The sequence below is a fragment of the Camelina sativa genome, chromosome 8, assembly GCF_030686135.1.
Source record: "Camelina sativa cultivar CO46 ecotype springtype chromosome 8, ASM3068613v1".
Taxonomy (NCBI): Eukaryota; Viridiplantae; Streptophyta; class Magnoliopsida; order Brassicales; family Brassicaceae; genus Camelina; species Camelina sativa.
In genome coordinates this window covers 21,387,549-21,507,426 of record NC_141887.1, presented here as the reverse complement: position 1 = coordinate 21,507,426, position 119,878 = coordinate 21,387,549, and the positions used below count along the sequence as shown (strand labels likewise).

The window sequence follows — 119,878 nt, the reverse complement described above, 5'->3', positions numbered from 1 at the left end:
CTCATTTGTAAACTCAAACTGACATATAATTTCGTTTTAATTGCAAAATCTAAACCCTAATTCTCATGTATAATATCAAACCGATATATAACCTCGTTTAATTATAAAATCCAAACCAAGGGATTTATTTGTTTCATTAATTTGTTTGCTTTTTAATTTAATTTTGATTTAGTTTTTAAATAAAATATTAGATAGAACATTCTCATTGGTTGAGAGGGGAGGAGATGAATACAAAGGTTTAGATTTTTCCAAAAACAAAGGGATTATTATGGATTTTGCCACTTTTCACTCCAATTATTTTGAATCTGCTATTTTCTTCAAATATTTTAGATTTACCACTTTTAATCACTTTAAAATCTATACATTTGTGAAATTTTTTTGCTAAAAAACATACTTCATAACAAATACTAAACCCTACATAATGTGTAAAATTGTGTTTAAAAATCTTGAAAAATGGTAAATCCATAAGATTTTAGCCAAAATGGCAAAATCCATAAATGCCACTAAAAAAGTGGCTTTTTCATAATTAACTCCAAAAAAAAATGCCAAATTTATCAAAATAAAATTATTTTTTTGTTAAAAACAAAAAAAAAATTAATGTCTATTTTTTTAAATTTTCGTTTTCTTTTTACTTGACCTTGACCAATTTAGTACTTATTGCCTATGACCATCAAACAAATCAATTGTAGGAGCTGTTTGTGAAATAATCTATAGACGTAATACTGTCTGTATCTTAACCATGTGTACTGGTCTTAGTACAAACGAAATAGCAGATTTGATAGAGTTAGACATGTCAATTAGGATCAAAGCATGTGGACTGGCACGATTCGGTCATAAAAAACATTGGGTTTGGACTTACATATATATGTTCAGAAAAAATCGGGCATTTCGGATTTAACCCATTCGGGCTATAGGATTTTTTGGGTTTAGCCCGACTGGGCTCGGAACAACCCGAAAAACCTTTTAACAATTATATTTGTACTTTTTGTTAATATTTTTGTTTGATTATAATATTTGATTAATGATTTATTGTAAATAAAGTCCACATGTACATGATTCAGTGAAGACAGTTTAAAACTCTAATCCTAGTTTTCATATTTACTTAATAACCTTATTTAATACTTTTAAAATTTTTATCTATGATATTTTATATGAATTATATATTGTTTTACTTGGTTAAAGTATTAAAATATTATTTAGTTTTAAACTTTTTCTTTTAAATTAAGTTGATTGTAGTAAATATAGATGAGTTATTAATTTTTTGATTGATTTGTTTTACAGTGTATCTTTAAACACTGGTTTTTTAAACTTATAAGTTTAAATTTGATTTCTACGATAAGTCCAAAAAAGACTGAAAACCCCTGTAACCCTGTTAGGATCAAGTTCGGGCTTTGAAATATAGGCTCGGAAATATTTTGAATCGGACTCAAATACATGTGGGTTTTACGGGTTTTAGGCCGGGGCGGATCAGACCAGCCCGATGGACACCCTTAGACAGAGGCTAGACGCGTGGTGGTTCCTAATGTATATTCGTTAATTAGGCTTATATTTTTTGTGATTTTTTTTTTTTTTCTTTTTCATTCAATAACAACAGCCCATTTACTTGTTCATTATTAACACATTTGTCTGATTTGGCATGCTCGTACTAGGATTGTGGGTTGTGATTTTATTTTCTTGGCATGCTTATTCTTGTTCAAGCTTACGATATCCACCTGGTCTTGCCAACGCCATATCATATGGCCCATATGCATGCTATTTTTGTTACATTTTCCTTTTGAAAAAAAATCATTAGAGTAAAATGGAAATAATTTATTGGATCAAAACTATAGACCTTAAAACACAAGAAACAAAATTGAGCCAAAACAATAATAATGAATTCGTCGAGCACAAAGGCAGAGAGTGGCCGATCGAACGAACCAATTTTTTTCATAAGTTTAAATGGAACTATATATATATATAATCACTATTCGGAACTTGTACTATAATCACTATATATATATATAATCACTATTCAAAATAATAATTAAAAAGGTAATTTTTTAACTTGTACTATTACTTTTAAATTTCAATGAAATTTTTTTTTTTACACTTTCATTTTCTTAAACATATGTTTATATTAAAGTAAAATAAATACTGAAAGGAAAAGAACTATTTTCATAGATTCCTCCAAAACATTTAATAGATTCCCATCTTCTCTCTTTCCATTGTGTCTACGGAGCTTTAAAACACAGAGTATGCTTTAACAAAAAAAAAACATTTAATAGATTCCTCCAAACTATTTTCATAGATTCCTCCTATATCATTTAAACACTTGTATATTTCCCTTTTTTGTTGGTCAAAAATGAAACACACATGTACGTATAAATTTTCGTGTAGGGACTAAAATAAAAAAATTAGCACTTACTAATTATTTCGAAAATGTATAAAATTATTTCGAAAAATTTACTGCAAGTGATTGTAATATTTTATAACCACAAAAAAAAAATTGTGAATAAATAACCGTCTCTTCCTTTGCGACTCAAAGGGCGATCGAAGACAAACTAAGAATCCACAGTTTTTGGCCGGCGTTAGTCTCTCCGGCGTCGGTCACCTTCATCTCTAGTTTTTACTTTTCTTTATTTCTGCAAATTTCTGGTTTTCATAGTGTAAATAACGGCAAACCACAGATTTCAGATCTATGCTCTTAACCATATTGTGACGGTGGTGATATATGTTTCTCTTCCAGTGATTCAAGATTTGGGCTTTCACTCGCTTCTGCTGTATTCTCCAATTTCGATAGCCTATCATCTTAAATTGCCGTATTAGTCAGATTCATCCGATCGATGTCCGTTGTCTCATGTAATACCGATTCATTTGAATCGGGATGGTTGTCCCTATATAGGGTTTGTTTCCGGTGGTATTCTTCACCAGCGTTATCTCCGGTTCTCAACCGATGATTCTTCTCTGCACCATTTGTGTGGAGATATCATTTGGATTTTCGATCCGGGAATCAACAAATTAACCATCTCGCTTGGAGGTGGTCTACGCAGGCTTTGTATTGGCCTTCGACTTTCAACGACATGGTCTGATGATGATGTTCTCTCTATTCATCGGTCAAAAAGTTTAGGTGTTATGAACGGAGAAACCATGTTTACAAACCGGCAAAGACGCATACAACGTTTCAAAAGACATGATCCAGGAGCTTTTCAAGCAACATATCAGTATATTGGTTTAATCAAAGTGATGCGAAAAGCATTTAGGAGTTTCATCTACAAGATGTTAGTCTTTTACGAGTATAGGAAAAAAGGACTTAACATATTTTATTTGTTGCCTGTAAGGCTTCCGTTAAGAAAGTAGGGTTACTTCTACTTTTTCGTCAAAATTGTGTTCAATTTCCTTTATTTGTTTTGATGGTTGTATTTGAATTGTTCATGTATCAATCATATATTATGTAACATGTTTATAATAATATAATTGTTTGCCGGTTGAAAAAAAAAACACAAAAAAAAATTAGGAATAAAAGACAATTAAAAGATGACTTTTTATTTAGGGCGGTGTTAAAGAAATTAAGAATATTGTAATTAGAGAAGATACGCACTAAAGATACCAAAAATTGGTTTATCAAACCGTATTGGTTTAATGTAACCATAAATTTAATACCGAATCGAAATCGAACCAACTGATGATTAGTCACTATAATTTCATCCATTCCGGAATTATGATTTGGTACATACCGGTTTAATTCAGTATCACCACCTTACCATAAAAGTTTCATTCTCAAAATATAAATTAAATCCTCTTTTGCACTCTCTCGCTCGCTTCCTCTTTCGATTTGGATCAGAGAAAAAACAAACATTTCTTCGGAAATTTCAATTTTTGTTTCTTCTTCTTCGATCGAGAGAATTTGACTTTTGATTCGGTTTGATCATCGTCGCTATCAATGGCGACCGCTTCATCTTCTCCTCATCCTCCTCCGTCAGACTCGCCGAGCGAAGAGACGCAGACGAATCAAGAAGCGATGATACAACACGATTTGCCAAAGGAAGCTACTACTACCAACACTACGGAGGAGGAGGAGGAGGTTTTGTATAAAACGAAATCGATTCAGTTCCTTGGACGAACCACTCCTATCATTCTCCAAAACGAAAATGGACCTTGTCCTTTGTTAGCAATTTGTATGTCTTCCTTCCTTCCTCTTCCATTTTCGTTTTCACCTTAGGGTTGGTTAAAAACTTCTATTAGGGATTTGGAAAAGTGGAATTGATTCGTTTAGATCGTTGATTGTTTAGGTTATGGTTACTGATTTTGTGGAATTTGTGAGACAAATTGAAGAATCGGTGATTAGGTTTGCTGGTTCCGTACAATGTAATGGGGTGTTCTTTCTCTAATCGTTCATTTGATTCTTAGTGTGCGGATCATCAGATTTCTTTGGTAGTTTAAGCTAAGGAGTGTATATTCGTATATGTTAACCTTTTTGAAACTTTGTCTGCTTCATAATGCATTGATTGTTGGATGCAACAGGTAATGTTCTTCTCTTGAGAAACAACTTGAATCTAAATCCCGACTGTTATGAGGTGTCGCAAGAGAGATTGATGTCTCTTGTGGTCGACAGACTGATTGATTCCAACAGTAAAGTCAATGTAAATAAGCTCATGTTCTTTATAATTATCTTTATGGCCTGAATTTATTTGGATGAACTTAAGTTTTTTTTTTTTTTCGAAATGGCAGAACAAAGATGAAGGATATATTGAGAATCAACAACAGAACATTGCGGATGCAATTGATCTTCTTCCACGGCTTACGACTGGAATTGATGTCAATATTAAATTCAGGAGGTTAATACTTACTTTGTCATCTGTTTCTCCTTCTACTATGTAGTAATTGCTATCATAATCATATGATTCTTTTACCTGGTTGCAGGATTGATGATTTTGAGTTTACACCTGAATGTGCAATATTTGATTTGCTAGACATTCCTTTATATCATGGATGGATAGTTGATCCCCAGGTATATCCTTTTGTTTCATTCTTTATCTGAATGATTCCATCTGTTCATTAGTATAGGCCGTTGACATTTTTATTTATTTCTTTCTTGTTCTTTTGTGTGTGGATGTTTGAGATGTGGGGTCATCTTCTCTTTTTTATCTTCTTGAGAGTTGAGAAACAAAACATAGGCTACTTTATTCTTTATATCCAGTGTTTGGCTCGTTATGGAGTGGAACAGTGGTCAAGAGCACTTCTTAAAAAGATGGTGTCTTTATCAATCTTGGGTCTCTAGTAAACAAATTGATTTAATTGCTTCCCCTGTGCATACCTACAGGATGTCGAAGCAGCTAATGCAATAGGCAGCAAGTCATATAATGCTCTAATGGGTGAGCTAGTTGCACTGGAGACGCAGAATGTGGAGGCTCGAGGTGATCAAAATCCTGGAGAAGATTCTGTTGATTTTGCTGCGGCAACTACTGCAGCTTTAGGGGTCCCTTCACCATGTCTTTTGAAAACAAGATCTTTTGATGAATCTCCACCTGCTGCTGCAGAGCTTCACAGAATGAGAAAGGGGGATCTTGAAGAAGAAACAGAGTTGTTGCAAGCCTTGCAATTATCACAGGGGCAGGGGAATGATTCAGCTCCAAACACTCACGAAGACTCAACCAATCAAGACTCTGCGTTCACATTTTCAGATGCAAGTCCAACTAGCACCCATTGTACTAATATCAGCCAGCTAGAACAGTTCAAATCTGATGATGATAAAGTATCAGAAAATGATAGGAATATGATCAAAGTTGGGGAATTTCAGACATCAATTACAACCAAAAGTGAGGATCATAACCATGTTCAATCATCTTCTAAGGAACCTGAATGTGGAGCGGCTTTTGATGTTGAGAATGTGAGTAGCAGCAAAGAGGCCATTGTCCATGCAACTTCTTCTGAGGGACTCTCTGTGGATAAGTCTAATATGGAGTCAACCAAAATGGAACAAAGTTCTGAGAGTTTACTCAAGTCTGATGCAGCTTCTATTGGTCCTGGTAGTTTTTGCTCTTTCATAGATGAAGTAACCTTATAGATGTCTCTTTACATAATTAAACCTATTTCTGCATCTTATATACGAGTACTGGCTAAAATTGCAAAATATTAGATACAAAAATTCTCACGCAATGCCTATTGCATCTCCAGATGTTAGTTGCACATCTCACCATGATGGTGTACCCAATGCTTTTACCTCACCCGTATCTACCGATGAACCTATGTATGAAGGTGAGGAATGTGTAAACACAGTGGCTCCAGTTTGTGCAGACAAAGAACCCGTTTACGAAGGTGAGTCACTTCTTGGTAAAAGGGTTGGGAAGAATGTTGGTGATTGTTCTTCCGTAGGAAGGGCTATGGATGGGCTTTCTGCAAAAGAAGGTAAAACTCTATCTAATCTACTTGAGATATGCTCTCTATGCTCTTATTCACATGTTTCCATATATTCTTGATATAAAATTGTTCTCGAGTTTTTCAGGTGAACTAATCAGGAACTTTATGAAGAATAGTGCCAGTCAATTAACCTTTTGTGGGTGCGTGGTCTTATTCATGGTTGAGAAGTTATATTCTTTCATTGACTACACTGCTCTTATCTTACATCTATCATTGATCATATCTTACAGTCTCTTTCGCTTGCAAGAGGGTCTTAAAGAACGTGAACTCTGTGTTTTTTTCCGCAACAATCATTTCTGCACCATGTTCAAGGTTAGTTTGATTTGTAGACGTTTCCATCTTTTGAATTGTAACAGGTTAATTCCAATTGTATACTTCTTTTTGCTGTCTTTTTTGTCAGTATGAAGGTGAACTTTATCTTTTGGCGACAGATCAAGGTTACCTGAATCAGCCTGATTTGGTTTGGGAAAAATTAAACGAGGTATCAGCAAAGTTAACTTATTCAGTATTTGTCTTAGCAGCTAATTTTGGCCTCAAAGGAGATAATTTTTGCCCACAATCTCTTTAACGCTATGGCTTGTTGTGACCACTATTGACATGCAATCTGGTTACAGGTTAATGGCGACACTGCATTCATGACTGCCACCTTCAAGGACTTCAAAGTTGACAGCAGCACAGGTGGCGCAAGTGGCACATGGGATGAAAGAAACGCAGTCACAAATACTGCTGTATGTTATCCTCATTACATTGTCGTTAATCTATGCAAGATTTGTTTCTTTGAATATCTTTTATCATTTTTTTAATCTCTTGGTTCCCCGTCTCTCACAGGATTACCTTGCCAGCATCAACAATGTGGTGGACACAGACATAGAAGTCAAGTAATTATCTATACCTTTCTTTGACCACTAACCCATTGTCTCTCACTAGGAACACATTTTGTTATAAATGTCCTCTTTAGAACATGTTTTTATGATTGTTTGATTTCCATGGTTACTATGCAGCTCTGATCTACAACTGGCAATAGCTTTGCAACAGCAAGAGTTTGAGGACCAGAGCCCACGCAGTAATCCAACTCCGCAACCAACAGGTGTTGCTGCCTCACGATTGGTCACTGGTCCACAGGTATTTGATTACTACTCATAACACTATATTATCTTGGAAAAAAATTGAATAGTATATTCTAGAAAAGCGGGTATTTTGAGAAAAAGGTAAATTATGATGTGACTTGCACATTGCAATATTATACTACGATGATCAAGAATCTCACTGGAAAGGGGAATAGCTTTGGTTGTTTCGGTGTTTTCATGAATGTTAATGATCAGTTATTGTACTGAACATTGCAGGTACGAAGGAGCAGCCATAGGCCATCATCAGCTGCGTCGTCTAGACATGACGGCAAATCCCCTAAAGATAAAGATAGCAAATGTAGAATCATGTAAATTCTCGTGTCAATTCTGTAAATCCCAAACTCTTTTTTTTCTTTCTCCCTAACTAATTTTAAGCTTTTTAATTTGTCTGGTTTTAACTTTTAACTCGAAAAAAATAAATAAACTGTAATTGCGCTTTGCTTAAACTAATTTTCGTTGCTCATAATTCAGAGCTTTTTCTTTTTATCCTTGTGTGTTGTGACTTGTGAGAACTGAGAATTACCATTTCGCCTGTGATCGCCGTTAGTAATTTTTTTGACGGAGAATATTGTGTGATGTTATTTCATGTTTTTACTTTTTAGTATAAATATAATTCTGCTTAGCCGGCTCGGTTTGACTAACCTCCCAACTTTTTCAAGTTGCTAATCGGAGAATGTGATTGTTAAGAACTTATTAGTACTACTATTTAGCTAATCATATCTGACTAATTACAATAATAAATTAAGAAAATCCTACAGATTATTTCCCAAAATCCATCTATTTCAAATTTGAAAGTTCTTTACAAACTAACAACGTCAACTTTTCTTTATTTTTGTTTTGTCTTTCTGTATAAGACAGTGATGTGCTAGGAGACCACGACTGAGATAATTTGAATCCACTAGAGATGTTGGAGGAAAGACGTCCTATTTACCCTTCAAAACTACTATATCGTACTAATTATCCATGGAACTTTGACCTCCTATTAGAACCCTTCCAATTTATATCCTCCTTCTAATTCTCTCCGAATTAATACTTTTATGTCCATTTCCCCATCTGCCTGGATTTACACGGTTTTGTTACTAAACCCGATAGAAACCCATGTTAAACCGGTATGAAAGCAATTTATAATCCGGTAACATTTAGAACCCGACCCGACTATTTCTTCTTCTATTTTAAAACGATAACCCCAAATTCTTACTAAGAACCCTAAAAATCGAAATTGAAGAAAATCCAAATTTGTCTCTTTTTTCTCAAAATCATGAGTAATATTTCTGGATCTTCGAGTAGTTCGACAAATGTCCACGAAAGAGGAAGAGTTGTTGGTGTACCTAAGAGATGTTGGAGTGGAGAAGCAATTGTGGCCAAAAATTCAAAATCCGACCATAACCCAAATCGACGATACTTTCGTTGTGTGTATGCAGCTGGAAATAAGGTAATACAAAGTAGAACTTATTATTTGGCTTATGAATATTGATAAGGTTCTAAACGATAACCAAATGAATTGTCCATGGTGTAGCTTATGAATGACAATCACGTTTTCAAGTGGATCGATGAGGCTTTGTTGGATGAGGTGGAGACAATGAAAGATCATATCAGAGACAATGAAGGTTGAGAAGAAGATGCAAATGAAGCTTGAGAAGAAGATGGAAATGGAGCTTGAAAAAGTGATATTTGAGAGGATTGAAGATGTAAAAGCTGAATTTAAATCCAGGATGAATAAGATGATAATTGTTTCAGTATTAGGTTGTATGATCATCTTTGGTCTAGTTAAGCTAATATGATGAAATTGTATGTTGTTTTCTATGTTGGTTTTGTATGAGACAAAATGTTTTTAAGAGATGATGTTATCTTGTTTGAAAATACATTCATGTTCAAAAGAGTACATCCGACCATAGTTAATAATAAGGTTCAAAAGAGAGACAGACCATACAAAGACAGAACAACATATGTTCTGAAACAAGTCATAAAACCAAAAAAAAACAGTCCTACTTATGCTAATCCTCCATCCCACATTACTTCTCTTGAGTGAGACAACCTTGAGAAGATTCCACTTGAGTTCCACCCTACAAATTTAATCAAATATTAGAATTAATTTAATAAAACAAAGAACCATTGTTGTATCACAAATGAATCAATTTAGAAAGAAAACTAACATGTGTTGTATTCTTCTTATTCTTCTTCTTCTGGTGGTACCTACAGTTATGATCAGCTGCACCACAAATCCCACAATGCATGATTCTTTTCTTTTGCTTTGGTTGCTTCTTGGTAGGTGACTCATTAACACCTTTCTTCCTCTTCTTGTCGATCTTCTCATCGTCCGGCTTTGGAGGTGGATACACATTTTCACCCCCAGTGGAAGGCCAAAAGCGTGGACCTCTTTGTGGAACAAGCCCGTCTGTGTAGTTCTGTCTCCACTTAGCAGTTCTGAACCATTCACACACATAGTCTTCAGCTACCAGTGTCTTCTTGATTATCAGTCCGTAAGCATGTTCGCATGGGATTCCACATATCTAAAACTTCATGCAGGTACAAGTTCTGGCATTTAAACAAACTCGGTGTTTGTCGTATCCCAGGTAAACTTCATACGCTCCATTTGTGCTGGGAGATACAAAGCATGTAGAAGCTGCCTTATGCTCATTAGCAAGGAAACGGGTCACATAAGGAGTGTATAATCCTGTCACATCCGACCATATAGAGTACATATAAATGAATAAGAATAAAACATATAAATGAATAAGAATAAGAGTGTAGTCTTACTAACCTTCATGTGAATAAGAAATAGCAGACCGTTTAGCAATTCGAACCATGGCAAGCCTTCTAACAGTCTCCAACATAGCCACAAATGGTTTTTCTCTCGCCTTGTTGATTGTATTGTTGAAAGACTCCACTGAGTTGTTTTCAAAATCCTCACAATAGCTGCCAATCTTGTGGAATGCCCTACATCATGTCTTTGATTTAGTCTTCATGACATCTTCATAGACCTTGCTATCATATGCGTGAATCCTCTCCAATCCCTCTTCGTAATCTCTAGTGTTGTAGCTCCAAGCTAGATCCCAAAGCAGTTTCTTCAATTGCTTCTTGTTTGGATGAGTCTTCTTTAGGTTACCATAAATGTGCCTAACACATTTACGATGCTCAATCTTTGGTAATTCTAACTCAACAGCCTTAATCAATCCCTGAAACAAAGTTAAATTCATTAGAAACTGATCCAACTGTATATTCACAAATCACACAAAGCATAAAACATAACAAAAAAAAATACCTTTTGGCGATCAGAAACCATAATGTAACCATCTCCATCACCTAACTCCAAGTCTATCTTCAGCCTATTCACAAACCAGCTCCAATTATCTGTGTTCTCAACCTGAACAACACTCCATGCTATTGGGTAGATAGCATTGTCTGCATCTCTTCCTAAAGCCACCAACAACTGACCCTTAATCTTTTCCTTTAAGAAGCAACCATCAACTCCAATTAGTGGTATGCAGGTTTTTTCCATGTTTTCCTAAGAACATTAAAGCATACATAGAATCGCTTAAACACATCATGACCAGCGTCATTCTTTCACCGTATCAATCTCTACCACATACCCTTGATTTGCTTCCAATATCTCAGCTCCATAGTCTCGAAGACGTTCAAATTGAGTGTCATATTCACTCGCTATCCATGCCAATGCCTTTCTCCTAGCAGCTTGACATTGACCTCTCGTAGCTGATATCTTCCACTTCTCCATTATGGTCTGTTCCATCTTTAAAGGCATGTAATAATCTGGTTCTTCTCTAATCTTATCAAGAAATAACCTAGCTATGATTGGGACCTTAAACATCTCACAATCTCTATTAGGCACACAAACATGGGTGTTCGTGTACTTCGTAATCCTCCACATCGACTCATTATGAAGAGACGCAGCATAAACTTTCCATTGACATTTTCCCTTAGCACCAACACACCTAAACCCGATTCTATCTCTATCGTACTTGTATTGCTTCAGATTACAACCTGTTGCCAGTGCATAGTCAGTCACACACTCCTTAAACGCGATTCCATTGTAGAAACTCTGCCCTTTATACATTATACCATCGCCACGAACGATCGGTGTCCCCCCACGCGCAGCACCACCACGACCATTACCCTCAGACTTGTCGTCACTCTCTGGATACACGTTATGACGAATCGATTCCTCCGTTTCTGTAAAATCTGTCGCAAGCTTATCGATATGAAATTCATCTCGATCCTTGCCTTCCTCGTCGAACTCCACTCCAATAGGTGGATTAACAACGGGGACTAACGCCATCCCAAGAGCCAAGAGCAAGAGATAACAAAACGATTCGAAGAAAGAAGAATCAATTTAGGGATCTAGGGTTCGTCGATGGAAAGGGAAAAAACGATTTGGGGATTTTTGGGTTTTTTTTTATTTTTAGGTTTGTTTAGGTTAAGTGATCTAATCGGGTTGTAATCGGGTTGTCAATTGGTTAAAAATGGTTTAATTTGATTATTTTGGTTAATAAGAATTGTCTGTCGGTTAACTAAAACAGTAAACCGTGTTAATCGAGGTCGATGGGGAAATAGATGAGAAGATTAATTTAATTGGGGAAATAGACATAAAAGTATTAATTCGGGGGGAATTAGAAGGAGGATATAAGCTGGAAGGGGTTCTAGTAGGAGGTCAAAGTTTCAGGGATAATCGGTACGATATGGTAGTTTTGAGGGGTAAATAGGACGTTTTTCCGATGTTGGAAATTACGGTTCATAATTAAAGAAGATTTCAACTACGAAATTCCATTACATAACATATCAAAATTAAGGAAGATTCCATTACATAAAAATGTCACAGTTTTTTTTTTTTTTTTTTAAACTATCCTCCTATTTGATTTAATTTAATGATTGTGTCGAATATTTACTTGTTGTTCATATCCAATCAAATTGAAGTTTACATCAAATGAGGGACCAGAGAATATAGACAGTTTCTAAAGCAGCCCTATAACAAAAGAAGTGGAAGTCTTCTTCTTAGTCGTCACTTAAATACAAATAAATTTATTTTGGCATTTGTGTTTGATTATAAGTGAAATAATTACCAAAATACAAATAGTGGTCATTAAATGGTAGAACGGTTCAACAACGGCAGCCCAAAAAATCTTTAAAAATTGTTCCAGCTCACTTTTTTTTTTCCGATTCTTCCGTTTCAAGTCAACGTTTCCCTTCGTTTCCTCCCACCTTCTTCTTTACCAAAATTAAAAAATCTGAATTCCCCACATTTTTTAGATCCCCCATTTAATTCTTAGATTTGATCCGAGTTTGTATATTCTCAAAGTTTTATCCTTTTTTTTATCTTTTTTTTATTGTTTACACTTGATCTCTCGAATACAGCCCACCAAGTGATCGATCTTTTGTCTCACTGACCTGGTTACTGAAAGTTTCCAACTTTGTGGTTTGTTTTTGATTTTGTTTCGATGGCGTATCATCCGGTTTATACTGAGACGATGTCAATGGGAGGAGGGTCAAGCCACGGGTTTGGCCAGCAATTCGTGCCCTTTGCTACGAGTAGTGGCTCTTTGAGGGTTGAGTTGTTACATGGTAACTTAGACATTTGGGTTAAGGAAGCTAAACATCTTCCTAACATGGATGGGTTCCATAACAAACTTGGTGGGATGTTGTCTGGGTTGGGAAGGAGGAACAGTACTAAAGTGGAAGGTGAGAAGTCTTCAAAGATCACAAGTGATCCTTATGTCACTGTCTCTATCTCTGGTGCTGTCATTGGTAGAACTTTCGTGATTAGCAACAGCGAGAATCCTGTTTGGATGCAGCATTTTGATGTACCCGTGGCTCATAGTGCTGCTGAAGTGCATTTTGTGGTGAAAGATAGTGATATTATTGGTTCACAGATCATGGGAGCTGTTGGTATCCCTACTGAGCAGTTGTGTTCAGGGAATAGAATCGAAGGGCTGTTTCCTATACTTAACAGTAGTGGGAAGCCTTGTAAAGCGGGTGCTGTGTTGGGTTTGTCTATTCAGTACACTCCTATGGAAAGAATGAGACTTTACCAAATGGGTGTTGGTTTTGGTAATGACTGTGTTGGAGTTCCTGGAACATACTTCCCTTTGAGGAAAGGTGGTAGGGTTACTCTGTATCAGGATGCTCATGTTGATGACGGTACTCTTCCGAGTGTACATCTCGATGGTGGGATTCAGTATAGACATGGAAAGTGCTGGGAGGATATGGCTGATGCAATAAGACAGGCAAGGAGGTTGATTTATATCACAGGTTGGTCAGTTTTCCATCCGGTTAGGCTGGTTCGTGAGAACAATGATCCGACCAAAGGTACACTAGGGGATTTGCTTAAAGACAAATCTCAAGAAGGTGTTAGAGTGTTGGTTTTGGTGTGGGATGATCCAACTTCAAGGAGCCTTCTGGGATTCAAAACAGTAAGAATCTACATAACTCTGTTTTCTCTGCTTCAGACACTGACATTCTATTTTTGTTTACCATAATATCAAGTTTACAGATATATCTCAGACTGTGTATCCTATGAATTATATGCTAGCAGATTGGCATTTGAGTAGAGAAAAAGGTTTCCATAAAGCTTATGGAGCTACATATTTCTAGATATCCACACTAGATTTCTCTTGTCTTTTCATTTGGATCTAAAGCTATCCCTTTAATTCTAGGCAGCTTCTTTGTGCGCCAATCTGAATGGTCTAATGTTTTCTTCTTAACTTTTCATATAGAAGGTTGTTTTAGTTGCATTTTCTAATTTCTTCTCTGATTTTGATAGTTAGTACTTAGTTCTAAGACTTTTTCCATTTCTCTTGTTTGAAAGTATGTTTTAGCTTCTCTGTTTGCGTTGCATGTTAAATGTATAAGATGTGAAAGTCTGTTCTTAATTTTTCAGTTTTCACATAGTTGTTTTCTCTGTGATTCTATTTAATCCGCTTACTATTCTGGATCCTGAATTCTGACACTTTTAGTTTGCTTCAATTAGACCAGTTTACATGTCTCCACTAACTGAAGCAACAATCCTTCCATCGTTTTAATGACCACTGGTTTTTTGTTGCATGTAGCAAGGAGTTATGAACACAAGCGATGAGGAGACTCGCCGTTTTTTCAAGCATTCGTCCGTGCAGGTTCTCCTTTGTCCCAGATCTGGGGGGAAAGGTCACAGCTTCATAAAAAAATCTGTAAGATGCTCATTAGTCATTAGTTACTGCATTACTGCTTAACCCCCGTGTGTTGAGCTTCATTTACTGAAAAATTTGAGTGTCATTATGATGATCAGGAAGTCGGAACGATCTACACCCATCATCAAAAAACTGTGATTGTAGATGCTGATGCAGCTCAGAACAGAAGAAAGATCGTAGCATTTGTTGGAGGGCTAGACCTGTGCAACGGACGATTTGATACTCCCAAGCATTCTCTCTTCAGGACATTAAAGACACTCCATAAAGATGACTTCCATAACCCAAATTTTGTGGTAATCATCTAAGACAAATCCTGTTTGGTTGCTATTTTGGAATTTGGTTCAACTATTCTTGATCTGTGTAAATTATTTTTTTTGGTAATAGACTACTGCAGATGATGGACCAAGAGAACCATGGCATGATCTTCACAGCAAGATTGATGGTCCAGCTGCATATGATGTGCTTGCTAATTTTGAGGAACGCTGGCTAAAAGCTTCTAAACCTCGCGGAATTGGGAAGCTAAGATCGTCTTCTGATGATTCTTTGCTTAGGATAGACAGAATTCCCGACATCATGGGACTTTCTGAAGCTTCTTCTGTTAATGATAATGATCCAGAGTCTTGGCATGTTCAGGTAATGCAGCAAGTCTCACTTGTTCAAATTACATCATTATGTGATGCTGATTATCATGATAACTCATGATGCATTATCGTTATATGTGGTGGTGACAAAAAGAATCTCATTACTTTCCATGGCTTAATCATTAGATTTTCCGTTCAATTGATTCAAGTTCAGTCAAAGGGTTTCCGAAGGACCCAAAGGAAGCTACTGGAAGAGTAAGTACAACTCGGAACAGTTTTAGCTTGTCATCTTCAGTCACCATCATGTTGCTATATTCTCTACTAATTATGTATATATGAACAGAATCTTCTATGTGGGAAGAATATTCTCATAGATATGAGCATACACGCAGCTTATGTTAAGGCCATACGGTCAGCTCAGCACTTCATCTACATTGAAAACCAATATTTTCTTGGATCATCATTCAACTGGGATTCGAACAAGGACTTGGGTAAGAAAATTGAAATCTTTTGTAGGCAAGCTCAGTTATCAATGGGTGCAGTAATAATAGCAAGGAGTTTTGGCATTGCAGGTGCTAATAATCTAATCCCGATGGAAATCGCACTTAAGATTGCTAATAAGATTAGAGCAAGGGAGAAGTTTGCTGCTTATATTGTCATTCCAATGTGGCCGGAAGGTGCTCCAACAAGTAACCCTATTCAGAGGATTCTCTACTGGCAGGTAAATAGTTTATCAGTTCTTTGCTACACAAAAAACCGATCTTGACGAAAAGTCTTGCCTTCTTTATACCGGAATTTTTTCATAATCTCTGCAGCACAAAACAATGCAAATGATGTATCAAACCATCCACAAGGCACTTGTTGAAGTTGGTCTTGATGGCCAGTTGGAGCCACAAGACTTTTTGAACTTTTTCTGTCTTGGAACCAGAGAGGTCCCTGATGGAACAGTTAGCGTATATAATAGTCCACGGACTCCACCCCAGCCAAATGCAAATGCAAATTCTTCACAGGTATACAAATACAGTTGTCTACTTTTGAATTTTTGGTTTTTGGCTCAATGGGCTTGTTTACTCACTGAAACAACAAACAAATCTAGGTGCAAGCTTTGAAGAGTCGGAGATTCATGATATATGTTCATTCCAAAGGTATGGTAGTGGATGATGAGTTTGTCTTAATTGGTTCCGCGAATATCAACCAGAGATCCTTGGAAGGAACTAGAGACACTGAAATCGCCATGGGAGGGTATCAGCCTCACCATTCATGGGCTATGAAAGGTTCTCGTCCTCGTGGTCAGGTAAAAAAACTTTCAAAGACTTTTACTTTTCAATCTGAGCTAGCATTCTATGACGTAAAACTAGAAACCCACCAGTCTATGTCCTCAGTCTGAAACCTGGTTTGTCCCAATTTCTTGCAGATTTTTGGATATAGAATGTCCTTATGGGCAGAACATCTAGGGTTTCTAGAGCAAGGTTTCGAGGAACCAGAGAACATGGAATGCGTAAGACGGGTAAGGCAATTGAGTGAGCTCAATTGGAGACAGTATGCAGCAGAGGAGGTAACAGAGATGCAAGGTCATCTTCTCAAGTATCCAGTTCACGTCGATAGAACAGGCAAAGTGAGTTTTCTTCCTGGATGCGAGACATTCCCAGATCTCGGTGGCAAGATCATAGGCTCATTCCTTGCGCTCCAAGAAAACCTCACCATCTAAAATATTTGTTCTTTGTTTTTTCCACTTCAAAAAGTAGCTCTCTGAGTGTGATCTGAATGAAAAGTGTGCCTTTAGGGTCTACGTGCTGTAAATTTATTTTTTCCAATTATTTCAACTGATGATCTATCATAGTGTGTTTTGGACTTTTTCTACTGCTACTTCCAATTTGCGTTATTTCACGGTTTGTTTTTCTGTTGCATAAAATATATTATTATTATATCTAAAAAACAATAAAATATAGATTAAAAAAAATAAATCTTTTTTATTGATTAAGATGTTGAGAACAAGTACAAAAACCAAACCATAAACCCTAATCGTGTACCTTTATCTTTTTCAGAAGTTGCTTATTTATAAGCAGTATTATTTATTCCAAATTCCTTGTAGGAATCTTTTTTTTTCTCTTTCTTTGGAGATCTTTGATAACTTTCCATTTTATTAATAGTTAGTTTACAATTATTTGTCGGTTGTTAGTCTCCATGGTAAGGGATTGGACTTCTTGTACACGTTAATAGGTTTATTTATATGTTGTTTAAGATCCTTTGCAGGTTGTTTAAGATCCATTGGAGGTGGTCTAGAATCTTACATCAAATGAACTAACCCTTTTAACTATCATAAATAATCTTTTAGATCCTTTAAACAACTAACCACATGATTTAACATGTGTCAAATGTTGATAAGTTGATCAATTATTTTTATCCAACAATTCAAATGTTGATAAGTTGGTTTTCTCTCTCTAGCGGCCATTGTACGGAAAGTTCGAAACCAGATCCAAGCTCTACTCCCTTTGCCTTGACTAGTTTCTTTTGGATCTGCATTAGAATTTTGTAGATCTACGGTCTCCTTTCCTTCTTCTCCAAGATGTGTCTGTGGTTTATCAGTCCTCTAGTAGTTGCTATGCCTCTCCGTCAAGTTCATTGTAGCCTATGCTAAGGTTCCTGTCTTACTGAAGACTCTGTTCACTGATCTATGAGCAACCAGGCCATGGATAAGAACAAAAGTTGTCCCTGGTTTCGCTATCTAGCCCTCCCCTCTCGCAACTTGCTAGTTCCCCAAGACGACATCGAATCAGCTGGTTTCACCAGAAACTTCCCTGTCGATGACCATATCTCGGCAACTCATCTTGAATCACAAAGACCTATCTCCCATTATGGGAAGGATTCTACTTTTCCTCTGCTCGTGAATGTTCCTGCTAATAAATCTGGGTATCTTGTAATCGGGTTGAAGACGGAGCAGCGCCTACCCCCCGATCTGACTTTGTCTCTGGATCGAGATTTTTCTCACCTCTACGGGAAGATTTCGTTGGTGTCTCCGAACCTGCCTACTCCGTCGGAACCACCGGATCTATCTGTTCCATCTCCGACTCAGATCCCCATTGTCTTTCATTCCTCACTTAGTCGTCACCCCTCTCCGCTGCGACTGAGATTTATCTTACCTTGGTTCATCCTTTCTCACGCATTCAAATCCCAGTCTGGTCTCGCTTGCACCGTCGGCGTTAGACTTCTCTTGGGAGTTTCCCAAAGACTCTTACCAGCGTGTATCACAGCCGACATCTCCTCTGCATCCTCCATCGAGTAAAAGTTCCGACGAAGCAATTTGCTACCGTCGAGACCTGTCTTTGGATCTGTTACGAGTTTCCTGCCTCCGCCTTTTACCTCGGCTACCAGACTAGATCCATCGAATTCACTAGGTACCTTCGAACCATCTCGGAAAGCTTCTCCGACGTTCGTTCTGGTGATGCCGTTTAGTTGCTGCATCCTATCGCTTACCTCTAAGAAGTTTTGGCGAGGAAGAAGAGCTGAAATTCTAATAGTGATGGGCCGACTTTTCACTACCTTGTTTTTGGGCCAAAGCTTAATTGTCCTTCTATTGGGCCTATGGAATTCAATAAGGTCACTATTTGAAATGGTCCAATTAAATTAACGGTGGTCGAGGAGAATTTCTATTCTTTTATCTCACTTCCCTCTCAATGAGGTGCTTCCGCTACTAAAGTTTAGATTTATTCGAACCAATGTAAGTACGGTGGGGTTTGATACTCACTCGGGAACTAACATATGAGGACTTTAGCATGGAATTGTCAAAGGACGAGAGCTAAAAAAACTTCTCGTCGACTGAGAGAAATGTACCACATATACTCTCCAGGTTTTATGTTTCTGTCTAAGACCAAGAATGATAAGATATTTCTGCAAACTTTGCAAGTTGAGTTAGGATTTCATAATCTCCAAACTGTTGAGCTTGATGGCACTAGTGGAGGTCTATCTCTTTTCTATTCAAAAGACTATCCGATTAAGTTTTTGTTGTTAGATGATCGATTGATCGACATCGAAACTATCATTAATGGAAACCGAGTTTTTATGACCTTTATTTACGGAGATCCTGTGGTCAAAGATTGCGATTATGTTTGGGAGAGATTAACAAGAATTGGCATAGCTAGGTCCGAGGCTTGGTTCATAATCGGCGACTTTAATGAGATCACAGGAAACCATGAAAAAAAAGGAGGAAAAAAAAAGATATGAAGCTTCATTCCTACCCTTTCGTGCAATGATCAATGCTTGTGGGTTTATTGATTTTCCATACCAAGGAAATCAATTCTCATGGATTGGCCAACGAACAAATGGTAAAGTAAGATGTCGATTGGATAGAGCATGGGAAATGAAGAATAGCATAATATTTTTTCCCACACAAATGTGGAGTATTTGAAGATGTGGGGTTCTGATCATCGATCCCTAATAGCGTCTATTCGCTCGACTCCGAAAAAATTTCGCGCAAATTCATGTTTGATAAAAGATGGATTGATAAACCCGGAATAAAGGAAGCAGTTCAAGAAGGATGGAGTGTAGGGGGAACTCGGGTGAAATGCCTCTTATCTTGAAGAATCCGAAATTGTCGAAGAGTCCTGTCCATATGGAAGAAATCAACTATTACAAATTCGGAGAAGCTTATCAAGGAACTCCAAACTAAGATTGACGAAGCATATGAGGACAAGCCTACAACGACGGAAGAAATCCTAGCGTTAAAAAAGAGACTATGCAAGGCTTACAAGGAAGAGGAAATGTTTTGGTACCAAAAAAGTCGTCAAGATTGGTACGCAGAAGGAGATAAGAATACTAAATTCTTCCACGCTTCGGTGAAGCAAAGACGTGCAAGGAATAGAATTACTGGCGTTCTTAATCGAAATGGAATGTGGGTGGATAATGAAGAAGGGCTAGAAGAAGTTGACATTGAATATTTTGATAATTTATTCTCTTCCTCGAATGTGAATGATCCTTCTCTAGTTCTTAGGGACGTCCCTTCCATGGTCACATCAGCCATGAACGACTTTTTAACTAAGGATGTTACAGAAGCGGAAGTTAGAAAACCGCTGTTTTCACTCAAGCCAGGAAAGGCTCCGGGGCCAGATGGGATGACCGCTCTTTTCTTTCAGCGCTTCTGGGATATAACAAAAAATGATCTCATCGATATGGTGAAGAATTTCTTCAAATCTGGTATTTTTGATGGCAAGATAAACAAGACCAATATACGTCTTATACCTAAGGGAGATAGGCCTAGAGAAATGTCAGGATTTCGTCCTATTAGTTTATGCAATGTAAGCTATAAGGTGATCGAAGATCTTGAGTTTTTGATTAAAAAGATTTCTTCCACATTTAATCTCTAAGACACAATCTGCTTTTGTAGCAGGACGATTAATAACCGACAACATCCTCATCGCTCAAGAAAATTTTCATGCCCTTCGCTCTAACTCGGTTAATAGGAAAAAATTTATGGCTCTCAAAACAGACATGAGTAAAGCATACGATAGGGTGGAATGGCGATTCCTCCAATCCTTAATGGAGAAAATGGGTTTCAATGAGCGATGGGTGGGGTGGATCATGCAGTGCATCAATTTCGTGTCCTATCAGGTTCTTATAAATGGGGAACCCAAAGGCCATATTAGGCCGACGCGTGGGATTCGACAAGGGGATCCAATTTCTCCATACTTGTTTATTTTGTGTACGGAAGCTCTCATTTCTCAAATTAGAAAAGCAGAGGCAGACGGAGAAATTTAGGGACTTAGGGTCGCTTTTGCAAGTCCGCGAGTCTCGCACCTCCTCTTTGCTGATGATAGTTTGTTCTTCTGCAAAGCAGATATTCAACAAAGTAAAGTAGTGATTGACATAATCCGCAAATATGGCGAGGCTTCGGGACAAGAGATTAATTTTGCTAAATCTTCTATTATGTTTGGGAATGAGGTAGAATATTCTCTACGTCAAGAAATTAAATCAGTTCTGGGAATTTCCCAAGAAGGAGGTATGGGGACGTACTTGGGTCTCCCTGAAAAGATTCATAGGTCAAAAGCCCAGGCTTTTGCTTTTGTCAGGAATAGATTACATAAACAAGTAAATCCATGGCCTTCAAAATTCCTCTCGAAAGGAGCGAAAGAAATTCTTATTAAGGTGCAAGCACAAGCCCTTCCAACATATATAATGTCGTGTTTTCTATTGCCAAAAGCAATATGTTCCAAATTAACTATGCCGTTAGCTAATTTCTGGTGGAGCAATAAGGCGGATAATAGGGGTATACATTGGATACCTTGGGACCAATTATGCTCGCCACTTTCAGATGGAGGCTTAGGATTCAAAGCATTAGAAGACTTTAATCTCGCATTATTGGCGAAGCAATTGTGGAGACTATTAAGATTTCCTAATTCTCTCCTTAGTCATGTCCTAAAAGGAAGGTATTTTAAGTACAGTAGCCCGTTAGAGATAACGGTATCCAACCGACCGTCATATGGATGGAGGAGTATGTTGGCTGCTAAAGAAGTTTTGAAACACGAAATTCGGAAAACTATAGGCTCGGGGTTTGGCACATACCTTTGAACAGATCCGTGGATACCTGATTCCCCTGCGCGCCCTCCAAAAGGACTTTCAGATGTCTGAGATCCTTTGATCTGTGTGAACACCTTGATTGACTTCGAGACAAAACAATGGAAGTTGGATCGTCTCCGGGAACTCTTTCCTCCGGAAGAAATTACCCTCATTTTAGGGCTTCAACTGAGTCGTACTGCATCAAATGATGGATATTGTTGGACTATGACTAAGTCTGGGAACTATTCAGTCAAGTCTGGATATGAGGCCGCGAGAATCATTTCTCGTCCTGCTTGTGAACTCCCTCTTTAGGGGCCTAGTGTTACGGTACTAAAAGCACAAGCTTGAAAATAAGAACTACACGGAAGTTGAAGCATTTTGTGTGGCAATGTATTGTTGGGTGCTTGGCAACAAGCCAAAAACTACACTATCGCCATATTGGTAGAGACAAAGGATGTTCAAGATGTGGAGCAGACGAAGAAACTATCAATCATGTGATCTTCGAATGTCCCCCAGCTAGACAAGTCTGGGCTTTGTCGAATATCCCTTCTTCACCTATGTTGTTCCCGTCATCGTCGATATACAATAATTTTGATTATTTATATTGGCGGGACAAGGACGTGGGAGCGAACGAGGAGAGCTTAAGAGTATTTCCATGGATTATATAGTATATTTGGAAGGCGTGAAATAAAAAAATCTTCGAGAATATTTCAGAACCACCGCAAGAGACTCTTGATATCGCTATTCAAGAGGAAGAAGCGTGGAGGCGAGCAAATAGGAGAGAAGATCCCTTAGCAGGGATAGAGCCCATAGTGGAGATCATACCAGTTCCATCTGATGTTCCTGTTTGTTTTATTGATGGGTCTTGGCATCCGTCAGATTCACAAAGTGGACACGGTTGGATTGTGTCTTGTGGAGGGAGTTTGAGGCATTTAGGATTGAAGGGCTCGCGCAGAAGTCTTTCCCCCCCTTCATGCCGAGTTGGAGACCCTTTTATGGGCAATGAAGTGCTTATTGGCGATTCCGTTGACAAGTATCCTCATTATGACAGATTGTTCGGACCTTCTTGCTATGACTTCAAACCCAGAGGCATGGCCTGCATTTGCGGCAGAGCTAAAGGATTTTGTGTATTACAGGGACTTATTCTCTTCATTGATTATTAGATATATCTCTCGTAATGGTAATACTTCCGCTGATCATTATGTGAAATGTGTAAGAGGTCGTGGGTTTTGTTTTTTCCATGTAAGTTCGATGGTTCCTCACTGGCTCTCTCTAGAAGAGAGTTCTTAACCGTGAACTAATATATGGAGTTTAGACGGAAAAAAAAACACGATTATTTAAAATTAAATTATAGTATACCTATAATCATTTAAATAATTGAACAGAAAGATAATAAAAACTATAAAGTGAAAAACAATCTTTACTCGAGAATCATGATATGACTATATGAAGTTTAATAAGACATTGTTTTCACTTTTGAGATGAATAAGTTGTCACAAATTTTTAAAGATTGGCATGATTTTTGTAGGTTACTAAATGATTTTATTAGTTTTAAAATAGTCTTTTTCCAAAGAGAAAAAACTTTCGCCAATTGAAATTTAAAACTAATTATTTAGTTCTTTAGTTATAACCATTTTAATTTTTTAAGAATTTATTTGTCCTTTTTCACCGATTGAAAAGTTTTCATTTTCTTTTACGAGGTACATATATATAAACGATCATATGACAATGATCTTTAACCAAAGTGTTGTAGTGACAATTAAATTAAGTAATAATAGTCTAATAGACCTAAATTATAAACAAGTTTTCCATACAATGAGCACAAATCAAATTTGTAAGATTTTGAACTTAGTGTAAATTAAAAAAAAAAGAGATTTTTAATACTAGATATAGAACTCTCATTTAAAATATATCAATACTACAAATATATATTTGAATACTACTACTCTGATAGTCTGATACAATAATTGAAGAAAGTGATGTAGCATCGAACCCTTGCCTTACCTACCCCGCTCACGTGTATAAACCCACGAATTTGTGTAACCATCGTTCGTATCATCACACGTTATGTCCCACAAAATCGGTGACGTAAGCTGAATCCGCTTGTCATCTGAGATGGTCAGAAATTGGAAAAATAGTACATTCTTTAATAATGTTTGACCATTTCTGGTAATCAAATCGGACGGTAGAAGGATGATGATAGATCTCAATCGAACGGTGGCGGAGAATCCAAGGTCTTAGGGCAGATGATTGTTATATATATATATAGCTTTATGAAAACGACAATGTTTTCACATGTTTCGAAGTCTCAAACTCATTAAGACAATCCCACCACCATGTTCTGTCTGATCTATTAGTATAGTAACCAGCTAATCACAAAAAGATTAGAATTAGTAATTTAACTTATTGTTTCATTTTTAATCTTTTGTTGAGTTTTTTTTTTTTTCTTTTTTTACGCAAACGTGATGTTTCCATGTTAGTATGTTACGTTGTTGTTGATGACTTAATTGATACTATACGCTAATTTCTCGTGGGAGAAGGTAATTAAATCCAGTCAACTTATGAATAACTAGATAACAAATAGGATCATTTACTTTTATTAGAATGTAAATAAAAACAAAATTAGTTAACGAGGTTGATAGATAGTGTGAATTAATAACGTATATGACTCATGACTTTTTCGTGCGATTAAGTTGGTTCGGGTTAATCTAACCAATTAATGCTATCGGACAATTAGTGAATTTTTTTAAAAATATCACAAAATCAAAAGAACCACAAATTTAATACTAGTAAAAATATTACTATTCAAAGTATCACAAATTATAGGAAGCATGGAGTTTCTATAGGGAGTTCATTTCCTATTTAGAATCTAAATCAAAAAAATTGTTAGAAATTTACGATTCTTTTTTTAAAACTTATATATATTTTTTTCAAGAAAATTGATATCGCAAATAAATAAAAACATAATTTATACGGAAATGTAACGTTGATTTTATTATTAATTATATTATTATTCAAAGTATCATAAATAATAGGAAGCACAAAGTTTTGATTAGGAGTTCATTTCCTATTTACTAGAATCTAAATCGAATTCTAATTTTTTTAAAAAAATTTCAGAATCTCGTTTTCATCGTGCTTCCTAAATATTCACTTTTTAAATAACGTTGGTTATAATCCAATCCTAATTTCTAATAGATTGAATTGAAACCTAACTCCAAGTATAAGGCAAGTGATATCGTAAAGCTACTCTCTATCATAAACCAAGTGAATCCATTCAATCCAAGACTTGAAACAAAAACCAAAAATAGAGTGTGGCAAAATTGGTAGATAAAAGAAGAAGACAAAGGGCAAATAAATGAAAGAAAGAAGAAGCACGAGGGAGCTAACTCACGAAGTCTGCGTTGCCTAAATAGATTCCGGAAACACACACAAACACAATATATCCATTTTCCAGATAATAATAATTATTTTTTAAAACTATTTATTTGTTCTTTATTTGGTTTGTTAGTGGATTATCATCTACTTTTATTTCACATGTAGCTGTCCCAGAAAAAAAAAAAATATGTATCTTAATTTTGAACAAAAAAAGTGCCTTTAGTTACAAAATTTACAATTATTATTAATCAATTATATATAATATATCTGGCATTTTCAGTTGGTTTCAATTAAAATCTCCCAACACTGAAACAAAACAACCAAAAATTGAATATGAGAACTCCAAAAATAAATTGAAGTACAACTGTACAAGTAATTTTTTTTCTTTGTTGACCAAATTTATATATAAAACAAAAAAAAGAACAAATAGTAATATAATAATTAAAAAATCATTATAAAAAATTCGATAAATAATAGTTTTTGTTTTAAGAAAATCATTATTAAAAAAATCAGCTAATATTTCTCGTAGAATTGTTTATTAAAGTTTTTTTTTTTTTTTTTTTTCATTTTCTGTTTTCAACCGATTCATCAATATATTCTCTTCTTCCTCCTCTTCTACACAGAGAAGCTTCACAAATCTAACTCTGTCTCTCTCTCAAAGATCGAACCTTTTCGATTTCGTTTACCATCGAAACAATGGCGAAGAACGTTGGGATTTTGGCTATGGATATCTATTTCCCTCCCACCTGTGTTCAACAGGTAATACAACCCAAAAACAACAAAACCCAAGTTTTTTTTTTTTCTCTTTTCGATTTCATCTTTTTATTGCATTGATGATACTCTGTTTCTGATACAGTTTAATTTCATTAAAATCTTCAAACTTTATGTTAATTTTTTCGACAAATATTCAAACTTTGTGTGGTTTTTCAGAATGCTTAATCTCTCTGTCTCTGTTTTGGTTTGTAATGGCGGCGGAGTTTGCTATACGATGAAGACAGATAATGCTCAATTTTTTTTCAAAAAAAATTTGAATTTATCAGACTCGAGATCTTTACAGCTAGGTTTGAGATTTGGTGATATTACTAGCTTGATATGGAGTGATTTAAAGAGTTTTATCCTGAGGTTTCTCATTAAGTCTCTATTGTAAATAAAGTTTGAACCTTTATTTACAATTTTCGTGGTTCTTATTGAGATTGATCTAGAACATTCTGTTAAGAATCTCTTGTTTGCATTCTGATCTTTCAAAAACTGGTGTTAATAATTGCTGATCAATGTGTTATAGGAAGCGTTGGAAGCACATGATGGAGCAAGCAAAGGGAAATACACTATTGGACTTGGCCAAGATTGCTTAGCTTTTTGCACTGAGCTTGAAGATGTCATCTCTATGAGGTATTTGTTTTTTTTTGTTTGTCTGCGTGTATGTAAATAAAAACTCCTGAAAAGACTGAAACTGATCAGTTTCTTGGTTGTGTTTCTTTTAGTTTTAATGCGGTGACATCACTTTTTGACAAGTATAAGATTGACCCGAAGCAGATCGGGCGTCTTGAAGTAGGAAGTGAGACTGTCATTGACAAAAGCAAGTCTATCAAAACCTTCTTGATGCAGCTCTTTGAGGTATTTTATACTTTCTTTGACCTGAGTACCGGTTGAGTTTCTATGTGTATATAGAGAGTAAATGTTTGTCTTTTTTCTTTGGTGGGGAATGAACAGAAATGTGGAAACAGTGATGTTGAAGGTGTTGACTCGACCAATGCTTGCTATGGTGGAACTGCAGCTTTGTTAAATTGTGTCAATTGGGTTGAGAGTAACTCATGGGATGGACGTTATGGCCTCGTCATTTGTACTGACAGCGCGGTATAAACATCGACATAAGACATATCTTTTTATTATTCCTAAGAGAGTCTTTTGCATTAATCTTGACCTGTTTATATCTAAATGCTTTTCAGGTGTATGCAGAAGGACCTGCAAGGCCCACTGGAGGAGCAGCTGCGATTGCTATGTTGATAGGACCTGATGCTCCTATTGTTTTCGAAAGCAAATTGAGAGGAAGCCACATGGCTCATGTCTATGACTTTTACAAGCCTAATCTTGCTAGCGAGTACCCGGTAATCTTTTAATACATAATCTCAATTTCTTTTGGTACAGAGAATCAAATTTCTTATTGCTTTATGGTTTCTTGTGATCTTGTAGGTTGTTGATGGTAAGCTTTCACAGACTTGCTACCTTATGGCTCTTGATTCTTGCTATAAACATTTATGCAACAAGTAAGTGTTTTGTTTTTCATTGTTACAAAAACTCAGTTTCTGTTTTTTTGCTTGTGTTGTTTGTGACTCATTTCAATCCTTTTGGTTTTTATTAGGTTTGAGAAAACTGAGGAAAAAGAGTTCTCCATCAATGATGCTGATTACTTTGTTTTCCATTCTCCATACAATAAAGTAATTTTCTTACTCCTCCAAAATTAGTTTTGTTCTACTTGAATTGTCTCTTACTAGTCTCTACTCCTCTCTGCTATTACAGCTTGTACAGAAAAGCTTTGCTCGTCTCTTGTACAATGACTTCTTGAGAAACGCAAGGTTCTTTACTTATCCAATTGTGTCTTTGGATTAAAAAGTTCTTTACTTATTTGATAGTGAGTAACATCTTTGTTCCTCTATTGCAGCTCCATTGACGAAGCTGCCAAGGAAAAGTTCACCCCTTATTCATCTTTGTCCCTTGACGAGAGTTACCAAAGCCGTGATCTTGAAAAGGTTTTCACTTTTTTCCCCCTTTTCCATTGCTTTTGATACCGAGTTAAAAAAAGCTAAGGAATCTTTGTCTATTTTGTAGGTGTCACAACAACTTGCAAAATCGTTTTATGATGCTAAAGTGCAACCAACGACATTAATACCAAAGGAAGTTGGTAATATGTACACCGCTTCACTTTACGCTGCATTTGCCTCCCTCATCCACAATAAACACAACGATTTGGTAAGAAAAAGAAAACAAAACTTTGCTTACTTCTTGATTATATTGAAATCCTACTTTTGGTTTGAAGTTTTGTTACATATGTTGTTTGGGTTGTTTTATATAGGTGGGAAAGCGGGTGGTTATGTTCTCATATGGAAGTGGTTCAACCGCAACAATGTTCTCATTACGCCTCTGCGAGAATCTGTCCCCTTTCAGCATTTCAAACATCGCATCTGTAATGGATGTGGATGGTAAACTGAAGGCTAGACATGAGGTAACACAAGAAGTTAATAACAGATTTTCAAAGAAATTGAAGTTTTAATTAACATCTTGAATCTTGATCATTAATCTCTGACTCGAGGTTTGTTTTATTATTGCAGTATGCACCAGAGAAATTTGTGGAGACAATGAAGCTAATGGAACATAGGTATGGAGCAAAGGACTTTGTGACAAGCAAGGAGGGTATTATAGAACTTTTGGCTCCGGGAACTTATTATCTGAAAGAGGTTGATTCCTTGTACCGGAGATTCTATGGCAAGAAAGGTGACGATGGATCCATAGCCAATGGACACTGATTCTTGAAAAGGAACAAAATCGTAAAAGTCTACTTGAAAAAATGTTATGTTACTATGCACCATTTTAATCGTTTTATAAGTTTCTTGTTACTTTGATTTTAGGGACTTGTATGCTCTGTTATTTTTCTTTTAATTTACAATATTTGATTTACTTCTCTCATGCAATTGAGAATTTGGAACCTGTTGTTAAGCTATTTCGTCTGCAAATGAAAATTTGGGTAATGATCATATAAATAATTTCTTAATCCATTCTACTATATGGTCCAACCACTTACTCGTGGTCATATTCGATAGCATTTATGGACCTATTAGTAAAGATGGATATCCAACCCAAAACTAATTGGCAATGAGTAGAGGGATCCATGTACTATTTATATTAGTCCCAAATATTGCCAAGTCTCGATGTGGGACAATTCTAAATTTCTAATACACTCCCCTCACGTTCAGGATCGATATCTGAAACGTGAAGTTTGTGGGACTGGACATCCACAAATGTACCCCATAATCGAGATATTGGGCCTTAACCTTGGGCTCTGATACCATGTTAGTAAACATGGATATCCAACCAAAAACCAATTGGCAATGAGTGGAGGGATCCATGTACTATTTATATTAGTCTCAAATATTGTCAAGTCTTGATGTGGGACAATTCTAATAGGACCAAACAATAGCAAGATTTTATGAAATGGTTAAGCTTCGATATCGTTAAACAGCAATTAACAAAGAGGAACTGATCATCACCCATGGATTCCAATGTAATCACAAGTTTTATGATAACAGATGCTTGGCATGAAACACACAAAAGGTCAAGTTTAGTATTTACTGGATCTCTTAACATATTTCTAGTCATAACTTATTTCATTAGTCTAAGAGGTTTTTATAATACTAATTAGTAGTCATGATCTTATCCTAAGCACACAAGAGATTATATAAGTTTTTTTTTTTTGCTTTGAATTACCAAAGATTTAGTTAGCTTTATTTATCCTTGACCGAAAGTAACCGAGTCTAGTCAATAATTTATGTTAGGGCAAAAAATACTAATAACTGCTAAAACGTAATAAGAATTAATCCAAGTCAAACAAAACTTGTTCCGCTGTTTGATCTTCGTGTCAACAACGTGGAGATACAATATAACCTCTATAAATTAATAAACATTATAAATTAATAAATTTTGGTAATTCCAAATCGGAACAGTATAAAAAATAATAAAATTCAATAAGATAATAAAATAATAAAATAATAATTTCTTATATAAAATATGATTTCAATAATATCATAAATTTATAATTATATATATATATGTATTGATATAGTAAAGTATGTTTCTCTTAAACCTCATATTTGTAAAACAATTGTTATGTTGTATTTTCAAACTATAATGATATAAAATATTCTATAACATTTCATAAAACAGCTAAAACTTTTTAAAGTTTTTAATTTTTAAATATGCATCATTTACATTTTGATAGTTTGATAGACTATTAAAATACGATAATTGATATTCTTATTCATAAATTTGAATATTTATGTCATGTGTATAAGTGAATTTGTCTATAATATTTGTAATTCATTATCAATAATATTTTTTAATGATTTCAAATTCAATTCCAATACCATAAAATTTACAACATCCAAAATTTTAATCTTATTTTGCAAAAATTGTCTCAATTCATAATTTTTAAAAATTAAACAATTAAAAATACACCTATAAATTATTAATTATTAATTTATACTATAAAATAATAGATAAATTAATATCACTATAAACTAATGAAATGTCTTGGTCCCAACATTATTAATTTATAGAGGTTTTACCGTATAAAATAATCGTGGGGGCATTTCAAAAATACCTCTTTTGCAATACCATTTTTCAAAAATACATCCTCTTTTAAATTTTACCCAAAAAACCGCTAAGGATTTGCAAATTTTCAAATTTGTGTGTTTTAAATGATGGGACTTTCTCCGCCATATTTCTGATCAGTAAACAAACATCATTGAACACAGAGCAATAATAATCAGAAACAGCAAAAGACTAAAGTGTAAGCTTACAAATATATACATACACAAATTACCTTTATATGTGTGTAAATTATATATATATATATTATAAATACAGTATATATACCCTTTTAAAATCCTTTTAAAAACCTTGTAAACTTTTTAAAAACCTTGTAAGAACATTTTAAAATGTTTTAAAACTTTATAAATATTTGGATCGAGTTTAGAGGTAGTAGTTATTATCTAGAAGTGCCTTGTGAAACATATAAAACTTTACAATTTTTCATATTTAAAAAGGGGTATTTTTGAAAATGGATGGATTAAAGGGGTATTTTTGAAAAGGGGTACCAAAAGGGGTATTTCTCAAAAATTCTCAATAAGCATTAGTACCAGAGGTGTACATATTTCATCAAGAAGGTTTTTTTGATGCAACTCTTTTGACGTATTACATTAATTTGTTTTCCATTAGTTAATATTAACGAAACTTAAACGAACTAATTTGTTTTTTTTTAAAGATATCTAAACCCTTTCTCTTTCAACCAAATCAATGAATAGACAAACTGCACATAATACTTTGCCTAACTATGAAAAAATATGGTCAGCTATCTGATGAATATTTCGGTATTGTGAAATAGATAAAAGCCAATATCCGCTTATAGAGTATAGATAATCAAAAATCAGAAAGTTCTCCATATTAATATTTATGATTTATTTAATAGTTTTTATAGTTCTGTAATATTTGGCATATTTTCTTCTGTTTTGAACCCTCAAAAATTCTAAATTTATGTTATTTCCCTCAATTTTTTGTGTTGTTTTCTACTTTATTATGTTTTGATACCATTACATAAATGATTTTACAGATTTTTTTTTGTTTATTTGACACTTAAATATTAAATTTCTTCTGTAATTTTTTTAATGTATTTTTATTTTATTTTTTAAAAAAATTATAATTATTTCCATTTACATTTTGACCCCGGTAAAAATTATTTTTAGATCTGCCACTGAATGAATGTATGAATGAAAGGATAAGCTTGTTAAAAGGATGGTCCTTTCTAGCTAAGTATAAGTAAATACTTTGGATGCAGGTCTAGCTCTTATACTCAATCATACGCATTGGATTATGAAAGTTTTTTATCCCACCAACCCTAACCAAGCTAGTTTTTTATTTAGTTTTTTTTGTATATTTAGTTGATTTACTTTTGTAGTAATAAAGGTCGAGACCAAGACTGAGATATAGATATTGAAATCTTAAATCATTTTTATTCTTTGTATATGCTTTTGTAGACAACTAGCTTTTAACCCGCAGTACCGCAAGATTTTGTTTTTTGCATATTTTATAATTTACTAAAAACATCATGTTGGATCAAATATATATATATATATATATATTTAATGATTTTTATAATAATATTGAGATATTTGTAATTTTATTTGCTTTATTTATTTAAAAATTATTATATTCAGTTGGAATTTAATTAATCAAATTCTTTTATTTTAGAATTTAATCAATCAAAATTTGTTGTCGTGAAAGTAAACATCTGTTAATATGTATAATACTTTGAAGTTTATATAATATTATTTAAATTTTATCCACCAATTTGAAATTAGTTGATTTCGCCTAGAACCTCTTAGCTATTAAAAAAAATTGAAAAAAAAAAGTATATGAGTGTGAGGCTTAGTGTTGGTTTTAACTCTTTTAATATAAAATTAAGTTTTAATATATTTTGTTTTGTGCTTTTAGACCAACCCGCAAAACTAAATAAATGTACTAATATTAACCCTAACATCACATACTTGTGATTTTTTTCAGTCTAGGTTTAGACCCGTGGATAAGTAAAACTTTCCATAAAGTACTGTTGCTTATTTAGTATTGTGCGTATGACTAAATTTATTTATTTATTTAGTTAGCAACATTGTTGATATTACTCATATATGACTAAATTTGATGTACTCAGTATTTAAATTGTGTAACACGACATCCCCCTTTATAATAAAACGGAAGTACACAACATTGTTTTGTAGACTATATAATTTTAATACGTTGGTTACAAATAGGTTATACATTAACATAGATTAATTGGTTACAAATAGGTTATACCGAAAATCTTAAAGAAAATATTCTAAAGAATCATATCATCTAACTTACCATATTGATTTCCTTTATTAAATTATTCATCAAATAAAATCTTTTGATATCTAACTTAACATATTAATTTGTTTATTATCATTATATCACCTCTCATTTATATATATGAGTCTATTTGTGAAACAAATAAAATATCATATTATTAATTATAATTAAAAAATAGTTTTATTTACTGATATACCATAAGTTGAATTTTTTTAAAAAAATATAAATGGTTCAATCTATAAAATATTCAAGCTTTAGTAATATTATTCTTTAAAAATAATATCTATTGAATTGAAAATTTTACTGATTTAATGGGTCGAAATTTGAATATTTAAATTCAAATTTACAAAATAATGTCTTATAATGACATTCAAATCATGATGTAAAATATACATTGTTGAAATAATTTCACATATATAAACTAATACAACATATTAAAAATTTTATTTTAAAATATGAAATATACAAAATTTTGTATAAAATAAAATTTAACAATTGTTATAGCACGGGTATTTATCTAGAATCATTAACAATATAAAACTTACAAAATATGTGTCTTTTTCAAACGATCATATTTAGCATATGATTTTATTGCATAATGTTTTATCCAAATTTTTTTTTAAAAACAATCACATAAATTATATTTTATACAAAAATTACAATATAATAAAATTAATTTAAAACGGTGCTCTAACACGGGTCTTAATCTAGTATATTTGTATTTGACGTCATTACTCTGTAAATGACACATCTTTTTTAGTCAAAAAAACATACGTCATTTGTGGAGGTTAAAACAAAATACATATAAAATCATACATTGTTTGTTTATTTTCTGTTTTTTATCCATGACATCAATGGCTCAATCCATTTTAAACAACTTATAAAAACAAAACATATATGATGGAAAATCATTTAGTATTTTGCAAAATCTTTGGAAATAAATTTGCCAAACAACTTATGGAAAATCGACATTGAAAAAGATAAGAAATTATAGTTTCATTTTTAAAAAAACTTGTAATTAAAAAGGAAAATAGAAATTGATTTTGTTCAGATATTTTAAGAAAATATGTATACCCGATTATTGCTTAATTATTTTGATTATTATTATTTTTTAATTCTTAATTACAATGCGTGAGATGTAAATATTTCTCAATTTCAAGCCTTTTTTGCCAAAACTGCTACAAAAATGTTAATATAGATAGATACCAATATGTTGTAAGGTTACCCATTTTTAGATTATATATGAATTAAGGATTTTCTATTCAAATTAATTATGTTTCTCGTTTAATACATGGTCTCAGCTTATTTGGAAAACTACTTGCTATAGGATAAAACTGAGGTATTAAAGTAACTTCAGGGGAAGAGGAAGATTACGTGAGTTGCATGGAAAAAACTGTGCAAATCAAAAGCTGAGAGTGGTTTGGGATTCAAAGACCTAGCGGATTTCAATCAGGCATTGCTAACTAAGCAGGCGTGGCGCTTACTAAATAATCCAGAATCTCTGGTGGCAAGGTTCTATAAAAGTAAATACTTCAGGAGAACGTCTATATTGGAATGTGGTGTGGGGTCGATACCTTCATACGCGTGGAGAAGCATAATACTTGGTAGGGATTTACTGAAGTCAGGGTTGATGAAGAGTATTCGTGTGGTTGGATAAGTGGATTTTAGACACTCATCCGCGTGCTCCTTATCGCCTACAAACAATCTTTACGGTTAACTTACGAGTGTCAGATCTTCGGGAACCAGGACGGCCACAGTGGGATAGAGGGAAAGTGCAAACCTTGTTTCCATCCGATGATGCGAAACTGATATTGTCTATGGCTGTGAAAGAGGGTCATCGTGATCGGTATATCTGGCCTTATACTAAAACTGGATCTTATTCAGTCAAGAGTAAGTATTGGCTTTTACAGACTTTGCCATCAAGATATGAACCACGCAACGTTGGCAAGAATAAACAAAACGAGCTTAAGGCTAAGGTATGGAAAGTGAAGACTGTTCCGAAAATTAAAACTTTTTTGTGGAGAATGTTATCTGGTGCCTTAGCGGTCTCTGAGCGTTTAGCATCAAGAGGCTGTAGTGGAGATACGAGTTGCTTGAGATGTGGGGCTCAGTCGGAAACAATTTGTCATACTCTGTTCGCCTGTCCAGTGGCGCGACAAGCCTTTGCCTTGGCAAACATTCCTGTACCAAATCGTGGTTTTTCTGATGAGGAAGTGGAGAAGAATTGGGAACAGTTGCTGTGCATAATACAAGATGATAAGATTCCTATCTTGGTAAGCTCTGTTATTCCATGGTTGTTATGGGGGATTTGGAAACACCGCAACGCTTTACTCTTTTAAGGAAAACAAGGGGATATACGAGAGTTGGTTAGTAAGGCACAAGAGGATTCTTATCAGTGGCAAGCTGTCCAGACTATGTCTGCGAGTGCAGACCGTCTCTGCAGTAACAAACAGGGATCCATCAAGGTAAAATGGTGTACACCCATTACGGGTTTTGTTAAATGTAACATTGGATCCTCTTGGTGTAGTAATTCTAGAGTATCGGGTGGAGCTTGGATTGCGCGAGATGAGCATGGACAAGTCCTCTACCATGCGCGAGCCGCGCTTCCAGCCTCTGAATCTCGATTTATAGCGGTTCTGCAATGCATACTATGGTCTCTTGAAGCTCTAGTCATTCTCCAGGTCCATAAAGTGGAAGTGGATTTGGATAATGCTTTGGTAGTTGAGGCAATTAACAACCCTACATTATGGCCCCGATTTAGTTTATTGTTGTGTAGCATTCATGAGCTTCTTTCAAAATTTTCGTCATGGAGAGCGTACACAGTAGCAATGGCTGCAAACTCAGTTGCTTTGGCGATCGCAAAGAGTGTTACAAGAGGTGGGCGATATCAGTCTTATCTATCACTTGGAGGGCCTTCAAGATCAAGTGAGGCTTGAGACGTGTTAGTTGATTTTTAACTTTCGTTTCTGTTTGATTTCTTATTTGTTCAAACTTTTATCTGGTTTTATCAGACGACAAAAAAAAAAAGTAACTTCAGGGTTGTTTTTTTCCTTTTTTGTCATCTGATAGAAACCAAAAAAAAATCTTGTGAAAAAACTAAGAACAACAATAAACACCAACAACATTATTCCTCAACATTATTTGTTGGTGCGGGATTTAGCACCCCCGACATACCAAACTAAACCAGAAAGACAATTTGGTTATTTAACCGGAAATCCGGTTAAGAACTCAATTAGGTCATTTAAGCCCAATTCGGACGGAGGAAGCCCAACCTCGAAGAAGAAGAACCGACTTCCACTTCGCCAGGCGGCCGAACTCAATTACTTTACTGAATTTGTTTTCCCCCATAAACAAATTCATTGTGGAAACCTAGTTTCTACAATTGGCGCCGTCTGTGGGGACAAGTATCATGGTTATTCGTCAAAGACAAAGCTGAGTACATAAAGACAAAGCTGATCGCTTTTCTACAATCTCGGTCTTCCACATTCGCCTGGTCAACGAAGGACATGATCGGAATAAATCCCGATGTTATCTGCCACAAGCTCAACATCGATCCCACGTTCAAACCAATCAGGCAGAAACGCCGACGCATGGGTCCAGATCGGTCCAAAGCAGTTCAGGATGAAGTCGAGCGGCTGCTCAAAGCTGACCAGATAATGGAGGTCTTGTACCTTGACTGGCTGGCCAATCCAGTCGTGGTTAAAAAGAAGAACGGTAAATGGAGAGTATGCGTGGATTTCACTGATCTCAACAAAGCATGCCCTAAGGATAGCTTTCCTTTGCCACACATAGACCGTCTCGTCGAAGCCACAGCCGGAAACCAACTGCTCTCGTTCATGGATGCCTTCTCAGGTTACAACCAGATCGCCATTAGTTCGACTGACCGCGAAAAAACGGCATTCATTACAGATAGGGGGAATTATTGTTATAAGGTAATGCCGTTCGGACTGAAGAACGCTGGAGCAACCTACCAACGGCTAGTGAACATGATGTTCGCTAGTTTGCTTGAAAAAACCATGGAAGTCTATATCAACGATATGCTGGTCAAATCTTTGATCGCAGAGCAGCACGTCGAGCATCTCGCCGAATGTTTCGACATCTTGGATCATTTCCGGATGAAACTGAATCCAACGAAGTGTACATTCGGAGTTACTTCAGGAGAATTCTTGGGGTATATCGTCACTGAACGGGGGATAGAAGCAAACCCTAAACAGATCGAAGCCATACTAGGACTGCCATCGCCGACCAACAAGCAAGAAGTGCAACGCCTGACCGGCCGCATCGCAGCTCTAAATCGCTTCATCGCTCGATCAACAGATAAATGCCTCCCTTTCTCCCAACTCCTCCGCGAAAATAAGGATTTTCACTGGGACGAGGAATGCGAGATCGCCTTCCGGCAATTGAAGGAGTATTTGACTTTCCACCCAATATTAGTCAAACCAGAAGACGGCGAAACGCTGTACCTCTACGTCTCGGTCTCCAGTTCGGCTGTCAGCGGCTTGTTAGTTCGAGACGACCGCGGGGATCAAAAACCTATCTTCTACACGAGTAAAGCACTCAACGACGCGGAATCACGACCCTATTTCCAGTCATATTCCATCGTCGTGTTTACCGATCAGCCACTCCGAACTGTCCTCCATAGCCCCCTCCAATCCGGACGCATGGCGAAATGGGCAGTCGAGCTAAGCAAGTATGACATCGAATACCGCTCTCGTCCAAGCTTGAAGTCGCAAGTCCTGGCCGACTTCATCACCGAGCTATCTTCTGACCTCGGCGACCCCACTCCTAAGGAAGAGCATTGGACAATGTTCGTCGATGATTCGTCGACGAATGAAGGATCCGGAGTGGGACTCATTCTCCGGTCCCCAACCGGTGAAATTCTCGAGCAAGCATTAAAGCTCAACTTCAAAGCATCAAATAATGAAACGGAGTACGAGGCCGTCCTTGCGGGGCTTCGGTTAGCACGAGGACTCGGAGTGACACATTTGCAAGTCTTCTGTGACTCCCAACTCGTAGTCAGCCAATTCAGCGGAGAGTTCGACGCCAAAAATAAGCGAATGGGAGTGTATCGGCAGTTGGTTCGAACAATGTCCGGGGAATTCACATCTTTTTCTCTGACGAAGGTCCCACAGAACGAAAACGCGTCAGCCGACGCCCTCGCAGCTTTGGCGAACCGCTCCGACCCTGATTTGCGGCGCACCATCCCGATCAAATGCATCGACGCTCCTAGCATCGACCCCGACAGTCAGATAGCTGTAATCAACAATGACTCAGTTCCAATGGAGGTCAACGAGCCAATAGAGGACCTGACGGACGTCACAAAGCCTCCGGACGACTGGCAAATTGAGATATAAATCTATATCTCCGAAGGCGACGTCCCACCAGACCGATGGGCAGCTCGACGCTTAAAGGCCCGAAGTGCCAGATACATCCTCTTGGACGGGGAATTATTTCGCCGAAGTGCGTCAGGAGTGTTCCTTACCTGCGTCACTCGGGACGAGGCTGAACGAATCATGATGGAGGTGCACGAAGGCGAAGGTGGCAACCATTCTGGCGGACGCGCACTCGCCCTCAAAATCAAAAAGGATGGACACTATTGGCCTACCATGATGGCCGACTGCGAAGCCTTCGCGGCATAATGCGAAGCCTGTCAGCGCCATGGACCAATGCGGCATGTCCCGCCCGAACTGCTGAAAACCGTGACAGCTCCATATCCTTTCATGCGCTGGGCCATGGACGCTATAGGTCCTCTGTCGGCATCAAAATCCAAGAAATACGTCCTGCTGCTGACCGATTACTTCACCAAATGGGTCGAAGAAGAGTCCTTCACAAGGATCCAATCCTTAGACGTAACCAATTTCATATGGAAGAACATCATATGTTGTCACGGACTTCCATACGAGATTGTCACCGATAACGACACACAATTCACCTCGATGATCACCAGACGTTTCCTGACGAAGTGGCAAATGCGCCTCAGCACTTCGACAACCCGATACCCGCAAAGAAATGGACAAGCTGAGGCCACTAATCAGTCGATCGTCTAAGGACTTAAAAAACGACTCGGTCGAAGGAAGGGGGCATGGACAGACCACCTCAATGGCGTATTGTGGTCCTATCGCACAACCCCGCGGCAGAGTACGGGACAATCCCCTTTCTCCCTCGCGTACGGTCTCGAAGCACTCGCCCCAACCGAGGCAGGAGTCCCGATACTCCGACGTACCTTGATGGTCGACAATCCCGAACTTAATGACATGATGCTGATTGACCACAACGATCTTGCCGAAGAACTGCGTGATCAAGCTCTAGTCCAAGTGCAACACTACCAAGACGCAGCGGCTCGGTATTATAACAAGACTGTTCGTCAGCGGCGTTTCAACGAAGGCGATCTGGTTCTACGGGAAGTTTTCGAGAACACCAAAGAAGTTAGCGCCGGTAAACTCGGCGCTCGGTGGGAGGGTCCGTACCTCGTATCCAGGGCAGTTCGCCCGGGCGTCTACGAACTCATAACCATGGTCGGAGAACGGATCAAAAACTCGTGGAATGCAGCCCACTTGAAGCGTTATTACTGCTAAGTCGTCGTCACGACCCTAACTAGGAGTTTTCGGGAATCCGAACTCCATTCATCTTTCCTTTGTAATACGAACTACGGTTGGCTTGATCCCCGTTTTGGGGTACGTAGGCAATTCCTTGTCTTTTCAAGATTAAGTGAATGCAGCTAAGATATTAATAAAGTCTTTTCCCGGCCGAATACACTTAGATCGGCAGTACGCCAAATTCCGCGATACTAGTTTCATTGTTTCATAAGACTTCGCTGAAAGTCATTTGGATTAATTTCCATTACACTTCGTCTACAAGCATTATTTCAAATGCAAATAGAGAACTTCCATTGCCTAATTCGGATAATTCGAATGAGCAAATTGATACAACCAAGTCTTGATCAATCCCCATTACATTCTTTGGAGATTTGACCGATTAATAGATAAAAAAAAAAGAGAAAAGAGACGCAAAGAAAAAAAAAAAAAAGACCGCCCGTTTTCGGAGCACGGCACGAGGCCCACCATTACCGTTCTGGATGGTCCTGTAGCCGAAGTGGAGGATGTGGACCAGACAAATCGTCCTCCAATGGTTCCTCCACCTCCATCTTGATCAGTTCGGCTCGCCAAAACCGGCGTGCCTGCCTTAAGGCCTCGAGTCTTTCTGCAGAGACTTTAAAGCCACTAGACACCAAATCTTCCAAGAAGGTGCACGGGCCCTCGACCATATGCCTTTTGCGAAAGATTGGGCCAGCCGATTCGAAAAAATTGGAATATCGCCTAAACCTTTCCAGGGAAGCCCGCTAGGCCCAGATGTCCGTGATAAACGGGTGTGCGGTATCCTCCAGGGGTTGGCAGTCGGCCTCAAGTAGGACAGGCACCTCCATGCGCGCAACCTGTTCCTGGCACGCCACACGCGCGGTAGGCAGCCGAGTCATACGCCACTTCGCCAAGAAGAAAGCTTCGGCGATCATCTCGTTCAGGACCCAAACAGTCCCATCCAAGCGGTAAAACCGACAGATCTCAGCGAGCCTAAGACGTCTCGCCGTAAGATGAGCCCCCAACCTATAGCGGCGAGCTCGGTACCGTCGGAGCTCCTGGCATATAAGACTCCCCTCCGCACCAGTCATATCGACGAAGGGGACAGGTGCACGAACCAAAAACGTCCGAAGCAGCTATTCTTTCCCGGGCCTGTCTTAGCCATCCGGATCGAGTAGTTACCATTCTTCTTTTTTCTTGAAATTGTGTAAGTTGGAATGTTTCTTTTTCCCAACACTCAACTCTATTTTTCCAGCAAGTCAATAGTCCTTTTCCTTTTTGCCTTGAGTATGGCAATTTCGGATTCCAAAGTCCTCAGCTGGCGGTCAATCCTACCTTTTCCATATGAAAGTACTGAAGATCGTGGCTCAGTTCTTGATGTGTGCCTTCGATCTGCATACGCGAAGTCAACGCCGGATTAGTTTGGAGCGGACATTACTGGATGTCTCGCGATAAAAGAAAAACAAAAATAGAATGACAGTTACCTGACGAAAGAAGGTGTCGGCTTCAGCAAGTTTGGCATCATTAGCACGCCTGTTAATAGAAAACGGCATCACGTTTCCTGGAATGAAGTCACCAATCAGGGTAGGATCCATGTGTGTCGGCTTCTGATCCGCTTCCTTTCGGCACTCGTTGCAGTACGCAACCAGGCATGGCGGCAGGGCTGCTATCCTCTCAAATCCGTTCTCGATCCAATCTTTTGGGTTGGATTCGAGCATCTCAAGTTTGAGCAGCAATTCGCGTTGCACTTGTTCTGATGCGGCGAGCCGATCGCGATACTCCGTGTGACGGTATTCCACCTGATGGAGAAATTCTTCCAAGTCACGCATTTCTTCCGGTTTGACGCGGAACATCAGCATCCAAGGAGCTCGGATGTTCGGGTAGTAGGCCATCCCCCTTTTGATAGCTTCGGCGTTCGAGAACGTCGGGACATCATTCCCGACTAGAGGGGATTCCACGCTGCTAATAGAGTTCGACATCGCTTTGATTGAAAGTTTTTTGCAAGTTGTTTAGTTCGGAGACAGCGCCGGTTGATTTATATGAATATTGGGAGGTGAAATCCTTTCCAAATTTCCATATTCCGTGCAAAATGGAAAAGATGCAATTCCTCGAAATTGTCAATTTTCTTTTTCTGGTAATCTTCTCTTGTTCGACTAGATCTTCCAAGGGGCGAATCTTCTCTTGTTCGACTAGATGATCCTTGATCTTATCCAATCGAGTCTGCGCTTTCTTCGCTGTTCGCTCCACCTTCTCCAAACGATCCCGCCGAAGTCTTTTAAATTCAAAGTCGACTTAGATTTTCAACTCGTCACATGCTCCCTGCAGTTCGGATTTCTCTTCTTCGAGAGTAAGCGCTCGGGAATTCAGTTCGCCAATCCTCAGTTCGGATTTAGCGATGATACCATCCTTTTCGGCGATAAGAGCTTCAAGCTCCTTGATCCTCTTGTTTTTAGCTTCGCTGGCGACTCGGATTTGTTCCGCGCATTTCTACACCTTTTCGAGCTCAAATCCAGACTTCTTATCGGTTTTGGCTCGCCTATCGTACAACTGAGTCAGCGTATTCATCCTGGCGGCAGTCTGTGGATTCAAAGAACATATGTCAGTTTTGCCCGCACAAAGTTTGAACAAGTTAAAGAAAATAATAAGGCAAACCATTAAGTGGGATTCGGCGACGTCAAGGAACGCTTGTTTGAACTCCAGTTCGTCCACTGACGGAAGGATTCGACTGGAGATCTTCAAGGTTCGGAAGAGTTCGCCTCAAGCATCGCGATTTGTGACCAGAGGGGTATCACCGAAATACTCGAAGGCAAACCGATTTGTTTTGTCATTCTCTCTTGCCATGTGAAATCCTTTCCAAATTTCCATATTCCGTGCAAAATGGAAAAGATGCAATTCCTCGAAATTGTCAATTTTCTTTTTCTGGTAAAAAGGGAAAATTCCGGCCAAGAAGTTCCAAAAGGGAGAATGGGCCGAACAAGTCGGCAATGTTTTACAAGGGTATTCAAACCCATACTTAATAGAGTTTGCAACAAAAACAAAAAATGAAAGTTAAGCATCCAAGGCACCGGTCAGATCAGCCTGGAAGCTCTCGGCATTGGAGCCATACGGATGGTAGACGGAGTCCGGAGCCATCGTTCCGGGGTGAAGAAGTCCATAACCGAGCTGATCCGGGGACATGACGAGGTCATTTTCATTCAGTTCGAGGACATCAATCGCTTTGATAGTTTCCTCGGCTTTGGCCTTGTTTTTATCAATCTCTGCGATTCGCTCCTCGGGAATGACGGCCCCCTTTTCAATCAGATATTGCACAGTTTCCTGTACTCCGGTATCCTGGTTTAATAGATCTTCCAAGGGGTGAATCTTCTCTTGTTCGACTAGATAAGCCTTGATCTTATCCAATCCAGTCTGCGTTTTCTTCGCTGTTCGCTCCACCTTCTCCAAACGATCCCGCCGAAGTCTTTTAACATCAAAGTCGAGTTGGATTTTCAACTCGTCACATGCTCCCTACAGTTCGGATTTCTCTTCTTCGAGAGTAAGCGCTCGGGAATTCAGTTCGCCAATCCTCAGTTCGGATTTAGCGATGATACCATCCTTTTCGGCGATAAGAGCTTCGAGCTCCTTGATCGTCTTGTCTTTAGCTTCGCTGGCGACTCGGATTTGTTCCGCGTATTCCTTTACCTTTTTGAGCTCAAATCCAGACTTCTTATCGGTTTTGGCTCGCCTATCGTACAACTGAGTCAGCGTATTCATCCTGGCGGCAGTCTGTGGATTCAAAGAACATACGTCAGTTTTGCCCGCACAAAGTTTGAACAAGTTAAAGAAAATAATAAGGCAAACCATTAAGTGGGATTCGGCGACGTCAAGGAACGCTTGTTTGAACTCCAGTTCGTCCACTGATGGAAGGATTCGCCTGAAGCATCGCGATTTGTGACCAGAGGGGTATCACCGAAATACTCGAAGGCAAACCGATCTGTTTTGTCATTCTCTCTTGCCAGGTGGAATCGGTAGGCAGATTCCAGTCCGGCGTCTTAAGCCGAGCGTTTGCGGTTTACTACCAACTGCGGCTCAGCGACTGAGTCATCTCCGATCTGCTTCTTCTTTTTCTGCTTCCTCTTCTTCTTTTTCGATCCAGCTCTAAGCTGAGGGACATCCTGTTCATCGTTTGGAGGATCGGCATTCCCTAAAGCTAGGGGAAGGGTATCGTCTTTCGCAACGTCGACTATGTCGACATTTTCTTCAGGGGCCCGAGTAAGATCGACGACGGTCCGATCCTGAACAGGATCGACGTCAGTCCGGTCCCGAGGAGGATCGATATCGGCTTTGATGGCAGCCTGAGTTTCCCGGCGAATGATCTGGAGACTGTCGGATTCAACAACACGTGACCCGGCTGGCTCTGCAGTTCGTCCCAGCGAACTCGCGAAACTTGGGAATGTTGTCATGGGTTTGCCCATCGCTGTTTCAACACGGATACGAGTAATAAATTCCCACCGACGATTGTTCCGGATAGTAGAGCGTTCCAGATGGGATGATAGTCTGGAGCTAGACGCGTTGCGCAAAATGGACGATCTGGAAGCAAGACACGAAAAAGTTAAAACTGGTCAGAGGTGCCGAAGTCGTACTGGAAATATAAAATCTACCAGGATTTTCATTCCACACTCTCCGATGGAAACCCAATGGATTAACGAGTGAGTACTTATCGACGCGGACGTAGAAGTAGTGGTTCGTCCACTTCTTGAATTTGGAAACTCTTTTACCAACAAGGAAATTGTGCGCCGGCCTCATATTCACTTCCCAGCGATGCAGATTCTTTGATAACTTAAAATTGGATAGTTGCTCAAAGCATTGAACTCCGATGTTGACTCCGACTTCGGATGCTATGGTAAGGGTAGCCATAAAGTTACAAATGGCTCCGGGGACAAACTGGTAGATCGCTATCCTGCGTCTTTGGGCGTAGAGTGATATTAACGCTGGGATTGGGAATAAGAGGCGACATTCAGTAAAATAACCCTCGTACAAGCATATGTACCCTTCCGGGGGGTTCCAGGGGCGCTGGTCAGCTCGAGGAATCAAAATTGTGACGTTGCTGTTAAATACACCACATGCGTTCAGCATATCGTTCACGGTTTTGATCGAACTCAAACTCTTGTCGCCTCCAATTCGTCCTTCATGGTCTAACAAAGGATTGATGCCTTCGATCAAGATTCCTAAAGGTGCGAACCGATCTTCTTCCTGTGATAACATATCTTGAGTCAGTTCGTCACTCCCGTCTTCATGGCGAACTAGTAGAGAAGTCTGTGACGATGAGGCTCCAGCTGAGCAGCGAGTTAGAAATAGTGGGATTTCGGAGCCCGATCTACTAGATTCTCCGATCTGCGCAATGCGTCCGGAGGTGCGACGAATTAATCGTCCGCTTTCGCTTTCCAGCGAAAAAGAAGGATCCGAAGTGCCGACCATAATGTGAGTTCGGGGAGTGCGGAAGAAAAATGGAGATAAATAAATAAAAAGAAGAGAGTTCGGAGCAGATTACCTTTCACTGTTGGCAGAAAATGAGAAATGACGAAGAGAGGGGGCGTACTTATAGAGTCGAATGGGCGGCAATCCTATGAAAAGTAATTATGACCTACGCGACTCTTCGATTTCCGACCTAGCAGATGTGACGCAAACGACACGTGTCGTCCGGACGATTCACAGTGATATGACGCGGAAATCCGGGTAAAATCAAATAATTTTTTATGGTTTAGATCGGATATTCTCTTTTCCATAGTTCAAAATATTTGAATTGAATTTCGAATATTCAGAACTGGGGGGGGACTAATTGTTGGTGCGGGATTTAGCACCCCCGACATACCGAACTAAACCAGAAAGACAATTTGGTTATTTAACCGAAAATCCGGTTAAGAACTCAATTAGGTCATTTAAGCCCAATTCGGAAGGAGGAAGCCCAGCCTCGAAGGAGAAGAACCGACTTCCACTTCGCCCGGCGGCCGACTCAAGAGACAAAGCAACTTTCCTTATTTCAGTTCGTCTCATAAGGAAAGTTAATATATTATGCGATCTATGAATATGTATAAATGGGGAGAGATTTCTCCATTGTAAGCCATCGATTATTGAATACAATTATTCAGTTCTGTTCTTGTTCTTAGCAATCTAAACCCTAATTATTCGAGATCAATTCCCTTTCTTCTAATTTCAAAGCTTAGATCGGTTTTCTAGAGAGATTACTTTACTGAATTTGTTTTCCCCCATAAACAAATTCATTGTGGAAACCTAGTTTCTACATTATTCTATCACATGACAGAAAAAAAAAAAGTAACTTCAGAATCAGGGTTGTTGACGAAAATTTAGGTAATGATTGAAATATTATAATGGTATATTTTTCAATGTGCTGAATGATGTGATAAATCCCTGACAGACGATGATAGGAAGAGAGACTTGAGTTTCCTAGCTAACATTTTTGAATTGATATATGCTCTCTGCTTCATTATGGTTTCTTGTTAATGGGTGAGGTACGAAGGGCTAGTACAAGTTCTAGTATCAGTGACGAACTTTATGCAATTCATATGGATCAATAATATAAATATATGGTCCCTTCTTATCAGACTTTTTAGTTTAGCTTCTCAAAGTGAAATTTAATGCCATGTATTTTTTGTGTTGTGTACGACTTGACACTTATGTAACCCCAACTTAGAGTTGGTGAAGTTTTACAAGTTGTTTTCTATAAACTTGTAGCAATAAACATGTGCAAGTTGTTAAACCAATAACATTTAAGAGACCAAAGTAAAAGCCAAAAGAAAAGAGAAACAATCGAGAACCTAGGACTAGTTAGCTTAATTTCAAAGGGTTTGTTTTGTATGGGGTAAAACTTTGAAAGAAGCACTAATACAAGGAGTTATAAGTAAAACAAGTGGCTACGATAGACCCAACACAGATGATCAAAGAAGGAAGCAGAGTAACATTCAAAAGCATACTCTGTCCCAAGAAACCAGCCAAAGTGATCGTCGCATCAGCTATCACACGTGCGATCGTGCCAGCTTCCGTCGACAATAATCCACCGTTGTAAGTCCCACGTGACAGCCTCGATGACATCACTCTCGATAGTAACGATAAGTTCACACCTGTAAAAGCCAAAAAACATGTTTTCAAATGGGATAGATGGATCTTTTACCTTCAAGAACGCAACAAGTTCATAAATGTTATGATCTTAAAAAACGATTTCGGGTTAAAACGCAGCTAAAGTCATGTTTTAGGGGTACATGTATCAATCTTTTTACCTTCAAGAACTTCAGCAGAAACAAACATGATGAATCCTGAGATAACGTATTGTGGCACAGTGTAAGGGATTACTACATGGAAGCTCAGAAGTATTCCAACACAGACCATAATCTCTGACGCCAACAGAATTTGCCTGTAATAATAAATTCACATTTTCAGGTAACATACAAGGAAAATAATCAAGAAAATAAAATATGCATGGATCTTTACCGATCTTCGAACATGTTGCTGATATAGCTTCCAACAATGAGGTTAACCGGTAGAACCGTTAAACCGAGACAGAACAAGAAGATGGAAACAGAACTCATGGACCAACCGAAGTAGTATGTTGTAACAACACTTGATTCTGATAGTAGTATCTCCATCGCATACTTAAGCATGAAGTATATCAACAATTGAACCTAAAAGCAATAAAAAGTTTTCATCTTTCACCTCTTTTGTAAATTGACTTTTTGTAAGAAAATAAATTTTTAAGTTTTTGTTACCTTTACTGAAGGAGTGAGTAGTTTGTAAGCAGCTACAATGGAGTTAGCAGGTTTACGCGAATCCTCAGAAGATTCTTCGCTTCCATCTCCATCGTCTTCTTCATCATGTTCTGTTTCTTCAGATGCAAGCAACAGCGGCTTTTTAAGACCTTTCTCCATATTTCCATCTTGATCAGCTTCACCACAAAATATTTACTCTAATCAGTTAAGAGTATAGAAAGAAAAAGAAAAAAAGCAGACATGGTTCACTTCAATTCCATACCGGAATTAGACTCTTGTGAAGTATGAATCTCTTCAGGCTCACGTGCGGGTTCCCGAAACGAAATAGCTAACCAGACTAAGTACAATAGCCAAGCAACAGCCATAACCCAACCAGGTAATGTATCCTGGTTAAACGTAAGACTTTTGATCTTGAAATCAGTTTGCAACAAACCAGCAAGAGCAGGACCACAAGCCATTCCTAGAGCACTTGCACTAACAAAACCTGCTGAAGCCTGCATTCGGATTTTCAAAGGCACACAGTCGCTTATATATCTCCTGTTCACAGCTCTCGCGGAACCAAATCTACAAACGTATAAAATATGATAGTCAAGCCTATGTCTCATGAAAACAAAATGTATAACACAAAGTCTAAAACGAGACTTACCCACAGAAAAGTCGGCCAATCAAGAGAAGTGCTAATGAATTGAAGTCATAAGCTAAAGCATATAAGAGGTTCCCAAAGAAAAGAACTATACTACTAAAAATAAGCGGTTTGAAGTAAGATTTATTGGACCAGGCGCTGAAGTAAACCGAAGAGAAGAGCTGAGCAACTGCCATCGCACCAATCACAACACCACAAACTGTTGCTGCTGCTCCAAGGCTCATGGAGTAATCATCTGCTGTAGGAACAATGATATATGTATTGACCATATAAAGAAACGTGTTCCCCAAGTTTAGCATGAGAGACATGAAGTGGTATCTCCCTTCTTCTTGATCCGCTTGCTCGTCTTGGGGAATCAGTAGGTCTTCGTCTTGCATGATTAGAGCATGTTGAGCCATGAAATTAAGGAAGTTTGTTGAATTTGTTAGCCTGTCCACCGCATTCTTAATTGAATCTACCACAGGATCCTGATGAAACTAAACCACTTTTAGATTCCGCAAAGGCAAAACTTAGTGATGTACATATGTCACAAGAAACAAAACCTGAGGAAGAACAACAGGATGGTCATAAATGGATAAGTAGCTTCCTTCATTGTATTGTAGCTCATGAAGGTTGCGCGAAATGGCTCCAACAACAGCTCCAAGACCCTAATAGAATTCGATAAAACCGAACCATTAAGCTTATTATAGCACTGGCTCATTAATCTAAGTGAGGTTCTAAGACTTTACCACATGTTTAAACACTTGCTGAAGTTGAGAGTAAGGATGATCAGCGCGAGTCTTGACATAATAGTTTGTGAATCTATAACCAAATCTTTTATCGAACTTCTTAAGTATCTTGCGGATACCAATAGCATTCATATCGATGAATAACAAAAGCTTGAGAAGATCTTGTCCCACGGATCTATAAGCCTCTCTTAACTTAGATATCTGAGATATGTCAGGCTCATCTTGAAGTGCATCATGCCATTCCCTTAGTTTCTGTAACCTACTTGAAAGCAAACCTTGTTGCTTCAACATGAAAAGAGCGATCTTCTCGATCTGCATGCAAGCGTGAATGGATTGTGTGTTGTAAAGTTTGATGCATTACTTAGTTATATAAAACCGCGAAATTTTGGTGAAGGAAAACAAAGAAAAACCTGATGATCCAACATTCTTGAGAAATCTTTTAGACATTGGCGGCGATCTAGACTTCCTACTTGGATTTGTTGACCATATTGCTTCACTTTCTTCTTCATCAATTTGTAATTGATGTAATATCTAAAGAGTAATCGAAAAAAAAAAACAAGTATACATGATTCACATTGCTATAAATTTGCAAAAATAAATAAAATCTTGAATATTGTAGAAACATACTCTTGCCATTCTTCTATGCTACGTTCCTTGAGCTTTTTTCCAAAGGCGACCATTTTCTACAACAAACACAAGAATCAGAGACAACGAGCAACCAAAATTATCCCCAAAAAAAAAGAAAAAAGAAAGATTAGTTACATTAGACTAAACTTGATATACAAGTCTATGTACTACTACAAGGTTTCTTTGTTTACAAATGTATCAATGAATTTTGTAGACCTTAAATTTCTTTAGTCAAAAAAGTTATTAATTTGATTGACGAGTGAGTCAACCATGTTGCTTTTTTTTTCCTACTAAAAGAGTCAACTTAGAATCTAAATGTATAAAATCTAAAAGTATGGTACCTTTAGACGTTCTCGTTCTTCTCCGTATTTGTGGTCAATTTAGATTCTGAGAAAACAGAGAGAAATTAATGAGAGTTATAGTTTTCCATTGAATTATACAGCTCAAAGATCAAACTTTTAAAGTAAACATCATATATAATACACGTGATAAGTGATTGCATCACTTTACAAACATGTTTTTATAAGAATCCCAACTTGGAATCTTCCATTTTCTTCAAAACAGATTCGAGGGATACAAACCAACAAGCAAAATTAATAACAAAGCAAATAGAAGAAGCCATATATATATAATATAAATACAAACACCTAACCTAATGACCTATTAATATTCCTTCGTGCTCTCCGGCAACCAACCAAATGTGTGAAAATACTGAAATTAAAATGCAAATTGCAACAAAGAGCATTTATGTTTACCAGCTTTATTATATCTAGGGAGTAGGGTGATTTAAACAAGTTGTTAAGAAATCCGATTTCCAGAGATTGTGTAATCTTCAAAAGGATTAGTGCAAAACTCCTCAAAAGTTGAATATGAAAAGCCGAGAGAGAGAGAGAGAGAGAGAACCTCAGATTTTATTTGTTGTTTAATTATGAATGAGGCTGAAATTTCGGGGGGTTCTTTTTTCTTCTTTCTTTCAATCCGATTTGCACCAAGAAAACAAAAAATTGAGATGAAAGAAGAGGAGAAAATAGAATAGTATTAGTGGCTGTGACAAGCTCTTTGGGATATATAGCAGTATATTTTGGAACATATATAGCATGTTCCTTTTCCATTGATGTGTCTTTCTATATCGCCAGGATTTTCACAAGACCCGGTGCAGTTTTTACCCTTTTTGGTTAAATACAGTCCTCTCTTATCCTCAGTAATAAAAATCAAATCTCTGAAAACAAATATGTATCCTTGACCAAAAAAAACAAAAAAGAGCAAGGATACATATGTTCGTTTTGAGTAATAAACTATCCTGATCTAGTAACTTTTGTCATTGATCATATTCTTTGGAACAGGCTTGCAAGTCTCAGAGTCAAAGATGGTCTACGAGTTTGATTTGGTACTAGAAATTCTTAACTTTTGGATCGGCCTTGGGTTTTCTTATAGTATTGATTTTTTTTTTTTGCCTCTATAGCATAAAACTGCATTCATTGTGCAAATATTTTTTTTGGTTAAATAAAATTTACATTATAAGAAAAAAAAATTCTATGGCAGATCGATTTTTCGATCACACGAATGAGGAAAAATGCTGGACATAGTTTTTCTCTTGGAAGTCGTATCTGCTAAATAATAACTGTAATTACTATTAGTAGAGCACCGTCCAAAACTTCCAACTAGTGATGAGCACACACAACCACTAACCCCAATGCCGAAAGAACAGTCTCTAATTATAAAAGAAAACAAGAAACGTGGCAAAGTAACATGCTCATCACTTGATCAGTTTGGTTACGTATAGGCTTTTTATTTATTTAATTACAATATAAGAAAGTATAGATAACCGATTTGATTAATTATATCCTTTATCCTATAAATCACAAATCACTTTAAATCTTGCCACATCAGAATTTATGTTTTTTAAATTAAAACAAAAAACATTTATCACACAACTGAAAAAAACGCTTGGCAGAAAAAAAAAAGAAAAAAAAAAAAAAAAACTGCTGACTTTTCTCCCACTCCCCAGGTTCAAGTTGATTTTACAACCGATTCCACTACTATTTAAATCATAATTCAGTTTCTTTTATCAGTAATCCTTTCTTTTCCATAGTTTTGTTATTTTGATCATCTATCTCTTCTGTAATTCTCTCCTCTCCATTCGTATTTTTTCCTGGTTGCTCATCTAAACTACAGTTACAATTCTCAAGCAGATAAATATTTAAACATTTGTTCATATTCATAGATTTTCTCTTGAAGTTATATTAATTATGATTTTTATATACTCAGTTGGAAGATCCTAATTGTTGATGAGGGGAATTGAGATACCAAAAACAAAATTAGATAACATAGCTCATATACTGGTACTATCTTCACCTTTACGATTTTTTTATTCATGTAAATATTATAACAAAATTCATTGTTATTAATTTAATGTTACTAATTTGATGATTGTTATTTTTCCACATTTATCTAACTATCATTTTTACGATATTTTTACGATGTTTTCGGTTAAGGGGAGTGCCAGTGGGCTAAGTAAAGATCAACAACAAGTGTGTTTATGGTTATTCTTTTATCATATTTCTTTTTTTTTTTTTGCTTTTCTAATGTTAATACAACTCTGTCATGTTTAAATTTCCACGATCAAATTGAATTTCCTACTTTTAAATGCTTAATGTTTATATATTTGCTAAGTTTTCGCATATACAAAGTATTGAGCATGTATTGTGAACATGAAACGAAGGTGTATTATTTTTGGACTGGATAATTTTGCCCAAAACCAAATACGTGCCCAAAACTCTATTAGGTTACACTTTGGACTGTGTAGTTTTGAGACCCATCTCATAATTGGAATAATATTTTCTTACAAATTAATAAGTATTCATATATGTTATTTGATCACAAATAATAATTCCGTGTCTATGCACGGGACAAATACTAGTATGTTATAATCACCGATAATAAGCATTCGTCTAAGTTATAGGACTAGCTAGTTATAGGATCTAACAATATCAACATATTATTAATCTGACGTTTCCGCGATTCGAATATCGGTGGTAACAAAAACACTGACTAGTGAGTGATCCATCATCATGTGATGAAACGATATCAAAAGTAAGCCAAGTCATTACGTTCTTCGTTTGGACAATGCACCCACGTGGGGTTAGAAAGTTAGAACATAGAAGATAGCTTCGTATATGACTTTTAAAACTCGTAAGACTTTTGTTTTCTTTTCTAAGTCTAATCATGTATAAAGTTCCCTTAAAAATTGAAGTTACAGCTATAACCAAGAATAAAATTCATAATATGCTTGACAATAAAATCACAATTATCACAAAAATTAGGATTTCTGCTCCAGGCCTTAATTTTAATCCAAATATGTTGATGGATTCATTACTTGATTTTTTAAAAACAGTATTATATGATATACAACATTAACATTTGACTCAAAATTTCAAATGGTATAGAAAATGAGAAATAGTCAAATATCAGAAAAAGATGTTGACTTAAAAAGAAATCAAAAACCGAAAGTTAGAAGAGAAGAAAATACTGTAATACTACTACTATGTTGTTAGTTGGATGGGGTTAATTAATGAGCAGCTAAATTAATGTGCACAGCCCAAAGACATTGCATGTGTTTTGATTGAGTGCATCAATTTTTTGCAACTTACATACCTAACGCTTCCATCTATCTCCTTGACTCATAACATACTCACCTTAACGTGTTACTTTCTTACACCTCTTTGTGGTATAAGTTTTGACACATGCTTTGATCTATCTTTCTCTCACAATTCGCAAAGAATGATCTCAGTTTTGTGTGTCTCTTGTTGTTTTCATCAGCATACAAGTCATTTTTTTTTTGAATAAAATGTAAAATTTATTCGAATTTTTTTTTTTTTTTACATAAAAATGCAGCATGTGAAGATAAATTTTATGAGCTGAAAAAATTGATTTAAGTTAAAAACAGTAGTGCTTTGGGGATGATCTCCTTCATCTTGATGCTAGCCAGACCATCGTACGACCGCTGGCCTGTGTGGAGAGCAAACGATTCCTAACTTGTCTATCAAGTTGTTTGATGAGCAGATTTGATGGAGTCGAGGGTTCACCATGACGTCTATTATTCCGACTCTTTCCACAAGAGATGGAACACATATCTTAGTAAGAACAGAGTATCAAGTCATTTATTATTATTATTATTACCAACAACAGCATAGTACATTGAAAACCAAATATAACCAACATAGTAGAACCTTTTATTTTGTTTTTATAAAAATACAATAATAAATAAAATCACCAAGTCAGCAAACCAATCATATTATGACACGTATCAATTAAAAATATATAAGAAATACAATACAATAAGAAACTATAATAATATATAGATTATTACATTGCTTCGATAACAAGTTGTACAAAATTGCACACGCAAATCATATTATCCTGTAATGAAAAAAAAAAAAAGAAAAAAAGATTCGGACATTTTGAAGGTAGCAAAAATGGAATTATTCGTTGATTCCCTCCCTTACTTACTTCAATTATTAATATTTGTTTAATTATTTATTAATTAATTTATTTTATATCACTTTTTTGGGTTTTTTTTTTTTTAAAAAAGAGCTTCAGACGAAAATGGCGATCAATTTTATATCACTCTTTCATTATTTCCTCTTCTCTCTCTCTGAAAAAAAAAAAAAAAAAGCAGAGATTTTTCAACAAATTGCACTATAAAAACACGAGCCACGTGATTCATTTCTACGCCTTTCTTCTTGACTCATCATTCATCATCTAATATATAGATCAATTGATTGGATTCATTCTGTGTTTCTCAAATTAGGGTTCTTCTCAAATTTGGGGCTAAATAAAAAAAAAAAAAAAAAAGAGAAGAAGCTAAAGCAGCAGCACCACCACATTGATTTTGACCTTATTCAAATCGGAGATTTCGATTTTTTTTTCTTTGATTAAGCTCGCATACGAGGTTTTCTTAAGACCGAGATTTACCTCCGCTGCTAAAGGTATGATTTTTATCGATTAGTTAATAATAACAAAAACTAGTCTTTTAGGTTTTTTTTCTTTGAAATTGGATGTGTTTGCATGTTACTGCTTTTAAATGTTTCTTTTTGTAAAATTTTAAATTTCAAGATTCATCTATCTAATGATGATTTATGATTTTTTTTTTCTTTTTCTTTTCCCGTTTTTGGGAGTCTGCAACATAAAAGAGTCAGAGATAAGTATGTTGCTTATTTGGGTTACGTTCAAGTGTTTTTTTATTTTTATTTTTATAACCATTTTCTTTTGATCATATGAGTTGGTATATACTTCAGGGTCGTTGACATATACAAGAATGATGAGGAGACTTGTGTTTTTTCTTTTTGGTTATGAAATTTGTATTGCTTTATGTTTGTTTTGGCTTTTTAGTTTGATGGGTGTTGTACAATGGCTAGTTCTAGTATCAGTGATGAGGTATTTGTAATTTGATGCATCAAAAAAATAGTTCATGGATACGGTTACAGCACTTGATCACACTGTGCTGACTCTCTTTTTTCTTGTCTCCTTAGGCACAAGGTTTTGTCTGCTGAACTAGAAACTGGAAGCTCAGAGTTGTATTCATTAACCGTTCCTAGCCGTGTGAAGATTTTAAGCTGTCATCAAGAAATTTAAGGACGGAGCTTCTACGAATTAAGTGCGATGGTCTCTGACAGGCATTCTGCTCGTTTATATAATTCCCTCCCAATGGAGAGGGTCAGAACGATTCTAACACATACTTACCCTTATCCGCATGAGCATTCACGTCATGCTATCATCGCTGTATTTTTTGGTTGCCTATTCTTTATTTCTTCGGATAACATGCACACCCTCATTGAAAAGTTTTCCCTCAAGTGGTGGTCCATGTATGCATGTTTGCTCGGATTTTTCTACTTCTTTTCTTCTCCATTTATCCAGAAGACCATCAGACCAAATTATTCAAACTTCAGTCGGTGGTAAGCAACTGTTAATTCAATCTTCTGAAAAATATCAATTTTCACTCTTTGAAATTTCATAATTCTTTTGGTTTTTTTTTTGGGTGTAGGTACATTGCCTGGATTTTAGTTGCAGCTTTGTATCATCTTCCTAATTTTCAGTCAATGGGTTTGGATTTGAGGATGAATTTGTCCTTGTTTCTAACAATTTACATATCATCCATACTCTTCCTTGTTGTCTTTCACATCATATTTCTTGGCCTTTGGTATGTTGGTCTTGTTTCTCGCGTGGCTGGAAGACGCCCAGAGATCTTAACCATTCTTCAAAACTGCGCTGTAAGCTCACCATTGCCAGCGTTGCACATTAAAGCGCACTTATGTGCTTTAAACATTGTCTTTCCTATGAAAGTGATCGTCTTCATGTCTTTCGGCTTGTGCAGGTTCTTAGCATGGCCTGCTGTATATTTTACAGTCATTGTGGTAATCGAGCTATTTTGAGGCAAAAACCACATGGAAGACAGTATTCTAGCTGGTTTTCGTTCTGGAAAAAGGAACATAGGAACAATACCTGGCTTGCAAAATTCATTCGTATGAATGAGCTGAAAGACCAAGTGTGTTCGTCATGGTTTGCTCCTGTTGGATCTGCAAGTGATTATCCACTATTATCCAAATGGTTCATTTACGGGGAGGTATCTCTTCTTTAAACTGTTCTAATGAATTGTGAATATGTTTTATTTGTTCACCCTTTAATAATCCTATTCATACCTTGTTATTTGCAGATTGCATGCAACGGATCATGTCCTGATTCATCTGACGAAATTTCTCCTATATACTCCTTGTGGGCCACATTTATTGGTCTTTACATTGCCAATTATGTAGTGGAGAGATCAACAGGGTAAGTAGCGTCTATGTTACTAAGACATGTCAAATTAATATGTGCAATTGAGTATCAACAGTACATTCATATGAACAGCGTTGGTCTTACACTCAAAGGGCATGTTTAATCTTAGAGTTTTAATATACTGTTTAGGTGGGCTCTGACACACCCTTTATCAGTCGACAAGTATGAGAAGCTGAAGAATCAGCAATTGAGACCTGATTTCTTAGATATGGTTCCTTGGTATTCAGGGTACGTCAATGCTAAACTAAAATTTTCCCTTTATGCTTACTATTTTTTAATGTGGCAAGTAAAAAAGGAAGGCAGGACACTTTACCAGGTGCTGACCTATCTCATTATATGTTTCAGAACATCGGCTGATTTGTTTAAAACTGTGTTTGACCTCCTCGTGTCAGTCACGGTATTTGTTGGCCGCTTTGACATGCGGATGCTGCAGGTAGACCTTTTATACTTATGATATGATATTCTCAGGTCATTCCTCTCTTCGCAGATAGACATTTGAGATAATTGAATTTAACTTTTGTTGCTTTTTTCCTTTGTGCCAAATCTTTAGGCTGCAATGACCAAATCTGATGATGCAACTGGTAGAAAGGAACTTTTGTATGATCACCTTGCTGATAAGAATGATTTTTGGTTTGATTTCATGGCGGATACTGGTGATGGGGGAAATTCATCATATAGTGTTGCGAAACTTCTTGCTCAGCCTTCTCTTAAAGTTCCAGTGGCTGATGATTTCCTATCTCTTCCACGGGGCAATGTACTGCTAATTGGAGGAGATCTTGCGTAAGTGCTTTACTTATTATTTGTATATATTTACATATTCCCAAGCTTTTGTCAAATCTAACCATGGATGTTTTTCTCCAGATACCCAAATCCGTCATCTTTTACATATGAAAAACGTCTCTTCTGTCCTTTTGAGTATGCGCTGCAGCCACCGCGTTGGTATAAAAATGACTCTATTGCTGTTGACAAGCCTGAATTGCCCGATGGAGTGTCGGATCTTAAGAGTTATGAAGGTCCACAATGTTTTCTAATCCCTGGAAACCATGGTGAGTTTCAGGTCTCAGCTTCGTTTATTTTTCAAATATGTTGTTTCACTTACCTGCATGCATACTCGGTTTCTTCTTTCATCTCTAACTGTAGGGTTATTTGTTTATATTTCGTAGACTGGTTTGACGGACTCAATACTTTCATGAGGTATATATGCCATAAGAGTTGGTTAGGCGGCTGGTTAATGCCTCAGAAGAAAAGCTATTTTGCCCTGCAGCTACCTAAGGGATGGTGGGTGTTTGGTTTGGATCTTGCACTTCATGGTGATATTGATGTCGACCAATTCAAATTCTTTTCCGAATTGGTGAAGGGCAAGGTAGTTTTTGTACCACTTTTCTTTTCCATCCTTTATATAGGATTTGTAGATGTAATGTAAATATTTTTGTCACCTAGTCATAGTTCTACCATTAACTGGCTAACCACCTACTCTATACTGTATTACTCTGGTATAGATTTGTGGTGCCATTTTTTTTCTGAAATGCTCCTAACAAGTGGATTAGGCTATAGTTTAGTAGCTTCATCTTTTCGTATTACTCAACTTTCATTTTGTTGCTTTAATAAAATTAATATTTTCTCGTTCAGGTTGGTGAGAATGATGCCCTGATCATCATCACGCATGAACCAAACTGGCTTCTTGATTGGTACTGGAGCGGCGATACAGGGAAGAACGTGAGACATCTGATATGCGACGTTTTGAAATACAGGTGCAAACTTAGAATGGCAGGGGATTTGCATCACTATATGCGACATTCATGTAATCAGTCAGATGGACCTGCCCATGTCCAACATCTTCTTGTTAATGGCTGTGGAGGAGCTTTTCTGCATCCCACCCATGTGTTCAGCAATTTTTCAAAGTTCTATGGGGCTTCTTATGGAAGTAAGGTTGCCTACCCCTCTTTTGAGGATTCAAGCAAAGTAAGTTTCCTCTCACAAACTTGCCTTGTTTATAACTTTTCATAGCATTCAGATATTAAATGGTGTTTTCGGCCGTTTGCAGATTGCTTTGGGAAATATTTTGAAATTCCGGAAAAAGAACTGGCAGTTTGATTTTATTGGTGGTATTATATACTTTATCTTGGTCTTTTCATTGTTCCCTCAGGTGCGTATTAAGCTTTTCTTATCTAAAGATTGCACAACATGCAGTAATAGATTGGGAAGCTGAGATTGATGTTTTGTATGCTATAGCAGTTCTTTTTGTTTCCTGAGTTTTGCATATACGTAGATTTGCTTTTTCCTTGAGAACCATCATATAGGCTCACTTCTCACAAGAAAACTGCAATCTTATTCCTTCTTGTTTCTCGTTTATTTCAGTGTAAGCTAGCTCACGTCTTACGAGGTGATTCGTTTTCTGGTCACCTTGAGAGTTTCTTAGGCACTGTTTGGAACGCCTTTGCGTATGTGATGGAACAATCTTATGTGTCTTTTACCGGTGTCTTGATGTTGCTGATAACTGCAATCGCATTTGTCCCCTCAAAAATATCTCGGAAGAAACGGGTTGTAATTGGAGTTCTTCATGTTGCTGCACACCTGATGGCAGCTCTGATTCTCATGTTGATGTTGGAACTGGGCATAGAAATCTGTATTCAACATAATCTCCTTGCAAATTCTGGTCAGTTTTCATTCCACATGGTTTTCATACCAAAGTGCATAATTTTATTGTATACTGAACAACCATCTTCACTCACTGGGTGAAATATTCTGTGATCAGCCTTGATTGATTTTGTGACTCCTACATTTTTGTACATTTTTGTTTACACAGGGTATCACACATTATATCAGTGGTATAAATCAGTGGAGAGTGAGCATTTCCCGGACCCTACTGGCCTTCGAGCCCGTATTGAACAATGGACGTTTGGCTTATATCCTGCTTGCATAAAGTATCTTATGTCAGCATTTGATGTTCCTGAGGTAAATAATGTACTGGGTTTTGTCTCTGTTTTGATAAACCAAAAATCCAATTTGAAAAAAAAAAAAACTGAGTGCTTTAACATCAGGTGATGGCGGTTACCCGGACCAACATTTGCAAAGACGGAATGGAATCACTTTCCAGAAGCGGAGCTGTTATCTATTATGCTTCTGTCTTCCTTTACTTTTGGGTCTTCTCAACTCCTGTCGTGTCTATGGTATTTGGAAGCTACTTGTATATCTGCATCAACTGGTTCCACATACACTTTGATGAAGCTTTCTCTTCACTCCGCATTGCGAATTACAAATCTTTCACCCGTTTCCACATCCTAGAAGATGGAGACATCGAAGTTTTCACGCTAGCAGTTGATAAGGTAAGAAAAAACTCTACTTATGACGGTTGCTACCTGACACTGCTGCTACTAATGAACCAAATGCGACTTCCAATCTTTATTGATATCTTAGTTGTTAACTGCATGGTTTAAGGAACTTTAACCAAAGATGTGTATATTGTATGAGTTTAGGTGCCAAAAGACTGGAAACTGGACAAAGATTGGGATTCAGAGCCGAAGCAAAGCTTCAAGATGAGCTATGAGAGACAGTTTCCAAGTAAATGGTGTGCTCCAACAGCCCAACAAGACCCTGTTAATACCGTCAAGATAGTAGATCGTTTCACGATTCATAGATCAGAAAAACAAAATGGAGAATGCTAGATATGGATCAGTTAAGAACTGGTTTAACTGATCCTTTTGATTGTATTGCTCTCTTTGTATAAAATTAGAATGTAATGTAATGTAGCCTCTCTGCTTATTGTTTGAGATGAATGAAGTATGATAGAATATATGCCTATTGATTAATTTATAAATTCCAGTTTTCTTCATACTTGTATTAGTCAAACACACAAAGTTAAATCAGATAACTTCTTATAGAAAGAAATGATTTTTATTGTTTTTGGGTTTTAAAGTTACAAAGTAGATTGGCACAACATACTCTCTAAGTAGCTTTAGCTATCCCTCTCTCTCTCGCTCAACCATACAACAATTTTTGCCCTTAATCAAAGCCTTCTTAAAGAGCCTTCCTAATTTTACAAATCAAGGAAAAAATACAGGGAGAGGACAACTCATATAAGCTTTTAAAAGGTACAGTGAAGATATCAACCTTGTTAAGGGCATTTTATGAAGAAGGGGCGTATTCATGGATGGCCGTTGCTAATTTATCTCTAGCTTCTGCAGTCTTTGTCCGTATCAGAAAGGTTCTCGGCGTTACATTCTCGCTGGAGTCCTCCTGTTTGCAGGTAGACAAAATCAGAGAAACCACAAAACCAACATGAAAACACTAAAAAAGGAAGAAGCTTCAGCAGCTTTTTTACCGAGGAGTGAAATATTGCAACAAGGGCGTTCTTCTGTGGGCTCGTCTTGATTCCAGCATACAGTAGTGCATTCAGAAGCAGTTTACCAACCTGACAAGAAAAAATGGATTTATAATGTTGGAAATCTGTAGACCAATTTGAATGTGAAGTGTTGTCTACTGAATCATACATCATTTCGGACAAGGATTGTGGGTTTTGATTCTTTTGTCCCCTTGTCAACGCCTTCTTTGCATTTTATAGAGAGATTGCCAGTTCCTCTATCTTTCCAACCTTTATCTGCTGGGTCACTTGACTGCACAATATCATAGATACAAAGCTTACAACGTCAGCAAGAACAGAATATCAAGATAACTAAAGTAGAGAAAATAAACTACTTCACAAGCACTATGACACCTAAAGAGGTATAAAATTTAGGAAAGAATATTTTCATATTTAACCTTTATGGTCTCATACGTGATGATGTTATATCCTCGTTATGGTTATTAATATTACATCACTCAATATGTACAAATAACAGCAACTTATTATGAAACAATATACTGAGTGCTGCTACTGAAAAAGGGAGGGATATTGTAGAATAGCGGAAAATAACATCAAAGTTTAAGCCAAAAATATACCTTCACATAAAGTTTGCATTTGACTTCATGAACCACAGTAACACCCTCTTCTTTAGTCTTTTTGACAGATGGGCTGCTCGGTTGAGGTTGTTCATCTTCTGCCAAGTCAAAAGAATCCAACGTTTACAGGTCCATTATGCCTCAAGATTTGTTATAGATAATTTCCTCTAAATAAGTTGTAACTTCAGGATAGAAAACTATATCAAGATTGTGGTTTCAAAGAGATTTGAAGTCGTAAGTCCTAACATAACTTTTTCAAGAAAAAGGAACACAAAATTGGAAGATAACAATATACTGATCAACTTACCACCATCTGCATCATCTGCAGAATCCCGCTTTACTGCTATGGGCACTGGAGCTGCTAATACCAGCAAACAAGGAAAGGAGAGGTTAGGTCTCTGAAACTATTTTCCTAAATATAAAAAGCTGATCAACGACAAGTCCAATATTTTGCCAATGGAACAAGTAGAGATACCTCCAGATGAAAAAGGGTTTTGATTATTCGAAGATGAGAAAGGAGGTTGGCTAGTAGAGACTGCTCCCGCTTGACTGCTGGGAAATAGACTTGGTTGGCTGCTTTTAGCCGAACCAAACTGGCCACTAAAAGACCCAGTCTGGCTATTTGAGACTGTTCCTGCTTGACTGCTGGAAAATAGGCTTGGTTGGCTGCTTTTAGCCGAACCAAACTGGCCACTGCTAAAAAGACCAGTCTGGCTATTAGAGACTGCTCCTGCTTGACTGCTGGAAAACAGGCTTGGTTGGCTGCTTTTGGCCGAACCAAACTGGCCACTGCTAAAAGACCCAGTCTGGCTATTAGAGACTGCTCCTTCTTGACTGCTGGATAATAGGCTTGGTTGGCTGCTTTTGGCGACACCAAACTGGCCACTGCCAAAAGACCCAGTCTGGCTATTAAATGTTGAACCAAATTGACTGCTGGAGAATGCTCCAGGTTGGCTTGAAGACAAATTAGACTGACTACTTGAAAAATTGGAAGATGGATTGTTTGAGAAGAGCCCAGGCTGACTGTTTGAAGCAAATAGGCTATTATTCGAAACTGATTTAACATCGCTATTCTTGGCGTCAGCCACTATTTTCTTCTCTGCTCCACGAGATTCAGGGGATACATTCTCTCCCTGTCCCTTATTTTCTTTCAGCCAGTTGACAACATCCTTAAACTTTTCCTGCAGACATGAAGCAGAAAACTAATGAGCTAGTGTACTGAACAAAATATCTAGCACAAAACAAAGCAAGAGACTGGAAGAGTTAGCTATTCTATTTCATATAATGGACATCGAAACCAAAGACAAACTAGAAAATTAGCGTTCTGGATGAGTCGATCAAAACCATCCTAGGTTTTTTTCATAATGAGAAAAGGAGGCCTCTAAATTCAGGATAAACCAAGTACGTACACTGCTAAGCATTAAGACCAATTAGAGTATTTTAAATTCATGTCATTTAGAGTATTTACCAGAATGTTGGAAGCATGCGAAATGTAGTCATTCATCCCATCTTCCCAAAGTTCATCAGGATGATTCTTCAGCTGTAACTGCACCCAACTGTTTTCAAATTAAAGCATAAGCAATATCTTATTGAAGGTACAAACAAACCAAGTTAACTATATTAAATAACCCAACAAGCAGAGATATAATCTTTTCTAAAACACAACTGTTCACCTTACAAATTGGTTATTAAGAGCTCTCACATTCTTCCTAGCTAACTCAGCTCTCTGCTTATCCAATGATGCTGATGTTAATGAACTCTTCTGCATCGGTGCCACATTCTTCTGGATACCAAATAAGGTTCCTTCAATTGGTTTAGCATTCTTAAACTGCAAAAATTCAAAAAAAAAAAAAAAAAAAATTCCAGCTAAAGTATGAGCTCACTGTTTCAATTCGATATCAAACTGCTCTAAAATTCAAAAACTAACTAAGTAATAGATCTAAAGCAAACACCTTTGAGCTAAATCATGGGCAATGCCCACAAGACAGAACTTGGTTTACATTATAAAGTTACAGACTTTATTCATAATCATCAATCACCCAACAAAGAAATACCCACAAAGTACCAATTTTTCTCTCCAAAACAGAGAACCAACGCAAATAACGATTCTTTAACGAGATTCAATCGGCAAAATCAAAACTTTTCTATTGTAGCATGAACACAAAAGTAAATCGGAAAAGAAAAACTCACGGAAGGATCATTAGATTCGGAGACGGCGGCGCGTTTTACTCCCCTCATGATTCACACACACACAGTCTCGGCTTTTTGCTTAACTCGGCGGTATTACAACCGGCAGGAACCAAAAAGAGGCAGCTACTGAAAGGGGGAAATTTTATTTTAGGGTTTATTGTTCTGTCTTTTTTTTTTCTTCAAAATTTATTTTTTAAAAATACAAACTTTTAAAAGAGGAGAAGAAAAAAAAAAAAGATTCTCTTTCAAGATGCTATTTTCTCCATTGTGGAAAACCACATCATCCCAAAAAAAAATAGAAAAAAATGTATGCTATGGATTTTTCCATTTTTCTTTTTGGTTTTCCAAAAAAAATAATTTCTATTTTGGGTGATTTCATTTTCATACCCAATCGACTTTAAATTTAGAGAGTGAAAATTCATGTGGGGCTTTGTCTGTCTTATGATTGTTGATGTTTGAGTTGCAGTCGCTAAAAGCCTAAAACATTATGATTGACTTGTTAATAACAAATTAAATGGACAAAAGAAAAAATCAGAATACTTAAATCTCATTTTCAGTCCCATGTTGGTAAGGGAAACAAGTAATGCCAGTTACATAGGTATTAATTAGTTCGTATGTCTAACTCCAATTCATCCAAATGATGACAGATGATAGAGATCTGAAAAAATAAAATTGATGAAATTTTTAAAATTTATTTTTATTCATTCTTTGAAGATCTTAAGAGGGGTATTCAACTTATACTTTATAAGATTTAAAAGTATTCTTAAAATCTGTTGTTATTCACTGATGATTTAAAAAAATCTTATAAAATTAATCCTATGTTGCTTGACAAAAAAAAAAAAAAAAGTGACAAAAAAAAAAAAATTAATCCTTTTTTCTTTTTTTTTTTTTGGTCAAAAGAGGTTTCATTGACTTAAAACATTAAGAGAGGGGAATTCATACAATCAAAGGTTAAAAAGCAATAAGGAAAATAGAGATAGTGGTTCCATGAGTTTTCCAAAGGTGCAAAGTTTGAAAAATCTTTTGGTACCATAGCGGATTCGACCATGAAGACGGGCTTCACGAATTCCTTGATCAACATGTGATCGCCATGCGCAAGATATGCGACCAATCTTTTAGAAGAGTGCTCCATCGGGGAGACAAGGGTTAGGTTCTTCGCCACCATGAGAAAGTTCAAAAACAAGAACTCAAGTGTCTTCATACTTGTAGGCTCATAACTCATGACACTAGGTGAAGCTACAATCGGGAGACACAAGTGATAGATGCGAAGCTCTAACATAGCAAGTGGGTTCTCCCTCAAATGAAGCCATCGGCCATGGAGGTTAAGGAATTCCACACAAAGCTTGTAATCGGTTCTACATCTGAAAAATTCAGCACATCCGAGCTTATACCCTTTAGGCGAACAGAGATGGAGGGTTACACACATACCATAAACATTCAAGCTTTGAGGATCGCAAAACATTGACATAAGGATTACTATTGTCAGGGTTTTCAAAAGCTTAGAGCAAAACCATAGTATTGATGGTGAATTACAACTTAGATGGAGTCTTTGGCCATAGAGTTTGTAATCTTGGTCCCACCATGTACTAAGGTTTGGCAAATAATAATTTGGATCAGACCTGGACTTAATAAGAATTGGGTTTGAAACACACCTTATGTTCTTCTTCTCCAAATCGTTTCTTTCATAGATAATACTATGGATGTTGTAGAAGGTTGCTTGTAAGGATTTGGGGTTTAGAAGAAACAGAGATGTAAAGTTGAAGAGGATATGGTAATCACCGCTCCGTGGAGACCGGATCATAATGCCATTCCTCTTCCAACTTTTACTAGTGAACCGATGAGATGCGACTTGAATATATGTTCTGATATGATCATGAGACCATCTAAGAAGATCCTTGAGCCTTGTTCAACACAAACAAAGTTGAAGATCAATTCTTCCAGCAAAACAACTATTTGGGATAAATTCCATTTGCCAAAGGAGGTTAATCTAGCTGTTCACTTGATGAGTTTTAGGTCCAATTGGTTTAGGAGCTTCCAGAATTATGTTTGGCAACCAGGAGGTGTTTCTACTAAGCCCAAGGTAAAGAAATGGTACAACCCATGTTGTTTCTCATCAGCAAGTTGGATCAAAGAGTCAAAGAGAGAGAAGATCAAGGAAACACATAATGGGTCAATTCAAGAGCTTATCGCCAAAGAAAGCATTGGAAATTCAATTGAAGATGATATCTATCAAGTCCAGACCACTTTGAGCCTAATACAAGCCCAATAAAGCCCAAAATAATCACTTTATTTTGTGGTCAAAGAAGAGTGACGAAAATAAGAGATACATGCATCAAGAGTCACTTTGGAAACATGCACCAAGAGTTGGGTCTTCATTCAACTTAATATCTTTAATGTTTTTAGTTTCAAGAATAATTAATACTTGGCTTTGTGACCAAGTTTTCTATCCCTATGTAAACACATGTAATCTCATTTGAGAAATAATTCAATCAAGAAATCTTTTATCCTTTATTTGAGAGTGGTTAACTCCTTCGTTCCTTTTGGAACTTGTTCTTTCTCCTTGGTGGGTTACATCAAAGAGTTCTCCTTGGTAAGTTACATCAAAGAGTTTCGGTATATCAAGTGATTCCGCCGCACTTGACGTTGCCATTCGTTAGCTGAAGATTGAAGAGTCGTTATAAGAGAGTCTAGGGCACAAGGATTTTCGGGATTCGTCTCACGCCTTGTCATCTGTCTCCGCGAAGCTTCTATCTAAAGTTCCACCGCCTTGCTTTGTTTGATTTGTTTTAAGAGAGTTTGGGGCATAAGGATTTTCGAGTTCATCTCACGCCTTATCATCCAGCTTCGCGAGCCATCAGAGTTCTAGGATTATCAGTCTATCTACCTTAGAGCGTCGATTCCTTGGGAGGATCACATCATGTTCTAGGAGTTGGTTCGGGAATCCTCAAATAGCAGTCATGATAAAGGAGCTGGATTCGAACATGAGATGTGTATGTGATTGGGTATTGATAAGCGGTATGGGATACTCGAGCTGTACAAACCATGAGCAAATATTCAGCGACCACGGAGGTATGACTGGGATTGCAAGATCTTTTTTAGCTCGGCGATGGATTACAACAGCGAGGGTTTCAAACAGAGCATGAGCCACCATCGGAAACTTTTTCCGGTTTGCAGTGGTGGCGGGGAACAGATCTGAAATCATGGGGGTGAAAATGGTGGCTGGGAACTCGAGAGAAAGGCCTCGCCGAGAAGAATCACCAGCTGGGAAGGGAGGGGGAAAGGGGCATGAAGCTGACGCTTGACCAAAGTCGAAATTGTTGATGTCAGAAAAACTTCGAAGGGACTAAAAGAGGACCAGAACAAGCTTAGAAGAAAGGGGAAGAGACGGAGATGAAAGACCAGTGGCCCAGCGATGCCGTTTGGAGCCGATGCCGCCGGGAGAAGAGATATAAGGGGTTGTGCCAGAAAGAGCGGCTAGGACGAACTCTGATGAAACAACTAAAAAAAAATTAATCCTATGTTATTCATTACCCAATCGACTTTAAATCTATAAAGTGAAAATTCACCTGGAGCTTTATCAGTCTAATGATTGTTGATGTTTGAGTTGCAGTCGCTAAAACATTATGATTGACTTGTTTAATAACAAATTAAATGGACAACAAAAAATCAGAATACTCAATCTCATAGGTATTAATTAGTTTGTATGTCTAACTCCTATTCATCCAAATAATGACAGATGATAGAGATATGAAATAATAAAATTGCTGAAATCCATTTTTAAAATTTTATTTTTGTTCATTCATTGAAGAACTTATGTATTGTACTTTCAAATGTTGAAAGTTGAAACTCTTTGGGAGTTTAAGTCCTACCTAAACTATAATTTTAAGGAATAACGAAAAAAGAAAATAAAGCATAGAGAGTCTAAACTGAAGATTCATATTATAAGAGTTAGAAAAACAAACACCACATAATGACTGTAGACTCCAACTCTCATTTAGACTTTAGAAATGGAATATATGACCTTTATATATAAGTTTTTATACGAAGCATTCCCCTTATGCAAAACTACATATACAGTAAACCTCTATAAATTAATAATATTAGGACCAAGACATTTTATTAATTTATAGTGATATTAATTTATCTATAAATTAATAATTATTATTTTATAGTATAAATTAATAATTGTTAATTTATAGATATATTTTTAATTGTTCAAATTTTTTAAAATTATGAATTGGAACAACTATAGCAAAATAAGATTAAACTTTCGGATGTTATAAATTTTATGATTTAGGAATTGAACTTGTAATATTTAGAAAACATTATTGACAATAAATTACAAATACTATAGACAAATTGACTTATACACATGACATACATAAATTCAAATCTATGAATAATAATATCAATTCTCCTATTTTAATAATCTATCAAATTATCAAATTGTAAATGATGCATATCTAAAAATTAAAACTTTAAAATTTAATTATTTGTATGACATGTTATAAAATATTTTAGAGATATCATTATAGTTTGAAAACACAACATTACAATTGTTCTATAGAAATGAGCTTTAGGAGAAACATACACTATTATATCAGTATATATATATATATATATATATATATATTTACATGATTATTAATTTATGATATTATTGGGATCATATTTTACATAGAGATTTCAAAAAAATTATTATCTTATTATCTTATCGAATATTGTTAATTTTTATACTGGCCCGACTTGGGACCAGCAAAATTTATTAATTTATAGAATATTAATTTATAGAGTTTTTACTGTAGTTTTATTGAAATAACATATATCTAATACATTATGAATCTAATCTTTAACAAAATCTCAAAATCTTTTACTCCCTCCCAAAAACTAAAAATTCATTACGAAGCGATGTCGAAGATGAATTCATCCACCAAGGAAGTGAAAAACCCACTAGCCAAATCTTCAACCACACTTTGTCTCTCATCTCCACTAATGCAACCCCATTTCATTTCCTTCACGTATATATCTCTCTTCTCTCTCACTTGCCAACTCGTAAACATCTCTTCTTGTCTCCCCATAACCCAATCTTCTACATTCTTCACCATCCATGTCTCCTCTTTTGGCCCAATATCATCTTCTTGAAGATAATCTAACAATAGATTATCTGCTACATGAGAAGCTAGTAGGTCGTTTGTTTCGCCAATTCTCTCTTTCACTAGAGCAAACAAGCGGTTTGCGCGTTTTTCTGATCCATCATCTTCGGTTTCCAATGACTGAAATGAGTACTCTTCTTGTCTCTCTACATAATTCTCTATGCGTTTCTCCAAGTCTAGGGGCTCAAGCCGTACCAAACCATTTAATCTCCTGCTTTTTCTAGCAATTTTCTCATATGTATCTGCAAATATCAACTTATAACGTTATTTAATTACAAATTCACATTTCTCTTGTAGTGTATATAAACCGATTTGCTAGGTATTGATGAGTAATCCAGTAATAAAAGTACCAATTTGGTCGGTGGTTTCACCGTCTTGATCATCATCATCATCTTCTTCATCGTCTTTAAAAGGGCATTCCAAGATTGATACGGGACTAAGTTGTTCTTTTTCATCATTCACACATTCCTACAAATTTGCATTAAATACCAAATCAGTTTCACATGCAATAGGCGTCCAATAAAACAAAATAAAATGAGAAATGATAGTGACATTAATAAGTTGACAAAAGTCAACCCGTCCCAAGACAACATCATTTATTTATGAGTGTCTTTATTTATCTATCTGTCTATGCCCTATCAAATTAATTATGATCGATCGTATCCTCACTTTTGTTTGATTGAGATTTGTGGGGTTTGTTATGTTACAAATTTACAATAATATATATAACCAATCCAAGAATAAAATCATCAAGGACTACATTAGTTAGTAAAAAAATACACGAACATGGGTGTGATACTCATACTGATAGTATACAATAAATTCTAAGTATAATGTTATTAGTACTACTACTACTATAGTACTATGTATAAATGTGTCGAGATATGCGTATCTAAATCAAACTAAAAAGAGATATAAATTCTATTAAAAAATGTGTACGATATAATGGACCTCGTGAGTTAAAAATAATTTTGGTACGTGAAAGAGTACCATGAAACAAAACAAAAAATATTAACTCTCTCGCGGGATCATGTGCCGTATAATACGCATTAGAAGCTACGTAGAAGAATCTTAAAACCATTCTAATCTAAAAATCCTACACCTCACGTGACTCGCATCGTACGCTTTCCCCGACAAGTTTCAATGCTTTCACACTGTGACAGTTGTTGTTGTAATAAAAACTTGAAAACGAGAGTTTAACTAACTAACCTTTCTGTTACACATGTTGTTGCTGTTGACAGATGATGATCCGTCACAGTCATGTGCGTTTAAACACTCTCCGCTCTCATTCCCGTCTTCCACGGCGTCGTTTTCGTTCGACACTTCCTCAGATTCACCACTCGACGACGAAGAGAACGATGAGGAAGAAGATTGTACAACGTCCTCCGATGATGAGTTTGTAAAAAACTCGCTACCGGAACTCGATGAGTCACCGGAGATAAACTCCTCCACGGTCGTAGTGATCGGAGCTTCTGAGATTGAGAATGTTGGTTCCTCCACGACGGTGGTGGAGAGTTGAGAGATCAGATCGAACGGTTGATCTAAACTCTCTTCGAACGCAACTGATCTCCACCATTGGATCACTCCATCTCCGTCTCCAGTTACTTCACGGCGAGAATGACCTAAGGGTTTTCTCCAGAAGCTTTTGCTTAAAAGCCGTTTAGACAAGCTTCTAGACAAAACTCCATGTTTATTATTATTATTGTCTCCCTTAGAAGACGGGAACGGCAAAAGTCTAACCGCGTTAAGAAACGCCGTGGAGGCTTTATGAACAGCGTGACTTATCGCCGTCCCACAAGTTGTACGGCTTGATCTTCTAGTGAGACGCGGTTGTTTACGATGATGATGGTGATGCTGATGGATCAATCCTGAACGTTTGATCTCGGCGTCAAGGAGACGACGAACGGTGGAGGAAGATGAAGAAGGAGGTTGACGACGTGGGAAAGATTTGAAACCGTTGGATGAACAAGAACTGAGATCATCGAGTAAGTAATCTCTTAACATCAATGGCTTCAAGCGTCTTTTGCTTGTTGAAAGTCTTTGATCAGAAGAACTGATCATCGACGACGCCATTGGTGAACACGTGATGGTCTGGAGTTTTGTGTTATGAGAGTTAGAATTTATAGTGAAGTAGAAAGAAGCTTCTATGTAAGGTGTGTGATCACGAAACCGAGGTTTTTAGATATTTCTTTATTATTATTTATTTGAATTTTGAAGTTTCGTTTGTAGGAATTATTTTATTGGGTTTAGATTTGAAATCAGAATCTAATAAATAATTAGAAATAAAGTTAAGATTAATAAGTTGAAGAGAGAGTGACCAGAAGTTGACCTTGTAATAAAACAGGAGACGAGATTCTTGCGGCTGAGATACAGTTTTTGCCTCTTCACGTGTGTGTGTGTGTGTATGAACGTCAATATTAGTATTAGATTTACAACAGATTTTATTTTATTTTAATGTGTATAAGTATTAATTAGTGTAATTTCCAGATCTATATTAGCAGCTTCCAACTATTACATTGAAACTATAAAACAATTAGTCTGATTTTTTCAGAATCGTTTTTAAATGTGTAGTTTTAGGCTTAGCGAGGCATTATGAACTGTATTACTAGTTATTTACTGCCGTCGTCTTTACTAATTCAAGCTTAAATTATGCATAATGTATATTGAAAATATGTATTCATCAGAAACGTATCAAAATATAAGACCTAGGAAGTAGAAACCTCTTTCACTTTGATTTCCATCATTCCGTTTCCATGTATCAACCGAACGTAATTGAGCAGAGAGAACAAAAAAAGTAACAAAATCAACAAACGTAAATTTTTACTTTGAAACTTATTTTTTGAATGTTTTATATTTGGTTCATTATATATATTCACTAATATTCAGATTCGTTTTGATTTAATAGTTGATCATTGCATGAAAGTTATTTACATAATATGTAGTAAAGATATACTTCAGCCCAGCCCAACATCATCTTGGTTAAAAAAATATATTGTTCGATATTCTAAAACTCTAGTATGATCCAAATATATTGCAGGATCAATTGAACAATATTATCCACCTAAATCATTATTTTTTTTATTTATCAAAACATATTGTATTTACTCTTATCTTGTTAAAATCTTCTTACTTGATGGTATTTTCCCTAATAGGATATTGAATAAATCTCGATTGATTACATGATAAGAGTTAGAGTTCAACTAGATTTAGGACATATTTTCCAGCATAAAGTACGTACGTACGTAGTTAATACGGCTCTTGGAGTTTGATTACATTCTTGGCGTTTTCTACTAATGACGAACCACGAAGTGTACATCCCTGATGATTTGCTGTTGAACTGTTTAGCCCGTGTCTCGAGATTGTACTACCCGATCCTCTCGTTAGTTTCCAAGAGATTCCGCTCCATCGTTACATCAATTGAGCTTTACCAGATCCGAACGCTCTTAAGACGCACCGAGAATTGTCTTTATGTGCGCTTACGTTTCGGTTCTGAATCTCTGCCACGTTGGTTCGCTCTGTGCCGAAGACCAACTCGAATCCATACCCCTACTACGCCTAACCCTAACCCTAACTCACGATGGTTCAGCTCCTGCTTTAGCTCACATAGAAACCTAACGAATCACGCTAGGAAGGAAGTCAAAAAGTCAACTGATGAATATATTTTGTTCTCCACACCAACTACTAAAAACAACTCTTCCCGGTGTCTTGTGACTTTTAACCCAATTGGTCCTAGTATCAATATGGTAAGCAGCTACATCAATGGTGCGTTCATGTCTAAGGTCTTCCTCTTTATGGATTCTCGGTCTAACCTCTGGTACGATGCTCCAAACATGACGGTGGCCCGAAAGCGTCCCATCATGAGTGTTCTTGATGGGAAATTATATGTAGTGGAAGGCTGCAAAGATTCCGATTTCTCGAATTTGATCGAGTTTTTCGATCCCAAAACACAAATATGGGAGCATGTGCCATGCCCTAGCACGGAGATACTAGGACGTATAGTATCAAAAACCTTAGTCATCGACGGAAAGCTTTACGTGTTCGGGGATAAAAATGTGGTTTACGTACCCAATGATAATAGATGGTATGTGGTAGCATTGGATATGTTTTCCAGTTTGGTTACCCATTATTCTTCTTGCGTGATAGGTAATGTAAGTTATATTGTACTCTCCGGTTTACTCCTATGGTACCACTCCGTGGAAAGATCGTGGAGATTTGTGACCGGTTTGGAGAATTTACCTAGATTACGAACTCGTCGTGAGTTTGTTAGACTGGTTGATTTTGGTGGAAAGCTCGCGATTGTGTGGGAGAAGAAAGTGAGTGGAATTTATTTGAAGCTCGCGATTTATTTGAAAGTGACTGGTTTATTGGAATTTATTTCTATTCATATTTGATATTGGAATACCTTAATTAACCATTGGTTGGTTCTTCAGTACTTATGTTTTTGTTTCCTTAACTTCTCTGTTTCACTTTTTTTTTTCATAAATCAAAAAAAAAAAAAAATCTCGGTATATCACATAACCAAACCGGGAAACCGGTTTACTCCACAATGATTTAACCGGAGAGGTCTATATAAGAGCTCAGTTCTTTACTTCATTGTTACAAAGAATCTTAACGAACTCAAAAAGATTCTTTCTAATAAGTACTCTGTTTTATTCATGTTCTCACTTCTCTGCTTTATTCATGTTCTCTGTTACAAATTTCCGTGGCTGGGCCGCCGATCTTAAGAACTCTGTTTTATTCATGTTCTCACTTCTCTGCTTCGCTCTGTTTTGCCTTATTATCAAATCAGTCCAAAATATACTTTGGCAGCTCATCATTATCCGTCTAAATCGATTTTTTTTTTCTTTTTGAAAAAAGAAGTTTTAGCCTATCATGTTCGATTTTGTTACATAGAGATGATTTCCTAATAGGACTAGTATAATAACTAATTCTAGATTGATTTACAGAATATATGAGTTATACGAATTCAACTAAGTTTAGGCTCTTTGTTTTACAAAAAAAAAAAAAAAAAAAAAAAAAAAGCTCTTTCGAGTTTTTTTTTGAGAGCTAGGGTTTTGCGCTAATGAGGAATTCACAGGTTGATTTGCCTTATCTTCCTGATGATTTGTGGTTGAACTGTTTAGCCCGTGTCTCGAGATTGTACTACCCGATTCTCTCCTTAGTTTCCAAGAGATTCCGCTCTCTCGTGGCATCGCTTGAGCTTTACGAGATTCGAACGCTCTTAGGAAACACCGAGAATTGTCTTTATGTGAACTTACGTTTCAGTTCTAAACCTCACACACGTTAGTTCACTCTATGCCAAAGATCAACTCGAAGCCCTAACCCTAACCCTAACTTTAACTCACGATGGTTCGCTTCCTGCTTTAGACCACATAGTTTCCTAACGAATCACACTATGGTCTCAGTTCCAACTCACAATCTCACTTCTCCGACTGAGTTGACTCGTAATCGTATCGCCATTGATTCTAATATATATATGATTGGCGTATTAGGAGATGGCGCCTTCTCGTCTAGGATCTTCTTCATGGACTGCCGGTCTCACACTTTTCACAAAACTCCAAGCATACAGACAGCCCAAAAGAATCCCTTAATTAGGGTTCTTGATGGGAAAATATATATAGTGGAAGGATGCAATGATCCTGATTACTCGAACTTTATCGAGTGTTTGGATCCCGAAACCCAAACATGGGAGCATGTGCCAAGCCCTAGCGCGGATATACGTGGTAGGTACGTATCAGCAAGTTTAGTTTTGGACGGGAAGCTTTACCTGTTTGGGGATAAAAATCTGGTTTACAAGCCCAAAGAAAATAAATGGGATGTGGTAGGATTAGAGATACCTTTGCGTTGGAATCCCACTGATTTTGTTGGCGCAGTAGTAGACAACGTAATCTACGCTTTTGGAAGACGTAGAATGAGAGTGGTGTGGTACGACTCAAAGGGAAGACAATGGAGATATTTGAAGGGTTTGGGAAAACTACCAAAATTACCAAAGCAATGTCTTTGTGTTAGATTGGTGGGTTATAGTGGAAAGATTGTGGTTTTGTGGGAGAAGGATGTGCGTGGTACAGATCCTGAAAAGAAGATGATTTGGTGTGCTGAGATTGCGCTTGAAAGGCGTAACGGACGAGAGGTTTTTGGGAAGATTGAGTGGTGTGACGTTGTGCTTACTGTCCCCCAGTCATGTTCTTTATTGCATTTTACGACTGTTACTGTTTGATCAATGAACATTAGTCATTAGTTCATTGGTACCATTTTCTTGCTTCCCAGTTTCGCTGAATGATGTTATATACAATGCATCAAATGTTGTTCTGTTTCTCTCTTATATTAAATCTCTATTTTGGGTTTGTTCCACATTCTTTTCTTCATTTCACTCTGTTTTTGACTCCCAAACAAAGCCATGTCAATAAATTGTTCGTTTTTTTTTTCTCTTGGAGAGTTTTGGTTACTTCAAACTTTTATTATTCTACTCTCCAGTGTACAAAAACCTCTGCTGTACAGTAAAGTTGTAGATGAGATACTTGAGAGAGAGAGCAGACACATTAATGTATGTACCACTGAAACCAGTTTTATAACTTAATAATATTAATATAATCCCCTTCAACAGATACTTTAAAGAAAGATAAAAATAACTTGAAAATTAAAGAGTTCGTTGAGCTTACTCTCCCCAAGTCATCTTCTTTATTGGAATTTATTTCTATTAATATTTGATGATTGAATACATTTGCCATTGGTTGAATGGTATTTTAATTTCTCTGTTTTGTTTTCCATCACTTCTCTGTTTCGGTATATTTGTTTATACATCAAAAAAAAAATCTCGGTTAATCGCTTAACCAAACCGGGAAACCGGTTTACTCCACAATGATTAAACCAGAGAGGTATATATATTACAAAGAACTCAGTTCTTATACTTCATTAGTTCATTGTGTTAAAGAATCATAACGATCGAACTCAAAAAGATTCTCTCTCTTTCTGTTACAACGTCACCGCCGTTTTAATTCTCCGATGGCCACCTCAAGCCATCTCCTTCTCCTCTTTCTCATCACCGCCGTCGTCTCATCCTTTACCTCCGCCGCTTCTCCTCCGTATCTCACGTCGCAAGATCATCAACACGCCGACAGAATCATCGAAGCAATGATCGGAGCCGGAGATTTTCGTGGATGGGCCGCCGATTTCCTCTCCGCCGTCGACGACCAGTTCGGTATCCCTCTCTCCGCCACCATTTTCATCCCAAGCGACTTCGACTCCGCCGACGTCTCGTCCAACGGCGACAATGCTACTCCACGTCGTCTCTCCGTCGCTTATCACATCGTACCTCAACGTCTCTCCTTCACCGATCTCCAAATCTTGAAACCACTCTCTCGTCTCCCGACTCTTCTCCATGGAAACTCGATCGTCGTCACTAACAACTCTGTTTCCGGTTATACTCTCGACGGCGTTCTTGTATCTGAACCGGATCTTTTCATCTCTTCTTCTGTTGCTATTCATGGTGTTGCTTCGACGCTTGATTTCTCACGTTACGGCGGTTTTGGTAACGATGATGATACTGCCTTTGCTGAAAGTCTCCGTCGTCGTGGTGGTGGTCACGGCGATCTTGGTAACGGCGATACTAATCTAACCACCTCTGCTTCGTTGTTCACTGGACATTACTCTGTTGGCTCGTTCTTGCTTCCATTGGCGGCTCTGACTTGGTTCTGACTCTATGTTGCGGTGACGTTTTGGCCGTCAAGATAACAGTAAAAGTAACCACGTTTTTGTTATTTTCAAGGTTTTTTAGACTCTAATTTTTTTTTCCTCTTCAAGATTTTGTGAAATTCTATACATAATGTAAAGTTTTCCACTTTGAGCAATATCAATTTTCTTGATTTTTTTTTCAATTATAAGATTCACATTAGTGAAAGAATCGATCTTTTTTTTTTTTTTTTTTTTTTTTTTTCACTCAAATTTGCTGAGATAAGAAGAACAAATGATTATGAATGTTCCCAAAAAAAAGAAATGAGAAAAAAATTTCATTATTCTATCTAAAAATTAGTCATTGTTGTTGTTGTCTAGGACTAGGAGTTGGTACAGTCTTGTTTCTTGGCTTCTTGAGCTTTTACTTTAAAGATACTCAGAAAAGTTTTCCTTTGGTTAACATAACGGAATAGTTTGGTGGATATCACGAAGTGATCTTTTGATTCGGATGTAGCTTATTGGTTCTTGAGGTTCAGTAATCAACGAGTTGATGGTTTGGGTCAAGAGCTTCACAATGGCCTGTCGACAGGGATCAACTTGTGTAAAACATGAATTAATAGGATGTGTCTATTTTTCAATACATCTTAATTCTTACACCTCCTTAAAAGTAGTGATTCCAATTTATTTGTCAGACCATCAAATCACCAAGTTAAATTCATGAAATGTGATTATGTACACATTTTTTCTATTTTATATTATAAAATTAAGTAGACCATGATATAATCTGTTTGTGCAAATTTTGTTAGTGTGGGACTACATAAGTTTGAATTTACATATATGATTTAAAATAAAAATAAAATAAAATTCTTTTGATAATCATAAATATGTTATGTTATTAAACTAGATTTTAACCCGTGGTACACTGCGGAACAATATTTTTAAAAATAATAATATTTTTTTTGTTTTTTGTATTTAGTTTGTTTTGTTTAATTAAATAATATTTTTTTTGGATTGTCAATTATTAGAACAATAATAGGGGAAATAAATACATAAATATGTAATTTATAAGCTATTGTCGGATTAAGTCACAATTTTACCAATGATTTAACTGTTTTACAAAATTTTAGTTAAATTACCCTGATTTAATATGTCTAATATTCTTATATTAGTGTTATTGACCAAATAGTTAAAGGAAGATTTAATCCGTGTTTTAAAACCGAATTAATAATATTTTATATTTATACTAATGTTAATTCAAACTATCATGTTAATAATATGTCCAGCTATATAACAACAAACCGTCATATTAGTGGTTTCACTACAAGAAAACACGTCTTTTGCGATGGACAAATATATCGCGAATCCCTCGCAAATCGACAAAAGCGAGAAATCTGCGAGGAAATTCCGTTCCTCGCAAATCGCGTCTCGCAAATCGGTCAACGTTGCAATTCCCTCGCAACTTTTGCGAGGAAATGTTGTCCCTCGCAAATCCCACGCATTTTGCGAGGAACTATTTTTCTAGCAACATCCTAGCAATTTTGTATCTAGTAAATCCCTCGCAAATTTGCGATGCTTTTGCAATTAAAATTTCCGTTGCAAATTATAATAACGGTGCAAATTGTAAAAAAAATTAGAATTTTCATTTTGGTAAGCTTCATTAAATTAAACCTGTAATTAAAATTAAACCTGTAATTATAATTAAACCTTATACTTAAGCAAATTAATGCTGTAATTAGAAGTACTAAGTTTACAATAACAAAACATAATAACCGATTTTGTTCTACACAAAAAATAGTTATGAGAGGATAAAGAGTACTAAGTACTAAGTTTACAAAACAAGTTCATCAGTGTTTACTGTCCGGTGGTTCCATCTCCAGTGGTTCCATCTCCGGTGGCAGGTCTGGCCGGTGAATCTTCTCGGCGAAATCTAGCAGCAAACTCTGGATCTTTAGATGCAAGATAATCAAAGTATGCATCATAACTATGCATCTTCTCTGAATTTTCTTGCATCTTTTGTGCATTGGCCTGTAGTTGAGTTGCCTGAGTTGCAAGAGCAGCTTCGGCAGCAGCAAGCTTCGCAGCTAAAACAAGTGGATCTTCAGAAGGAGGAGGCGGTTGAACAATCTGAGCTGAAGATGCTTCTGCTTGCATGTTACCAACACCATATATCCGGTTCTTTTTCTTCGGAGCAACCTGCCAACAAAACATATAGACACCATAAGTGTTTACACAAACACAAACATTAACATAAACAATGAAGCATGTTTTACCTCGGCATAAATTTGGTTCTTCACAATTAGTGATAACCCACCAGAAGCACTACTCTCCATGTTATCCGCTGATATTAGGGAAGACTCAGCTTCAGCTATCTTTGACGACACTTCATTGAACACCTTCTCAGACAGTCCATCAACAAACGACCCATCAGGTTTCCTATGAGTATCTACTAGTACTCGCAGGAAATCAGGTAGTGGCTCACCAGTACTCTCAGACTAAAAACAGAGAAATCAAACAACTATATTACTATATTGTAGATATGATATGATTAATGAACTTGTGTTAAACATAGATACTTACAAGCTTTCGTGCTCGGGCTTTAAAAGAGGTCTGACCAGAACGATGCTTATGTATTCCGGTGCCATCAGGATCACTATAGCGAGCATTACGGCTATTGATATTCTTTGCTTCTGATTTTGGTTCACACCAAAAGTTGACCAAGCCATCCCATACAGTAGGATCAAGCCACCGCGGCATTGCGTCATTACCTTTCTTCCTCCACTTACCCTTCCACCGAGACACTTGATCACTCATCCGGGTCTTCAACTTCTTTTCAAACTCAGCTCTAACTCTTCCATTGATGGACGCATCCCAATTATATGTTTGCTTGTAAAGACATAAAATGAATCAGAAACAGAATCAGAACCAAATTCGAATGATAAACACACAAAATCTGTAATTTAAATACAACAACAATTTGTAACTTACCGCAAAAGTTTCAAACCACCGGTTTACAACGGGACCTGGTGTTTGGGTCCAATTGGCATGAGCTGATTTGAAATCTCTTTCAAAAATGGCTCGGACAGTAGCAGCAACCGAAGAATCCTGGTCAAACCTACAAAACATAAGATAAAAGGAATTAGGATCATTGAAAATACAAAACATAAAGATAAACTATATGTTAGATACATAACATTCTCACCAAATAGTACCCGGAGGTCGCTTAGGATCCAGTTTTGGTAAGCCAGCACGCCCGGGACTTGCAAGTAACTCTTCCAAAGTGAAAAACACTTGAGAGGCACTTGCACCGTTGACACCGCTGAGGAGGAGGATCATTTTGCTGAGGAGGATCATTTTGCTGAGGAGGAAGATCATTTTGCACCGGTGAGGTACCTTGAGAAGAGGCGGTAGAATGTAGCCTTTGAGCAGAGCCAGTAGAGCGTACCCCTCGAGAAGGGACGGGAGGAGATAATCCTTGTGAAGATATGAACCTTGTGTAATGGTTTTGGTTGACAGATCCGTTTTGGTCTCGAGAAGACATCTGAGAAGAGAAGGAGAACATGTAAAAATCATTACCCTAAAATCATTACCCTAAATTAAAAACAAAAATTAAAACCCCTAAAATCGAATCGAAACCCTAATCCCAAAATTAAATCCCCAAAATCGTTACCCTAAACCCAAAATTAAATCCCCAAAATTGAAACCCTAAACCCAAAATTAAATCCCCAAAATCGAAACCCTAATCCCAAAATTTAATCCCCAAAATTCGAAACCCTAAAATCGAATTAAAAACCTAATCGAATCATAACCCTAAACCCCAAAATGAATCCCCAATTTCGAAACCCTAATTTAGAAGGGGAGAGGAGGAGACTTACCAGCAAAGAGAGAAGAGATCGAGTCGGAGATTAACCGGACAAGAGATTCAGAGGACAAGAGAGAAGAGGAAGAGTTAGGGTTCGAGAAGGGTTAACCGGACCTGAGAGAAGAGGAGCAGACTCACCGGAAAAGACAGAAGAGATCGGAGAAGAGAGAAGAAATCGGAGAAGAAGGGTTCGAGAAGGGTTTCTCTTTTGGCTGCGGATTAGTCGAGGTTTGAGCTTCGCTCAAACTAGGTTTTCTAATTATATATAAAAACAATGCATCGCAAATCCCTCGCAAATATTGCTAGGGATTAGCTATGGTCCCTCGCAAATCTCTAGCAAGCATATAAAAATATGTAATTAATATTTCCAGAATTTGCGAGATAATTGCAAGAGTCCCTCGCAAATCCCTCGCAAAGTCTTTAGGGTTTAGGATTTGCAATTTTCATTAGTGCCCTCTCTTTGATTATAAATCTTGAATGATATCAATTTAATAATTATTAGTAATGTAATTAGTCTTAAAGGTTAAGGTTCAAGGGTTTAGGGTTGTTATTTGCGAGGGAATTGCTATGTATTGAGTTTTTTGCAATGGATTTGCGACGAATTTGCTATGGCTCTAGCAAATCAGTCGCAAATTTGTCGCAAACCTTGAATATCTAATTTGCAAAAATCATCAAAATAATTGTAACAAATTAGTCAAATTAACTTTCAAGTATATTATAAGGTCCAATGGTGTCATCATACTCTTTTCTATCATCAAACTTTCCAAAATTGTACAATTTTGCATCTTACTCTAAACATGATGATGTTCTACACTATATCACATATATGTTCATTACATTAAGACAAATATTTGCCAAATTGTCCAATTCTCTAACAATTTTGTGTTGCACTGCTATCTTTGATTAATAGTTTTGGATTCATCTTTTTTAATCATTAATAGTAATGTAATAAGTCTTTAGGGTTTAGGGTTTAGGGTTTAGGGTTAAGGGTTTAAAGTTTCTATTTGCGAGGGAATTGCTATGTTTTGTCTTGTTTGCGATGGATTTGCGACGAATTTGCTATGGCTCTAGCAAATCAGTCGCAAATTTGTCGCAAATCTTGAATATCTAATTTGCAAAAACCATCAAAATAATGTTAAAAGTTAGTAAATTCACCTCATGAACACATTCAAATGTATTTCAGAATAATTCTATTAAGTTTTGTAATATTTATAAAAAAATTATTCTCCTAACTTTGCAATGGATTTGCTATGGCTTTCGCAAATCACTCGCAATTCCATAGCAAATTTGCTATGGAGTACGTTCTCGCACAATCGTCGCAATATTGCGATGGATTTGCGAGGAAAAGGACCTTCCCAGCGAATTACTCGTAAATGTGTCGCAATTGAGCAGCGGATTTGCGACGACTGAGTTCGTCGCAAATTTGCAAGGAATGTGCTATGGTTTTTTATTTTCTAGTAAATCCCTCGCAAATCTATCGCAAATTTACGAGAGCTGTGTTCCGTCGCAATGTGTCCTCGCAAAAGGCTTGTTTTCTTGTAGTGTTTAACCCGTGTTTCAAAACCGTCATATTAGTGGTTTTGGTTGTGTGTTGTGTTTTGTCTGTGAAGTTGATATTTATACATGGAAAATGCTTGATGAGCAAGGAGTTTACGATCCATAGTAATAAAAAAGAGATTTTAGTGTTTTCCTATTTGATTTGATAACATTATCGCAGAATAATATTTAGGTTTTTAACACGGTATATATTATATTAAATGTTTTTTTTGATGCTAAACTTTATTAACGTTATAATAATTATTGCGATTGTAATCATTTGTTACTCAAACTCGGTTGTGTCATTTAAATTTAAGAGATCATACAGTCTCTAAAGATCTATTAAAATAGGTTTGGAGATTTTTATGAGATTAAAAATTTAATGCGTAGAGTTGTTTTTGGAAAAATCGAAATATATAGATGTTGTCAAGCTATTTATGGCAATAAATATATCAAATTAGGTTGATTTAAATAGTTCCATTAAATAGTTCCATTAAATGAGTTTTCAGAAATTGTTATTTTAGGAAAATAGTTAGAGGTTAATGTTGTAAACAAAACAAATTAAATAAGTAAAACTTCAAAGGCATAACACAAAATGTACTTCAAAAATAATAATATAGATAATTAAGAAGTAATTGTATTACATAGAGACACTTTACTCTTCAAAATTAGGAAAATATACATTTATTACTGTTTGTGAATAGTGAGATCGTGAAATATAATTATTTATAGTATTAGGAACTAAAAATTTGGATACAACTAGAATTAGGAAATAGAAATTTCTACCAACATTGTATATAGAAGTAGTTGGCAAAAGCTCTCCTGAGTTTGAATAATTGCTCTCCAAGCGGTTTTATTCACCGATTGATTTGCCTTATCTACCTGATGATTTACTTTTGCACTGCTTAGCTTGTGTCTCAAGGGTATATTACCCGACTGTCTTTTTTTTTTTTTTTTTTTTTTTTTTTTTTTTTTTTTTTGTGTAAACCAGAAGGTTCAAGACCGATGCCCATAATCCTCCTAAAGTCCGGGGAAGACCAGGTGAAAACCCTTGGCCCAATGGAATTGTCTACCTTTTTCGCACTTGAGGGGAATTGATCTCTGGCCTAGACCAACAGGACAACTCTTTCCTCAAGTGGAAACCACTAGACCAAGACCACTTGGTTAAAAGTTTGGGGAGGTCAACACTGTAGAATTTACCATCTGAAGTGTCTATATGTGTGCTTACGTTTAAGTTCTGAAACTAGGCCACGTTGGTTCACTTTATGCCGAAACCCAACTCCAATCCCTAACCGTAGCCCTAATCCTAACCCTAACCCTAACCCTGACCTTAACTTACGATGGTTCACTTCCTACAATGGACCACAAAGACTCCTAACGAATCACACTATTAATGAAGAAAAGAAGTTAAGTGACAATCATGAGTTGGTCTCAGTTCCAACCTGCATATATTATCCTCCTTTTGGGTGGCCTCGTGCAGCAATTGGCTCTAATATTTACATCATTGGCGGATACTTTGAAGATTCCTACTCTACTAAGCTCGTCTTCTTCATGGACTGCAGGTCTCACACCTTGTACAAAGCTCCAACCACGCAGATGGCCCCAAACCGCCATTGATGGGAAAATATATGTAGTGAAAGGCTGCAAAAATCACGATTCCTCGAATATGATCGAGTTTTTCGATCCAAAAACCCAAATATGGGAGCATTTGTCATGCCCTAGCGCGGACATACACAAGAGCGACGAACTACGTAGCCTAGCAATCAACGGAAAACTTTACCTGTTTGGGAATAAAAGTGTGGTTTACGACCCCAAAGAAAACAGATGGGACGTGGGATCATTGGATGATCGTTTGCATTTGGCTTCCTTTTTCTCTTCTTGCGTAATAGATAATGTAATATATTATTATCACGCGTACATCACAAGGATCTGGTGGTACGACCCCGAGAGAAGATTGGGGGGACCATTGAAGGGTTTGGCAAAACTTCCTAAACTACCGACGCAAGTTAGAATGGTGGAAAGATTATGGTTTTGTGGGAAAAGGAAGTAGTACCTGCTAAGAAGGTGATTTATTGTGCTGAGATTGCGCTTGAAAGACGCAACACAGAAGATATGTATGGGAAGATTGAGTGGTGTGACATTGTGCTTAAACTTTCCAAACCATATGATATTTTGGAAGTTATTACCGCTACTGTTTGATGAACAAAACCATGAGCTATTGCTTGAACATGGTTATATCATTTTTTTATATATTTAATATGATGATTATTGATATATTGACGGCTTAAAGCATAATTCAGATATATAACCATGAGCTATTGTTGTTCCTCCCTCTTACAGATAAGAACTCTGTTTTAATCATGTTCTCAGTGACGTATATGTTGTGTTTTCCTTCTCTTCTCTGCTTCGCTCTGTTTGCCTTTATTATCAAATCAGTCCAAAATACACTTTGGCAGCTCATCATTATCCGTCTAAATCGATAAAAGTTTTGGCCTATCCGGTTCGATTATGTTACACATGAAGATGATTTCCTAATAGGGACTAGTATAATAATACCTAAATCTAGCTAGATTTACAGAATATATGAGTTATACGAATTCAACTAAGTTTAAGGAATATATATTTCTCCAGTATATAAAGAGTAGTAATTAACAAGGAAGGCTCTTTGAGTATTTTTTGGAGCTAGCGTTTTGTGCTAATGAGGAATTCACAGGTTGATTTGCCTTATCTTCCTGATGATTTGTGGTTGAACTGTTTAGCCCGTGTCTCGAGATTGTACTACCCGATTCTCTCCTTAGTTTCCAAGAGATTCAGCTCTCTCGTGGCATCGCTTGAGCTTTACGAGATCCGAACGCTCTTAGGAAACACCGAGAATTGTCTTTATTTGAGGTTAGGTTACAGTTCTGATCAATCTGATGCACGTTGGTTCACCTTATGCCAGAGACCAACTCGAAACCCTAACCCTAACTTTAGCTCACGATGGTTCGCTTCCTGCTTTAGACCACATAGTGTCCTAACGAATCACACTATGGTCTCAGTTCCATCTCACAAACTCACTTCTTCGACTAAGTCGACTCATATCGCCATTGGTTCTAATATATATATGATTGGGGTATTAGGAAATGGCGCCTTCTCGTCTAGGATCTTATTCATGGACTGCCAGTTTCATACTTCCACAAAACTCCAAGCATGCAGGCGGCCCAAAAGACTTCCGTCATTAGGGTTCTTGATGGGAAGATATATGTAGTGGAAGGATGCAATGATCCTGATTACTCGAATATTATCGAGTGTTTCGATCCTGAAACCCAAACATGGGAGCATGTGCCAAGCCCTAGCGCGGAGATACGTGGTAGGTACGTATCAGCAAGTTTAGTTTTGGACGGGAAGCTTTACCTGTTTGAGGATAAAAATCTGGTTTACAAACCAAAAGAAAATAAATGGGATGTGGTAGGATTAGAGATACCTTTGCGTTGGAATCCCACTGATTTTGCTGGCGCAGTAGTAGACAACGTAATCTACTCTTATGGAAGACGTAGAGTGTTGTGGTACGACTCAGAGAGAAGACGGTGGAGATATTTGAAGGGTTTGGCAAAACTACCAAAACTACCAAAATTAGCAAACCAAGGTCTTCGTGTTAGATTGGTGGGTTATAGTGGAAAGATTGTGGTTTTGTGGGAGAAGGACGTGCGTGGTACAGATCCTAAGAAGAATATGATATGGTGTGCTGAGATTGCGCTTAAAAGGCGTAACGGACGAGAGGTTTGTGGGAAGATTGAATGGTGTGATGTTGTGCTTACTGTCCCCAAGTCATGTTCTTTATTGCATTTTATGACTGTTACTGTTTGATGAAATGAATTAACACATTAGTTCATTAGTACCATTTTCTTTCTTTCCAGTTTCATTGAATGATTTGCTATACAATGCATCAAATGTTGTTCTGTTTCTCTCTTATAATAAAACTCTATTTTGGGTTTGTTCCAATTTCTTTTCTCTACTTCATTCTGTTTTTGACTCCCAAACAAAGCCATGTCAAAAAATTGTTCGTTTTTGCTCTTGGAGAGTTTTGGTGTACCTCATCTTTAGTATATATATTGGGATGCAATAACTATATGTGGTGAAAAAGTAACCAAATGTTCCTACACAGTAAAGCAAAGAGTAGAAACTGCGACTGCGTTTGAAACACAATGTTCTAATCGGAATTTACCAGGGGACTGGTGTGATGCGACTCCGCCTTAAAGGGAGTTGTTTCAACGCTTACACTTCCGAGCAATATGATATTGTGAATGTCAAAAAAAAAAAAAAAGCATTTGAAAGAGAGTTGTTTCAACTCTTCTAATTTGTGGGCAAGTTTAAAACAGCAAAGTTGAAGATGACAAACATTATACTTGAGAGAGTGAGAGTCAGACACATTAGGCAGTAATGTATGTACAACTGAAACCGGTTTTATAACTCATAATATAATCCCCCCCAACAGATACTTTAAAGAAAGATAAAAATAACTTGAAAATTAAAGAGTTTCTAAGCAGCAGACAAATGTAAGTCTGATATTTAAAAGCTAAAACTTACTTTAGATAAGCTCAAGGAACAATGCTTCTTGTTTGCTGGTCAGCCCAAGATCGTTCAAGGTAGACTCACTTTCTCCATCTCCAAACGCATGCCTTGGATATGGCCTCACCTGTTTTCACCACATCAAAACTTTAAAGACGGGCTTTTTCAGACCTTTAAGATCTAAACTGATTTATAGGACCAAACCAGTCAAGCATATCATTTTTTGCTTTAAATCAGGGCAGTTAACCTCTGCCTAGCCAGCACGGCCCCAGGGCCGGGATAGATCAGGTCTGAAGTCTGATCCTCAACTAGTCATTAACCCGATTTGTAACCAACCCTCATAACATCCTATAAGCGTGTTCTATATGCCAAAAGATGAGATATTTATTTATGTCGAGGCAGAAGATTTACCAGTCTGTAAGTGTTGGGTTTCACCACTCTGGCAATGTCTATAAAGTTGAAAAGAGACTGCAAAACAGCACAGACAACAGTTATTTTTATGGAGAAACTTCCGAGTAATGCAAAATATAACTGATTAGAAAACTTACTTGGAGTTTGTCGGATTTAAGGAACCGGCGGCCACGTCGGGTGCCATCTGGCATCCGGATTAGAAGGGTAATGGCATTCTCTTCGTCTGCTTGGGGCTCCTTAGGTAGAGATGCTTCTTTCGCATCTAGCTGCCTCTCTAGCTCCTGCAACAACATTCAGAGTAAAAAAAACCGCAGTAAGCAACAAGATTGCCTTCACTAAAACTTGTGAAAACCAGAGCACTGTTCATAATCATCATTGTATTGTATGGTTATAGAGTTCCATCTTTCTGAAGCAAGAAAGGGTTTTCAAAGTTGCCTATGATTTAGGCTGATCTTTCTCTATCAACTAGCAGGAGTCTTGGTAACAATCGGCAGTCAATAATTACAGGAAAACTTGTTTAAACGCAGATTTAGAAAGAGGGTTATATGTGAGAACAGAAGCAGCACCTGTTCTTCCTCGAGTTTTCTTTGAGCTTCTTCCTCTTTTTTCTTTTCTTCCTCCAGAAAAGCCTTTCTAGCAGTTTCTTCCTCTCTAATGGATTTAATTTCTTTATCTCGGTCAGCTTGCAGGGATGCAAGATACTCATCATCCTGCATGATGTAGCAGCTCAAGAATTTTATTATCACCCATAAACCTTGATAAATAAAAACGTCTGGTCAAGCAGCTAGTAAGTGTTGCCTAACCTGCTGTTCCCGTATTAACCTCTGAGCTGTCAGTGAAGGTGAGGGTGGAGGTGGTTGAGCCCTCGGCTGAGGAGGCAAGAATGGAAGAGGAGGATTATATCCAGTTTCAGGAATGCCACCAAACATAGCCGCCTCAAGCATGACAGCTTCATCATGTTCCTCAGACGAAATGCCTCCCCACTTGAGCATACACAATAGAATATCAGCAATGACAAGGACTAGCTACTCTAGAATTCCTCATTTATAAGTAATACTGGAATTCAAGTCAGGTTTCGGTGTAATTAATTAAACAGTTTTATGGATACCTCTGAAGGAAACCCATTGCCACGCTCCTCTGGATTAATACTTGCACGTTCTTCTTCAGGACTCCCACTCCGGGAACGATCAACGTTAGGTGGAGCCAGAGATCCCGATGCTGCACGTCTTGGTCTCTGTCTAATAAGAGGTTGGTCATCAACATCATCGGAGTCATCCTCAAATGGTGAGCTAGGTGCTGCCAATCTAGACAACAAAACAAGACAATTTGTTAGGCCTCGACTTTTTGACAAACACCAGCAGACAAACTGCTTGACAGAAGTTTATACAACTGCAAGTATCAAACTCGGAGATAACACATTAGCAAAGTAATATAGAAAAGAACCAACAAACCTTCCGTTCAGGGCTTGGGTATCCTGAGGTCCTTGAGCAGCAGTCACTTCAGAAGCTCCTAATTCTGAGGTTGAGGCCTTATACCCTTGACCGCGCAAAACCTCTTCCTCGGCTGACTGCAGTAACTTATGTTAAAAGAGATCAACGGGATATGACAGCGAAAATAAAAGAGAGGAGACAACCACAGACCTTCAATGACATTGTAACAGCTTTTGCTATGTCGTCATCATCTTCCATGTGAGGGGGCCTCTCTTCAAGCAAAGGGTTAGTTGATCCCTATAAAACAATTAAAAAAGCTCATAAAATTTGCTAATTCAGTAAGCCAAACTAAACAAGAAGACAAACCACAATAGTGCCTATTCTCTTAGAGAAGCTTACCTCAGCCTCCTTCTTTGAGGCCTCAATGGCAGCTCTGATCATTTCTTCTTCAATATCATTGTAATCTTGATTATTATTGGCTACAGAACCAGCAAGTCCGTCTTGCCTACTTTGTCCGGTTGGTGCATAAGGAATATCATCATCACTCTCTTCATCTATAATAACAGTTCCTTGAGTAGCTGGACCTTGGACATGTGCTGTTTCTGTCACATCCTCAATAGTAGGAGCATCACTAGATCGTCCTGATGGCCCACTGGTGCTATCCTTAACCTCTATTGGTATCTGCCTAACCTCTCTGGGATGACTAACAAACGGAGGGCGTGGCATAAGAGGATCACTATCAAATATACCTCTAGCAAAGTCCGAATCCAAAAGAGAAAAAGGACGGCCAATTGTTCTAGCTGCATTGAACATAGATAGAGGAGACTGCGGAGCCGGAATCACATCATCTATATCCATTTCATCGTCATGAAGGGCATCAACCGGTGCTTCACGTACCCTGTACAAAGAGCATAACAACGTACACCACATGAAAAAAAAAAAAATAATAATAACTTTGCATAGCTGAGAAAGAAGAAAATAAACCAATCATCAGTGAGATAGATGATGTCATACACATTCTGATCCCCCTCGCTGAAATATGCATTCACAGCTTGATTAAGATCACCACGATGTTCCTGCATAAGATTGGAGAAAAGAAAACAATCAATTATACATATCAACAAATCTACTCAAAAATAAAACCAAAGTTTCTTACTTTTCGATACACTCAGCTCTCAAAATTACAATATTACACACTCATCAATGAACGAGCTAAAGAGAGCAATGTAAAACCCTTTTATAAACTCAATCAGACCATCCAATGAACTAAAATTGCGAAAAAAAATTAAAACTTTAATTTCAACCCTAACCCATCACCGATTAAAACAAGAGAGCATCGGAAATAATCAAAACGATCGTCAGTCATATGGAACTTTTCAGTTAACCGATTCCCCGAGAAACTTTTCGATATGAATAGATTGCTTTTGAAAAGAAAATATGAATCACCTCGAGTTTCTGAAGGGCGACGGCGTTTGAAGCGCCGGTGATGCTGATGAAAGTGTCGATTGCTTCCTGATTCGGTGTCGACGCCATAAGAGAAGAAGAAGGAAGAAGATTGGAGAAATGAAGAAGCTTGGGTTCGTAACAACAAAGTGATTGTGAAAGGTTTCGTCTTTTGTGTTGTTCTTGGAGTGACCAAGGGGAAAACTAAATTTGTTTGTGAAGAAGAAATTTGCAATTGAACTGGATTGGATCGGCTTAAACTCGTCGTTTTAATGTTTTATTTTTCTCTTTTCTTTTTTTATTTTTTCTCTTTTAGGTAAGGTGATGATGATTATTTTTTACTATGTGGGAAAGCTTTGAAGTTTCTCTATGTTTCTAGGGTAAATTATTAAAAGTGAAGGACACATATTAAGTTCGTCAAATATGCCAATATTGATTGATAAAAAATACGTTAATATTTGGTATTCTAAAGAGTATCTCTCACATCATCACAAAAAATTTGAGGTCCCTTTATTTAATAAACTTTTCATAGATAAATTTTTTTTTTCTAACAGAATTTACACTTACTTTTATTACTAATTTTGAAAATAATAACTAATATCATGATTAGTAACGACTGTTATTTGTGGTTGTAGAGACTTTAACTGTAAAAATTTGGCGGTATAGAATTTGGCTACAGAGACTTGGCTTTAGATACTTTAACTGTTAAAATCTGATTGTTAAAAAAAAACTTTAAAAGTTGTGACTATAGTTTTATTAATAACAAAATTGTAAAAAATAACAAAGATGATGATAAAAATAATAAATTTGTGAAGAGAAGTGGATGCCAAAAGAAAGAGAAAAAAATGCTGATATTAATCTATAAAAAAAAGGTTTGTGTAAAAATATATAAAAATTTATATAGAGTTTTTAATTATGATGAAGGAAGAATTTTTTTTTTAAAACTTGTTGATTTTACAGCGTCATTAAAGAAGGAAAAAAATAAAGTGGGTATAGAAACTTTAAAAAATACTATAAAGTTATTTTTTTCAGTGTTCAAAAAAGCGCTAGGCGGTATTTGGGCGGTGACCCAGCGCCTAGCGCCTAGAACACTTAGTCCCTAGACGGTTTTTAGGCGGTTTAGGCGTTTACAACATAAAATATTATATATATAAAATTATGTAAAAATATATGTTAGAAAAATAAAATTTTTATAAATTATGAACAAAAGTAAAAAAAATACATTTATTTAAGTTATATTAACAACATATAAATGTTTATAATTACATATACATATATAAAACTTAATAATTTAAATATATATAGTTAAAAATCAAATATTAATATTAAAATAAAATTTATGTAATTTTAAGCGGTTCAGACGGTCATCTAGGCGTCTGCTTTCGTGAACACTGATTATTTTTCAATAATCAAATAGAAAATCCTGATAAAACAAAATTTAATAAGAGACAAAAGGTTTAATTTAATTAGTGATATGTATTTTTAGCAATTACTTCAAAATTATTAAAAGAAGAAAGAAAAATAATTGGACTTCAACTAAAAAAAAATAGTAATTATCTTTCTCTTAGCAAAAAAAAAAAGTAATTACAACGGTATAATATTAAGCCAGTTAGGTTTTATGATAAAAATGCTAATTTCCATTTAGTTAAAGTTTTCAACAAACTAAAAAAAAATGAGAAAACTAAAGAAAATTATACCAACACCAACTGTACGGTACTTACAAATAAAAAAAATAAAATGTAAAAAAAGAGAAGGTTTTTCACCAGATAGCCCAGCTTTTGTATTAAAGCAGAGACTGACACATCAGAAAAAATCTGTAACCAATCAAATTATAACAATTAATACAACTCATCTTTTTTGACACATGAGGAAAAATCTGTAACCAATCAAATTATAACAATTAATACAACTCATCTTTTTTTTGTTTGCCAAAGACACATTGATTTCTTCTTCTTTCTATCGTCCAATTTTAGTATTGTATTTATTTTTGAAAAATACTTAGGTTCACTCCTAGGGTGAACCCATTTGTTCACTACCTCATTTTCAACCAATTAAAATCTTCTATACATTATTTTATTTAAAAAATAAATCAAAATTAAATTAAAAAAAAACAAATTTAGGAAACAAAATTCTGTATACTTTTAATTAAGGAAAGTTAAATATTGGCTTGGTTTATATTTTATAATTACAACAAAATTATGTCTATAAAAGAGCGATTTAAGTTTTTAATCTTATGATAATGTATACAGATTTTGTTTCCTTATTTTATAAGAAAGTAAATGAATAGGTTATTAAATGTTTTATGACATGTCAAATTATCATTGGTTAAAATAAAGAGAGGTGAACAAATGGATTCACCTTAGGAGTGAACACAAGAATTGTTTTTTTCCTTTTTAGCCAAAAACAATGGTAGTAGCGACAAATGTCTTAGCGGATTCGTCGGGAAGATTAACTCAAGTATCCGTAGCTCTTATATCGGCCGCTCGACAAAGCCGCCTCCTGGACTTCCTGCTCCTAGAAAGGAAGAACCGTCATAGATTCGGTGTAGGAATGGAGAATTAATCGGTTGTGGTGCTTCTAGGAGGGTTTACATGGGAATGAACCTCGATTCCGACGAGCTTCTTTTAAGTGCCGTTTGCGATTTCTTCTTCTTTTCTAATTGGATTTGTAATTTAGATTTTAATTGGCAGCTCTCATATGATGTTGTTGTCGAATATTGAAAGTTACAATATTGCAGTATTGCAAGTTAAATTCATAGAAGAAACAACAATAACGAGGGTGAGGAGGAGGGAGAAGAAGAACTGTAGAGATGCATGCGTCATTGTATATATCTCCTCTTCGATTATGGGTAAGTGAATCTTCAATCCTTTTTATCCAGAGTCAGATCGACTTTAATTGATCAGTGTAAAATTTTGAATTTAATTCATGTGCTTTGTGTTCTCAAAGAGGTAATGCTAACGAAGCAGCTTACATATATAATTTTTGTTTCTCGAGAATGTATTTGAAGTGAGGATAAATGATGAACCTTTGAGATTTGAGATTTGGTTTTTTAAATGACTTGCTTGATTTTCAAACTCTTTGTGTAATCTCGAATTCTCCTATCAAAATTTCCATTTAGTTCTTCATTTTTCAGATCTCAAGTGGGAATATGATATAATTATGGATCACAAATGAGATATAAATTAATTTTCTTTTACTATTGACTAGCCAACTTCTGGATTTTGTTTTTGTGGACTTAGTTTTTTGTTGTTGCATATATGCCAGTGTGAGGTCAATGCATTTTTTTGAGATTGAATTCCTTTTTTGCTACTCCTTGGGTCTGGATTTGGTTCGGCAGATGTTGAGTTTCTTTATACGGAACATTAATTTCTACTTGTTGCAGCAATATAATCCTCTGAACTTATTTTTCATCCACAGGCTTTGATTACAACAAGAAGTGTATTTGGTGGAAGGATCTACTGAACTGTCTTTACATATGGGGGAAGATACAAAGGCAACCGTATATCCAACAACAAACAACACTTGTTTTCTTGAAAAGCCAACAGAGGCTATGGCTGGAAAAAAGAGAAGGAGAATTATGGAGGTAAGGAAACACAAGAAGTTATGAAAGATGAGGATATGTGTGTACCAAAGAAAATGCAGATAGATACTAAGATAAAAAAGATGATGAAAAAACTGTGACGGAAAATACATAGTCAGAGGTTAAGACAAGCTGTGACGGAAGTTAACTTGTGATTATAGGCAAGACTCATCCTTTAGAAGAAGAGATGTTATAGTTTTACAAATACTAAAAGTGCAGACTAAAAGACCACAAGAGAAAGAACACTTTTATCTTTGTTCGAAAAGCTTCACGATGGAGCAAGAATAATAAAGATGTTTCTTTGATGAAGAGATTGAAACTAGGAACCCATATGTCAAACTCTTTTCTTCATTTTTATTTACTTGTAATTTTGATGTTACATCATGAACAATTTTATTTACTCGTAATTTTGATTAAGTATAACTTTGATGTGATTACGAATATGCGATAGAGGTGGATATTGAAATATTTTTTTGGTTTGATTTGAGACGGATTTTGGTTCAGGAAATTTCATTATGAAATTTCAGTATGGTTTTAGCTTTTTGGGATCTAGAGTTTTTTAATATATAAATATTATCTTTTTCGTTTAATGTTGACAAATTAGGTTTTTTAAGGTAAAAAAAATTGGGAAATGATAATCAATCAACAGAGGCATTGACTTCTTTTTTTGTTATTATTATAAACAACATACAAAAATAATCTTAAAAATAATTAAAATAAAAATAAAATACAAAAACAATCCCGCGGCATAGCGCGGGTACTATCCTAGTGTATTAAAATCAGCGGAAAGCCTTATCAATATTTGTCTTCATCAAGGGGAGGGGCTGACTCTTCCGGGAGTGAGTAAGTACGCCAGTGTTTACCATTTAGTACCCGATTAAAGATGCAAGAGGGATTGGTTAGCATTCTCCAGTTGAGTTTTGCATCATCATCATCCTTCAAAAGTGAGTCTACTTTGTCGTCAATGCGATTTGGCCAGGCTTTTCCGGTTAGTATGTAACGTATTGCGAATTTCATTATGTCTAAAGGAAAAAAAGAAGACGATGTTGTAGAGCCAAATCACACCAGCCTAATGCCATCTTATTCCTTCGATTCTCGCAGTTTCCCAACTTGCGTAAACCGCAAGTATTGTTGGTTGTTGCCAACTACAAAAGGTCAAATTTGTGAATCATATTGAGGAGACTTTATAATGAAGAGAAGAAGAAGAAACACAAAAATGTTTTTTATGGTTACAGTTTGTGATAGGATGAAAAAGACAGGCAAGAAGAATCCAGGTCGCTCTACAAAAGACAAAGATGACAGCTTGGCTCATAATACTGACTTGTAAGAATAAAGCAGACATCATCTCATGTTCGTTGCCTCTCAAGTCACTCACATGGAACATTCTCTATGTAAAATTAAAACAAGAGTTTGTGTTATTACTTGTGTTATATATGGTGGATTTAATTAAAGAGAGGTTTGTTTATACATACTGGGAAGAAATCGGTTCTGTATGCAGCCCAAAAGAACACAACAGTCACTAAAGTCATGTAGCCTCCAAGAACAGTTGCGAAGAGCTCTTTGAGTTTCCAGCTATCTGGTGTAGGAGAAGGCATCTTGACTCTTGACTCTGTCCTTTGAGATTCTCATGATGGCTCCTGTTGAGATTGAGAATGTTTATTATTGTTTGTACGTCTTTTACAGCAAATAGAGCATGTTTATAAAGTGTGATAACTCAGCATCGTTTAATAATGCAATGGCCAAAACCATGAATGGTGAAAAGTCGAACTTCACTACAAGAAAATGTAGTAAAGATAGCATATGAAGATAGCGTTTATTTCATTTCTGCTATAGTTAACATAACGGCATATATTCGATAGCGTTTGGTTAATTTTTAAACGCTATATTATGTTTTTAGAAGTTACAGTTTTTAGAAGCGTATATTTAGATAGCAATACGAGGTTTAAAATGCTGTATATTAGTTTAGGCGGACCAAAAAAATTTCGTTTCCCGGCTAAGTAAAAAAATTTCGCCCAATATTTTCATTTTCCCTCTTATACTTTGTCGTTTTACCTTAGTCGACATATCAGTTTCTTTCCTTTGCTTCTCTCTCACAAGTTCACGAACTAGGGTTCTTCAATTTTTTCCATTGATTATCTCTCAAACTCTTAGATTCTTGTCAAAATCTCTCAGACACATTCCGTTGATTATCTCTCTCTGAAATCTCTTATCTCTCTCAGAAAATCGAAGGTACAAATTTCGATTGAATGTTGGGTAATCGATTTTGGGTTTCGAGATGTTCTAAATCGGTTTTCTTTTCGACAAATTTGTCAATTATATATTTAGGGTTTCTGTTTCGATTTTGGGTTTCGAGATGTTCTAATTCGGTTTTCTTTTTGACAAATTTGTCAATTATTTAGTGTTTCTGTTTCGATTTTGGGTTTCGAGATGTTCTAATTCGGTTTTCTTTTCGACAAATTTGTCAATTATTTAGGGTTTTTGTTTCGGTTTTGGGTTTCAAGATGTGTCTGTTTTGATTTCTGAAGGTTTCAATTTGTTTTGTGTGACTATAATCGACTATTCTTTACAAGAATTTTATGGTTTCAATTGGTTTAAGTTTTTAAGGTTTCAGTTCTTAAGGTTACAAGATTCTGACTATAATCGATTCTCCTTTTGCAGGTTCTCATTTCGCAGTTTCTTCTTTACAAAATCCTAGTTATCTATAGGTAATTGCACTTTTATATGTATCTCTTTTGTTTCACTGAGTTTGTCATATTCTATAGTATGTATCTCTGTTGGTTTAATTGAGTTTGAATCTGTCTGATATAAGAATCACTTGTCACAAATGTATGTAATCGTTTGACCATGGAGCTGTGTAACATGGACAAGTCTTGGGTTTGGCTTCCAAGGTATGGTTTTATATTGTTATTACTAATAATTTCTTAAGTTACAACTGAGTTTTTTATGACTGTTTATTGAACTTGAAAGTATTTTTTACCTTATAGGAATAGTCTCGAGTATGAGAAAGGAGCAACTGATTTTGTTTATGGGTCAGCAAGGAGAATGGGAGATCCTCCAAATATGTTTTGTCCATGTATTGACTGCCAGAATCTGTGCCATCAACCATTAGCCACGATAGTAGATCATCTGATTATTAGGGGTATGGACTTGATATACAAGAAGAGTAGATGTTGGAGTTATCACGGGGAGATAAGGGATTTAACAAGAGGTGATGATCCAATTTCAGAATTTGAAGCTTATGAGTTGTTTAGAGCTGCTTTCTTTGATGGTGATGACAATACACAGGCCCAGAATGAAAATGCAGATCAGAGTGACAATGCAGATCATCATGAAGAAGATTCAGAATTTATGAAAAAGTTGAAAGATTCTGAGACTCCACTCTACTCCAGCTGTTCTAAGTACACTAAAGTGTCTGCTATCATGGGGTTGTACCAGATTAAAGTTAAGAGTGGGATGTCAGAAAACTACTTCGATCAGCTTCTAAAGATAGTTCACGACATGCTACCTGGAGATAATGTCCTTCCAACATCAACAGATGCGATGAAGAAGTTCTTGAAGGTATTTGGTTTTGGATATGAGAACATTCACGCATGCAAGAACGATTGCATTCTTTACCGGAAGCAGTACAAGGATATGACAAGCTGCCCTAGATGTAGTGCTTCAAGATGGGAGATGGATAAGCAGACAAAAGAGGAAAAGAAAGGGATTCCAGCTAAAGTTCTTAAATATTTCTCAATAAAGGACAGATTCAGAAGGATGTATAGATCGAAAAGGATGACAGAGGATCTACGTTGGCATTTCAGTAATGCTTCAGAAGATGGAATGATGCGGCACCCGGTGGATTCGATAACTTGGGCTCAGGTTAATGCTAAATGGCCACAGTTTGCGTCTGACCCGATATTTCTTCGACTTGGTTTGTGTACTGATGGGATGAATCCTTTTTCGATTCAAAACACCAAGTATAGTACATGGCCAGTGTTTCTTGTGAAGTATAACATGTCACCTACATTGTGTATGAAGGCTGACAATATAATGTTGACTCTGTTGATACCTGGACCAACTGCACCGAGCAACAACATTGACGTGTATCTTCAACCGTTGATAGAAGATTTACAGGATTTGTGGAATGAAGGTGTGGATGTTTATGATGCCTTCTCAAAGGAAACTTTTAATCTGAGAGCTATTTTACTGTGGACATTCAGTGACTATCCTGCTTTGGGGACTTTGGCAGGATGTAAAGTTAGAGGTAAACAAGTGTGTAATGTTTGTGGTAAGGATACTCTTTTTAGGTGGCTTAAGTTTAGTAGAAAACATGTCTACTTGGGCAATAGGATAAGACTCAGAACTGGGCATCCTTACAGACGCAGACGGAGTTGGTTTGACAACACGGTAGAACAAAGGACTGCATGTAGAATTCAAACAGGGGCTGAGATATTTGAGCATTTGAAAGACTTTAAGAATGATTTTGGTCGAGCTTTAGATAAAAAAAGTAAAAGAAAGAGGTCTGATTTGTGTGAAGATGATGAAATTTCAGAAGAAGAATATGATGAAGACAGTTACCAATGGAGGTGGAAGAAGCGGTCTATTTTAGTCGATCTTGAATACTGGAAGGTTAGCATATTTTATATATAAAATTTAAATAAAACTATAGAATATGTTTAGTTCTTTGCCATTTTCTAACTTATATCTTCGTTTCCATGTATTAGGATATGCCTGTTCGCCACAACATTGATGTAATGCACGTTGAGAAAAACGTGTCTGATGCCATGTTGTCCCTTCTAATGCATAGTGCTAAATCTAAAGATGGTTTAAAGGCACGACAAGATTTGGAAGATATGGGTATTCGGGAAGCATTACATCCACAAGTACGTGGGAAGAGACAATACTTACCACCTGCTGTTTATTGGTTTTCCAAGACGGAAAAGAAGAAGTTCTGCAAGAGATTGTCTGAGTTCAGAGGACCAGATGGGTATTGTGCGAATATAGCAAACTGTGTTTCAGTTGATCCTCCTACAATTAGTGGCTTGAAGTCTCATGATCACCATGTGTTACTACAAAACTTGTTACCTGTGGCTTTGAGAGGACTGCTGCCAACTGGACCTAGGATTGCAGTGACTAGAATATGCAAATTCATCAATAGATTGTGTCAGCATGTGATTGATCCATAGCAGTTTATAACATTGGAGGCCAAGGTGTCAGTTACTTGATTGGTCTGTAGATGAAGATGTTGTTGTTGCTGAGGGAAAACTATGCTCTGTTGAACCAAGTTACAAGATTGGTCGTATGCCAATTGACCTTTGTATCAGATAAAAATGCATCTCTATGGAGGCCTACAACAACTGTCGACAAGCTTGGCCAGACTGTGGGAACCAAGATAGCATGGCCATTTGATAAGCTAATTGTGGACAATATGGACTCCTCAACTGGAAACAAGGGAGCTGATGCCTCGGTAAAGTTCTTATGATATAGTTTACATTGTTATGGTAATATATAAATGCTTATTGGTCAGGTGACACATGAATTATGTTTTTGCATGAATTTTTTCGGAAGATAGAGTCCAGCTTGTTGATTGGATTTTGGGTGGTGAAATAATTGCTGAGGCACATATGATTTCAAAAGACCCTAAACAGTTGGTGAATAAAATTCCTTTGGGTCCGAATGTTGCAATGGTGAATATTGTAAAAGTCATTAACAAAGAGGCTTCATTATGGAGACCACCAAGTGAAGACATTTCTGTGATGGGTGATGCACTGAGCGTGAACATAGCATGGCCACTTACTAAGCTGTCTAAGTGTAACATACAGATAATGGAGGATGCAGAATCTGAGAGTGAATCGGATTTTCGTAAAGAAGAATCCAACAGAGGTGGAGCATTTTTCAATGATGGAGGAGGAACAACAGGTTCTAAGGGAGCAAGAACATCAGGTTCTAAAGAAGTAGAACCAACTCAAGAATCATCACCTAAGGTAAAACTCTTTACATTAATCTGTCTTTTACATGATGTGTTGTATAGTTGTGTGATTGTGATTAATTTCTGCAATTTAATTTGTAGAGTGGTGCAAGTAACAGCTACAACAATAGCAACTTAGCTAAGAAGAAATGCTTCCTCATGAATTGCTTTGGATCAGGAGAAAGAGTTGCAGAAGGCCGAGTTATTTCAACCAATCCAAACGACACTGTCCACTGCCATCCATTGGGTCCAAATGTCAGCAAGGTTTGGGTTGACATCTGCTTGATTGGCGACGCACGAGTATGGAGACGAACATCAGAATTTGAGATTGTTGCTGATGCATTAGGTACTACTACTGTTTGGCCTAATAAGTACATTGTTTATATGTGAAGCTTTCTCTTATGTTGGATTGTGTTGGATTGTATTGGGTTGTAGAACTTGTTTGGCTTGGTGAACTTGTTGTATTTGTACTTGATGTAGCAATATATATGAACTTTTTCAATTAGATAATGTTTTGGTTTGATATATGACAAGATGTTTAACTATAAGCTAATATGGGAAACAAAAATCCAATTATTTAAAAATCTGGGGAACAATAACAATGATAGAAAACAAACGCTATATTAAAACTAATGGTGGCGTTTGTGAATTATATGAAACCATAAATAATAACGAAAACTATCTGCTATTATAAAGTTTACAACTGCAATAAAAGAAACGCTATCTAAAAAGTAAATAAAATAGTATAAGGAAAAAACGCTATGTAAAGTGCCGTATCTATTATAACGGGCGCATATATAGCGTTTACAATACCGCTATGATAACCTGTTATAGCGTTTTCCGGACGCTGTATATGTAACATTTTCTTGTAGTGCTTCCATATTAAAGCGATGAACATGAACCCAAACTGTAACAAAAAAGGCATAAAAAGAGACAATAAACAAAGAGATTATTTGATCATATTAAAGAAACCATACAAGATTTGATTAACTTACCACAACACGGATGGTTATTGAAACTACATAAATCTGTTTTAAAAAGGAACATTAGAACAAGTGAGATTGGTGGAAAAGACTGTGTAGCTTTAACTATTATGAAGAGCATGCATGCACACTTACTGTGTAGTTTTTCATTTGCTGCAAAGTAGCTCGACTATTTAGAACCACGTTGATGATAACACTTAGTCCAGGCTCAGTTAGAACGATATCAGAAGCAGCTAATGCAGCTTCAGTAGCACCCGCAACAGCGACACCAATATCCACTTTCTTCAAGGCAGGAACGTCATTCACTCCATCACCGATCATACCACAAACATCCCCCATCTCTTGCAGCTTCTTCACAATGTCGTATTTGTACTCTGAATAAAATTTGGTAAGTATAAGAAAATGTTATAAAGAGAGAGAGAGCAAGCATGTTTTGCATATAACAAGTAGAAAAAGTGAAGATATAAACCGTTAATCATCTTCACGTTGACACCGAGGTCTAGCGCTCTTATTATGGTTTCTGCACTATCATGTCTTGGCTGACAATGAGAATATATTCCGTATTCATTAAAATTTTATTATAGATACCTCTTTTGGATCAGCTATGAGAATCAAGATGAATACGGAATATATTCAAAAGAGGTATCTATAATAAAATTTTAATGATCCAAAAGAGGTATCTATAATAAAATTTTAATGAATACGGAATATATATAATAAAACGATACCAGAGTACATCGTTTGTAAACCTGCCACAAAGCAGTTCCGGATCATACCAAACTCTAAAACTTGATATCTGACGATCGCAACCGGTTTAATGGTGATTTCTTTGAATCCATTTCGGTATAAGATCATTAGGGTTTCTGAACCAAGGACATGGATGACCAAGGAAGGTTTCTATATTCACAACTGTGAGGTCTTCGATTCTGATTCCTTCGCGTGGAAGCGACTGAATGATTTCGAGTTATCAGAGTTTTTCCCGAGAGAAGCTATACCGGTATCAGCATACGGTTTCTTGCATTGGTTAACAAGGAAGAACAACGTGATCCGGTTCTGTATGCGAACCGAAACTTGGTCTATTTTCTCTGTTCCGGACGTACTATTATGCGATAGCAGTCTCATCTTGGTCAGCTACGAAGGAAAGCTAGGTGTTACTCAACATTCGAAATCAAGAAACGGAGCTGAGTTATGGGTTTTGGAGAACAATTTGAGAAAGTCTTGGGTTAAAGTGGAAGACGCTAAAATTACAGCATTGAAAGATGAATATGACCAACCCTTTTGGTTCCCAAGTAGCGACGTCGTATCAGTGGCGGCTAGTGATCGGCTCGGTCTCTACAACATGAATAGCAACAACTGTCGATATTTGATTAGGGATAATTTGTTCTCGTCCGGCCACCCACCCAGTTATCATCTTATACCTTTCTACTCAAACTACGAAAGAGCTTGTTTGGATAAAGATGAAGCTGAAAGAAAAGATACGAAAGGAGTGGGAAATGGAGAGAGTAAGCTTTAATATGGTCAAGAGAATAGTAAAAAAACGTAGAAGATGATTGTTAAGTAAGACCTTTTTTTTGTTGTAATCGGATAGATTATGTGACGGATGAGTTATAGTGATTAATAAAACCGTGATGGCTTAGTTATCACAAGAAACAATTTGAAAATAAATGGCTGATTTATTTCAATGTCACGACTGAGTTATAATATTTATAGGAAAACGAAAGGTCTCGTCTATTATTAGGTTAACTTATGGTGATCCGCCAAAATATCGCTTTACGGCTGAATTATAATATTTACGGGAAAACGAAAGGTCATGTAAATGTAACGGCTGAGTTATAGTGAGTAATGGCTGAGTTATCACAATAAACAATCAGCAAGTAAATGGATGATATATGACTCTACGGCTGAGTTTGATGTTTGCACGGTCTTTTAGAGTGATTCTCGGGACACAGCGAAAGTCCTGCCGCAATCTGATTGGTGGAAGAGGATCGCAGTTGCGTTCCAAGTTTTAGTATAAATAGGGGAAGGGTTGAAAATGTTCAGAGCATTCCTAACTCGAACGAAACTAGCAAAGATGCCAGTGACTACCCGATCTGCATGGTTGAAACGAGCCCGAGAACGGACAGCCGCTGGAGCTAGCGGTTTCTATCCGAATGAGTCGGATAATGCCCCCCTCAAGAGGAGACGGAGACGTCTCGATCCCGTGAACTCGTTCCGAGTTTCAACGTCGTCGAGCCATCCGGGGATCCTTTGCAAACGGAACTCCGGATGTACCGAGCTCGCCGCAAGAGACTAGGCGCGTATATCAAAGCACTTTGTCTTAAACTCGAGCAAGTCTATTGGCTCTGCCGATTAAAAGGGACTATCCGAGTCCTAGATGAGCTCATCGCCGAAGGTTTCTTTCTGGCGAAGTGGCGCATGACTCGTCTACTTGCTGAGCATGCCTCGTGCGAAGAACAGGTCTCCTGTATGGTGGTGCCCAACTTACCCGAAGGTGATTACGAACCTTTGGGAGAGTCTGACTTCCCGCGCATCACGGACGTTTGGGCCTACCGAGCTAGCGTGGAGAGGGTGAGGCGGTACGTCAACTTCTTGGAGTCAATGGACCATTTTTTCCGTGAAAGCCATGCCATAGAAGGTCCATGTGCCTTCCTGGAGGAGATGGTGTCCAAGGGCTCCGAAGTGCCGATGGAAAGGCTTGAAGCCTAAGGCGGGATCGTCAGATCTTGCGATCTCATCTGAGCAAGCTGGTGGTGGAAGAACTGTTGGAGTCCGATCTATCCGGTCCGGCTCCCATTCTGAGAATAAAGGACCGTCCAGAATGCTAGTGATGGGAATCAGTTTGTGCCGAGATCAGAAGACTCGTGATTAGCCTTCACATGGGAACTAGTTCGCTGATAGGACGCTTGTCGCTTTTTTTTTTTTTTTTTTTTTTTTTTTTCATTTTGGCGAATTGCCGAACTGAATATAATCAATTCGAGTTTAATTGAAATTTAATGGCAATTTAATGGCAATTCTTCAGCAAAGTCGATGTGAGATGTAAAGAGAGTCAGACATATGTGAGATGAAAGAGAGTCAGACATATTTACGGGAAAACGAAAGGTCATGTGACGGCTGAGTTATAGTGAGTTATGGCTGAGTTATCACAAGAAACATTTACGGCTGATAAATATGACTTTACGGCTGGGTTATAATATTTACGGGGAAAACGAAAGGTCACTTGACGGCTGAGTTATTGTGAGTTATGGCTGAAATATATGACTTGACGGCTGAGTTATATAACTTACGGGAAAACGGTTATAGTGATTCATGTCACGACTGAGTTATAGTGATTTATAAATCCGTAATGGCTGAGATATCATAATATCGATTATATTATATTAATATTAAACATTACAAAAAGAAGTTAAGTTCAAAGTTCATAAAGAAGATGAGACGACAGTACAATGGAAGATGGTTTTTAAAACCGATTAAGAGGAGGAGGAACCAGGAACTTTTAGTTTCTCCCAATCAAGAGGAAGAGGAACCAAACACTGTTCGACATCAGCCTCCGCAATCTCTCTCATAACCTCTAACCTCTTATGCTCTGTCTCTAAGTCGACAAGTTCTCCACCCAAGATTTGATTCAGTTGGGATACTTGAGCGTCGATAAGTTCCACTTGATGCTCGAGGGCAGTCTTCTCTTCCTTCTTCTTCATATGATCATTCATCATATGCAGAACTGCTTTGTAGCGATCAGCTGTCTCCGCCTCGGCCTCGACTCTCGTCTGAGTAAAAGCTTTGGACACGGCCAATAGTGCTTCCTCTTCCCACTCGAAATCTACAATTCTTTGACGTTTACTGGAACTTTCTCCAGCCACTGGATTGTCTTCGTCTACGCACTCTGCCTTGCGTTTTTCACGTCAGCTCGAACCCTCTCCGTCCATAGCTCGGCTATGAAAATAAAAACAACCGTCACCAACTGATAGGTGCAATGATCGGAAAATATGCAATAGATTGAGAGGGAATGGAGAGGAGACTTACATGTGCAACGATCGAAGGAAATGCAATATAATGATAGATGAGATTTGAAGGTGAACTGTTCGACGAAGATGCAATATCTATAGGTGCAATGAGTGGAGAAGAAGAAACCGAAACGATACAATGAATTATATGAATATAAAGAGAAAACAATAGGAAAACGAAAGGTCGCGTCTATTATTAGGGTAACTTATGGTTTTCCGCCAAAATATTGCTTACTGGCTGAGTTATAGTTTTACGGGAAAACGAAAGGTCTCGTCGATTCATGTCATGGCTGATTTATATTAAGTAATGGCTGAGTTATCACTAGGAATAATCTGGAAGTAGATGGCTGATATATATGACTTCACGGCTGAGTTATAAAATTTACGGGAAAATGAAAGGATTAACTTATGGTTTCCCGCCAAAATATTGCTTAACAATAAAATTATTAGTCTATTTATTACCTCTCAACTACAAATAGAACCAAGTGACTGAGTTATAATATTCCCGTTTCTTTAGTCTATTACCTCTCAACTACAAACTAGAATAAAATTATTTTTTACGACACTATGTCCGCTCGAGCACCCAAGATGCCGGATCTCCCCGACGATGTTTTCATAAAAATCGTTTCCCTTGCTGCAGAAGATCGATGGTGGTCACTTGGTTCTATTCTAAGGGCTGGTCGTAGGGGAAAAAATGCAGTATACAGTAAAGAAGTTCTAAAGACAGCTGCTATCTATTGCCTTTGTACTGATCCATCAGAAATCAACAAATCAAATGCCCCTGATGGTGGCCTCCAAATTGAATGGCGGTACTGGACTTTCTTCGTCAGATGCTTTGACGCCGGCAACCCCATTGCCATTTACTACGAAGGGCTAAGGGTTGTGGCTGAGGATAGAGATATCCAGCGTGGGACTGATTTTCTCAGTCATATTGTACCGGCCGATGCTGATGCCACCTTAGCATGTGGGATACTAAGTATTTGTCAAGGGAATGAGGTTATGGCCGTCCATTACCTCCAGCTGTTTGATGCACATCATTATCCTCTGATGTCTTCGGGTGCCATGGTAACCGGTGATGATTTTCTGTTTGAGTTATCTCGTTATAAGACGGCCCGGAAAAACTCATACGCAGCCTCCCATCGCTATCCTAACAGCCCGTTACTCCCTTCACCCGCTTGTGCTGTGATGTGTTGTTTGGATTATGGTTTCCATTCTCTCCGCTATGGAGACTATGAAATCATGTGCAAAAACTGTTACCTTTTGTGGTTGTCCCTCAAAGTCTCTGAGATCCTTTAGGGTTTCCAGCAGTGATTTCCAGTTTTACCTTGATATGTTCTATGTATCCACCTTTTATTCTTCCACATTTTAGTATCTACTCTCACTTTGAGGCTGAATTATAATAAAGTAACGGCTGAGTTATAGTTTTACGGGAAAACGAAAGGTCACGTCGATTCATGTGACGGCTGAGTTATAAAAAAAAAGGTCGCGTTTATTAGGTTAACTTACGGTTTCCCGCCAAAATATTGCTTAACAGCTGAGTTATAGTTTTACGGGAAAACGAAAGGTCTCGTTGATGGCTGAGTTATAGTAAGTAAAAGCTGAGTTATCACACGAAACAATCTGAAAGTAGATAGCTGATATATATGACTTGACGGCTGAGTTATCAACAATCTGAGAGCAAACGACTGGTTTATACGACTTGACGGTGAGTTATTACACAAAATAAAACAAATCTCCCTAACTACATCCGACAAGTTTTCACATTGTGCCCAACTTGCTTACATCGCGAACATGCTGGTTGCTTCCTAGGACGTTTATTTCCAATGGCAACTTCCAAAGATGATTTAATCCTACGCTTCTTGGGCCTTCCTGGCTGGTTCACAACAATCGGAGGCAAGCACTTTTGATTATCACAGCTTCAGGAGCAGGGAATGATTCATCTGGAGGCATGATTGAACCAGCCCATCCGTTAACCAAATCGACACTCCTAAATTTCGGATCGCACATGGATATACGAGACACATCCATATGCTCTGCAGCTGCGATTGCATGGATGCATGGTATTTTCTCGTGGTCGAAACAATGGCATGTGCATTTTTTTAGTTCCAAATTTACAACATGCAAAGATGATCCATATCTCACTTTCACACATACAGCATCAATCGTTAGTACCTCCATAAGTCTTGCTGCGGTGACACGGTCCTAGTAGGGAGTAGAACAAAAAAAAAAAAAACGTTTTAGGCTAAATTATGAAAACAATGACGGCTGAGTTATGAAAACAATTATGGTTGATTTATGGAAACTATAATGGTATTGGCTGATATATGGAAACAGTTACGGCTGATATATGAAAGCTGTTGTGGCTGAGTTATGTAAACTTACCTGTAACAGTTTTTCAACACCTCGAGTGAGCGCTGTTAGCTGCGATTTCGCATCCTCTCTCCGTTAAGAAAACGATCTGGTCATCATATTCCGTATCGATTCTAGCAGTCGAACTATGGGAAGACTTCTAGCATTTGACAGTGCATGGTTCTTTGAATCTGCAATATTCGTTGTCATTAGTACCTTTCACCCGTGAAATGAACACGCGCCCACATTCGGACACCAGATCGTTGGAGGTATCCATGTAGTTCGGGATGACGTGCTTCAATCTCATTGAAAGCCTCATTAAAATCAGACAGCCTAAATCACCTTGCCGCTTTTTTCACCAGAGGGAACAAATGTTTTCCTTTGAACTTCACCAAAATGTTCTTATACAAATGGTAAGTGCAAATTCCACGCGAAGCCAACGGATACACTTGACCAATCGCTTTCCCTATTGACTTATGTTTGTTGGAGATTATCACAAGATCCTTTTCGTCAGGAATGACAACTTTGATTTGTGTAAAAAACCAACGCCAAGACTCATCATTTTCAGTGTCAACAACAGCTAAAGCTAATGGGAAAATTTGAAAGTTACCATCCTGAGCTAGGGCTGTTAGAAGCGTCCCTTTGTAACTACCATGGAGAAACGTTCCGTCGACGACAACAACTTTGCGCATGAAAGCAAACCCAGCAATACTCGCACCAAAAGCAATAAAAACATATTTGAATCTGTCTTCATCAACTATTTGAAGACGCGTGACTGTACGGATTTTCCCTTCTTAACTTGTATATGTAAGAAGGCAACTCGCTAAAACTATCCTTAGGAGTTCCCTGATCGATCAGCCTTGCATTCAGCAGCGTTCGATATGCCTTCCAATAACCCATATGTTGACACCAAACAAATTAATAAATCAGCCATAAAATATAGATACCTCAGCCGATACATTCGAATAAGTCAGCCGTAAATAATCAATAAATCAGCTGTAACATGTAAATAACTCAGCCTATACATACATATAAGTCAACCATTATTATCAATAAGTCAGTCGAAACATAGTTATTACCTTTAAACTAAATTGCTTATTGAAAATGACTCCGACACTTTTTGGTTTAACATCCGGACCAAGATCACCAAGATAGTCCCTGTATAGACCTGCCAATACATCAGCTGTTGATTGGCGAGATCTAATAGAACGTTCCGTCATAGAACATGTGTGTTCCGAATTGTATAGAAGAACATGAAAATCCGGGTCATCCCCTTGTATAGATGCACAAACTCTCCCAAGACATCCTTCAACCCAGCACCTAAAAACCACCTGTCTCGGATTTGATACTGGTACATTAAAATCAAATCCATCCCTAACCGAAATAAGTTTCACGTGATTCCTGAACTCCTTTTTGCTCCTGTATCTTTGTCCTACAACAATTTTTAGCGTTGACACCTCCAACCTAATAGCCTCCGGATTCATCTTCGATCCGGCAAAGTTATAATCTTTATGAGCTTTCTTCTGAGGAGGCGGAGTAGGTGGGTCTTCCTCTTCTTTACTTTGAGGCTCGCCCAATACAGAAAATTGCTCGTCATTAGATGACTCACCATCGGAGTCGTCGAAAAAATCAAATCGGCTTGAAAATTCATCGTCTTCTTCTTCGTCAGATGCTACTTCGACAGCTTCTTCTTCTTCTTGGTTTTCTTTGTCAACGATCTTACCATAATCAAAACAAGTGCCTTCAAATCCCCCACCGTATACTTCGTATGTAGATTCTAATTTTGATTCACTGCTTGGCCGAATCATCCTTCCTCTAGCTCCACTAGTTTCTATCGACTCTTTCGCCAAAAGCTCTATGCAGAGACATAGCTGATCGGTTTTCCATAGCCCCAAAAAACATTGCAACTGTCGATCATTGGAGACAAAAACTGGTGGAGTATCATGCGCCATTAGTTTCAGTGCCTTGTTCGAGAACATGTAGCTCAACTTTAGCTCATGGCTAAACGCGTCCAATCCGTAGTCTTCAAGAACAAGCTCCACAAGCTTGTCGTGTGTTGTGCCACCATCGATCTGCACAGCTATACACCCTCTATCGTCGGTGTTAAATACATATCTCTGTTTCTTTACCCAATTACCGGACACAACTAGTACCAGAACTGGATCCATGAAAGATAAATGAAGAACAAGGTGAAGACGAAGTAGAAGAACAATGTAAAGAAGAAAAGTGAAGAAAAAGTATAAGAACAAGGTGAAGAAGAAGGTAATTAGTTCACTTATTTACCAGTTGAAGAACAAGAGTCGAACGACGTTTCGTATTTCCGGAGGAAAAAAAAAAGATGACATGGAATGCTGACATGGATGCTGCGTCCGACGTGGCAACTCAGCCATCAAACAATTAATAACTCAGTCTACATAAAACTCAGCCATCAAACAGATTATAACTCAGCTACAACATGAAAAACATTACAGTAATTAAAAAGCAAAAAAAATTGCTGCCAAATTCAGCCGCTTCATCAACTGAAAATATGTAACTCAACCGTATCGTTTAATAAGTCAGCCGTAACTGAATAACATTCTAGTAATTAATCTTTTGCTACTAAGTCAGCCGTCGAATGGTTGAGTTGTACGATAAGTCAGCCTATCACAGCTAAGTTGTACGATAAGTCAGCCTATCACGGCTGAGTTGTACGATAAGTCAGCCTATCACGGCTGAGTTGTACGATAACTCAGCTAGTCGGAAAATGGTAACTCAGCCGTGTTGTAGTGATAACTCAGCCGTGTCGTAGTTATAACTCAGCCAAAATTTTAACAACTCAATCATCAAGTGAAAACTCAGCCGTAAGGACGGCTGAGTTAGAGCGTAACTCAGCCAGATTTTGATAAGTCAGTCGTAACTCTTGTTTGAGTTATGCTCTAACTCAGCCAGATTTTGATAAGTCAGCCGTAACGCTTGGCTGAGTTATGCTCTATCTCAGCTGTCCGCTCTTACTCAAATGTTTTTTGCCATAACTCAGCCGCAACATACCTTTGTAACGCGTTATGGCTGAGTTATTGTTACATGTCAGCGTTTTTGACGTGGCGTCTGACGTGGCAATGACATTTTTGTAATTATGTTTTTTCTGGTAACATAAAACAAGGGCACGCTGAGTATTTTAAAAATATCCGAAATATTCTAGTAATAAAATCTTTATTTGTAGATTCTGGTAATATTACCTAATTTGGATAGCATTTGAGTAAATCACCATAATTTAGTGGGGTCTCTAGCAGAAAAGAAAAATAAAAAAGAACTAAAACCTTTTTTAGTAAAACAAAGTTTGAAACAACTGGGTCTTTTTGGATTTTTTTGGGCTAATTCACTTTTTTGTTAGCCAGATTTTGTCTTTTTAGAAGCCTTTTTGCGTGCTTATGAACTGCAATTCTCTGTTTTTGTTCATGATCTGTTTCTTTGATATAATAAAATTTCAGACGGCAAATATAATTTTTTTTTTTTTTGGAAATTATATTTGAACTTTGGTTTAGTTGAAGAGGGAGACAATGTGGTTTTGCATTGCTCTCTCAATAAGCAAGTAAACATTTAAAATAGGGTGGTTTGATCAGAACCGGACTAATTAATATTGGACCATATCGTTATAAAAACATGTAACCTATCAAATCTACAAGGAATCGATCGTGTTATATGACATAATTATTAGCATATTATCCCTCTATATTACTGTGGAATAATCATATCACGATACATACGTACTTCTTCCACATAATCACTAAAAGTTTTGAGTCTTTAACTCTCCGGTAGCCTTTGTCTCCTCCGTCTGTCCACGTGCACATCACGTGGCAGGACGATCCCGTGCTTGGCTCTCCTACGCTGCTTCTGCTTGCTATCTTTATGTACTCGGTGAAGTTGGTTGTAGTAGTGAGACTCGTTGTGGTGGTCACGTCCAAGCATCATCTTCTGCAAACTGTCGTCGTTTTCGCCACGATGGTGTTTGTGTCTCTGTTGTGTCCTACGATGGTGATTATGGGGTTTGACACCATGCCGATGGTTGTGATGGAGATGGTGATGATGGCGGTTCAAGGCGTTTTCTCTGGTGGGTAATAGTCTACGATGATGGTCTAAGTCGAAATGATCTTCCCACCAGTCGTAGAATGGATCAAAGAGTCCCTTTTGGTGCAAGAGCCAGAGAAGTACACAAGCTGTTTAAACAAAACCCGTTAATTCGAGATATTGTGTTAGTGATTTGAGGTTGTGGTCACGGTTGAAAACGCTTACTGGTTGGAAAAAGAGCGAGGAGAAGGCCGAACATAACCATCCAGCTCAAGCAAACGTATTGTATGTGGCAGCTGAAGTCGAAGAAACTTGAACATTTGTTTCTGCACATATTGATTGATTGGTTCAATATTTCATTATTATCAAATATGTTAAAGTTAGGAGAAGCGTGTAACCTGCAAGTGTCCCCCGTGATGAAATCGATTAAACCATTGATGACTTTAGTCCACAGTATTCTAATCGATTCAAAGAAACCTTTAGGATAAGTCTCTGGAATTTGAAATGGATTAGTAACCTGCATGTTAAAGATACTGGTCAGTTAATGAATGTTAGATATCAAACATTAATCAAGAATCATTTAAAATTTCATAGTAGAGTAACCTGAGTTCCATTGTCGAGTACGGTGGCCGTTGTGCTGAACTGACACTCGGCTCTGTCTACTTCGCTGAACTGAGAATCCTTGAGTATAGCTATACAAAAAGTAAAAATGATCATTGTTGATGCAAAGAAGGAAGCAGGGAGTTTGTAAGATAAGAAGAATCACCTGTGCATATATATTTTGCAGCCTGATCTTTAGTGGGATACAACTTAAAAGACCGAGTTGTAACTGCTTTTGGTTTTATAATAAAGAATTGCTCCTGAAAACAACAACATCAGTTTGTAACATTCCTTTAACAATGCTTTCTTCTTAGAAGAACTAAGACTTAGTTACCTCAACGAAAGCCACGCCTTTGGAGCAATCGAACTGCGTAAAAGGAAACAAGATGCAATTAATATATCAAAGAAACTTTCTCGCTATCAAACTAATACAGATAAGGTTTAATTTTAAATAATACCGTTAAGCTATAAGATGCTTCTACTTCACCAATATTCTTAATTGTGACTGCTGCAACTCCGAATTGAGTAAGTGCCTCAAATGTCGGTATAACAATGTTTATGATCTTACCAGGGCTCCTACAACCACAGAAAACGTTACTTTACTTTAGTTAGTAATCAGCATTCCAGAAAGTACTTTTTAAGTCTTTTTTACCTCTGGAAAACGTATTCAATATCATCAGCTCTTAGCTCTATCATAAGATTTGTGTTGATTGTTTCTGTGACTCCGATGGAGAACGAGTGAGGTCCTGCATTCTGTATCATGTGAAGGAAAAAGTCAATAAAGCCAATAACAAAACTTATGTTTCTACTGATTAAAGTTGGCACATAACTGGATGTTGATTGATCCTCTCAAATCTTCCTTCTAATCCATAATAAGAAAGTTGGTGTCGATTGATCCGGTTCATATCTGCCTGAAAAATAGAATTTGTTACCCGGTGAAGTGAAACAATGATGCAGTAAGGTGTTAGAAAGCTATAACATGTATACTAACCTCATGAAAGTTCCATAATTGATTATGCAAGCAACTCCAATATGGTGAAGAGCAGAAATTTGGTTGGCTGTTAAAAGCTTCATAGCTAACACCAATTTTATTACATTCTAAGCCATCTAATGTAAACCTCACTCTTTCAAGAAGCATCCACATTGAGTGATTGGCGCCTAAGTTCCCTGGTTGTCCTGCTATAGCCGTCTTTTTTGAACCGGAAGGATTTATTTTAGCATTATTACAAAGCGGTGCAAGTTAAAAGAGACTTTAAAATGGATTAAGCAGTAGCTAGTTACCTCTCTTGGGATAACAAGATAGAAGTCTTCGAAAGAAGGAATACTTGTGTAACCAGCAAAGTCTCCAATGAGATTAACCTTGAGGAAATTATCATTTGCAGTAGCTGTTCTGTTTTCAGGACCAATGATCACTTCCTGAGATTATAAAAAAAAAAAAAAAATCAATCATAAGGTTGACTAACTTGGGAACCAAAACCAGCTTTAAAAAACCGAAGACATACTGAAACTCTAGTTCCTGTCTTCAACTCAACTCGCACGCTAAATCCTAGTGACCGCTGTCCAATACCGAAAACATGAAACCTACAGGATAGAAACAAAGCGGCCAAACTCAACAAGGGTAAGTGCACAAAACCATGAAGATAAGACCATACAATTGAAGGATTCATACCAGTCACCTGGAAAACGAAGGCAATGCGCGGTATTTGCCTTCCCTTTTATCATCTTATCAACTAGTCAAAGTCAGTTTGAAGAAATGAGTCTCCAACAAGCGATACAAGAGGAGTGAATGTTAAATGAAACCAAAGAAAAACACATACAAATATCTCCACAAGACGAAGGCATTCTTCGCTGCGGTCCACATGGACAACATGTTGGCTGAGTCTGCTCCAAAACGTTACCCTTCTCATCCCGTAACCTGAATGATCGTCACATGAAATCAGTGAAAGTTACTCATCAAACTCAGGTGATCAATGTTAGTATATAGAGAAAAGTTTTCAGATTATGTATAGTTACACACTTATCAACGCAAAGCGTTATCCTTACCTCTCACATATTTGTACAATATCTGGTCCAGCATCAGGCTCACACTTACGAGTCGTGACGTGATACTCTTGAGGTTTGTAAGGTACATCCTAAAATGTTTTATAAAAGGTCAAACTCACACTAACCTAACAACAATAGACCAAATTCATGATGATCAAACTCTTAAACACAAATTCAAAGATACCCTAATGTAAGTAAGATCGTAGAGAGCATATGCTGCAGATTTGTTGACTGTAATAACCGGTGGAATCCGTACGGTTTGCATATTACTACTGGAGTTATCTTCAACCTCCACTATCTCCGCTACAATCGAAGCCTCTCCTCCACTCTTTATATAAAACCAACCAAAAAAAAATCAAAACTGATGAAACACAAAATCGCATGCATAATACAGAAGAACAAAACAGATAAAAAAAAGACTTACGGATCCACTAGGAACAGCGAGGTTCAAGACAATCTTAGTTGAACAATTGAGATTGCCAGAATCTGATGTTTTCTCACACTTCTCTAGCTTTGATTTCGACAATATCTGGATCCCTTCGACTTCGTTTAACATTCCGATGATGATGATTACGCTGATCACACAAGCCATCACCATCGGGTTAACCATTTTCTTTATCAGAAGTTACTCTCTCTCCCTCTCTCTCTCGCTCACTCGGAGACGCGAATTGTGTTTCTTTTGAAGAAACTGCTTCGTCTTTGTTTTTTCTTCCAACGGTTGCTTTGGTTTTCTAATTTCAATCCACTAGATTTAAACCGGAAATTACAAGTGTACCAAGCTAAACAGGGAAGTACAAGTGAAACCGAACTTAACCAAAGCAATAACCATTTTTTTGTTTTTTTTTTACTACTTTTTTTTTTTTATAAGTTGGAATATACATTAGTACGTTTTTCAAATTTAATTGGAAAACAAGTACACTAACTATTCACAATTAGCAAAGTACTCTATAGGATCCACTTGTGAAATAGCAAAGTTGTGAGATATAAGACTATCTCTAATGGTTGGATCTAATTTATGGAATCCAACTATATTTATATTTGAAAAAGTGCAAATCTCAAAAGTTAGAAACTTATGAATGTTTATTAGTTTTGACAGTCCAATGGTAGATCCAAATTATGGGGTCTAAAAATTTAATTTTTAAAAAGTTATATATAAGTAAAAGTCACAATACTTGACACACACTCTAAACAAAAGTTAGCATAGATATGAACTTGAAGCATAGAAGCTGTGAAGAACATCTGATTCAAATAATTAACAACAAAGATCATCATAACCTCAAACGGAAAGGATACAAGCAATCAAACTCCAACAAAGCACCTTCACTAGTTAGACTGAAGCACCAATTGTTGAAAACTGACAAAACAAAGAGAAAACCTGATAGTAGGTTTTTACACCCACTTTAAGAGGTATATACCCCAATGTATCAATTGCTTATGCAGTTGTAGTACAAAAGATTATCAATCCAAATGATTGTTTGCTAGCAGGCAAGATGCAAGTCAAGCCAAGCTATAATGAGGATTTTGTCTAACAACTTAAGCTAAACATAAATAAGAAAATAAAAATAAAAAGCTACACGAACAGGGTACACGATGTAAGCAATCGTGCACCAGATCGAGTAATAAGCAAATAAAAGCAAAATCAAGAATAACTCGAGAAACCACATGATGGAAGCAAACAACTACATGGTCGGGTTGGTGGTCGGATTGATATAAAAACTGTAAACAAACAAGATACTAAAGCTTCTAAGGATGGGATAATTGGTTCATAAGTATTCCTAATAAACCTAGAATGTTTTACAAGCCTCAAGCAAACCATTTTCTAGACAATGAATATTTAAACCTTGCTAATCCACTCTTGTGGTAGAAACAATCAAACTTAATCACTCCCTTAACAACTCTCGTTCGAGAAACATAATCAAACATGCAATAAAATCCAATTCATTATTGTCAATAAACTCCTTACACATCTAATATCTTAGGCTAAGTGAATAAATCTCTAACATTAGCTAATTCAAACATTTCATCAATCACCTCTCCGTGTGGAAATGTCTAAATTCTAATCCTAACCTCTCAGTTCGAAACTAGCAATAAGATCACTAATCCCGAAGGGATTAAGAACTCTTACTAGCCTATCCCATCCTAAGAAACTTTAGTTCAATACTCAGATCTCATTGCAATCAACATAAACACATAAACAATAAGAATTGTATAATAGAAAATTTTGGGAATGAAAGTAATCGATGTATTAAAAGAAAACAAAATGTGATATGAATTCAAAAATAGAAGAAATACAAAATGGAATTAAAGAAATCCTAACAAGCTTAGAAAAAATGTAAAAATCGGTCTCTGGTCGTGTGTATCGCTCTCGCTCACTCTCCCGATCTGTCTGCTTTTGAAAATAAGAGAGGGTTTATTTATGGAAACCACTTAACATAGTCGCACCAACTGTTATCTGATGCATCTACACAAGGCTAGGGTCGAGTTCCTCTTCAGGTTGGGCTTCAGGTGGTTCCTCTTGTGCTCAGCTTCACTAGTTCGGGTTGAAGCATCGGGCTGTTCTTCTGCACGATCACACCTTCGGGTTAGGGCTCGGGTTACTTCTCTTCTACTCATTTCCTCCTTCATTCCTTCTTGGAAATAACTGAACTTGTCCATCCTCATTTTTACCCGTTTTAAGTTACAAAGCACATGCTTTCATCCAAAATGCAACACCCTAAACAACCTAAATCCAAATATCTAAGGTTAGGGACCTAAAAACACTAAGGTTAAACTCTAAACAATACAAAACATGACTAAAAAGATGCCTAAAAAAGTGTAAAATAGGGAAGATCAAAACCTTAGAAATTTAGCAGTCAAAAAGAAAAAGAATAACCACGAGGCTAATCTCATATTTAACATAACACAACACATTACATTGATAAAATAACTTAACTGAAACATTGATCAAACAACACAATACAAACACTGGTCAAACAACACAAACACAATCATTGATCATAGTTTTACTTCACACGTAACAGTCATTAAGTTTGACAACCATTTGCGTTTTCAGTTTCAAATGGTTAGAAAAGAGTAAGCAAAGTCTCTAAACTGACTGAGCATTAATCAGCAAAGTAAGTGTAACGCCCCGGCCGTCACCTCTTAGTGCGTCCTATGTCCAATCCCAGTCCATAGGCTCACATTCCTTAATGGGCCTCACGTCCTCTCACTAGACTCGTGAGCCCATCTATATCCGACGGCTGGTTTGCTACGTCAGGGAGGCTTTAAAGACTTGTTACCATCCCTATAAATCACCACATGATATTTTCCTGTGTTTTGTCCTCACTCGCACAGTTCAGACAGCCACTTTCCCGAAGGTCACCCATCCTGAGACTACTCCAGCATAAGAACTCTTAACTGTGGAGTGCTCTGAAGACCTTTGACCAAAAAGATAAGTGCACTTTGGTGACATAGGTGGCCAAATCAATTTTTTTAAACCTCTCCGCAAATCAAGGTGTCACAATTCACACCTACTAATAGATTGCAACGTCCTCGTTGCGCACCAAGACCGTCACCCCTACGGTGTGAGCCCACTCGACTCCACACTCGTCTAGGTTCGGTTCTGATACCAAACTGAAACGACCCAACCCGTTTTTTATATATTAAATAATAATAATAATAATAATAATCTAAGCTAGTGGTGTCATGCCCACTAACCACCTAACCACAATCACATAACAGCGGATAACATAAAATAATACCATTAAACCAACAAAATATCCAACACCAATAACCAGTATTAATTCATAACAATTAACTAATAATCCAAACAATATGAATCAAAGAACCAGCAACCTAAACCACATTTTAATGACTCAAATTTTGAAACTTACGCAGGCCAGACAACACCCAATCAAGTCACTAGAATATCCTCCTCTTCATCGCCTTGATTCCACGATCACACTTTGCCTTTACATCCACCACAAACACAAATTGAGATGCATGAGAATTTGATAAACACTCAGTGAGACAATCCTCCCATCTACTGAGCTATAGACACAAGCAACATACAAATCATTTGCATCAACCGTCGCAACTGAAGAAGGGTGTCGACCGACACTAGCAATCTGGTGTCGACCGACACCACAACTGGTGTCGACCGACACCACAACTGGTGTCGACCGACACCACAACTGGTGTCGACCAACACCATGCTCGACATCTCTAAAACCCTAGTTTGTCTCGACTGACAACCTCCATATGGTGTCGATCGACACTCGCCAAAGTTATCGAATCGTCCTCGCATTGGTGTCTGATAACTCTCTAATTTATATGTTTTAAGCATCACCTTTTGTCCATATTTTGCATCGTTTTTACCTTAACCTTAGCATTTTTAGGTCATTTACTGTAGGAATCCACATTTAGGCCATTTAGGGTGTTGCATTCTTGCATTTGCATATTTTGAATGAAAACAGGTGCATAAGAGCCGAAAATGGGGAGAAACAAGGTCAAATCCGAGCATGTACACGAAGGAGCTATGGAGCAGGAAGAACAGTCCAAACACCAACCCGATCGAAGAGGATCTAAGAACAGAAAGAACAATCCGAGGACCTACCCGAAGAGCAACCCGAGCACATCCTCGTGGACCCCATCGAGCAGACCCTCGGGCAGGACTGGGAAGCTATGGTTAATGGGTTTCCATATATAAACCCCCCTCTTCTTCCTCTCGCCCTAGCACGCCGCAAACCCTCAGAATAGAGAGCGAGAGCTTCTGGGAGAGGAACTGAGCGACTCAAACATTTTTCTATCTTTGTTAGGATTTAATTTACTTCTTTTTGTTATTCTTTTAGATTTCTACTCCACACTCTTCTCTTCTACTTTATATTTTAATACAATGCAATTTTCGTTCTTCTATGCTTTTATGTTTTCTGCAATGAAATCTGAGTAGTAAAGTAGAGTTTCTAGGGATGGGACAGACGATTTTGTGTTCCTGATCGGTTAGGATGTCTTAGTTTGATTGTTTATGTTTTATAAATTCCCTTCTAGATTGGTGTTCTTAATGCTATCAACAAACCGAGAGGGTGAGATTAGATCTAGGGTGTTTTACCATCGAGAGGTGTAGATGAAATGCTTGAATCAACAAATGCTGAAGATTTACTCACTTAGCCTAAGAGATTAGATGAGTAAGGGGTTTATTGACAATAATGAATCGGTTCATATTGCCTTCTTGGTCATGTTTCTCCAACGAGAGTTGGGTAGGGGAGTGATCAAAGTTGATTGTTTCTATCACGAGAGTATTTTAACAAGGTTTTAGAGATTCATTGTCTAGGGAATATTTGCTTGAGGCATGTAGGACATCCATATTGGTCATGAACACTTAGGAGTCGATTACCCCATCCTTAGGAGCTTTCGTATTTAGATTGTTTACATTTTTATTCATAAATCGATCACTTACCCGAAGAGGTACACAATCACCTGCTTCGAGTATTCCGTCGAGCTGTTCTTGCTTTTCTTCTTTACTCGATCACCGCACCCGATCATGTACTCGAATGCTTGCATCGAGTGCTTAGGTCGTGTGGTTCTTATTTATTTGCTTTCTTTTATTTATTTTAGGATTGTTAGATCAAAACTCCATTATTGTTTGGCTTGACTTGCTTGTTTCTGATCGCATCTTATCTGCTAGCATAACAACCATTTAGATTGATAACCCTTTTTACTACAACTGCATAGGGAATTGATACCCTGGGTAAAAATTTTGTTATCTATTTGGCGCTGTTGCCATTTGGTTTGATTTAATTTGCTACGTTTAAAATTTCAGCACTTGCTAGATCAAGTTCTTTTATACACTTTGGTTAGGTACTGACTTGTTTACTTTCTTGTTTGTTTGTTTTGCATTTCAGGTACAACCCGAGTATCCACCCGACCTGATGAGGACATCGAACCACCAAGCCATATTATCCAAGCTCCATATGTGCCAAGCGGACCAATGACTAGGACAAGGAGCAAAAAAATAGAGAAGAAGTTCAACATCTTTCTGAAGGAGCTGGAACATGAAGGACTGATCCCCCTTGATCAGTTTGAAGCCATTCGCCTAACCCCATCAGAGAGCTCCCAACTAAAGGCCGTCTTCAACGAAATACCTCCGACGATTCAAGACGATCCAGGAGATGAGCCATATATCAAATTAAAGCTTTCTGAGTCTAGTTTCCGGAGAACCAACGAGCGTCGAGAGAACTGCTATAAATCGCCAGATATGGATCGAACAGTAAACATATGTCCAGTAGACTCTCTAATAAGCAATAAGGCTAAATGGGCTTTATTCACCCCTAAACTTGAAGCCCACTTAAGCACGTGTTATTTGGCTCTAGAAGACACCTAGAAGGCTCTCTCACTCGTCGAGAATATCCAGAGATCGAAGAAGAATCATGTCATGAAGTCAAGAAATCAAATTTGCCTTAATCGGCACCCGTGATATTCTCCTTTCTACCCAACGTCTCTTTCCTTTATTTTTCTGATTTTGTTCTGGTTTTCCTTGTTTTTCTTTGCAGGATTTATGTGTTTTTCCTTAAAATAAGTTATGAACCTGACTATATAATGCCTTGAGTTGTAGTTCTTATTTTTCACCTTTTGATCAATAAAATTGCTTGTTTGTGTTTCACAAAAGAAACCTTTGCTCTCTAATTCGTGAGTTTGTCCGAATTCTTGAGTGTTCTAAGAAGTATCAATAGACTTTCACATCTACTGTGGTTCTTGTCAATCCACCATTCATCTCCACCTTATCCGAGTTAGTTAGAGAGATCCTTAGACTAGCTAACAACTCATTCTTGTTTTGATTCAAGATCATTTTGTAGGCAAAGCTCATATCATTTTGGTATCAGAGCTTTAAAAGCTTCTAATTTATTAAGTGATTTTGTTCCTTCCGTTTAATTTTTTTTTTCCAGTTTCATTATAAAAAATAAAAAACCATTTCATCTATTTTATTACCTCAGTTTTATAAAACTCATAAAAAAAAAGAAAAAAAAAAAAAAACCTCTGTTTTCGTTCGTGTAAAACAGGAACCCAGAAAAATTGCTGTTGCTTTTTTTTTTTTTTTTACAAATTCATATACCAAAAAAAAAAATAATCATTAAACAAATATTAAAAAATCTATCTG

The 119,878-nt window shown here is 37.0% G+C and overlaps 12 protein-coding genes, 1 long non-coding RNA gene and 8 pseudogenes across 19 annotated transcripts; 14 read left to right on the top strand and 7 right to left on the bottom strand.

Annotated features, from left to right (window-relative positions):
• The first annotated feature begins 3,704 nt into the window (after positions 1–3,704).
• On the top strand, positions 3,705–7,969 carry LOC104707479 (uncharacterized). The gene is made up of 13 exons (XM_010423836.3): positions 3,705–4,154; positions 4,501–4,619; positions 4,708–4,814; positions 4,900–4,987; positions 5,300–6,005; positions 6,154–6,384; positions 6,482–6,536; positions 6,627–6,708; positions 6,797–6,877; positions 7,011–7,124; positions 7,225–7,274; positions 7,398–7,518; positions 7,740–7,969. Exons 1-13 carry the CDS (start codon positions 3,920–3,922, stop codon positions 7,833–7,835), a joined length of 2,085 nt encoding a protein of 694 aa, XP_010422138.2. The 5' UTR covers positions 3,705–3,919; the 3' UTR covers positions 7,836–7,969.
• Positions 7,970–12,512: 4,543 nt separating this feature from the next.
• LOC104707478 (phospholipase D gamma 1) lies at positions 12,513–17,161 on the top strand. Its single transcript, XM_087463453.1, has 10 exons — positions 12,513–13,945; positions 14,582–14,698; positions 14,797–14,991; positions 15,083–15,331; positions 15,466–15,534; positions 15,623–15,770; positions 15,852–16,000; positions 16,095–16,289; positions 16,376–16,573; positions 16,694–17,161. The coding sequence occupies exons 1-10, from the start codon at positions 12,974–12,976 to the stop codon at positions 16,985–16,987; spliced, it is 2,586 nt and encodes an 861-aa protein (XP_087319579.1). The 5' UTR covers positions 12,513–12,973; the 3' UTR covers positions 16,988–17,161.
• Positions 17,162–17,373: 212 nt separating this feature from the next.
• On the top strand, positions 17,374–23,368 carry LOC147940281 (uncharacterized; annotated as a pseudogene). The gene is made up of 4 exons (XR_015563679.1): positions 17,374–20,058; positions 20,260–21,271; positions 21,473–23,070; positions 23,357–23,368. The product of XR_015563679.1 is annotated as an uncharacterized LOC147940281 (transcript).
• Positions 23,369–25,521: 2,153 nt separating this feature from the next.
• Positions 25,522–28,875, top strand: LOC104707476 (hydroxymethylglutaryl-CoA synthase). Its single transcript, XM_010423834.3, has 12 exons — positions 25,522–25,962; positions 26,486–26,592; positions 26,685–26,817; positions 26,914–27,057; positions 27,150–27,308; positions 27,394–27,467; positions 27,563–27,638; positions 27,721–27,776; positions 27,863–27,950; positions 28,030–28,170; positions 28,274–28,423; positions 28,530–28,875. The coding sequence occupies exons 1-12, from the start codon at positions 25,900–25,902 to the stop codon at positions 28,722–28,724; spliced, it is 1,386 nt and encodes a 461-aa protein (XP_010422136.2). The 5' UTR covers positions 25,522–25,899; the 3' UTR covers positions 28,725–28,875.
• A 5,795-nt stretch (positions 28,876–34,670) lies between these two features.
• LOC147940280 (uncharacterized) lies at positions 34,671–35,789 on the top strand. The gene is made up of 2 exons (XM_087461238.1): positions 34,671–35,146; positions 35,381–35,789. Exons 1-2 carry the CDS (start codon positions 34,671–34,673, stop codon positions 35,787–35,789), a joined length of 885 nt encoding a protein of 294 aa, XP_087317364.1.
• A 10,338-nt stretch (positions 35,790–46,127) lies between these two features.
• LOC104707475 (SPX domain-containing membrane protein At4g11810-like) lies at positions 46,128–50,244 on the bottom strand. Of its 2 annotated transcripts, none has more exons than XM_087463452.1 (12): positions 49,939–50,244; positions 49,525–49,570; positions 49,184–49,239; positions 48,967–49,087; positions 48,557–48,868; positions 48,371–48,475; positions 47,832–48,295; positions 47,448–47,749; positions 47,186–47,361; positions 46,911–47,101; positions 46,700–46,833; positions 46,128–46,543 (listed from the first exon to the last, which is right to left on the bottom strand). In XM_087463452.1, exons 3-12 carry the CDS (start codon positions 49,234–49,236, stop codon positions 46,305–46,307), a joined length of 2,097 nt encoding a protein of 698 aa, XP_087319578.1. In that variant the 5' UTR covers positions 49,237–49,239; positions 49,525–49,570; positions 49,939–50,244; the 3' UTR covers positions 46,128–46,304. The 2 variants fall into 2 exon arrangements, with proteins under 2 accessions (XP_087319578.1, XP_019084738.1); XM_019229193.2 differs by having other exon boundaries at positions 50,087–50,223.
• Positions 50,245–53,751: 3,507 nt separating this feature from the next.
• Positions 53,752–59,849, top strand: LOC104707474 (uncharacterized). The gene is made up of 16 exons (XM_087463447.1): positions 53,752–54,171; positions 54,715–55,137; positions 55,227–55,452; positions 55,557–55,805; positions 55,896–56,011; positions 56,147–56,245; positions 56,363–56,450; positions 56,568–56,797; positions 56,879–57,063; positions 57,181–57,380; positions 57,647–57,979; positions 58,062–58,163; positions 58,376–58,673; positions 58,824–58,972; positions 59,059–59,343; positions 59,494–59,849. Exons 2-16 carry the CDS (start codon positions 54,845–54,847, stop codon positions 59,680–59,682), a joined length of 3,042 nt encoding a protein of 1,013 aa, XP_087319573.1. The 5' UTR covers positions 53,752–54,171; positions 54,715–54,844; the 3' UTR covers positions 59,683–59,849.
• A 43-nt stretch (positions 59,850–59,892) lies between these two features.
• Positions 59,893–63,711, bottom strand: LOC147940279 (uncharacterized). Of its 4 annotated transcripts, none has more exons than XM_087463448.1 (9): positions 63,146–63,711; positions 62,629–62,783; positions 62,424–62,511; positions 61,431–62,136; positions 61,263–61,316; positions 60,956–61,053; positions 60,508–60,630; positions 60,339–60,428; positions 59,893–60,253 (listed from the first exon to the last, which is right to left on the bottom strand). In XM_087463448.1, exons 1-9 carry the CDS (start codon positions 63,191–63,193, stop codon positions 60,143–60,145), a joined length of 1,473 nt encoding a protein of 490 aa, XP_087319574.1. In that variant the 5' UTR covers positions 63,194–63,711; the 3' UTR covers positions 59,893–60,142. The 4 variants fall into 4 exon arrangements, with proteins under 4 accessions (XP_087319574.1, XP_087319575.1, XP_087319576.1 ...); XM_087463449.1 differs by having other exon boundaries at positions 61,263–61,313; positions 63,146–63,522; XM_087463450.1 differs by having other exon boundaries at positions 60,956–61,050; positions 63,146–63,434.
• A 4,218-nt stretch (positions 63,712–67,929) lies between these two features.
• Positions 67,930–70,692, bottom strand: LOC104707472 (uncharacterized). The gene is made up of 3 exons (XM_087460747.1): positions 69,508–70,692; positions 68,649–68,766; positions 67,930–68,540 (listed from the first exon to the last, which is right to left on the bottom strand). Exons 1-3 carry the CDS (start codon positions 70,369–70,371, stop codon positions 68,044–68,046), a joined length of 1,479 nt encoding a protein of 492 aa, XP_087316873.1. The 5' UTR covers positions 70,372–70,692; the 3' UTR covers positions 67,930–68,043.
• Positions 70,693–71,591: 899 nt separating this feature from the next.
• On the top strand, positions 71,592–72,689 carry LOC104709671 (putative F-box/kelch-repeat protein At4g11770 pseudogene; annotated as a pseudogene).
• Positions 72,690–73,360: 671 nt separating this feature from the next.
• LOC104707471 (putative F-box/kelch-repeat protein At4g11750 pseudogene) lies at positions 73,361–74,515 on the top strand (annotated as a pseudogene).
• A 726-nt stretch (positions 74,516–75,241) lies between these two features.
• LOC104709669 (FAS1 domain-containing protein SELMODRAFT_448915-like) lies at positions 75,242–76,031 on the top strand. Its single transcript, XM_010426241.3, has one exon. It carries the CDS (start codon positions 75,301–75,303, stop codon positions 75,991–75,993), a length of 693 nt encoding a protein of 230 aa, XP_010424543.1. The 5' UTR covers positions 75,242–75,300; the 3' UTR covers positions 75,994–76,031.
• A 1,633-nt stretch (positions 76,032–77,664) lies between these two features.
• Positions 77,665–79,539, bottom strand: LOC147940278 (uncharacterized). The gene is made up of 5 exons (XM_087461237.1): positions 79,169–79,539; positions 78,955–79,081; positions 78,547–78,852; positions 78,240–78,461; positions 77,665–78,162 (listed from the first exon to the last, which is right to left on the bottom strand). Exons 1-5 carry the CDS (start codon positions 79,537–79,539, stop codon positions 77,821–77,823), a joined length of 1,368 nt encoding a protein of 455 aa, XP_087317363.1. The 3' UTR covers positions 77,665–77,820.
• A 2,830-nt stretch (positions 79,540–82,369) lies between these two features.
• On the top strand, positions 82,370–83,563 carry LOC147940277 (putative F-box/kelch-repeat protein At4g11750 pseudogene; annotated as a pseudogene).
• A 499-nt stretch (positions 83,564–84,062) lies between these two features.
• On the top strand, positions 84,063–85,598 carry LOC104709668 (putative F-box/kelch-repeat protein At4g11750 pseudogene; annotated as a pseudogene). Its single transcript, XR_015564194.1, has one exon. The product of XR_015564194.1 is annotated as a putative F-box/kelch-repeat protein At4g11750 pseudogene (transcript).
• A 129-nt stretch (positions 85,599–85,727) lies between these two features.
• Positions 85,728–89,624, bottom strand: LOC104707470 (plant UBX domain-containing protein 8). Its single transcript, XM_010423826.2, has 11 exons — positions 89,200–89,624; positions 88,768–88,829; positions 88,153–88,651; positions 87,964–88,050; positions 87,775–87,890; positions 87,432–87,627; positions 87,127–87,306; positions 86,890–87,033; positions 86,461–86,604; positions 86,324–86,380; positions 85,728–86,039 (listed from the first exon to the last, which is right to left on the bottom strand). Exons 1-11 carry the CDS (start codon positions 89,284–89,286, stop codon positions 85,932–85,934), a joined length of 1,680 nt encoding a protein of 559 aa, XP_010422128.2. The 5' UTR covers positions 89,287–89,624; the 3' UTR covers positions 85,728–85,931.
• Positions 89,625–91,677: 2,053 nt separating this feature from the next.
• On the top strand, positions 91,678–93,167 carry LOC147940276 (uncharacterized). The gene is made up of 2 exons (XR_015563173.1): positions 91,678–92,044; positions 92,614–93,167. It is a non-coding gene; the product is annotated as an uncharacterized LOC147940276 (long non-coding RNA).
• Positions 93,168–93,571: 404 nt separating this feature from the next.
• Positions 93,572–100,278, bottom strand: LOC104709667 (ATPase 3, plasma membrane-type-like; annotated as a pseudogene).
• On the top strand, positions 95,636–97,762 carry LOC147940275 (uncharacterized; annotated as a pseudogene).
• Positions 100,279–100,433: 155 nt separating the features above from the next.
• LOC147940274 (F-box protein At5g49610-like) lies at positions 100,434–101,222 on the top strand (annotated as a pseudogene).
• Positions 101,223–109,649: 8,427 nt separating this feature from the next.
• LOC104707469 (protein HAPLESS 2) lies at positions 109,650–113,399 on the bottom strand. The gene is made up of 17 exons (XM_010423825.2): positions 113,171–113,399; positions 112,931–113,074; positions 112,747–112,835; positions 112,521–112,618; positions 112,373–112,433; positions 112,206–112,284; positions 111,985–112,119; positions 111,695–111,892; positions 111,534–111,614; positions 111,356–111,456; positions 111,162–111,279; positions 111,038–111,070; positions 110,870–110,963; positions 110,707–110,795; positions 110,502–110,620; positions 110,329–110,429; positions 109,650–110,252 (listed from the first exon to the last, which is right to left on the bottom strand). Exons 1-17 carry the CDS (start codon positions 113,354–113,356, stop codon positions 109,840–109,842), a joined length of 2,139 nt encoding a protein of 712 aa, XP_010422127.2. The 5' UTR covers positions 113,357–113,399; the 3' UTR covers positions 109,650–109,839.
• Positions 113,400–119,878: the final 6,479 nt, after the last annotated feature.

Excerpts from the sequence above, each read along its gene's own strand:
- LOC104707476 (XM_010423834.3), top strand. The coding sequence starts at position 25,900 with ATGGCGAAGAACGTTGGGATTTTGGCTATGGATATCTATTTCCCTCCC. Across the intron at positions 27,951-28,029 it reads AAAGCCGTGATCTTGAAAAG|GTGTCACAACAACTTGCAAA; the intron begins GTTTTCACTTTT and ends TCTATTTTGTAG. Across the intron at positions 28,171-28,273 it reads ACAATAAACACAACGATTTG|GTGGGAAAGCGGGTGGTTAT; the intron begins GTAAGAAAAAGA and ends TGTTTTATATAG.
- LOC104707469 (XM_010423825.2), bottom strand. The coding sequence starts at position 113,356 with ATGGTTAACCCGATGGTGATGGCTTGTGTGATCAGCGTAATCATCATC. Across the intron at positions 112,836-112,930 it reads ACGATCTTACTTACATTAGG|GATGTACCTTACAAACCTCA; the intron begins GTATCTTTGAAT and ends AAAACATTTTAG. Across the intron at positions 111,071-111,161 it reads AAGCATCTTATAGCTTAACG|TTCGATTGCTCCAAAGGCGT; the intron begins GTATTATTTAAA and ends CCTTTTACGCAG.
- LOC104707474 (XM_087463447.1), top strand. The coding sequence starts at position 54,845 with ATGGTCTCTGACAGGCATTCTGCTCGTTTATATAATTCCCTCCCAATG. Across the intron at positions 56,012-56,146 it reads GTAGTGGAGAGATCAACAGG|GTGGGCTCTGACACACCCTT; the intron begins GTAAGTAGCGTC and ends TATACTGTTTAG. Across the intron at positions 59,344-59,493 it reads TCACGCTAGCAGTTGATAAG|GTGCCAAAAGACTGGAAACT; the intron begins GTAAGAAAAAAC and ends GTATGAGTTTAG.
- LOC104707470 (XM_010423826.2), bottom strand. The coding sequence starts at position 89,286 with ATGGCGTCGACACCGAATCAGGAAGCAATCGACACTTTCATCAGCATC. Across the intron at positions 87,891-87,963 it reads CTGTTACAATGTCATTGAAG|TCAGCCGAGGAAGAGGTTTT; the intron begins GTCTGTGGTTGT and ends AAGTTACTGCAG. Across the intron at positions 87,034-87,126 it reads GGTTAATACGGGAACAGCAG|GATGATGAGTATCTTGCATC; the intron begins GTTAGGCAACAC and ends TACATCATGCAG.
- LOC104707478 (XM_087463453.1), top strand. The coding sequence starts at position 12,974 with ATGGCGTATCATCCGGTTTATACTGAGACGATGTCAATGGGAGGAGGG. Across the intron at positions 16,001-16,094 it reads AGAGGATTCTCTACTGGCAG|CACAAAACAATGCAAATGAT; the intron begins GTAAATAGTTTA and ends TAATCTCTGCAG. Across the intron at positions 16,574-16,693 it reads GTTCTCGTCCTCGTGGTCAG|ATTTTTGGATATAGAATGTC; the intron begins GTAAAAAAACTT and ends AATTTCTTGCAG.
- LOC104707475 (XM_087463452.1), bottom strand. The coding sequence starts at position 49,236 with ATGGTCGCCTTTGGAAAAAAGCTCAAGGAACGTAGCATAGAAGAATGG. Across the intron at positions 48,296-48,370 it reads ATCCTGTTGTTCTTCCTCAG|GATCCTGTGGTAGATTCAAT; the intron begins GTTTTGTTTCTT and ends TAGTTTCATCAG. Across the intron at positions 47,102-47,185 it reads TACTCACTCCTTCAGTAAAG|GTTCAATTGTTGATATACTT; the intron begins GTAACAAAAACT and ends TATTGCTTTTAG.
- LOC147940279 (XM_087463448.1), bottom strand. The coding sequence starts at position 63,193 with ATGAGGGGAGTAAAACGCGCCGCCGTCTCCGAATCTAATGATCCTTCC. Across the intron at positions 62,784-63,145 it reads CCGAATCTAATGATCCTTCC|TTTAAGAATGCTAAACCAAT; the intron begins GTGAGTTTTTCT and ends GAATTTTTGCAG. Across the intron at positions 60,254-60,338 it reads TTGCAATATTTCACTCCTCG|GAGGACTCCAGCGAGAATGT; the intron begins GTAAAAAAGCTG and ends ACCTGCAAACAG.
- LOC147940278 (XM_087461237.1), bottom strand. The coding sequence starts at position 79,539 with ATGATTTTTACATGTTCTCCTTCTCTTCTCAGATGTCTTCTCGAGACC. Across the intron at positions 78,853-78,954 it reads GGTGGTTTGAAACTTTTGCG|CAAACATATAATTGGGATGC; the intron begins GTAAGTTACAAA and ends TGTCTTTACAAG. Across the intron at positions 78,462-78,546 it reads AAGCCCGAGCACGAAAGCTT|TCTGAGAGTACTGGTGAGCC; the intron begins GTAAGTATCTAT and ends CTCTGTTTTTAG.
- LOC104707479 (XM_010423836.3), top strand. The coding sequence starts at position 3,920 with ATGGCGACCGCTTCATCTTCTCCTCATCCTCCTCCGTCAGACTCGCCG. Across the intron at positions 6,709-6,796 it reads ATTTCTGCACCATGTTCAAG|TATGAAGGTGAACTTTATCT; the intron begins GTTAGTTTGATT and ends CTTTTTTGTCAG. Across the intron at positions 6,878-7,010 it reads TTTGGGAAAAATTAAACGAG|GTTAATGGCGACACTGCATT; the intron begins GTATCAGCAAAG and ends ATCTGGTTACAG.
- LOC104709669 (XM_010426241.3), top strand. The coding sequence starts at position 75,301 with ATGGCCACCTCAAGCCATCTCCTTCTCCTCTTTCTCATCACCGCCGTC.
- LOC147940280 (XM_087461238.1), top strand. The coding sequence starts at position 34,671 with ATGGCTGTGAAAGAGGGTCATCGTGATCGGTATATCTGGCCTTATACT. Across the intron at positions 35,147-35,380 it reads GTAAGCTCTGTTATTCCATG|TAATTCTAGAGTATCGGGTG; the intron begins GTTGTTATGGGG and ends CTCTTGGTGTAG.
- LOC104707472 (XM_087460747.1), bottom strand. The coding sequence starts at position 70,371 with ATGGCGTCGTCGATGATCAGTTCTTCTGATCAAAGACTTTCAACAAGC. Across the intron at positions 68,767-69,507 it reads ACAACATGTGTAACAGAAAG|GAATGTGTGAATGATGAAAA; the intron begins GTTAGTTAGTTA and ends GCAAATTTGTAG. Across the intron at positions 68,541-68,648 it reads TGAAACCACCGACCAAATTG|ATACATATGAGAAAATTGCT; the intron begins GTACTTTTATTA and ends TGATATTTGCAG.